Genomic DNA, 144,179 nt, shown 5'->3' on the forward strand with positions numbered 1-144,179 from the left:
TGTGATACTTAATGTTTATTATGACACGCTTCAATAAGTTTTTATTTAAAGTCAAAGCATAACATCTGAACCAAAGTTTCGGGGATGGGAATCTCGTTTTCACGAGTTCGTACAAAGTAAGGTATCGGGTCTCTGCACTTTCGTATATATTATACAAAATTGGCCATTTATCTATTCCTTGAACTGAGTAAAACCCCCTCAATAAATGAATTTCGATAAAAAGTGAAACAATCTCGCGAGACGTCACAATCCAAAATCATAACAGATATGAGTAAATAATCGAACAAACTACGTCATTCGTATTGATATAAACATAAATATCTTCCCCGTGTTACGTCATAGTCATTTTCTAACGATAGGATAAGAACCTCCGAAGGTATTACACGAAAAGGCAAAATTATTAAATTCAAAAACTAAAATAAAAGAATAAATAATAGAATTCAGGCGACCCTTTTCCTTTTCAAGCAATGAAAATTTGGTTCATAGTTGCGTAACAAAGTATTTTATCATAATAACAGAATTAACGACAATAAAAATCAAATAAAACAATCTATGGGTATTACGATAGTCGATAAGCTTTAGTTCTTGAGAATGAATAGATAGATGAATTATTCAGAAAACTCCCTAATACACCCAAATTGAAAATGGAGAATTCGGGAGAGCCAGCAAAACCTTAGAAAAGATTTAAAATATGAGAAATATCATGCGCCAGGCGCCAGCACACAAAAATAACACAAACCTAGTTTAAATGAGGCTTTGGCCAGCAATAAACAAACAAAAGATACGCGAATATTTAAACTTTTGCGCTGATATGCTTTCAAAACACTCAACTTATTACAGTAATAGTGACTATATGAATATATTAATAAGCTGTAACAACATTTTCTACTAACCTAAGAATCAGTTCGACTAACATCTGGCAAGCGACACAAAATTTAGCGTGCCATATCCTACGATCAAGTGACTAATATCATCCTACTACTAAGCCAGCTTACCGTACGAGTAAGCGACAAATAGGTACTATCCTAAAACTGGGCAAGTTTACCGCACGGTTAAGCGACGAAGAGTCCTGTACCAATACTCCAGTTTACGGTACGATCAAGCTACAAATACTTTCCAACAGCTGGGTATGTTTGGCGTACGGTTAAACGGCAAAAGTTACTCTACCATTAGGCCAGTTTACCGCACGATTAAGCGACAAATACCATCCTATAGCTCTGTCAGTTCTCACGATTTGTACGATATTCGATGACCCTTGTTGTGCGTTAGCGGAAGATCTCTGTGATGTAATAATAGTTGTTTGATACGCCCGCTTGAACAAATTGTGACGGATGAATTCATTTTTTGAAATCATCGTGTCGTAACTGAAGATTTAAATCTGTAGAAGAATTTGTTTTGCGAAAGACCTCCAAGAAAGCCGCCTTAACTATTGCAACACCCTATGCGAAAAAAATAAGGCGGGGGTTGAAGTTTCACAAGTGCAAAATTATCGTTGAATGACATAACTGTTGATACTTGAAAAACTTTAACAAGCGCCTAAACTTTAACAACTTTCTTTCATAAATATTCTTCCATGACAATCTTTAATAAATTGTTGCTAGTCCTGCACTAGTCGGATGTCTATCTACCGTTTTGTCAAAATGGAGATATGCAACTCTTTATGTGCCAGTATTTGCTTGCTTTGTTTCTATTAATGGCCTTTCCGCTTTTATGTGGTGACTGGCGGATTTGCCTTCAGATTACAAAAAACAACAAATAAAAATCATAACCAGACTAGAATATACCACATCAACCAGACCTAACTATATGTAATAAGCTTCTCGATATTATGTTAACTGTATAAAGTGGTAAAAGTATATTTGAGAAATGTAAAAATTGTTTTTGACTCTGAAGTATTGTTTACATTAGGATAAGCAACGGATAGGAAAACACCATATTAGGCACAATGACGTAACACGAGGAAGTTATTTATGTTTATATCAATACAAATGACGTATTTTGTTCGGTGATTTACTCACAACTGTTATTATTTTGGATTGTGACGTCTCGCGAGATAGCGGAATTTACATTATTACCAACAATAGAAGTCTTGTGTTGCTAGTTATCTATTGTCATCTCTATTGCAAGGATAATAAGAGGATGTCCAAAAAAATTCGCCCGATTTCATAATAATACCAATTAAAAATGTCCTTGTCTTTGTTTATAAATAGTCCTTATTGTGCCTGTATTTCTCAATTATCATGCAATAAAATTTATTTATACTTACAAATGATATTACTATGAAATCAGGCAAAATTTTCAATTGTTATTATTATACAATCGGGCGAAATTTTTTTATACCCCTTAGATAGGTCGTTTGCAATTTTTTCTGTTGGTTGGGGGCTCAAGATCTTGCTTTGAGCAATTGAGTTGAAAGATATAGGCTATATATATAATTAGTACGGTGTAAATGGCAGTTTGCAACCCCTATTCCAGTATTGTTTCCAGTTTTACGTGACAATTCGGGACCCTGTTTCCAGCAATTATACATATATATAGCTATAGGCACAATGGTGATCGCTTGAAACTCTTTTATGACTGCTCTTCCCACATTTAGTTAAGGGATTGATGCCTTGCCTTGCACGCTAGCAATGTCTCTCTTCCATTTTAGTGAATGGCTCGGGACCTTGCCGTGAGCAAACTTGCAACGATTCTATCTGTACTATTTTCGTTGAGGGACAGGGACTTTGTTTTGAGCAAACCTAAATTCCTCTGTCAGTACTTCTTCCTACTTTGAGTCGACGGTTCGGGACCTCGCTTTCAAAAAACTCGCAATTCTTCTATCAGTACTTTCAATTCCTCTACCGAGACTTGGGATCTCGTTTTCAGTAAACTAGTATAAAGGAAAAAAAAATCTAATATTCTAAATTAAATTCTACGTATAAAATAGCATTCTCATCGATTTTTCTTAAATGCCAGCTATTAAATTTCATTCAAATATCGTTACAGTGATAAATTTTTGATCGCGGACCACATTCGTCATATCGACGTCCAGTTGGCGCCAAATTCAATTACCGTTTCGTGGGAGTCCGCATACTTCAATTACCGTTTCGTGTGAGTCCGCACTCCAGAAGCAATTTGCTCCTTATCTCGTAAACATAGTAGTAAAATATTTTAACCCGTTACTCACTAGACATGAGTGTGCAGGGTTTTAGACTAGATCAAGACTGGCAGGTCATGTGGGTGTGACGTGAAAAGTTACAATGGCCGGTGAATGTTAATAACGTCATATATGATTTACACAGTTACATCAAATTGTTGAACCTAAATACTCCATATGAATAGCCCTAAATCCTAAATTATGTAAGATTTGGTTAAAACTAGAAGGTAAGAAAAACGGCAAATTTCCAAATAATCTCGAATACCATTGGTTCAAGATTAGAGAAAAGCGGATAACTGCCCTGAAACAAATAGGGCGCAAAAACTGAAACGCCATTTTAAACAGTTTTGCTGGTAATTGCCTTATCCTTACCCCAACCCACAACGTTTGATGTACTAGTAAGTACTCAACTCAACCTGAACTCAGGTTGTGTACCAGATTAGGGTTCAGGTTATGCGACATCTTGGTGCGCATACTTCAGGAGTACCCAATTCCTTATCGGGAGCACCGGTGGGGGTGCTTTATTAGCGAGGGTTTTGTGCAAAAGATTTTTCAATGAACTGCACTATAACATATAAAACTCATAGACACTTCCCGAGATTACGAATCAGAAAGATTAGATTCTTGGGACCTCCTGAAGTATGCGCACCAAGATGGCGCACAACCTGAATTCAGGTTGTGTACCAGGTTAGGATTCAGGTTGTGCGACACCCTGGTGCGCATCCTTCAGGAGTACCGATCCTTGTGTATTGCCGCAGCTTTTTGTTGGTGCGACGCCAAATTATCAGGAAAGTAAACTCACTGCGAACGAAAACAAAAATCGCTGTCTTCAGTTTGCTTCAAATACAACTCAATTTTGTGATCGTTAAAGTGTACTTTATGCCTTTTGAAGTTTGTAAACATGTAGGCCTGAACAATAAAGGCAAAAGGTCAAGTCTTCTTCCTCACCTCTCCCGAGTGTGCCGCGGCGCATCCTTTGAGAACCGCTGTATTAGCCCTATTCTAAAAAGACTTCGTCGGAGTGAATAAAAAACTGTTATTGCTTGCCTAAAGCCTTCTTCAACGCGTCATCTCCCGCTATAACTCTTGGTTGACCGATATTCAACGTTACTGCAGTAAAACATACAAACAAAGCCCACTTACGTGAAAGAAAATAATCCGCGTAAATTCTCAAACGGACGTCCAGATTGGCAACTATCGAGCAAATTATATGTCATTATGACATAATAATGGTGTTCTAGAAACACAAGGATGCTCTTAAGTAGATAATGTAAAAAACATCGTGAAATACAACAGAAAAGCGGCGTCATTCAAAATTAGTACTCTTTCCATTTATAGTTTATTGCTTCGAGGGCATACCTTCGAGTAACCTTTTTTCCTTAGTTAATGTATTGCGATTCAGAAAGTATATTTTTCCAAGTCCGTTATTCAAAATTGGATTACCGTCAGCTTTTCTATTTATTGTAAACCGTTCACGTTTTATTCACATTTATTTCACGTTTTGCCAATTTTTCCCTTCAAAACTATGTCCCTGTGAAGTTTCAAGTAGTTGGCGGAAGTTGGTGTCAAAGGTGATTTTTAATTTGTTTAATTTCCGCAAATTAATCCAATCCGCAACCCTGGTATTTAAAACCTTACAATGGCCTCTCTTAGTGTTGAATAACTCATGTAACTAGTTAAATACGAGGCGCTGGTATTGTACTTTAAGGTCCAATCGTGTTACTGTTCCCGCTAAAATTTTGATTAGGTAAGGTTCGGTTATTACACCCCCCCCCCCCCCCCCCCCCCCACACACACACACACATACACACACACACACACACACGCACACACACACATTTTCAAGTTAAAAAAATAAATAACAAATCTAAAATCAACTTATCTCAATCTAAACCAGTGGTTCTCAACCTTTCTCTGTAGAACATCTTACAGAAATATATATGCGTTGGTATTCCACTAGACTTAACACAACAAAATAAATTTACATTCAACACCACAAATCTGTATACCGGTAAACAGCTTTCAAACCACAAGTAACTACAAGAACACACCACCCACAACGCGTGTCTATTCCCGCATAATAACACATCGACAACGGATATCCGCGGTCTAACTTTATCGATATGTCCACAATAATACACGTGTCCAGTTCGCTCTTAATGTCATATGTAAACAAAGGCCACTGCCCGTGGAAGGAATGTTGTTTGTCGGTTTGAATAATGGGCGCTCCAGAAGTGTATGTACCAATATGGAGGTAACTAATTTTGTTCGCCTACTTTACATCAAGTTATGTGAAGAGACTGCAACCTATGGGCACTGGGATATAATCACTTGGCTAACAAAGACAGTCACCGAACTCGTAATAGAACTAAAGTAAGGAAAATCTGAATAAAATTATGGCCCAACCCTAATCTGGTACACACACTATAGGAGAACGGATATTTAACTGGAAATTGAAAGTAATTCTTCGATTTGATTTTGATTTGGGTGAAAAAAAAATAATAATTCAAGATATATAACTTGAAATTCATGGTGATTTACGTCCGTAAGTATAATGCGCGTATATGACTCAGTAGCGGGCCATGGCACACGGGAGCAGAATTTTGGAAACCTTCGATAAAAAAAAGATATTAGCCCCTTCAACATTCGGGCAGCTTGAATAAAACTTTGTTCAGAGTAGAATTATGAAAACAGACGATCAATTATCAATTACTACTTTAAACCAGAAGGATAATTGAGCGTCGCGAAAAATGTATGTCTAGGACTTCGTTCGAAGCAAGAAATGGGAAAACGACTTATAAATAATAACAGTAACGGTATTTAAATCTGTGATTACTTGTATATAGCCTATTTCGAAAAAAATTCATTTGGCAACTGCCACTCTTCAGAGCTCTGGAGTTGTAGCTAGTTAAGTGCTGTCGTCAAACTTTAAGTAAACAAACACCGCAAAGATGTCGAGGAATTGGAAAAACAACTCTTTAATGGATAATTCAAGAGGTTTTCGGACGCTGAAGTGTAAACTGCTACTCAGAGCAATCTTAAACACTTCAGTTTGAATTGTTTCAATCGCTTATTATCAATAGCTATTCTTCGATAAGTTCTTGTTAATAAGTTCTGTGGTTGAGATTGAGCGGTCGTGGTCACGCTCTTATCTGTTGAAGTTGCCGAAGTTGGAGTCGAAATTTTCGACTTCTCGAAGTCCGGAATCGGTGTAAAGATTGAATGACAAATGCAAATAAAGTTTTATGGGCGCTCCAGAAGTATGTGAACCAATATGGAGGTAACTAACTTTGTTCGCCCACTTTACATCAAAATGTATAAAGTGACTGAAACCTATGGGCAGGGGGTATATTCACTTGGCTAACACAGACAGTCCCGGAACTCGTAAAAGAACTAAAATAAGGAAAATCGGAATAAAATTATGGCCTAACCCTAACCTGGTACACACATTACGTAGTACCGCGTTTCAGGCGCAGCCGAGAAGCATTTCAGAAATTAAAATAGGCCAAGAGAGGAATATGTCGAAGTAGCTCAAGTCAGTACGTTCAAGATAATGCTCTTTCTGGAGTTGATAACATCGCGGATAACTCCTTGGTGAATCATGGGTATTCTGCACTAAGAATAGACGATTATCGTTTCTAACTTGACAAATTCTTGTGTTATCGTTGGAAATTAAGTGACACAAAAACAGATATGTGACATATATGGAGTGAACCAAGAAATGCAGAACGTTGTCCAAAGATAACATAACTTTTGCAAAACGTCCTAGATTAATAAAACCTCTGTAAGTATTTTGCACTAAGAATAGACGATTATCGTTTCTAACTTGACAAATTCTTGTGTTATCGTTACAAATGAGTGAATGCGAACAGGCGCATGTAGCAAGTGGAAAGGACTTAGTAAACACTAAAGAAACTGGCTCTACGACAACCTTGGGACATTTGAAACTTTGCAATCGTCTCCCGACTCCGGATTACGAAAAATCCTGACTCAACTCTAAATTACCGCGGAAAATTGAATTCTAACATTAATGATTATGGCGTATACGCAGGCTTTCTCAAACAAAAATGTAAGATTGTCGGAACGCTTAGCCAAATGGATAGTTTCTGTAAAAATATTTGACCTCTACTCCCGGAAGTTTGAAAATACGACTCCGGAACTGACATCAATAAAACATGCCATAAACCGAATTCATAACTTTACACACAACCACTGCATTACATACCAAAATCACGGTTCCCTTACATTTGAACTCACGTACATTTGAACCCGTAATTTGAACTTAAGACAATTGAATCTGCATACTATTGCACCTATGGATTTTTTTGTTTTACGGATAATTGAACCCATACTAACCATAACCCATGGATTTTAGCACCCGCATATAGATTGAACCCGCGGATATACGCATTGGTTCAAATGTACGTGGGTCCAAATGTGTTGTCACCAAAACCCCATCTCCACTAAGAGATAAAAACTCACAACTCAATAAAGTCTGCAACTTCAACGCCAACTCGTCAATGAAAACATAGGGGGTTTAGGGTCCAAAATTCCCTCCACTTTTAAAATGCAAACAATGCATCTTCTGTATCATACATAGGAATTTGGTACCTTGAAACGCTTTTAGACCTTCAAAACCAACGTTTTCCGGACCCGCTGGTTGATGCGGTTAAAAAACTTCAGAACACCATTTGCAATATTCCCAGCTATGCCGATGCCGCGCTAATGAAAACATGCCGAAATCCAACTCTAACTATAAACACAACAACTAACTCGCTTTCTTATCTCACTGAGCGATAGAAACTCCCAACTCCCAAGTCGACACTTAGCGAACAAAAATAGAAATTGCGTTCATTTTAGCGGTCAAATCAAAAGAAAATGAATTTTCCTTTCCGGCTAATTTTCGCTGTAGGAAAAATAGTAAAAAAAACAAAATTCCCTGTAATTACGTAGTTGTGCAAGGGATATCTTGTACCTTATATAATGTAACCATCAATTAGGTATCGATACTCAGAGAAAGCTAGCAAATGGCAATTTTTCCAGTGTCAAAATGAGATATCAAAATTGAACTAATTTCACGTGTTTTGTAACATTGTTGGCCGTGGACTATTCAATTTGCCGCGGGCCCTGTTTATCATTTCATATTAAAATGTCTTTCCATCTGAAAAGCACGGTATCTCGCACTTATACAAATATAATTGAAGGTTACAAAGATAAGATGCGATTTTGATTATTTTATAAATCTGAAAAACATATTTAGTATTCCCGATTGGTGGTTAGCTCATCCTGGTGTTCGATCGATCACAGCATGACGTTGGATAGGTGGAATAGAGTTCATTACATTTGAACCCACGTACATTTGAACCCGTAATTTGAATCCACGACAATTGAATCTGCATACTGTTGCACCTATGGAAATTTGCACCTACGAATATTTGAACCCATACTAACCCTAACCCATGGAGTTTAGAACCCTTATATACATTGAACCGTCGGGTATACGGGTGCAAAAGTATGGGTTCAAATGTACGGTCACCGTGGAATATAGCTGGCTATATCATTATCTGGAAAGTTCACGTTTTTCTAAAAGAGTGATCATTAGTACAAAGCACCCGCCGACCAAACTTCCGTCAACGCTCAAACTAAAAAAATATTAAATATCCAGTTAGAGCTAGATTTGCAGATCGCGTTGAAAATTCAAATTTTCACTCCTAACTGAATAATTACTCATTCGGTATTTGAAAATGTGGTGGGGTATTTTTCTTAAATCGCACATTTTAGCATTAATGGCGGGCTCTGTACAAAAGAGTCCAGCAAGGTATGCTACAAATCTCCCTATAAGAATTGCCAATGGTTAACACACAACTGGAACCTGACAGTTTACAGGCCTGTGCGATACTTCAAGGCATTGATGCAGTCTGACTATGATAAATAGTATTTGAGAGGCGAGGTCTTTTTTACAAAGCCCCCGTCAAATGAACACCTACGCCAGTACTCGAAAACAAAAATTAGTACTTATCCGGCCAGGACTGCAGATCGCGGGGGAAATTTAAATTTCAAATCATTCCTGGTGTTTTTCTCAGATCTCTAATATATTTGCGTTAGTGACGGGTGATTTGTACAAAAGAGCCCAGCGAAGTATGCTACAAATCCGCCTATAGGAACCACCAAACGTTAACACTTGATAGAAGCCTGACAATTTGCAGGCCTATGCGCCGCTTATAAAGGCATTAATACAGACTGACTATGATAAATAGTGTCTGAAAGGCGATCTGTCAAATTACCGCGTTATCTACAGAAGCCAGCTCGAGGTACTGTAAAGAAATGTGGAAAAGTTAGTAGGATAGCGCAGTATTGCCAACAGGTATATTCATCGGGGCTCCCGAAGTATGCGAACCAAGATGGCGGACATCGGAATGTAATATGTGTACCAGGTTAGGGTTAGGCCATAATTTTAGGTATAAATACCACGGGAGGCTCTTGGCTAGTCTTCGAACTGATAATAGGACTAAAATAAGGAAAATTGGAAAAAAATTATCGCCTAACCCTAACCTGTTACCCATGTTACGTTCCGATGTCCGCCATCTTGGTTCGCATACTTCGGGAGCATCTATTCATCTATATCAGTGGGTCTTAAACGGTAGGGGAGCGCCCACAAGGGGGGTGTAGACAATATTTTGAGAGGGCGTGACGCTAATTAAAAATAAAAATATTTGCTAGATTTGATCTTGCCCGTCTTATTTGAAATATTTACATTTCTTTATTTTGAATATCTACCTTCCATCCACATATTTTCAACGTTTTTTTTTGAAACATACTTTCGTCTTACTATCTGTTATTTGTAGCTTATTGTTAGCTAGTTATTTTCGAGGTGGGGCTCGAGACTTGACTCATTCTGAAAAGGGGTCGTGGCTTAAAAGGTTTGAGAACTACTGCTCTATATTGAGGATATATAGAACGCAGCTGGAATAGGAAAAAACCAGGGCTGTGGGAATTGTGGAATTTACAATCAAAATCTGACTCCGGATTTTAACATTTTTGACTCCATCTCCGGCACTGAACTCTGAAATAATCAAATTTGATGACGAAAACCTTGGCATGCGAATGTACTTTAATAAACCATTAAGAACGTTTGGTAAGCTTAATGCTCGATAAAATTTTCGTCTTTTTTATCGCTATTCAAAGTCTGAAATTCCAGTTCCGACTCAGGAGAATTTTGACTCCGACACCGGGAATTTGAAAATACGATTTCTTTTCTGACTCGTGCAAAATTGCAACCCGGATTCCACGGCTCTGGACAAAACAATGTGATTCGCCTCTGATATATAAGAAAAGTGAGAAGGGATATCAGTGCGATATGAGCCATGGACGTTGGTAACAAAAAAACGTAGCCCTTTACATCATTGTAAATTTATATTGGATTATAATTCTTATTTTCAAATATCCCTTAGTCAAGTTTGTGGTCGGAGTCTGTAACCGGAACCACCCATGTAACATTACTGAGTATAACAATATCACTTACACTGTTAACCATGGTTACGGGATTAAAGGTTGAATTACTCATTTACATTTAACCACAGAACATCTGGTTCGAGTGAAATGTGAACTTTCCTTTGATATGAGGATCGTGTTTACGTTTGTGTCGTGAACCTGGCGAGACTTAGTAATGCTGTGCTAAATTGAGTAAAATATCTGGCTGAGGTAAATACCGGGTGACGCTACAAAAACAGAAAATTCGTTTAACAGCTTTTAATTTGGCGCTCCAGAAGCATGTGCACGAAGATGGCGGACACCGGAACGTAGTATGTGTATCAGATTAGGATTAGGCCATAATTTTATTCCAATTTTCCTAATTTTAGTTCTATGACTCCCGTAGTATTTATGCCTGAAATTATAGCCTAACCCTAACCAGGTACACATACTACATTCCAGTGTCCGCCGTCTTGGTTCACATACTTCTGGAGTGCCAGTAATTTTTACAAGCGATAAGTTGTAAACGAGCTTGGGAAGAGCTTGCGACGATATCTCACAAGTTAACCTTAAAATCGCTACAAGAGCTTGGACTTCTAGGTCAGGGCTACTCAGCTGTTTTCATCAAAGGTCTGTTTACAAAACTTTAAAATTATTGGGGTCCGGACATTTCAGAAAATTTATTTCATCAAGTAAACGAAACTTCAAAATCAATATTAAATTAAATACAAGAGCAATGAATGGCTCGCAAATATAGACACAAATATCGCACATCGGTACCAGTCTGACAAACTGTATAGCTGTGTATTTAAATTGTATCAAAATCATCTAAAACTATAAAACGATGCTTATTCTGCCAAAATAAACAAGCAGACGCGGTCCAAATTTTATGGTCGAAAAGTCCGGATTCGGACCGTGGTCCGCCAGTTGAATAGCCCTGATCTAGCTTAAGACACTGCTCTGCAGTGAACGGACGACATTTTGAGCATCTAGGAGTGTTATATAACATATGCCTTCAAAAAGCTTTGTAAAAGGTATTTTTTGTAAAAATGAAGAGCTGTTTGACAAATTTTCTGTTTTTCTAGCGACCATCCTACAACACTGTAGCCGAATGCAAGAATGCTATAGCAAGTGTGAAGGCTATATTAAATGATTCAAGAGTCTTGCTGCACGCGGAATAAATTGTGTAATATTTTAGACGCGGGCTGAGAAATATTTAAAAAATACATTTGCGTTAGTATGCAGTGAGATTATCGAACCACCTAAAATATAAAAAAAGGGATGCAAACAAGAGAAGTCATAGCGAAAGTGGAAAATTTACAAAAATAAAATTAATTTTAGTCGCGGTTAGACCGTATATCGGAATCCCTGAATTCTGGCTGCTGGATTCATAATTGTATGCGTATACAATGAAAGGGTGTGATAACAAAAATAGAGAGGGTTACCTGTTGTAATCTAAGCGATTCGGGTGTCTTGCTACATACTAATACTCCTGAAGTATGCGCACCAAGATGTCGCACAACCTGAACCCTAACCTGGTACACAACCTGAGTTAAGAATGTGCGCCATCTTGGTGCGCATACTTCAGGAGGTCCCTAATACAAACGAATTTCTGTATGTGTACGTCACATTGGGTAGTGATTGAAACAGGTTGTTCATAATAGCCTGATTTTGAAGCGTTTTAAAGTACTTATGATGTCTCAAAAATTTCAAAACGCAATTAGAATTTATCGATACTATAAATAGTTTGTTGGTCCCGAACAAGTGTATAAACAGGTTAAATAAAAACCTTAACTAGAACAAACCTGGTCAAGATATATTGAGAACAGACTTTATAACAAAATTGAAATGTTAAACGCGACTTTATGAACACCATTATATCTAGACAGTGTTACCTGCGACTCAAGTGTGATCGATTTTGCTTTTCGAAACTATTCTCTTGTATCGTATCTGTGTTACCTTTTAATCGAAATATATATAACCTTGCCGTCACGAGCCATTAGGAATTCTAGCGGTTTTCAAACTTTATACTAATTGTGAGGTCACGGAAACGTCACAAATCATTGTGATATCCGTGAGAAATCTTCATTCGAAATTTTTACCTGTCATCTGCTATGTGTGAGGTCATAATTATGAAAATGAAACATGGATGAAAAGTTAGTTCGTCGTATTGTTGCAAGGCTATTAGGAATTCTATGATTTCTCTCCGAAAAAGGTTTTATGGAGCAAACGCCTTTTAGGAAAATACCATGTTTTTTGATCAAAGGCGAAATTTCAAATATGAAAGTATTCAAACCAGCCGATTCAAACAAAAAATACTGCTGGCTTGTTAAAAATAACTTCAATCTGAATATTAATATTCGAAACATTAAAATTTTAAAAGTTAAGTTAGATTAAATCGGTCCATCTATTCCCGTGTGTCTTGTTAACATTTAACTGTTAATATAAATAAAGAAATGCCGGGTAATAGCCTCTACCAATCTAAAAAGGATTTAATAAAAAAAAACATCGGAAAATCATCGACGTTGCTATAACGAGATAGTCTCCAAAAACTGCCTAACAAAATTTCCACTAAACTGACCTCACCCAAAAAACTTAGTGGTCGGCCGCTACCAAGATATTTTGACCTAGGCCAGGGTGGTTCAAACCCTTGCCCGCGGGCCACATGTAGCCCGCCGCTTCATTATCTGTGGTCCGCGTCACATTCGGAAAGTAATCAATAAATCGCATTTTGTGTTGTTTCGTAATAAAATTAATCAGGAAAATCTATTGATATATTGTTACATCACTAATGTCACTTAATTGACTAGTGTTATGGCTAGCCGAGGCAAATAGCGAAGTTGAATTGTGTGCTTTGCAGTCTAAATTATTATCTGACTCCCTATCTTTTTGGTCTGGCAATATATGCTAACAATATAGGCATCATAGAAAACTGAAAAACGAATATGGATTCTATTAGCCTGGGATGGCTATATCTTATAACTATGTGTTGCACTGTTTACCTATTCTTGGCACCATTGTGGCCTGCGAACAATAAGAAAATAAATTTGTGGCCCGCGGAGCCGACAACCTTGGACCACCCTGACCTAGGCTATATGGTTTCCAAACCGCGGCCCGTGGCCAATTACGCCCGCGTAGCAGTTTAATAAGGCCCGCTGAACTTAAGTAAAATAGTTCAACGCTTCTTTTTGCGTTCTAGATACTGTAAATTGTTACGTCATTATCACAGTTTGAGCACGTGTATATTCGTAACAATTCAATTATACCGGTATCGTCACTTTGCTGGCGCTCCCCTCTCCTCGCCCGCAAATATCCCTCAGTCAATCAACTTTGGGAATTACTGATTACCTCTAGCCCAACTTATCTTGACTTAATTAACAGAAAGAACTTCAAGACCTAGCGATGACAAACTAGTACCCTAATTAGATGAACCCCCAGGGCATATAATTGCGGCCATTAACGTACAAATTGCCTCGCTGTTGTAACATGTCCGATTCGGCTTACGGAAGCTAAGTTTATTTATGGCTAAACAGTGATTTTGAAGCAATAAAAATTCAAATCATATACGTTTGGATGGTTTTGACTTGGTAAACTATATAACCGATTTCGGCAGTTATTTTTTATAAGAAAATTTGTTCAAAGCAAGGCCACAGTCACTCGCTCAGAAGTGAAAGAGACTAATCTATGAGTAGAATTTCAGGCAACCACTGAAATGACAAGACAAGAGCTACTAAAACTATAACAAAATTTTATGGGCGAATAACGCGTAACTGGTAAACACCGATTAACACGAGAGCTGACTGAAACTGTGTGGGTCAATAACTTCAAAACATGGGTGAGCAAATAACGGCCCATGGGCAGGATCCGGCCCCCCGAAGTGTTTCATCCGGTCCAATTGTGACTGCTGGAATTATGACTATAGTTTTCATAAATATAAATTTCCGCTAAAAATATCGATGAAAATCACGTCATAATGACCACGATTGGTATATTGTGTTTCTTGTTTTTGTTGTCAACTGTTGGATTAGCTGTTGTAAATAAATCGTTGTTTATTCATAGTTTTCCATATTGAGTTTTAACCCTCCGGCCCAGTAACCAAGTCTATTAACTGAAAAAGCTTCACCTCTACTTAGGACTATTTGATTATAATCACAAAATAGTAAAACAAATTGTTGCCTTTTGACAGTAATTTATAGAAGATAATAGTAACTGGTATTACACTGTGGCTTGATTTTCACACGAAGCTTATTCGCTCCTAACTAGGCACTGTACAAATGGCCACTGATATCTAACGATATGTAAAGAGCAACGTTTATTAGGAAAAACAGTAATCTTGCTGACTTGGTATTGCCCCTGCCCAACCTATTATACCCGGGGTGAGGGGGAGGCCATGAATTTAAACACCCGACACGTGTAATCTGCGATGCCGACACGCTTTAACCGCTTGGCCGATCATTAACGTTTTACCGATATTTTCTGCCTTTTTGTTAATATTATACACACTTTTTTTACATCGATTCGCTCTTTTTATAGTAAATTATTTTTAATTCTCTCTATTTGTTTACATGTAAACCAAGAACGGAAATCTAAACAGGCTTGGTGCCAACTTTATTAGATTGAAGATCTATCGTGATGGAATTCGCCGATCGATTCCAATTTTTGAAGTCAAAATAAGGTCATAGAGTGGTCAACTAGCTGGTAAATTAGGGGGAAAAAATGCTGATTCAGCATTAATTGGAGTATAGTACACAGCTAAGGGATTCCAGGTGTAACGAACCATCAAAAGCGAAATTATCATTAAATTACTGTGAATTTGTAAGGCACTATTCGTGTACAAAATCAATCGATTTAAAGCAAGTCATTAGGTCGGGTTTGGTCATTGGCCAGGTCAAAATCATCCAGGCTTGATCATACGAAGATCCCCCCTGATATAAGATCCTGTTGAGTCAAGGAATCCTGTCAGCGAAATTTCAAATCGAGAAATTATATTTTGTGTATTTCCCTTATATCTGCTCATGTATAGTTTAAAACTATATTATCACTACACTTTATATTTTTAATTAAAAACGTTAAGATCTTGCTCGGAGTTTAATAGTCCTAGTTTGTTAGTGGTCAATCACTCGTAACTCCTATAATTAGCAATTAATTTCATGGTCCTTTTACACATAAAGCCTGTGTCTATTCATGAAAATTCATATGACATATCTTAAACCGTTGCTATTTTGCCGTTGTATCATACCAGTCATATTTCTGACGTACTAGTCGAAGTTGGTCGCCTTTGGATTTATCCAATCGACCCCACAAAGCTAAGTATGAGCGAAATTGTCACACGATTGACTTAGCCTGTAACTTGATACAATTTAAACTTCAAAGTGCGTCAAGGCGGAACTGCTACTCTTAGAAAAACTCGCAAAATAAAATTATTGCGGGGTGGAGCTTCATATGAATCAAAAAACGCGTATTTTTAGAGACAAACTTGTGCACGAAAAACTGATTTGAACTAAAATCTCGCTCAATACTGCAGTTTTTATTCGTTTCACTAGAACACGGTGGGTACTAATAGAATAAGTTTAATCTGGAATTTGATGAAAATTGTAGCCGAATATCGTGCATTTTTACGGTAATATTATGCTTAGAATGGATTTAAACACCAGATTTGCAATCTGCAATGACAATATAAATAAATCTATTCAATTCAAGAGCCCTGTTGCTCACTAACACAAATGTATTTCTGTAACGTTTCGTCTGATCAAAATCAGACTTCCTCCGACAAGATGTTTACAACATTCTGATGCTTTAACAGTCACACGTACCTAGTCGCTACACTGCCATGGTGCTAAACTCTTTTTTGTCATACAATCATGATAGGAGTGATGGATGTTGTTAATTGCCGTTTTACTTCTTAATGCACAAAATGTATTTCCGGTAAAAAATAAACTACAGGCCGATAACACTACCAAAGCTTCAAACTTGGAGACTGTACTATCAAAAGTTAAAGTCGGTTACCGGACAACAAAAACCGTTTCTGTTAAACCGAGTCACGGTTAAACGACCAACTAAATAACAAATCTAATTCAAATTACGTTCTATAATTCTAGCTGACATGGCGACCCCACACTAACAAGTAGAGCAACATTGTCACAGAATTGACTTAGCGCGTAACTCGATACATTTTAAACTTCAAAGTGCGTCAAGGCGGAACTGCTACCCTCAGAAATACTCGCCAAGAAAACTAATGCCTGGTTGAGCTTACCATAGATTAATAAAAAACGTAACGAGGCAAACTTTTGCACTTTTAGTTGGGCAACTCTTTTGGCCCCTGATCCAAAAATCTTGCCTACCCCTGTTCTAGAAGATACAAAATCATTCCAGTTCGACACGGAATTTGTAGCCAAGATTGTGTGTAATAATGCAGTGGTAGCTTATATTAGGAAAAATTGAATTTATATATCCTGATATATCTATAATGATGTTAAGTTAAGTTAAGAGTTGAGACGCAAAAGTTTCTGAAGAAAACTGCTCTTCAAACTTATTATCACACCGACTTCAAACGAAATCATCAATTTATTGGGTCGTTGTCTCACACCATTCAAAATCGGCACTTTTCAGCGGGCCGCACAATTTTTCTTTGTGGGCCACATTTGGCTCGAAGGCTTCAAGCTGCACACCTTAGCCTTGAGTCATTGGTTAGAGTGATTGACGTAGTTTTGAGCCATCGGACGAATCTAAAATCGCCCACACACTGCCCGGCACAGTAACGATGTCACACAATTGACTTAGCCTGTAACGCGATACAATTTAAACTTCAAAGTTCGCCAAGGCGGAACTGCAATTCTTAGAAATCCGGGTTTACCAAACAAAGGTCAATTAGTTATAGCGACTAAAATCCTATTAGGCTAAGCGCCAAAGTCCATAAATATCTACAACAGTCGACACACACGCGATATCGGGTTACCGTAGCTATTCATTTATAAAGAGGTTTTCGATGGTTGATAGCACGATATCGCCTAACGGAGCATTATCTTGATACAGATATGAACTTCAGGAATGAATGTGGAATCCACATTTCACTTGTCCTAGCCTACATTGTCATAAGCATACGAGAAATAAATAAAAAAATAAAAATAAATAGCGAAACCTAAAAAAATCTATTCACAAAATGTTTATTTGCCAAAACATGCATGTGTGATTAATAAGAAGATCCTCTCGCTCCCAACTGGAGATCCAAACTTCTTCCTCAGTCAATTTCATTTGAAGATCAGCCCGAGTTGGTTTGGATTATTGTTGAGATTATGGTGGGTCCAACACCTGGTAAATTAGTGGCCGAATTTAAAAAACGTATTGGTCGAATAATGAATTTATCAAAACGAGGATTTAAAGCCATTAAATCTAATTTTCAATTATAATTTTAACAAATTTTAAACAGCCCCTAAAACAATTTGGAAAAACTTTTCCTAAACAAAATAAAAACATCGGCGAGTTTAAATAAAAATAGCCTAGAAAGCGTTCTATTCAAAATTTCAAATCAATCTGATAAACCTATCTAAGTCAGCGTCAGAAGAGTCAAATTTTAGCCGAAGTTTCAAACATCCCAGAAATAGCTTCATTATTAGCGTCGTCATTAATTTGTTAAACAATCTCAAAACGATTCCAAGTCAAATTAAATCCGTGTTATACGGCGTTTGAGGGATAAGTTGTGATACCGTGCTGGTAAAATTTGAAACAGGTTTTAGCCATTATTCAAAGCTGTCCTAACCAGCATTTGAAAAAATTATAGCCGAATTTCGTAAAAGTTCAAAGTAAAAGTTGGAACACATCAAAACAAGCATTCAAAAACATGTCGTCTTTAACTTGTTAAACAATCTTTGTCTAAAGTAAAACGTCCCAGCCGTTGGCAGGAGTCGTCCAACGCAACATTTGATGAATTGACGACCAAATTCCAAAAACATGCTAGTCGTAGAGTTTACGTCGCAATCTGCATTTCTCACCCTAAATGTATAATACTGATTTTCTTATTTTGAGGGTTGGCGGGAGTAACTTTTTTGGCGGGAGAAGCCGATAAAACGGCTTCATCATATGGCGAGAAGCATTATTAAAATCTTTGAAAATAAAAGTTTCGAAAACAGTGAGCTACTTTTATCATTCCTGACTATCTTTTCCTTTCCTACAAGACTCAATTCTTATTTTATCTTTCCAGCAAATAATAAACCTGGGTTACTCCCGAAGTGTGTGAACCAAGATGGCGGACACCAGGACGTATAGTATGTGTACCAGGTTAGGGTTGGGCCATAATTTCATGTACAAATTCTACGGAAGTCACTTGGCTAGTCCCCGAACTCGTAATAGAACTAAAATAAGGGAAATTGGAATAAAATCATGGCCTAACCCTAACTCGGTACAAACAGTACGGGAGTACTCATTAATCAGTGTTTCGAAAAACCTATCCTTACTACCTGACCAACCTTCCTTTTCTTAGAAAGCTAAATCCTTCTCCAATCATTCCAGCAAATAAGAAGCCTGATAGCTCAGACACATTACAGCGCACAAATCGTATTTTGTTTGGCATAGTTCCAGACAGATAAGAGCACACGAAGTATCAAATTACGTCCCAAAGGAGCGCGAGAATTACAATTATAAGCTGGTCGCGTGTAGCTAAGTATAAAAGAATACAAACAGGCGTTACGTAGGACGAGATCGAATCGTTTACAATGTGAAGTTATTTTATTGAAACATTTTGCGTCTCTTCCCAAACGGCGCCTATGGCACGATCCATGACTGTCACACTCTATCTAGATACGCCACTAGTTGAGAGGCCGCGGTTCGCTAAATAATTAAGCAATCTTATCAAATTTCTTCTCCCCCGATACCCTATTCTGATCAAAATTCGAAATTAATCGAATATTATTATGAAGACCTATCTTGAACTCGGAAGCATACTTGCATACAGCGTTATAACAATCATTTCCTTCACCAAACAGAAAGTTTTCAGCTCTAGTATTCGGTTGACTGTGGACAGGAGTTTGCCAAACTTTTTTGCTTAACACAGAAGCATAATATATTAAAATTAGGATCTTTTATACGAAGCCACGGCTACTGATGCAAGGATGGAAGATTTGAGAAAAATACCCCGTCACGTTTTAAAATAATAAAATAGTATTAATCTAGTTGGGATTGTTGTTAGGAATGATTTGAAATCTAAATTTCCAGCGCAGTCTGCCTTCCTAACCCTTCTTACTGGAGAATTAATTACTAATTACTTATCGATCTTAAGATCGATTAGTTTGTTTGTCTGTCTGTTAGATACACGCGATATCTCACAAAAGCGAGGTTGAATCTGCTCCAAATTTTGCATGTGCATTCATCATATCTCGGATCAGGAGCCTATTGATTTTGGATGAATTATGTCGTATAATTAGCGTTATATTAGAGTTATTGATTAATTAATGATGAGACACGCGGTGTAGCTATGGAGTAAGAGCGGATGAATCGATACCGCAGTTTCTGTTTTGGGGGATCCCCTAACTTTCGATCGATAAGTCTTTGGTCTCCGACCGATATTCTCGTTTTCTCGTTTTGAGCGTTGGCGGGTACTAAACATCCGATACGAAAGTTAGTGTTGGGGTAATAGCAGGGTAGTAACCATTCTTTATCCTAAACACATTCAGCAATGGCATTTTGCCAAAGTAATATAAACTCACTGTAACCCGAACCGTAACACACCTGGGTATAATAATAATAAATTACTGTAAATCCGCTGAAAGTTCGCTGTGAATTGAATTTGTACTAAATATAATCAGAAAGTCTAGTTTTCTCACCCGAGCGCGTGGGTAACCGATAGAAGAGTGGAACTCAGAGCTGTACATGGAAAGTCAAGGCTTTATACATAGTTATAACACTGTCATTAGTTGTGTTTTCGTCATATTGTGTACGTAATATCATCTATTACCCAACAGAGAACGTTTTTATTTCAAGAATGTTGCACCCCCGGGGTGAATTTATACCCGTTTCAAGGTCCCAACTCCACTATAAACTGAGAATAAATGAATATATAATACTGTATCATCAAACGACTTATACGCGATCATCTTCCCAACGCTTTCTTAGAATTGAACTAATTTATCACATAATTTGCGATCACTCGGGCTGATCGTGATTCCGGTCGGACTGACTTATGATCTTAACCCGGTACTCCTGTGGTGTGTGTACCAGGTTATGGTTAGGCCATAATTTTATCCAAATTGTCTTTATTTTAGTTCTAATTCGAGTTCGGGTACTGTCTGTGTTAGACAAGTGAATATACCCCCTGTCCGTGGCTTCAGTCCCTTTTTACGACACAATGTAAAATTGGCGAACAAAATTAGTTACCACCGTATCGGTACACACACTTCTGGAGTGCCCTTAACCCTGTGATAACACTCTAAAAAATCTTAACCCTGTTACCACCTTCCGGTATACAGAGATGATTGTAACCACAGCAAACCATATAATGACAATTCACGCTCTAGAAGCGCGAAAAATTATTCAGACCACTTCAAGCGTGTTCTGTAATATTGAAAACCGCAAATAGCGGTAATGATGGGTTTCCGCGATTTCCTTTTTGCGTTTACAATAGATGTTTTTACAATTTTACTACGGACATTGCCCACAGTGCTATGTCCTGTGCAGTGGTTCTCAAACTTTTTAGTCCGCTACCCATTTAAACAGTTTGTCAAGTCTCGCGCCCACCTCAATAAAACTAGCTAACAATAAGCTACAAATAGTAGATACAGACAGTATGTTGAAAATACAATGATGAAACGTAACTACCCGAAATAAGGCGGGCAAAATCAAATCTAACGAATATTTTTATTTAGCCCCACTCCCCCTCAAAAATTGTGTAGTGGCAGTTCACGACCTAGAGTAGTGGTTCTCTAAAAGGATTTTTTGAGGGGACGTGAAGATAATAAAAAAAAATAATTGCTAGATTTGATATTTCTCGCCGTATTTCGGATAGTTACGTTTCAAAACTTTTCATTTATTTCATACTATTTTTATTTCATACTGTACCTATTTTTACTAACTAGCGGACCTACTCATAAAACCAACACGGCAAAGAAAACGTTATTCACAACGTTGAATAAAATAATGAAATTCCCAATACATTTATAATAATTTCAGTTATTATGGAAAGAGCGAGCAATTCTAAGAAACGAAATTCGCGATTCGGCATAAAATATTTTAAACTCAAAAATACTCTTTTTATTGGTCTTTGTTGACGAAAATAAACTTGGTGGTGAGATTACTGTTTACTGTTGGCGTGTGTGTGGTCTGAAGTTTTGGGAAAATGTGAGAATACTACGCAATGTAAAAGCTATGCTGTTTCACAATTTGCATATTATGGGAATTTTTCGTATCGAATTTGGATGGATGGATCCTCTTACGGTGGTTGATAAAAAGACAGGGATTTTTTGTACAAAACCAGCGCCAAAAGAAAACACCACCGCCAATGCCCAAAATAAGAAAATGTCTAGATAATTTCGAAGCAAGTCAAGCCACGCCAACAACCACCCCGTGCGATAAAAAAGAACCGAAAAGTATGGCTGATTTTACTGAAAATCTCAATCGCATGCATGCACTACTAAAAACAGATTCATACATTTCTCTTGTTTTAATTTGAGTACTAACTCACTTCAAAGTCAAGAAGACTCTTTCAGCAAAGACACTAATTATATTTAACTGGAATTCATTTTCTGAATAGAAATTTCATCTCATCTAAAATTCTAAATTCCAGTTTTCAAAAATTCCTCGCATGCCAATCACAACACAACAGCCCACGCGAGAATGAATCATAAAGTGAAAGATCACTCTGAAGAATTTAAAGTTCGGATCACGTAAAGATTAGATTTTTTTTACTTAAAAAATTTACAATGCCACGCGCACCCATTCAGAATTGAAGGATACTCATCTTTCAATTGAACGGAATCTTGTATTAATATGAAACCGGTGGATGCAATGGCCTTGACCAGCGTTTTCCAACCGCTGAAGTCCCTCCCCCCCATTCTTGCCCCATATATATTGAGGGGGGAATAAAAACTTCCAAAATAATATTGATCCATGTTTCACATGGTAGTGAAATAACTGCTTCTGTATCTAACTATTATCGTGTTAACATTCTCACTACCTACACTACAGTTACAATAACACTACAGTATAAAATAATACAAGAAACAGCCTGAAAATCGAATTATATAAAGACAATTTTACAAGAAAACTTTTCTGTTTCAAAATTTCTCTGTGTGTGGGTGTTTTATGTTTGCCGACACGCACGCTCAATCTCCTGCACAGACAAAATGCAAATATAACCTGGGGTGGAAATGTGATATGCTGTTACAATTTTCGGCAATTTAACTAGGATTTGCGGGTAATCGTTGGTTTGGTCGGAAATATTTACAAGCTACACAAAACTACCTTATCGTTGTTCCACCATTAATTGTTTTTATTTTATTTATTTGAGCTTTTTTGCACTATCTTTTTCTGTTTATCTTTTCAGCCTAATCTGCATCAGTATAAGATATACAGAATAAAAGAAAAATAGACCAGGAAACTTATGGTGGGGCGGTAACGGGATTGTATCAATTTTTCAGAATATCTTGTGTGCGCATGTGAGCCTAACCAGCGAAATGGCCAGTCAGAAATAAAGAGGATAATATGGTCCCAAATGCTATTTATATGGCTCCATTACGACCAGGGGTTCTCAAACTTTTGGTGTTGTGGAGTCCCCGAAGGCGTAGAATATTATTTATGCAGCCGCACAATAAATTTATAAAAACAAAAAAACACATTGTTATTTACCGAATAATCTTCCTGGATAAATTAACATTACTTTATTTGATGAGTCGGATGTATTGCTTCTTTGGACAGTTACAAAATTAGCCTTTATTCCTGCAAAACTACATTCTCACGCACATAATCTCGCAATTATTTATTAAACCGAAAATCGAAACTTCAATATGGTTTCATCACAATTCAATATAAATAACATAGTCGACCACACGAATTCAAAACAAAAAGAAAATCGGCTTCATATTTTCGCTGCCTGTCAATCAAATCAACTAAAAATGTCAGATACAAACCACATAAAAATGGATTCGCTAATCCGCCGTAATCCTCGCACAAAAGTTTATTTTCACAAAACTACTTTCTTTCAAAACTACTTATTCTCACAAAACTACTTTATTTCTACTGCTAGGGAAATAAATCTCTCACTATAAGATACATACTTACAAGAGTTCATTCTCGTACAATACATTCCCACAAATGCCCATTCTCGCAAACGAACATCCTCATGCACATAATCTCCTGTGCAAATATAATCGAAACTTCGATATGATTTCATCACAACTCAAGACAATATCGTAAAATATCAATATGAAAAAATAAAAATAGCATCGGTCACCACAGGAATTCAAAACGGAACGATTTTGAACAGCTTGCTCTCGTCACCTGTCAATCAAACCAACTAAAAAGGTCGGATACAAACCACACTTTGAACTTCAATGGATTCGCAAATCCGACGTTATCCCGGCTGTAAGGTTTATTTGTATAATACTTTTGTTAAGTCAATCACAATGCTATTAGCTGAATAATGAACTTAAAAAAGCTTGTGAAGCGAATAAATTACTTTAAAAAAGACAACCAAACACTGAAATCAATTCGATGATATGTTATTCCTGGGATTTTATGTGTGGGGACAAAATACTTCAACTATTTAGATAGACGGTGAAATTTACCGTCAATTTAGGGGTGAAAAATTACAAAATGAGATCGGCAAACCGATTCACCGATAAATATCGGTATAAATTACCGATATTGGAGGCGTGGCATTAGTCAATGTTGCGCGCGCACACTGGTAATTAAGAGCAGCCAATCAGACGCTATATTTCGAACGCGAAAATTATTACGCCTGTTTTTTTTTGTAACACTCCTCAATTTGTCGTCAAAATTGCCGACTTCCAGGCTTTTTTTGTGTTCTCTCATACCTAATAATTATCAGTATCTTATTTTCGTCAACTGTCACTCAAACCAACTGAAAATGTCGAATAAAAACCACACTTAGAACTTCAATGGATTCGCTACTCCGACGTAATCCCTGGCTGTTATGTTTATTTGTATAATACTTTCGTGAAGTCAGTCACAAAGCTATTACCTGCCAATTAATCTTGAAACATTTTGCGTAGTGAAGAAAATTACAATTACACTCTGAAGAGGACAAGCAGACATTGAAATTAAGTAGATGATGTGTCATTACTGAGATAAGTTCAATTATTTAAATCAGGATGGTCCAAACTGCGGCCCGCGGACACATTCCGTGCGGCCCGCAGAACATTTTAGCGTATACTACTAAACAATCGGCAGATATTTGTATTTATTAGCAAGACAATTTTGATTTATTTTGAACTATTTCAACTGGGAATATTCTTTTTCCTAATCCCGATGTCGGGATTGATGTTTGTTAATATCATGAAATTTCATTGTTGTATCCATAAACGTCATGACGCTGCTTATATGGGAACGACGTCTTATAATCGGTAAACGGAGAATGAAATGTCTTGTGCAGACAGGACTAAGCCGATGAGATGAGCTCGCATCAAGTAATTCCTCATTTGAAGTCGCGTTTCGTGCCTTTATTTTAGAGAAAACACTCCTCTATTTTCAAGCGTTGACCATGTGAACCGCAGAGCTGACAGAGCTCCGTTCGATCCAGCTTTTTTTTTTATCTGGATCCGAGGTCCCAACTTGGACGGATTTTTTTTTGACGGTTGCACTAGGATTGCTCACGCTACAAGTAATAAATTTTTTCAAATATAACAATTCATCATACTATGGATCTAGAAATAATATGAATTGTAGAAAAAAGGTGACCGAGGTAAACTGAGAGGAAACGCATTTCCTTACCCACGACAACGTTAAACCACAGTGTCTGGTGTGTTTTTTGCGGCCCTTCAACCTTGGACCACCCTGATTTAGATATAACGCACAATACTAAACTAATTTAAACAAGGGGTGAGCAATTACTTTTTCAAGTGGGCCAGTTACAAATAATAAACTTGGTTACTGGGCCGGAAGCTCAAAACTAAATATGGAAAACTATGAATAAAAAACAGTTTATTTACAACCTCTAGGCCAGGGCTCGGCAACTTCTTGTCGCTCGCGGGCCAAAATTAAGATTGCAAGTCATTGGCGGGCCATACATATTTTTAGAAAATTGGAAAATCGAACGGATGGTACTTTTTAACATAAAAATCAAGCAGTGATACATCTCTCGAATAGGATATAGATTTATTTCCTCATTGCATCTCATAAAATTCTATTTGAATATTTTCAGCGCCATTGAACCCTTCGCACTCAGCATCAACTTTCTGCGTTTTGTTGTCATTTGCTTAATTATAATTAAATTATATGCTCATTAAACAAGTAATTGTGAATTATATAATTGTTAGGTTATAATAAAATTTAGTCTAAAGAATATATTTGTCAAAACGAATGGTTTATTACTATAATTTAGTGAAGCGTCGCGGGCCGGATAATAGTGCTCCGCGGGCCGGATCCGGTCCGCGGGCCGTAGGTCGCCGATCCCTGCCTTGGGCTAACACTTATTTAATAAGTAGCACGGTGCAACAATTGGGATCATTATGACATTATATTCGCCGACATTTTTAACTGAAATTTACATTCATTAAAATTATAGTCGTAACTTCAGCAGACACACGTGGCCGGATAAAACACTTCGGTTGGCCATATCCGGTCCACTACTGATTAAATAATCTTAACATTAACTTTCTCTCATACTCAATATACATGGGTATCTTAGTTTTCGTCATCTGTCACTCAAATCAACTAAAAAATGTCGAATACAAACAACACAAAAACCTTTAATGGATTTTCTACTCCGACGTAATCCCTGTTATGCTGATTTGTAGAATACTTTTGTAAAGTCAATCACAAAGCTATTAGCTAACATTGAACTTGTACGAGTTGACGTATCAGTATAAGTGCATAGTCCGCGTTGTGTGAGATGGCAGAGAGTGCAGTGATTTAAACTTGACTGACGTTCCAACGATCATCAACCCTTGTAACCTCATGCTTTTCGTTGAAGAGAACTAGTTTTGATTTTAACCCCTTTCCAGCAATTATTTTATGCGCCTTGTTTAATAAGGGGAAACCTCGGGTCATAGCCAGGGAGAAGAGAGGTTGAGTCCCCCCCGCCCCCCCTTTTAGGCAATGTAAAAAATTCGTTTAATTTACTTCATTTAATACATCTGTGATGGCCAAAACAATATTTATATGGAATCGATAAATTCCCTTTGCAATTTTCAAAGAATTTATGACGTCATGGACACGTTCGATGCATAGGTGCTAGGTGTTCGATGCTTAAAGAAAAACGAGCTATTTTAACAAGATTCTCCCTGTAGCATAGTGGTTCTCCAACTTATCAAGCCACGCCCTCTTTACAAAATTTGTCAAGTCTCCCGCCCACCTCAAATTTAACAGCTAACAATAAGCAACAAATATTTGGTGCTCCAGAAGTATGCGCACCAAGATGTTGCACAACCTGAATTCTAACTGGTACACACATACTATGTTCAGGTTGTGCGCCATCTTGGTGCGCATACTTCTGGAGGTCCAAATATTTTTATTTTTAATAGCTTCACGCGCCCTCAAAAAATGTCTCCCCACCCAAGGTGGGGTGTGTCCTACCGTTTAAGAAACACTGCTGTATCACAAACCAATTTCCTAACCTCTTAACGCGCCAAAACAGGATTTCAAAACAATTTATGCCAACCGCACCACTCCCTCAAACCGTTCCAAACGCCTTTTAACCTGAACCCTCTATTTGCAAACAATAGTTTTCTGAAAATAGATTTTCAAAGCGGTCACTCTCATTTGTGAAATCACAATAGACTTCGTGCTGAATGGAAAATAATAGTATGACAACAAAACGGTTTTTTCCCCTGGAATTAGTTATAGCGTAAGGCAGGCCCATGCATGTTGTGACATACGTAATATTTGGACAAAAATTGTGGCGAGGAAAGAGCGATACTACGAGTTTAGGTGTGAAAACATATTTCAAAATTGGAAAGTTTTTAATTAAAAATCTCTTAGGATAACATGCGTAATTCCAGAATGTTAAGTCTTGTTACAATTTAAATGAAAATGACTCGATTTCTATCCATAAGTCGAGGGTTACAATTCAAAATATGAAACTTGAACAAGCTGTTTTTAATAAATTATAAAAAAACATATATTTTTGATTTTTAAACGTTTTACTGAAATAATTTGGTGAATATCGCTTCAAACTTAGAATAAAATATTGACCACGACGGATTCGTATAGGATAATAAAGGCTGCGAACAGTCCAGTCAAATTTTGCAGACATTTTGATCCCATAAACGCCACCCAAAGCGCTACAAACGTATTTGTTGTCCTTCGAGGCGTGGATTGGAAAGCAAATGTTTGCCTAGTGCGTTTCGTTTTATGGAAAAGTTGAATAACCTGACAAAAGGTCGAGTGTGATGTGTTATAGTGGTATATTTTAATGAAGTGTCACGATTACCGAACTTCCCTTCAAAACAAGTCACTGTATGAGAAGACACTAATGAGTGGAAAATTTTCATGTCTGAAAAACGAAATTTTAGCAATGCATTTTAAAGAGGTGTCATGAAACTCATGAAAGAGGCGCTCAAAACAAGCAGTCGCAGATAAGAAGAGAATTACGATCTTTCGTACGAAGCCCCGCCGCGGATGCAAAAATGTAAGATCTGAGAAAAAACACCCCCGCCCCGTTTTTGAATAACAAATTAGGGTGCTCCTGCTCCTGAAGTATGCGCACCAAGATGTCGCATAACCTGAACCCTAACCTGGTACACAACCTGCATTTCTAACTCTAACCTGATCCCTAACCGGATAGTTACTAAGTAGTTTCTTAATTTGAGCGCCGACGCGTCCTTCTCCATCTGAAACTAATTGGCGAATGTATATTGCTTGCTACATTATTTGCAAGGGAAAAAAATGATTTTCCACACAACAACAACAATAACGAGAATATCGGTCAGAGACCGAACCCAAAACAGCGCTCTTATTCCATAGTGACACCTTGTGTCCCATCACTAATTAATTAATAACTCGCTAATTACACGACATAATTCATCCAAAATCAATAGGCTTCTGATCCGAGATATGATGAATGCATATGCAAGCATCATGCATTTGGAGCGGATTCATCCTCGCTTTCGTGAGATATCGCGTGTATCTAACAGACAAACAAACAGACAAATACCTATCAACATACTTACCGATCTTAAGATCGATAAGTAATAAGCCCGACAAAACTAACAACAACAAAACTAACAAAAAGACAAATCGGCGCTCTCGTAGTATGTGCACCAAGATGGCGGACACCAGAACGGAGTATGTGCACCGGGTTAGGACATAATTTTATTCTAATTTTCCTTATTTTAGTTCTATTACGAATTCGGGGACTAGCCAAGAGACACCCGTAGTATTTGTACCCAAAATTATAGCCTAACCCAATCCGCCATCTTGGTTCACATACTACATGAGCACCGAAAAATCTATCAAAATTATAAATATTTAAACTACGCTACACATTAACACAAATATTTTCCAATAACATTTCATTCAATTCCAATTTAAATCACTTTTATTAGGAAACTCGTGGTTAAACGAACGACACGATGTCTCCACAAAAAGCCATAAAATAAAATAGTCAAACAAATCGTAAAGTTATTGAATCAGCTTGTGTGCCTGCGGTAAACCTCAAAGAACTAACATTTTGTGATCGAAAAATTATAGGCAAACATCGATCCGGATAAACAAACGAAATTCCGAGGTTGGGTCACAAAGTATTTTTATTCGGAGGGGTGAAAGGTCATCCCCCTCAACGTCATGACATTGACGTCACACAGGAGATTGCCCTATGTAATTAATACAATATCTTATTAGGAGGAGTAATAGTCATTCCCCACTCTAATAAGGCTTGAAAACGATCTTGTGACGTCTTGATTTTGACGTCACACAAGATGTCACTGACTTTCATTATGCAGTCATCACTCCTCATGCTTTAAATGATATTATGACGTCTTATTTTTGAGGTCACAATACGTTGCACTCTCTTATTATGCAATTGGTGAAGTATTTCATTGGGAGGAGAAATGGATCACCCCTTTCCCTGCAAAAAAAGCTATCAAGTGATATTATGACGTCATAATATCGACGTCATCAATAGACATTTTTTTTTATTATGAAATTAGTGCAGGTTCTTACAAAGGATAATAGCTAACTCCTCTGAAGCATAAAACGATATTATAACAGGCCTATTTTCACGCCAGACGGCGTTACACTCCTTAATTATACAATTACGTTCCACCACAAATTTTGGGGTAAGCGCTGGGTGGGCTATATATATTTCAACACGTACCGTCATGACGTAATTTTTGTACGTCCTATTCCATCGCTATGATTCTCGACTACTGCGGGATATTTTGTAAAAAATAGGTATTAGTAACGAGATAGCACGCACATGAGCGACCCTAATATAGCACCCCCCCCCCCCCCTTTCCATAAAAAAATGAAAGGCTTCTTAAACAAATGCTTTTTATCCCTGTCGAACCCAGGTATACTAGTAGGCTCATCACGGGGCTCCTATTAGTGATAAATGTGAAATATTCATGCAAATATCCTCAACCGACTTCCGTTATCATTCTTGATAATTGTACAACGAGAATATCGGTCGGAGACCGAAGACTTATCGATCGAAACTACGGTTGCGATTCATGACTCTATAGTGACACCATGTGTCCCATCACTAATTAATTAATAACTCGCTAATTATACGACATAATTATCATCCGAAATCAATAGGTTTCTGGTCCGAGATATGATGAATGCACATGCAAAATTTGGAGCAGAATAAACCACGCCTTCGTGAGATATCGCGTGCATCTAACAGACAAACAGACAAATACTCATCAACATACTTACCGATCTAAGATCGATAAGTAATAATCAAAAAATACCGTTTCCACGCGAATAGGTATTGAGAAATTAAGAATATTGTACAAAGCCACTGCTACTAATGCAAAAATGCATGATTTGAGAAAAACACTCCGCCACGTTCTAAAATAACAAATTAATAATTATCCAGTTAGGGTTAGAAATGATTTGAAATTTTGAATTTCCAGCTCAATCTGCATTCTCAACCCCTTACTGAATAATTACTAATTTTGTTACTTTGAGCGTTAGCGGGGATTTATAAAAAAGATCCGAAGTTGACACACAATTGTCACAGTCTTCTCAAATAGAAACTTTAACCAAACCCTACAAAACTCAAGAAACCTCAATAAGCACTAGCTCATGCGCTTTCCAAATATCAAAGCGACCCAGACTAGCCCGATAGAAAGCCCAAACGACTCGGCGATCAAGACGCGACAACTGGGCGTCGAGGCGTAACTATTCCCCGGCGAGTTCGCGTGACGGCGAGAAGTTCGTAAGCGACTAGATCAGTTTATGATATAATCTCTATAAAGCGCGTGGAAAAAAAATATATTTTTTTAGCTGTATACTCGCGTTATTGCCCGTATAGGATAGGATTCAAATACTTATCCCGGGGGAGAAGGAAGCCGATAAGACGGCTCAACCATATGACGAACCACGGTTTCTCGTCCGGTTACCAGTCCATGTCGGGTATGGGATTAGTAACCCAGTTACTTGTTTTCGGAAGCATGGACTTGGTGGTGGAGGAAGCCGTAGCCGTCCAGCGGTTACGTGAACTATGTACGTTGCTGGTTGAATATGCATAGCACGCCACCAGCATGTCGTACCAGAGGTGACCGTACATTTGAACCCTTGTGTATAGCCGCGAGTTCAATCAATATCCGGGTGCTAAAATCCATGGGTTAGGGTGAATATAGGTTCAAATACCCGTAAAACAATTTTTTTTTCATAGGTGCAATAGTATGCAGGTGGAATTGTCGTGGGTTCAAATGTACGTGGGTTCAAATGTAATGGAACACGTACCAGATTGCTTGCGAGATTTTAGTATGCATATTCGACTGAATGGCTATAATAAATGTGCATTTAATCACCAAAACATAACACGATCGTAAAAACGAGAATAAACATATATATACCACATACGAGAGTGACCAACTACGTCGGTTAAAACATGTGCTAAAAAACGATTGTTTTTATCTGTTAACTGTTTCATGAGAATTTAAAGATTGGGGACGGGGGGATCTTTTCCTTTGAATCGTTCAATAATTTTTATCCGCCACGATACAGATTAATGTTCATATTTGCAAAGTCTAACATAAAAATGGACATAAAATGACACAACTCAAAATCAAAACTAAAACAGCTACAGCTTGCATTGTTCGCGGGCCACAATAGTGCCAATAATAGGTAAATAGTGCAATACAAAACAAAGACTTTTATTGTGCAAACGCATTGGTCAGTATTTGTCAATTATCAAGCTAAAATCTGGAAAAGTCTTTCTATATTTACATTAAGTGTAAAATTTCAAACTCTTCATAACGTATAACGTGCTTCCGCAAATGTAAGTGATTTCGAAGATCGATAATATTTTCAAAAGCAAAATCTTAACTTTGGAAATTGCTTATTGCTCACTAAAGTCTAGAGTACTGGTTACAAACTGAGAGAGGAAACTACTGAAACGCAAACTAGATGTTGACCCGGTTCCATTACATTTGAACCCACGACAATTGCACTCGCATACTATTGCACCTAAGGAAATTTTTTTGTTTTGCGGATTTTTGAACCCATACTAACCCCAACCCATGGGTTTTAGCACCCGCATATAGATTGAACCCCCGGGTATACGAGTGCGAAGGTATGGGTTCAAATGTACGTGGGTTCAAATGTCGGTCACCGTTGACCTATTGCCACAGCGACAGAAGATCAAAAAAGTAAATTTCTGAAAATTATGCACAAGATTTTGCTGGGACGACATATGTTTGTTACTGCCAGTACATACATAGCACTTTACTAACAATCTAATCCTTTTAAATTGCTTTTGAACTCCTAATACAAAGTAAATTCCTTACAGGTCTCGCAGCGACAATTGGTCGCCGCACTTCGCCGAAACAACCGCGCTCTTTTGTTACTTAAATATCACTGAATTCTGCGGGACTATCCGGTGTATAAGCCATGCGTCGTAACTTTTTACGTCACACTTACATGACCCGCCAGTGTAGATAGACCTCTGATCCAGAAACCTTGCCAACCCCTGAACTACGTCATAAGTGTCAAAATAGGATTCAATTTTAAGGTCTAAATCTGTATTTACCCTGCATATATTTTTGCGACTCTGAAAAGGAAAAAATTTTGTCTGACCTCAATTTCGCGCCTCACGCTATAACCAAATAGTTGAACTGTACTTTGCAAACTTTGACTAGCTGTTGGTAGATTCTGGCAATTTAATACCAAAACATAGTTTTCTTTACTACGTCTATGGTGGCCCATCGTTGTCACGTGTAAAATTTAAAAAAAAAATGAAAAAATAAAATGAAAAAGCGTAAATAAAAAAATAGTTGTGAAAAAACATAAAAATAATTGAAAAAAAAGAAATAAAAAAAAAATTGAAAAATAAAACAAAACAAAAAAATTAAAAAAAAAATTAAAAATAAAAAAAAAAAATTGAAAAAAAAAAAAAAATTGAAAAAAAAAATTGGATAAAAAGAAAATAAAAAGGTTAACAACGATGGTCCGCCTCGTGACCCATCGTTGTCACGCGTTTTTATTTTTGGAAAATTTGATGCTGCTTGGGACCAACGTTGTCAGGCTTAATCCTACACGCACAAATGTGTTTCCTGGGTTTCTAACTCACTACTGATTTTCATGTGCAATATCCAATAAATTCAACATGAAAATGTTCTATAAATTCTCCCTGCTACAAGTTCAACCACAAGCAATATATTTATAATAATGATAAGAGAATATAGAATTGGATACGAAAATTTGTTTTTACGTGTAGAAGGTAATTTAATTGGAAAATGCTGCTTAACTGCTCAGACACTCGTGCGATGCCGGTATGGTACCGTCTGACCGTAACTGCTTTTTGTATAATAAATCGGTATTAAGAAAACTCTTTTGTGCCATACTGTGTTCTAACGGTAAATATTCACTTATCTGTTTTAGTGTATTTTATTAAAGTTTAATCTAACGTTAAGACATATTGTCGCTATAATTTTAACTTTGCAGTAAGTTCAACAGATAACCTTAAATAAAAATCTAAATGGTCGATTACCTTATATTTAGCCACTTCCACCGTTTGCAGAAATAAGTGCCACTGCCCTCTGACCAGCGTTAGGTGGATTATGGCGATCGTTTAATACCAAAACATAGTTTTCTACTACGTTCCATTTATCTCAGTTTCCTGTCCCGTATTTATCCACAAACTCTGTTCAATATGAATCTCAATCCGAGCATGTAGTCGTGAATGGCGACGTATACATTAACCCTCTACACGATTGAGAAGCGACACGTTACAAAAGTTGCCTGTCAAAATCGTTTAAGAAGTTGTCTCAATATTTGTAAGATTTTTCACGCGTTTTACTGCCCAATCGGACAATGTACAAGCGTCCACTGATATGGTGCATTTTTATACATTAACCCGTTACGCGCGTGGGATGAAGATATCGATGCATAAAGCGTCTCTCAAAATCATTTTTCAAATAGTATCTTGCAATTTGCGCGTCGATAATAGAGTATATTTGATAGTGGATCATTTGTACAAAGCCAATCATGCAAAATTGTGAGATTTGAGAAGGAAACACCCTCGTCAAGTTGTTAAATAACAACTTAGTAATCATCCGGTACGGATTAGAGTTAAGAATGATTTAAAAATTTGAATTGCTGAACGAATTTTTTTTATTTTGATTGTTGGCGAAGATGTTTTGTGACGAGGGCTTTGTAAAAAAGATCCGGGTTCCCCAACACAAACTGAAACACCCACTATCCTGACATAAAGAGTGTACGAGCAATCAACACTGATCCGGGTTAATCTAATCTGCTCATGTTACGAAACGTCAACTTCTCAGTGCTGTATTGTCACTCGTCACGCTTGAACAACTTTCAGTGTCGTCGTATCGCAACCCAATCTGGTTAGAAAATATAAATTAACCCTTTCCACTCTACATTCGCATGCCCAGCACATCAAAGAGGGTACAATGATTGGTGCTTCCGAAGTATTTGTACCAAGATGACGCACAACCTGAACATAGTATGTGTAGCAGCGTAGGGTTCAGGTTGAGCGTCATCTTGGTACACATACCTCCAGAGCAGAGTTTCCCAAACTTTTTGGGCCGCGAATCCCTATTTGAGAATTCTAACTTTGACGGGCCCCCTACGGAATCAATTTCAGTGCCTGACCAACGAGTAAAGAATAAATCAATGACTTCAATGTGATGAATTGGGTTGTATTTCACTGCACAATTTTTCGATTCTCGGAGCTATTTGTGACAAGCAAACCTATAGATCAGACGGCAAGTCTCGACTTGTATTTTGTCAAATGCTGCCTCGCGAATGTAGGTCGTTGCAAAAGGATTTTAATTCCTTTTGCTGACAGCAATGGATATTCGTCCGCAACGCTCCAAAATATGCAATTTCTCTTTGAATATAATCAATCATTAAATATTTACCAGACTCATTTCATATACGGTAGTTGCGGGCCCCTGTGCAGTTGTCACGGACACCAGTTCCAGAGCACAATGATTTGCGGAGGCAATCCCGAACCGAGAAGATATAGTAGCTTACTATCAGTGGCCACCTATCTGGAGCTTTGTTTGGAGTGGAACGTACAAAATTGGCACATATGTATTTAACGAAAATGAACACAAAATTTTCAACACATGAACTCCTGTTTGTGTTTGATTGTATCCAGAAGTTATAGCAATCTAAGACGCTTTGCCCCAAAGCTTTGTTTGGAGTGAAACGCAAAAGAGCGGGACATAAAATTATTAACCACCACGCGCAATACATCACCCATGGTTGAATGGATTGGGCAGGCAATATTGGACTAGATAGACTCCAGTTATTCCGAAATAAAGTACCCCCCTTAAAAAAATGGGTGCTTATAAGCAATGTTCCCTCTAATTTTTGTAGTAGGTGTGCGCAGAAATTTTGGTGTGTGCGCACTTTTTTGGAAATGACTAATATTTGTGCAAAAACCAATGAAGAAATTTTGGCGTTCTAACCGGGTAATAAGTGGACCAACAACAAACTTTTTCAACCTACCAACCGAGCACATTGTTACATCACATCGAAATACGTCTGTGCGCAGTAAATCTATGCGTGTGCGCAGCCTCTGAAAGCTGTGTGCGCGCGCACACCTTAGAGGGAACACTGCTTATAAGCGTATCCAGGGAATATGGAGGGGGTCTGAGGGGTCCTCCCAAAATTTTCAACATTTTGCGCTATTCTTGAACGATTTACTAGAAATTCGACGTTTCCTGGCTCACTATCGAGAATTCTTTCACCAATATCCAAAACTCCGTCTCCTTGGCGAGGTGACCCACCCCCATTCCAAAAATAGATGGCGCTCCCGAAGTATGTATACCAAGATGGCGCACAACCTGAACCCTAACCTGGTACACACACTCTTTTCTGAACCCTAACCTGGTACACATACTCTATTCAGGTTGTACACCATCTTGGTACACATACTTCGGGAGCCACTCCAACCAAAACGAAGACGAATTATTCAATACTTGAACTTATGTTTGTGCATAATCATACCCAGATGGACGCTTTGAACAAAAGTTACGTTGTTGCTAGATAAAGTTCCAAATGACCGGATTCTGTTTGTTTGGATCACCCCGTATATGACATAACAATAACGCTATGTTCAATATTTCATGTCTATGTGACATCATAATCTCATAACATAAGATAAAGAGTTCGAGGCATTTTCTCGATATTAACGTCTGTTGAACAATCAAATTGAATTCCTATGTAACTGATTGGCCTAAGTAATGCAAAAAGATTAAGAATATAAATCACCGTCGCATTAATAAGCAAATAGGTCAAAGGTTAGATGACTGATAACCCGATGTCACGTGCTTAAAGATAGCTAGCGTAGGAGAAATGAAGCGCGATGACGGCACGAACTGTGGCTGCCATACCCTAGATGCGCCACTGCCAGTCCAATAGCCCTCGTATGTCCATCACATGCTGTTATCACATGCCTATGGGAAATCCATGCAGCAATGTAAAAATGACGTCGGCATATGTGATGTCATCAACTTTGAAATTTGGCGAAAAGAGTTTTCGCTTTGAACTGACCGTTGAATTTATATCACACAATTATCAGAAGTACCGCCCATCTGCTGTATCTCATCTGACTTATGTTATGACTAACTCACAGTTTATACACAAACATACATTAGGTCAGATCCGAGATAACCTCCGCACATGCGTCAACAAAATAGAAGATCGCAATCTTGTAAATTTCATATCTCCATCGTTCCCCATAACCTGCAATAACAGTCCAACTTTATTCAAAAGAGTAAATCATCTAACTGGCTTTTTTAGCTTGATGATATTTATTAGTTCTAAACGTCGATTTTACGAAGTTTATAACAGCATATGACTTATGCAAGTTCCTTCGCAATCCAAATACGAAAGTTATAAAAATGCTCAAATGCTAAAAACCGATGGTGTGGTAGGCTTCCGTCACCAACACCCTCCGAAACAACGCACTGCTGGCTGACTATGACTCGGCCAGACATGGACTGGTAACCGGATGAGAGGTCGCGGATTAGCCAACCTGCCATCGCATAAAATAGAAAATAGTAAATATTCAATTGAAAATGCAGATTGCGATGGAAAATCAAATTTCCCAATCATTTCTAACCCGAAGCGGATAATTACTGATTTAGTATTTTGAAACATGGCGAGGTCGTTTTTTTCAAATTTCACATTTTGCATTAGTGGCGGAGCTTTGTACAAAAGATGTAAGCAATCTCATTGGCTTTCCTCTCCCTCCGAGACGACCACGTAAATCCTGTCCTATATGATCTCCATCAAAACAGCGCCCAGCCCTAAAATAATAAATATTTTACAAAATATCTCACAGCGCGCAGGAAGGTTTATTTTCATCGCTTGTCACGCGTATATCACTTCAAAGCAAAACCACCGATATCATTGAAGCCTGTAGCGTAGCAAGCGTTCCAGATCGAATTTAAAAGAAAAAAGCTTTTACGATCACGAGGTTATGCTGCTGTAAAAGCTGTAAATTTTACAGTATTTGGACAAAAAATGGAGTGGACATATGTATAGTTTTCCTAACTTGTTGTTAGTTGAATACTATCCGAGTATTAACCCACCACTAATATTCTGACTTGTTTATTTATTTCGGTTATCTTAGTTAGGGTTGAGTTCAAAAGATGAAACGCTGTGAATTTATTTACAAAATTTGAAAAAACATCTTTTCATATCATCATACATAGCAATTTCTTTCGTAGCTTGAAGCACTTTTAGATCCTCAATCCGCTTGAAAACCCACGTTTTCCGGTCATTTCATTACAGTCAGATACAGTTGCACCATTATTACTTAAGATCTTAAGATCTGTAAGTATATTGATAGGTATTTGTCTGTTTGTTTGTTAGATGCACGCGATATCTCACGAAAGCGAAGTTGAATCTGCTTCAAATTTTGCATGTGCATTCATCATAGTTCGGAACAGAAGCCTATTGATTTTGGATGAATTATGTCGTATAATTAGCGAGTTATTAATTAATTAGTGATGGGACACACGGTGTCACTATGGAGTAAGAGCGCTGTTTTGGGGGATCCCCTAACCTCCGGTCGATAAGTCTTCGGTCTCCGACCAATATTCTCGTGTTACAGTTAGGTAGTATTTTGTGATTGTCCCAACACCACATCAGATGTTGAGAGCTCAAAATGACGAATTCTCAAATTTATCCTAGTCCTTAATTATTCCAAAAATGCACAACATACTATATTAGTGATATAATTTAATCAGTGGTTGGTTTCTAAAGTTTAAGAACGGGTTCTCTTTTGTATCAAACTCACTAACAACAGGTTCCCTCATTCCAGAAATGTATGTATGCCACTATGTAAACTAAATTAACTTGACACGCTCTACATAAATTTAATACAAAACTTCCGCCAAATAGTCTTCAGATGCAATGCGCGTAACGTTTTTGTTACGATCGCCTAACGTCTATGACAAGAACGGGTTCACGAGAACCTTGTGAATTCCACCGGTCACTATATTCGTCTGATTCCGAATGTATCAAAAGTCGTTGCGGCGTTCCTACTTTAACCCAGTTAAGTTTTAACGTAGCGAATAAGAATGGCAAAACCTCGAATAAATAGCTGACTCTGATGACGGTAAGGTCGTATCGCTCTTGCTAGTCTATACCGAATAACTTTGCGTATGTTGTTGTATTTTTATTGTTGCTATGATTTTTTCCAGATTGACGAATATTAAATCTCTCTCAACATATACTATATGATCGCGTAGTATAATCTAAATAAAAACAAACGATTAACCTTTTAAAATTGTGGAGATGAAAGGCTTAAAGTTTTGAGAGATACGACGTATGTAAACACACCCGGCCGACGGCGCTTCGATGTCCAGATAGAAAATATGGGACCATATTATTTTTTATTAATGCGACTGTTATTAAATTAAAAAATACAGCTTTAGGATCTTTTGTACGAAATCCCGCCAACGTTAAAAATAAGTAGGAATGCAGATTGCACTTTTTTTCAGATTGCACTGGAATTTCACAATTTCAAATCATTCCTAACACCGAACCCTATCTGAATAACTACTAATTTGTTATTTTAAAACGTGGCGCGTGTGTTTTACTTAAATCTCACAATTTTGCATTGGTAGTGGGACTTTGTACAAAAGATCTGAATACCTTTTTTGTCATAATTTTGAATCCAAGCAGCAATATACATTGTGTCCAAAACATCTAACATTTCTTCACAATTACAAAATTTTTACAAAGTCAAGAGTTAATCTTATGAATTGTGAAGATACTTCCTATACAACCTTTTTTGATATTCTTCCCTTATTCGCCTTTTGGATCAATTTAACCCTCCCTCGTTATGCATAAAAACTCTTGTTTCCAGTATTTCATTAAACTGCAGACGTCTTTCATTGCCTAGTGATACACGCAACTCACACTGTCTTTCGCGCAGTTTGAATAGTTTATAATGTGTCCGTGAATATTCATTACAATAATACCAAAACACTAAACAATACTGTATTAGTGAAACTACAAAAATAATAGTTCTATAAAATTCTCCATGAAAACAACTAAATTTCTCCCGGTGATTTGTGAACGCTGGTATAAATTTCCATTTCAATCTTAGACCTTGCCTTCAATGGCAATGCAAAAACAAGCCGTCTTAAAAGTGCGAACACCGAAATAAACTAAACTTTTGACCCGTCATCAAAGGATGAAATTACAGCTCTCGCCAATTTCTGCATTAAGAATTTATATGCTGTTAAAAAGAAGCATGAAGAATACTGAACTTCATAGGTTACTTCATAGTTTTACTTAATATTATTTATTGAACAATACAAAGGATGGTTCAGTTATTAATTCTACATGGGAGCTCAGACAAAGAACGCGTTATGTCATCATGACATAAAGCGTTTTTCGTGTCATACATGGCAATTTCTCTTTTTAGAGAATCTTGATCCAAAGAATCTTGAAAACATACGTTTCCGTTCCCCATCCCGCAGACTACTTGGCTACGTTACTTAATATCACATATTCTATAATACAGAGGATGGGTCATCTATTAATCTATCTGGAAGCACACCCAAAGGATGAGTTACGTCATTAAAAATGATGTCATAGCATATGTTGCGTAAGGATGATTAGGCCCGAATATCTCATAGGCAGAGCTTTGGTTTCGAAGAATCTTAGATCAGAGTAGTCTCGAATCAGCAATGGAGGGCTCAAATCAGACGATACTTTTGAACGACTATTTGCGATACATTTCTATGTTTATCCAACAGGTAATACGATAAAACAGTGTAATCATATCTCGAACGCCAACTTTTCGTCTTGTTACTTGTCCAGTTGGGCATAGGAATAGCTACTAAGTTAAACATTATAGATCCGGGTTTCCTAGACATTTTGTTCATAGTATAGAGTATTTATAGATTACACGTGTTCCCCCAAAATTATCCTGTGTGATATATTCGGACAAATAAATCGTGTGAATTGCAAAAGTGAATTTTGTATTTACTGCAGTTGTAGTCAAAGCTTCTACTGGGGTGAAAATGTGTCGAAAAATCAAATTACTCTGTATATTCATCTGTAAGATTTATATCAACTTGACATATTTTCTCGATGCATAAACATATGTCATTCGACGTGCATATTTCATAAACTCGGTGAAGATCAAAAAACATTCGCTGTTTCACATCATTCCAAATTCCAATTTCTAGAATTTTATTATCAGTCATTTTTTGCGTTTTTTTAAATATTGAAAATGTTTGGTAACATAACCAATTTATCTCTAAAATATAGTCGAGTGATCATTAGAATATGTATAAAACCCAATATAAAACGTTAAGGAATTTTATATAGCCGTTATAACTCACATTTTCGCTAGAGTTGTGATTAGATTGGATGAATAAAATACTCTTCACTTCTAACTGGGTTCCAGACAGCAAGGATTTGGGGATCTTTAGGGAAATGGTTAGAGTAAGCATATGAAGTTGGGTTCATGGTATGTTCTGGGTTCGGACAAATATAAAACTTTGGACAAATGATTATTAGAGTAACAATGTTCTGGGTTAGAATATGTATAATTCTTTGGCCGGAAGTATACAATTCATACAAGTGTGGCGCACTACATTTCTGAGAAACCCTCATTTTTACAGATCAAAAATCCCCCAAATATAAAATTTCTTCGTGCGCGACAACCAGACTCCAAGTTCTAATTATTCAAGGTTAGAATATGATACTCGTTCTTACGTCACAAGCTCTTGAACTTTAACCCCTTCCTATTGTTTGTGAGTTTTAATGCAACGAGTTGGGTACATACTAGGTGTAGATGTCGCGGAATTTAACCCAAATTAAATTTCGGTCCTGATATAAAAAAAGTAAAAAGATAGAATTGTGAGCGTGAGCTTGCTTGTGAATTCTGGGATATGATAGGAATCACATGTTTACCCCGGGGAAAAGGAAGGCCGATAAAACGACTTAATCATATGGCGAACGACGACTTGTCCATTGCCAATCAACGTTCCCTCTAAGAGCTTGCTTAGTTGCGCGGAATAGAAGACCATGTGAGCTCTAGAAAAATGGTCTGCGCGGAAAATTAGAAAAAAATAGAGAAGAACACAACATTTTAAACGAACGTAGAATTGTCAATACTTATGCAGTGCGCGGCAGAACGAAAGTACTGCGCAGGGATTCTCGGCAAGCTGCAATATCTCGGCAATATCGAGAGCCCAGGAAATCGTATTGACCATCCCTGATTTACAGTGACTCGCGATGCCAGCCCCTAAAATCAAACCTGAGGGCCCTCAAAATGCCGATCACGTAATCATCATTACTCTTGCTATTTAATGGTAAAAAAATTGACAAGAGTCCGGATCTTTTCTACAAAGCCCCCCGTCACTAATGCAAGAAATGTGACACTTGAGAAAAACACCCTCCCCACGTTTTAAAATAACAAATTAGTATTTATCCACTTAGGAATGCTTTGAAAATTTGAATTTCAAACACAATTTGCATTCCTAGCCTTCGCCCTATCCGGATAATTAGGCTACTAATTTTTTTCTTTTGAGTGGTGACGGGGGCTTCGTACAAAAGATCCTAGAGTTCCAGAAACAACAGCTTAACAACAAAAATTTGACAATTGATAGATATATCCAGTTCGTTTCCAGTCCTTCAAGTAAGTAACTATAGCCTAAACATGCCCACAGGAAATCACAATGCTCGGGGATTTTCGCTCATATCAAAATTCCGGATGCGTCCATCACGCGACCGCGGCATTTGTTTCGCAACAGTGAACATACAACGAGTCCAGTTTGTTGCACAACAATGGATTAAGAAATAGAAACATTATGAGGTCACAACCAACCACACAAGCATTGTTGTCATCACAAACACTGATACTTCAATGGGAAATGACGGTAATGACCTAGAAGGGCAACGACTTGACCCAAAATAAGTGGCGCGAGGTTTACAGGGAAAATCAATTTCTATGGGCTCCATGTGGAAATTTACTACGATAGCACTAAATTTCACCAAATTCGTGCGCTACCTACACTCAGTTTAGCCACTGACACGTCAGCGATATTCTACATAAAAAAATACGATGTCATAAAAGTGTGTTTCCACGTTGCGAAGGATTTTTAATCAATAGCCACGGAAAGGTAGAGTTGTAAATTGAACACTATTATGTAGCATCTGATAACAGAAAGCATTTATGATTGAAAGGAGAGTTTAACAAAATTTATTTAATACAACAAAATAACGTAAATTTCACAAAAAAAAATCGAGAAAATTCATAAATTGACACGTATAGCTAGCTGGATTCAACATCTTTCCCTCGGATCTTGTTCAAATTTTGAGTCAATTTATCGATTTTTCGGATTTCTGTGAAATTTACGTTATTGCGTTGTATTAAAGAATATTTTTTTCAGAAATCTGATCGAGTTTTTTCGAATTTCTTCATTTGATTGACTTCATTTGTTATTCACGTATACAAGTTTTTGACATTTATACAACATTTCATTGCACAACTTACATAATTTAATTAGAGTATATATTCTATACACAAAATTTTTTAGACCTCATTTGCTTAGTGCAATTAAATCATTTTTTATTCATAAATGTTATAATGAAACACTTTTTATGACATCGTATTTTTGAGCAGCAGGATTTCGCTAGCGTGACAGAGGTTCAGTTTACTCCTTTAAACTCAATTCAAGTTTTTTGAAATTTATACCTTCCAAACATACGTATGGTGAAGATTTCTGTTCTCCACTGAAGAGGCCTAATGGACCGGTTGAGTAATTTACATCAAGACCCTTCTTCTCCGCCCGTCTTCCCGCTCCGCTCACTGTAACCATGTTCGTGTAGTTATATATAGTGGGGGGATTCAAATTTTTTGTCAGCCGGTTCCATTCATACAAAAGTCATATTTTTCAGGCGGTTCTGTTACAAAAAGTCATGTTTTTTTTTTCAGTAATGCTAACCAGTTCGCTGATCTCATAAAATTCCACGAGACGGTTCTATAGAACCGGCTGAATCCCACTACTGGGTATATATATATATACTGATCTAGAACATAAAATAAATTTACATATGCTCAATGGTTCCATTACATTTGAACCCATGACAATTGCACCTGTATGCTATTGCATCTATGGATTTTTTTTTGCTTCACGGATAGTTAAACCCATACTAACCCTAACCCATGGGTTTTAGCACCCGCATATAGATTGAACCCGTGGATATACGCATGGGTTCAAATGTACATGGGTTCAAATGTACGGTCACCATGCTCAATAGTATGTCGAATCCCTTCGTCAGACAAACTGTTTCCACAAAGCTACTATCCAAGTTGGGTTTGGGAATATCTGATTCTAAACGTTTATAGGGGGTTTGGAAGATGGGGGAACTTACCTGTGGTTGCTATATTGAAAAGTACAGGCATGTCCTCGCGCCCAATGTCATTCCGGAGAATTGGCTGGCGAAGGATGAGAATCTGCTTGCATATAATTTACTTACCGCTTTAACAGATCGGCAAAATTTATCAGAGAAAGACTGATTTTGGATACAAAATTTTATTTTTAGAGAAAGAGAGGAATTCAACGAAGACGGTTGGAAACCACTGAGATATGAGAATAGTTAATTTCAAAGTATGATTTTCCAGGGGCACGGGGTTAAACGGTGGAGGAAGACTTAACTGACCTGCATTTGCATGTGTTGAACTATTAGTTTTCAACACAGTAATAGAGGTCCGCAAGTTTCCGTTCAAATTCGTGAGCCTTCATCAATATATATAATCGAATCCCCATTAATTTGCCACTATTATTATTAAATCCTCTACATTCGAAAGATCATTTTGTTTTCCATTATTAGCTTTTGTATGTAATTATAGTTCAAGCAATTCAGAAAAAAAACTTGCACAGGAACAGCTTCTGAAATGTTACATTGTTCTGCTTCAGCCAAAAAGCTTGAAAACCACTGGCCGAGACTACAAAGAGCCCATCAATTCTCCAGCACAGTGGTTTTCAAAATGAGGGTCGCACCACTATTTATTTAAAACAATTCAATATTGACTTCCAATTGCTGCAGCCTGCAGGGAACCCACAAGGGGGCGTGTAGACAATTTGCATTTCTTTATTTTGGATATTTGCTTTCCATCAACATATTTTCAACGTGTTTTTTGAATTAAACATACCTCCGCCTTACTATCAATTATTTGTAGCTTAATATTAGCTAGTTATTTTTGAAGTTTGAGACTTGACAAATTCTTGAAAGGGGGCTTAAAAGTTTGAGAACCACTGCTCTGGCATATAGATTCGAGTTCGGCAACCTTTTGTCGCTCGCGGGCCAAAATCATGGGTTGCAAGTCATTGGCTGGCCGGACATATTTTTAAAAAGTTGAAAACCGAACGGATGATTCTTTTATAACAAAAATCTAGCAGTGATACATCTCTCAAATAAAATATAGATATATTTCCTCATTGCATTGCATTTCAAAAAATTCCATTTGAATATTTTCGGCGCCATTGAACTCTTTGCACTTGGGATCAACTTTGCTGCGTTTTGTTGCCATTTGTCTAATTACAATTAAATCATAGGCTTATTAAACGAGTAATTGGTAAATATTATACTTGTTAAATTAAAATATAATTCAGTCCACACGTGTCTCACAATATATGTAGAAATATAATCATCAAAACAGCTGTTTCGTTACTATAATTCAGTGAAGCGTCGCGGGCCGGATCATATTACTCCGCGGGCCGCTGGTTGCCGGCCCACTGATATAGATTGTCTAAGTTTGAAGTTTGTCTTATTCACTCCCAATATAATATTCAACTTCTTGTTCAACCATGATATTCTCAATCATGGGTGTCAACTCAATCGTACTGGCACACATTTCCCGCTCCTTTCCCCAAGTTTTTGTTCGCTCTCTCCAATAATTAAACAAATTTGGTTGATAATTTTCCAAATGCAACGGCTTTTTACTCTTAGGTGGGATGAAGTCTGGGCTTGTGAAACTTAAATTGTCTAAATGTTGATAATTGTTAGATTTTGAGGTTGGATTGTCCTTGCTGTGACAATTATTTGGATTTGAAATTGTATCACTATGGTTACAACCTTCAACCTCCATTGTTTCTTGGCCACTTGATGGTGATAAAGACAAATCATTTAAAGAATTTTCAGTTTCCTTGACAACTTTGTCAAGATTTTCATTCTGGTCTAGATTTTTGGGTGAGAAAGCTTTTTTTCCCCCTTTTTTTCGTTTGTTACGTTTTTTTGCTGATTTTGTTGATGCTGTAGGTTCAAAGTTTGGTTTGTCCTTGAAGCAATAAACTAATTCATTGTGGAATGCTTCACAACGTGACCTTGCAACGACCTTGAAAACTCTACAAAGGTTGTAAATGACCTTGGCCCTCATTTTTTCATCCCAACATAACAGATTGAACATCAGAAGTCCTGAAACATGAAACAATTTTCAATGTTTACCCAGAGCCAATAAGGTTATTTCCACAACTCTTGGCTTTTTATTGAGATCAGATAGATATGGGAAAAAGTAATCAGTATATAGTTTCAGATATATGGACGTGTCATAGTATGTGAGATAGAGTGTTTATTTTGTTTTGTCCACCGGAAAACAAACACAATAATAAATATAATGAGATTGGAATTATATGTCAAACATATAATGAACATATTTTAATTAGTCTCTCATGACTGCTGGGCATTTGTGGAGTTTAAAACTACTTATTTTTACTCCTATTTGTACTGAATCTGAAACAAATACCTAAATAATTCCACACCTGTCATGGACTGGTAACTGGACAAAAGGCCATAGTATGCTCGTTGACATTTAGGTGATCGGCCTAACTTTGCTCAGATATGAGTCTCCTTAACTTCTCAGTGAATGCAGCTTGCTGTCAGGAAATTTTCATGAAGAAGACAAATAAAGAAATCTTACCATCTGGTTTCATGATTTTAGCAACTTTCATCAGGTAGTCAAGTTTGACAAAACTGACAGCCGGACATGATATCCCGAAAGAATATTCTTTCCCATCAACATCTATAATTATGATGTCATACTTGCCTGTAACGAGAAATTATTTGTTTAATATGTGTCACGATTTTTTTTATTTATTTTTTTTTTAATTTTTAAGATAACGTCTGGTTCAGATCATCCTGATTAAAAAACTAAATTTGTTTTGGACATCCCTTGATTCAGGATTTCATAAACTGGGTTCCGCTTGGGGTCAGCAATGACTGCACAGAGGGTCCGCAACAATATGAAAACAGGCTGATCAAACTTCAATGATTGATTCCAATCAAATACCCACTGGCTGAGACTTGAATCTACTTGAACGTAGGGTTGAATATATGAATTAGCTTGTCATAATTTGCTGCAAGAATCGATAAATTGTGCAGTTAATATTAACTTCATCAATCACATTAATGTTGTTACTTATCGATTTTAATCGGTAAGTATGTTGATAGGTATTTGTATGCCTGTTTGTTTGTCTGTTAGATGCACGCGATATCTCACGAAAGCGAGATTGAATCTGCTTCAGATTTTGCATGTGCATTTATCTTATCTCGGACCAGAAACCTATTGATTTTGGGTGAATTATGTTGTATAATTAGCGAGTTATTAATTAATTAGTGATGGGACACAAGGTGTCACTATGGAATAAGAGCGCTGTCTTGGGGGATCCCCTAACTTTCGATCAATAAGTCTTCGGTCTCTGACCGATATTCTCGTTTGTGTTATTGTGTTGTAAATGAAACGTTATCCTTTCTTAGCGCATGATTGCCACCAGGTATATTCATGTCAAAGATAAATAAAGCACAACCGGTGTATAGCAAAACGATCTAATTTGCCGACGTTTCGAATTTCTATTCAAAAAAACTTCATCAGGGCATGATATGAAGAGTACACTATCATATATATATAGAGTAAAAGGATAGTAAAATTAAACGGCGTGAAAAGCTGAAAAATTATCATATTGTCCCTTTTTTTCACGTCGTTTAATTTTTACTATCCTTTTACTCTATATATATATGATAGTGTACTCTTCATATCATGCCCTGATGAAGTTTTTCTGAATAGAAATTCGAAACGTCGGCAAATTATATCGTTTTGCTATACACCGGTTGTGCTTCAGTTATCCTTTCTTGTTGGTTAGCCACAGAAAATACAGCATAGGATGGACGTCTGTCAAAACTAAAATTCTCAAATGGGGATCCATGGCTCAAAAAGTTTGGAGAACCATGCCTTAATCCAAAGCCATCTCACCCTCATTCCCTGCTACCTCTATTCTTTTTGCTTCGTCTTCAACGAATTTTATTCCATCAGCAACATGGGCGTTGAATCTCTCACCGTTCTTTGGAAGCCCGAACCATTCACGAGCTACTTCTATCATGGCCGGATCCAACTCTATGGCTGGAAGAAAAGTAATAAAATGTTGCGCTCCAGAAGTGTGTGTACCAATATGTAGGAAACTAATTTTGTTTGCCTACTTTATATCAAGTTGTATAAAGGGACTCAAACCTATGGGCGGGGGTATATTTACTTGGTTACACAGACATTCCCAAAGCAGTGATTCCCAAACTTTTTAGAGTTGCGATCCACTATATATTACCACAGCTTATGGCAACCCATTTAACTTTTTATGACATAACACAGAATACAGCAATGGCTAATCATCGCAAAACTACCGTGTTTCCTCGAAAATAAGACCTGGCCTGAAAATAGGACCTAATTTGAATTTCAAAAATGATTTTAATTAAACCCTAGCCTTAAAATAAATTTAGAATGTGTGGGAGAGGAAAGGTTCATTGGCCTGAGGTAAGGTGAAAATCACACCACTATTCAAGCTTGTGTGATGTCACAATCACAATTGTGATTTTTGTATGGGAAATACAAATTAAAAACAATGGATGTCGGTTTTTATATGTTTATTAAAAAATCTCGTGATTTTCTGCAATGTATTTTATTTTTGATAAATGAACACAAAAGACCTCTTCCAAAAAAAAAACCAAAGTGTTATTCCTCAAAAGAAAATAAATCTAAATCCTGTCTAAATTTCGGGAAAACACGGAAAGAAGTGCTGTACAGTGTACAAAACTGCTATGCGTAAAAAAGCAACATGATCAATCTTTGTGTAGCAAATTTATGTTCTTTTGAGAAGATCGTAAAAAGGAAACTTTCAGAGATTAGAATTTAAATCCAATTTAATTTATTTTGACTTTCTTAGGATTTACGTATTCGAGTCACCACCGATCCTAATAACTAGTATAATTAATCAAAGCTTTCCACATCTTTTAACGACCCACTAAGATTCCTTTTGGGACCCATAGTTGGGAAACGCTGCCCTAAACTAACAGAACTAAAATAAGGGAAAACAAAATAAAATTATGGCCTATACCTAACCTGGTACACATACTACGGGAGTACCATAAATGGATTATAGCAGCGGTTCCCAAAGGGTGCCCAGAGATGAGAGAGAAGAGTTAACCCCTTTGCCTTCATTCCTTAGGCCCACATGTTAAAAACAACTAATCTATATGTTCCGATAGCTAATCCAATATTCGAATTACTGCCTTGTTGCCACATTTTGACGCTGATTTACCAGTACAATACAAAGCAGCAAATATATCAGAGTCATTAACTCAGGAACATTAATCATGCCTCTCTGTCTTTATTTTTTATAAATTTAAAAAAGGTTGACTTAACGTAATAGTCACCCTCTTATATCAGAGTCATTAACTCAGGAACATTAGTAATGCCTCTTTGTCTTTATTTTTATAAATTTGAAAAAGGTTGACTTAACGTAATAGTCACCCTCTTATAACACCAATAGTTTGAAAACCATGACTTCACGAGTCCATGCTGCCTAATCCCATATCCGACATGGACTGGTAACCAGATGAGAGGCCGTGGTTCGCCACATGATTAGGCCTTCTTTTGACTTTCCTTTCCCCTGGGGTAAATATGTAAATCCTATCCTAACCCTTGTTCTAGAAAATGGTAGTAGAGCGTTTACCTGTTAAGTTACAATTTTTGAAATTATGATGAAGGAAAGTAGACAGAGCTCCACCGCCAACCCCGATTGCCATCGCATTGAATTCAGAATCTGGTGATTGCCTGTTTGAATATAGAAACTATTGAGCCAGTAATCTTGGTTGCCTAGTGATTTTGGAGGGTTATATAATTATATTCAACATTTGTTGAATTTGTTGGTGAAAAATTTCATAAAAACTTGGTCATAACATAGGATTTACAGATTTATCCTGGAGAAGGGAAGCCGACCAGACGGCTTAATCATATGGTAAACCCCGATCTCCTGTCCTGTTACCGGTCCATGTCGAGTATGGGATTAGTTAGGTAGTTATTTTATTTTCAGATGCATGGATTTGATGATGAAAGAAGCTGTAACCGACCAGCGGTTATGTGAACCTCCCTCCCATGGCGAGGAGTCCAGCAATCCTTTCGCTAATAACTATCGCCGCGTGGGATTAGAACCTGCGAACCCACGCAGAGTAATCAGAGATGCAGTTTCGAGGGTATTCCTAACTCAGCGATGAGAATGCAAACAGTCCATGAAGCAATCCTATTATGGGTGGGTGACAACAGACTCTGATGACCCCAAAAGGCCATATTGTTGCCTCCCAGTCAAATACCAAAAACATCTGTTTATTCATTATTTCTATATATGTATGCATTATTTGAGTGTTTATTGGTTTATCAAATAAAGTAAACTTAGTTTCTCTCTATTAACTATTATTGAACCACCCTACGGCGACAAGGTGTTGAGCAATCCTCTTGGACGTAACTATGCCGGCATGGAATTCGAACCTGCGACACAGGGTTATCAAAGGTACAGTGGCGAGTGTAATCTAAACACTTAGCACGATGCGCTACACCGCCGAGTGGAGATATGTTTAACAACAATTAACTTATTGTATGTGTACTTACTTCAGAACGACCCCAGCTATGGCTGGCTGATCATACCCTGATGTGAGGTACGTATGATCTGGTATAAGTCCTTCAGTACTGATATCAGTCTTCGTGTTACGTTTGGATGATTTTCTTCCACTGGCAGAAGGATCTGAGAAGACAATAGGCTAATATAAATGTGAAAGTGGGAATAAGATTCTGTTTTTCTTCTCTCCAGAAGATGAAGGTTCAGATTGGCTTTAACCAACCAGGGCTGTGGAGCTGAAGTTCAGCATGTTATTGCACCAGAACTTCTAGGGTTGGATTTGCAGACTTATAGTTAGGATTTACATATCCAGAGGGAGAAGAAAGGTGATAAGATTGCTTAAATTATCTTATGGCAAACCGGCCTCTTGTCCGGATGCCAGTCCATGTTGGGTATGGGATTACTTAGTAAGTTATTTTGTTTTCAAATGCACAGACTTGATGATGGAATGGACAGCAATCATCTCACACATAATTATCACCCCTTAGTACCCCACGATAGATAGCAATAAAATTTTTCTCACCCTTCTTCAATCTGATTTCAGTTTGAACGATGCTCTGACGCAACATGAGCACTAGGTGGCGATACCAAGCATCTCCATCTTTAGCAAAATCCTCTACGATGTATTTGCCGTTGATTGCACTCTCACCTTTGCACCGTACAATACGATGTCCCATGTCTTCGTTATTGGTCGAAAGGTAGGGAACCTATAAAATTAGGAATTGTTGTATAACAAAGTAGCGCGGTTCTCGCGTGTGTTGATGAATCTGTAAGCACTGACTGCAAGAACACAACAGGTGTAAAAAGTATTATCAAAACTAGGGCTGGGCATTTCGAATCGAATAGTAAATTATTTGAATCGGTTTAAAGCAAATTTTCGAATCACCGCCATCTTGTTTAACTCTTTCTGCCAATGGTCGAGGTAAATTTCTCAATTTTTTTTCATTGAAGCCATATTTTTCCAGCACAATTCTGCCATATGACTCTTTTCTGATTGAGGTATTGATGAAAACGTGTTTTTTTATTGTCAGTGATGTATTCTATGTTTTCAGTAATTTACGTGTCTGGAGGACCTAAAATAATGAGAAATTTACATACAATTTCATACTTTCCAAGTATTCGAGATTCAATTCAAAAAAATTATTCGATTCGATTCTGAAATCATCAGGTATTCGAAAATGATCAGCCCTAATTAAAACTATAGAATTCTGTCATGTTTCATCTGAGTAAAGCCAGACTTCCTTAAACAAACGGTTCACAATAATGACCAATGGTGATATAATCTGGAACACCAATGTGCCAACCTTGCTCATTAATGAAGTAATACCAATACATTGAATACTTAAAATCCCAATACCCTCAGTAGTCAGTAAGTACCATATCAGGCCTATATTATCTGGAATACTTCAATACAATGGAAGTATCTAAAAAACAAGTAAGAAAAGCTCACTCTACTAAATATATCTTGGAACAGACTGGCACCACCAAACCCAAACTAATACTAAAAACAATATTTATTCTTACATTATCTGAAGGTTGGGTGCCAGGTGGTGCAAAATCCATTACAGTTGAGACAGTAATTTATCACATAACCGAGGAAGTTTAGTAGTTTTAGCTTAATATTTGAGTTAAAAGATATATTTGAGTTTTTTTCAACAGTCTCTATTAGAGAAAGCTTGCCCTCTTACATTATCTGAAGGTTGGGTGCCAGGAGGTGCAAAATCCATTACAGTCGAATTAAGTTCAGCTTGTAAATCCTCTCTTGTCCCGTACTCATGCTCAGGATGAAGAGACACAAATAAAACTCTCTTGAACGGTGTCTGTTCCGCCACACTTCGCCTCCCTGCAAAGATTTGGGAATAAAAAATGATACTATTTTTGTTTACCATGTAATTTATCGCATTCAGCCCACCAGGTGGTGTCACAGGGCAGTTTTCTAAGCAAACGCCCTCCCTCATTAACGCTGACTACATCAATTGGAAGTACGATAAATATTTTACTTATTTCCGTTTTGAAATCTCCGGAAGACTGAGAAAAATCAAGACCATGTTTTGCCATTGTATTAATCATCTTAACGACATTTTCTCGAAAATAAGACCTAGCCTGAATTAAATCAAAACCTAGTCGATTATTATTAAAAAGTAATTGGATATTGGTTTTCATATTTAGTATATTCGAAAATCTTAAAATTCTCCACTTTGTAATTTTGTTTTTGATAAATGAAAATAAAAGACATTCCCCGAAAATAAGCTCTAGTGTTATTTTTCAAAAGAAAATTAAAATAAGTCCCTGTCTTATTTTCAGAGAAACACGCTATTAGGTTTCCTCTCACCTTCATTTGAGGCAAACAACCATTCACTTTCTCTGCCCTGAGGAACGATAAACACAGCAAACTTGCAGTGGAGTTTTGATGAAGATTTGTCAACGATATGGAGAATAAACCTAGGATTGACGGAGTCAGCTGAAATAAAAAGTAAAAATGATAAAAAAATAAATAAGTTACTTAACTATCCAATTCAAGAGTTCTGCTGGGCTGCTGCACACTACCACAAACGTTATTTCTGCAGCGTCTCGTCTGATTACAATCAGATTTCCTCAGACAAGCAGTTGTTGTAAACTGTTTGTAATATTTTTATTTAAATCATCAAACTAAGCAACTATAACGTGCTGTATGTATGTATGCTTATTTGCCCTCAAAACTCTAACAGTATCTGCAATCTGCATAATTAAATAGTGTAACATAGAGACCGGATACATGTTCAAGACCTAACTGGCCTGAGACACGGGTGTGCGACATGCACCCCAACAAGTATAACTGCAGTTTAGGACTGCTGCGTTCTAGTCCGCACTGTCCAGCGCAGCTTCCCCTCTGGCCACCATCTAGACAGGCCACTGCCATTATCTCACCCAGGCTGCAATAAATGAGTAGGCAAGGCCGAACAGGAAATATTTTTGTCCCACCAAAAATAACAGTCGCTTCATTATTATAATTTTGCTAACTTACTTGCGCTAAACAGTTCAATTGGAGGGTTGTCCTTAGTAGGATCGACTTCTTTGTTTAAACTTGATTTATACGCTGCATAATGCTGTTGTGACTTCACAAATTCTTTGATATTTTCCTGTATGATGGAACAATATAGTAATTACTAATTGGTAAAAAAAACTCACAAAATCTCATCATAATTTCATCCAATGCAACGATATTTGAACAAACAAATCCTGAATCTTATTTCCTTAACAGTAAACCTATGTTAACTTTTACTCTAAAACAGTAGTTCTCAAACTTTTTACCTCAAATATAACTAACTAGCTAACAATGAGCTACAAATAACAGGTAGTGAGACAAAAGTATGTTTTATTCAAAAAAAAATGTTAAAAATACGTCGGTGGAACGTAAATATCCAGAATAAAGACCAGCAAGAACAAATCGAATGAATAGTTTTTTATTTTTAATTAACTTCACACCCCTTAAAAAATGTCTACCACCAAAGTAATAAAATACCCTTACTTTTTCTGCGACTCTAGTTGGCGTGAAGGAGTCATCGACACAAACTTCGAGAATTTTCTTCGGTAAATTTTTAAATTTTGTCATCACGAAGGCAAATACAGGAAGATTGTTTGATTGATTCTCATCGGACATGAAAACCTGTTTTATCAAAATATAATAAAATCAAATAAATATTCTTAGTTGAGGTTACACAAGACAAGCAGCCTCGCTGGTGTGGTGCATCATGCCAAGCATTAGAAATATGTTCCCCACTGCACCTCTGATTACCCTTCGTGAATCCGAATCTCATGCGCAAATATTTATGTGAGAGGATTGCTGAACTCCTCGCCTCATGAATACACAAGTCAAGGAAGTACAGCACAACGAAGATATGTACAATAGTCAGTTTATGGTGTCAAAGGATGAAAATAGGGTATAAATCACCATTTGATGTTTTTTACAATAAACATTTACTATCGGTGATTTTTCTACTCATTGTCTTCACCAAAATAATTGAACTAGTATAAAATAAATTATAACCACCAACCTTATGTAATCTAACAAGCCAATCGTTTTTTGTAAAGTATTCCAATATTTTATTCAATATATAATCCTGTGCTAATGTGACACAAACATATCGCCCGCCGTTCTTCAATACTCGGAAATATTCTGAAAATATTTTATCTGCGGTTTCATTACTTTGAGAGGAATCATCAGACATTATGGCATCTAGAGTTCCCTGAAATTAAGAAAAAAATTTGAAATAAAAATTTATTTTCGTCATAAAAAGGGTTTCATAATTAATTTTATAGTAAAAACAAGGAAAGAAAGAAAAATATAGAAAACAAACTGGTTCGGCATAAAATGGCGTTTTGCATACTTATCGTAACTTAAGGAGAGAGCCATATAACCAACTTTAGCTGGACCGCCATAATGTATTTTTACCATTGTAAGCGCCTTTTCAAACATAAACTTCTAAATTATAATTTTATGCTTGATGGGGAGAAATCTAAGTGTCAAGGGCCAAACTAAATTTCTTGGCAGGCAGCGTTGTGGCCACAGGCCACCTGTTGCACACACCTGTTATACAAAGTTCCTCAAACCTTGTGACAAACTTCTCTTCTATTGGAACTGTATATTTAAAAAAAAAAACTACGCGATCTTATTCAGAAAGTGTCTCAAATAAACAAAACTTATTTTAATCGTTTTAGAGTTCTGTGACTAGAAAATCGAAGATATATTTTAAAGAAAAAATAGATTATTCATGTTTAAAACTAGGACCTCATTCATAAACTTACTTTATCTACAATGACAGAAAAATGTTCGTCTTCAAATTTTAAATCAGTTAAATCCATCTTCACATATTCTAATGTTCTTCTGTCTCCTCTTCGCTTCAACATCTAAAGATAAAAGTGTGAAAGGGTCATTTTTTGAGCTATGTCAGGGTGGTCTGGGGTTGTGGGTTCCGCGGGCCACAAATTTATTTTTGAATTGTTCGCGGGCCACAATAGTGCCAAGAATAGGTGAACAGTGCAATACAAAACAAACACTTTTATTGTGCAAACACATAGTTATGAGACATAGCTATCCAAAGCTAATAGAATCCAGCTCATTCGATTTTTTAGTTTTCTATGCCTATTTTGTTAGCCTATATTCCCGACCGAAAAATTGGAAAGCCAGATAATAATTTAGACTGCCAAGCATATCATTCAACTTTGCTAGTTGCCTCAGCTAGCCATAACACTGGTCAACTCAGTGACATTTCTCATTTCTCAGTGATTTTTCTGAATAATTTCATTACGAAAACAACACAAAATGCAATTTTTTGATTACTCTCCGAATGTGACACGGGCCACAGATAATGAAGCGACGGGCCACATGTGGCCCGCGGGCCTGGGGTTGGACCACCCTGAGCTATGTCTACTTCTTATCTCTGAAAGGGCACAACACAAGCGGCCTAGAACTTTAACATTTATTTCTGTCGGGTGTTTTCACACCTCTGAATAAGGCACAGCAAGCCACTTTAGCGCCATACTGTCAATCTATAGAACCATCGTCAATCAAAACAAGGCTGTGTACCGAAAACCACTTAGTGAGCATAATTTTCATCTTGCCCGCCCATCCAAAACATAATAAGACACGCATGCTATACATTAGGAATACACTTGCCATCACGTTTTTTATTATGCCGCGCGGGTTAACATGTTTGAATCCTGTGGGAGATAACCATGTGCAAGAGGATTACTGGACTCCTCGCCGCTGCAGGGAGGTCCACATAATCTCAAATCAATCACGGCTTCCTCCACCATCCAATCCGTCAATTTGAAGACAATTTACCTGGCTAACTAATCCCATACCCGATATGGACTGGAAACTGAATGAGAGGCCGTAGTAAACCATAAGAATAAGTCATTCTATCTACTTTTCCCTCCCTGGGGATAAAAATGATATCTTATTTTATTACCTGATCAATGGCTGTCTGGCTTATATCAATATTCATGATCGATTTCAAACCGGCATCGTACATGTTTTCACCCAACTCTGAATTCCCGCATCCAGCCATCAATATGTTGTCTAAAAAATCAGATAGAACAATTGAAAATGTCAGTTGGTAGATCAAGTCTACTCTATTAAGACAGGATTTATCCTGGGATCGAGAAAGTCAATAAGACGGCTTAACTTTGTGGCAATGCACAGCCTCTCGTCCGGTTACCGTTCCATTCCATGTCGAGTATAGGATTAGTAAGCCAGTTATTTGTTTTCAGATGCATGGGACTTGAAAGTAAGTACCATATGAATTCCTTCATCAAAATAAATCACTGGACCGTGACTGGGCAGAATAATCCGTAATTTTTCAAATTCTTATTGTACAATGTCCAAGAGCATACTTGGCCGAACAGAGCATACCGATAGCTGGAAGCAACAATAAAACCTAATATTGCTCGTTCTGATACAGCGCTGGAACACAGTATAAAAAATACAGTGAAATTGCCCACTTGGTACTTTTTTATGTCTAGCGAAGTAAACGACACAATTTCTTGAAAAACACCAAAAAAAAGTGATGTGAAAATACAGATCAAATTTTCATTTTTTTCAATAAAATCTTGTCTTGCGCCGAACCCTATATTCTATTCGGCATGGGACAAACCTGCTTCGCTGAAAATGGGTTTAATTTGGGTGAAAGAACACGTAACACCTGTTGGACAACACCTTCCAATCTGAAAACTGCGCGTTTCAAATCCTACATCAGGTTTTGTTCGTTTTCTCGATTCTGTAATCAGTTTTATTTTTTATCAATTTTTTAACGTCGTTTACTGTGATTATTGAGGAAAAAAAAAACTTACACTAAAAGTATCTGAGTCAGAGTCAGAGTTATTTTATTTGTCACTTCAAAAAACAAGCAATCAAGAACAATATATTTGTAATAAATGAAATGACAGGTGCTGTGAAGGACGGAATGATCCGTCATTGAGTCTACAACACCTTTAGATCAGGGCTACTCAAATGGCGGACCGCGGTCAGAACCCAGACCTTTCGGGTATTCGATTCGTACCGCGTCTAATTCTTTATTTTGAATCAATAGCCCCACTTTTGAAGTTTTCTTTTATAAAATCCCTTTTATAGATTTAAATATATATGAAAAAAAGCCGAAATATAATTTCTGGAAAGACCAGACCGAAATATTTTTGAAATTTTGTATGCGGATGTTCGGCAAAAATAGTTGAGTAGCCCTGATATAAATAAAAAATAAATGAATAGAAGAATTTTATTCTGCAGCAGACGGAATTTTTAATAAAAAATTAAAAATGTGACAGAACATTTCTGTTTGGCGTTATTCAAGCAGTTTTCTGCATTTTCATTTGGTGTTATTTTAAGGAGTTACCGGTACCGCATAGCATTTAGTCTACTTAGCTAGACTGGTGTATGGAAAATAAGGGGACATTTGTTCCATGGTGCCATGTTAGATTTTTAAAATAAATCTATCCATTCAATACCTATACCAGTAACATGATAATAAGATGCAACTTACCAGAAGGCTTTATATACCGATGCAGAATCCCGCATAATTCATAGTAAGTTCCATACCATTCGAAAGCATTCACTCTCTTCTTAAAGAAGGATTCCCAGTACTTCGATTTACTAAAATCGGACGGCAATGCCGGAATAAGTCCACCCTTCTTCGCCATTTGTAAATTTCAAGTACAAAACAATGGCCGGTACGGTACCGTTACGGCAGAAACGCAAACCAGCAGCAGTCAAGTGCAGAAACACACGTGTGATGCTGCTGATGCATATGCAAAAACAACCGTGATCTACAGCGTCATCTCGCGGCAAGGTTTTGAATTGACAAGATGGCACAACGTTACACAACACGCGATCAGATAGAGAGAGAGAGATTTATTTTCGTCAACCAGAAAGAAAAAACACTGAAACAATAGCAACAATAAAAATGTATAGTTTTTCGGTATAGACTGGGAGGAGCGATACGACCATACGGTCATCAAGAGTCAGCTCCCCCCATATTCACTATTTTAATTATGCATATAAGAATTCTTGGGTTAGTATATGGTATAAAAGAGAATGGATAAGGTTGTCTGGAAAGCATAATCGTCTAAAGAACAGGGACACTTCAAATTTGAAGATTTAATATTTTTAAATCAATGTTCAGATATTTTGACAAAAAATTTCGCAAACAAATTTGATTACTATCTTCCTCGAATCTAAATCTGGAAATAATGTTGATTCTCGAATGTATTCCATATTGGGCCATGGGTCGAAAGAAACCATAATATTACACAAAATATAACGCATCTCTAGGTCTCTGAGCACTTATTGTATCAAACACTGTCGAATTTTGCCCTGTAGGGCATGTCCCACTGAACTCCGGTCCATTGTTCCCCATAGGAAACAAATATTTTCAGACCATCCCACGGCGAAATTCGGAAGGCACATCCACCCGCCAACGTTATGAATATTTTACAGTGGACTAAAGCTAAAAAACATCAGACGGTGTTTTGTCACGTTGAAAAAGCTAAAGTAGAAAAAAAAAAACTGGAACGGTGAAATTTTAGTTTTAACCCCCCAAAACCAATTTCGCCTCGTAGCTTGCGCCGCTCTACCCGTCCGTTGTTCGTTTGCGGGGACGTTGTAACTCACCGAAGGGCGGATTGAAACATTGAACCGCGGACAAGACTGCGGATATAGTATCAGTGTGAGAGCTGATTTTCCACTGTGCCCCATGTCCCAACGTGCCCCACCTTCCCCTTACATATTTTTAGAAAGTTGAAAACCGAACGGATGATACTTTTTATAATAAAAATGAAGCAGTGATACATCAATCAAATAGAATATAGATTTATTTCCTCATTGCATTGCATTTTCGGCGCAATTAAACCCTTCGCACTTAGCATTAACTTTTCTGCGTTTTGTTACCATTTGCCTGATTATAATTGATATATAGGCCCATTAAACGAGTAATTGTGAATTTTATACATGTTAGGTTATAATGTAATTTAGTCTACACGCGTCTCACAATGAATTGTGTAACGTGAAAAATATAATCGTCAAAACAGCTGTTTTGTTACTATAATTCAGTGAAGCGTCGCGGGCCGGATTATGTTACTCTGCGGGCCGTAGGTTACCGACCCCTGCTCTACATCATCAATTTTACGTTATTTACAAGCAGTGTCAATGCCATCAGTCAGAATAGGATAGGATTTACATATTTATCCCGGAGGAGAGGAAAACCGATAAGACGGCTTAACAATATGGCGAACCACGGCCTCTCGTACGGTTACCATTCCATGTCGGGTATGGGATTAGTTTTTTTTCCGGGAGCATGGACTTGGTGGTGGAGGAAGCCGTAACCGACTAGCGATCACGCGAACCACCTTACGGCGCTAGGACCCCAGCAATCCTCTCGCACATAACCATTCACGCATGAAAATCGAACCTGCGAACTCACGTGGAGCCAGTGATTTCTCTACACCCCCCCTATAGGGGGTGAACACCCCCCTAAAATTTCGAACATCCCCCCCCCTAATTTTGAGGTGCGATTCCACACTGAGGGGTTCTAAACCGCAGTCTGCGGACCAATTACGGCCCGCGTGACGATTTAAAATGGCCCGCCGAACTTGAGTGAAATAGTTTAACCCTTCATGTGGTACCTTTTGAGTGTTAGATACCGTCTATTGTTACATCATTATCACAGTTTAAGCACGTTTATTTCGTAACAATTGAATTATTCCGGTATCTTATGTATACGTATGGGTATTAGGATTACACACTGCAGTATTTTAGATATCAGCCGTATATTAAGAAAGCTTAAAGATGTCACAAAACGAAAACTAGGCACTGAAAACAGACTTTTTTTAGATGAATGACAGCGTTGTTTATTTCTTTATTGAAAAGAATCAAACTTCAGCGATTTGTCTTCTTACCAACAAAATATTTCAGTTCTGAAGGAATACAACATTATGCGACATTATGATCAGTTGACGAGCTTATTCCAAAATTTAATTCATACAAAAGTCAAACAAACATGTTCAAAAAAATTAGAAATGTGTAACAAAACAAGCCATAAGTAGCCATTCATACAATGCCAGATGAGCAAGTAACTTCATTAGTCACTATCAGTTGCAACTTGCAAATTACTTGTTGAAACGTAGTAGTATATATTTACGGTTGAAAGCCGTGCTTGTTATCTATTCCCCGGGAAATCTATCAGCTAAATATTATAATTATTGATTTCATTACATAACAAACTGCGATGTTAGGTGTATCTAAAATCAAGCTTAGAGCCTATTTTGGTGCCTATTTCTCAAAATTTTCTCAACCCCAGCCGTGTCGTCCCGCACTTTTCCTCGCTCCCCTTTTCTGGCCCTACAATTACATTCTGCTGTGGATTTGGGCTCGCGTTAATCAACTTGGGGGGCCCCCATGTAGCCTACATCGTTTCTTAAATACATACCATTTTTTTAAGAATACAAATAGCCTAGTTTTATATCTAACAGCAAATTATTTACCACCCCCTAAATTTTGAAACACCCCTCCTAAAAAGAGGAGCTGGGGAACATACTGCGTAGAGCGGTGTCAAGCGTAGTCCTGACGCTTAGCATAATGAGCCACACCGCCGGGAAAGGCTCGCAAAACATCTCACATGCTGACCTAGCCATCAAACTGGCAGTATATCATAACACTTTGATCAGGGCGTGGGTGCGGACTGACATTGAATTCACACGTATTGATATCTTAGTAAAACGAATATAGCTATATTTTTATTGTAAGGGTTATACGTTCTCTAAATTAGTAAATGTATATATTCATTAATGGGTACTACCGAAGTATGTGAACCGAGATGGTGGACACCGGAAAGTAGTATGTGTACCAGGTTATGGTTAGGCCATAATTTTATTCCAATTTTCCTTATTTTAGTTCTATTACGAGTTCGGGGACTAGCCATGCGACTCCCGTAGTATTTTTAACTAAAAATATGGCCTAACCCTAACCTGGTACACATTCTACGTTTCGATGTTCGCCATCTTAGTTCACATACTTCGGGAGTACCCATCAATGCGCATAATTACTGCAATTACAAAATAATTTCATATACTTTACTTTTAAAATCATCTTCCACAGAAATTTTTGCGTATTTCCTTTATGCCTGGTTTGTGAACAATACACATCGAGTCCATGGCGTGCTTTGCAATATGCGCTGTGTTAAGCATTTACGGGAAACTTTCTGCAGATTTCTATTTTATTACCAATGTTTGGCCTTTTCCTATTTTTCTGAATTAAACGAAGTTTCGTGAAAACAGCCGTCAAAAATTTACCTGGCAAATGCTTTAATAGTCTTCATCATTTGTCGGAGTTTTATTTAGTGTAGTGTATTTGTTCTAAGTGACATAATTGGCTGATTTTCGGCACCTAGAGAAGTCACGCTAACATGACGCTTATTTGGACGTCTGTATCATTACTGCATTATGGACTGGACTTATGCAAAGAATCAAAGATAGTAAATAAGGAACGGGTGACGGAATTTGTTGTAGAAGAATAAAACGTTAGATATTTTAGATTTATCTCTTTCATTAGGTAGCGCGCAATTAAACTCTTGGCCAACCCGTACTACGCTCCGTGTATACTCACGTCGAAACGCACCAATTTAGTATTTTTTAATTAATCAATTCTAATTTGGACGCTTTGGTATAAAACATAACAACAATAACAAAATTACCTGAGTCAACTGAAATGCAATCAGAACTCAGTACAAAGATGAAAACGTATAAGTACACGCCCGTCCCGTCCACCAAAAACGCTAAAATTATAACGTTACACAAAAATAAACATAACTGATATAAAATCGGGCTATAACTTTCAAAGGAATTTGAGCATTGAAAATAAGAACAGGGAATAAAATTTCATTTTTCAAAATTGAACAGATTCAATTCATTATACAATTAGCTAATTTTAGTTTTAATATCGTAGCAATTCTAAATATACCGTAGTCTGGCAACGTTGTTTGCTATAAATATACCGTAGTTTGGTTGCTATTAGGGTTAGTTCGGATACCTATAATTCATACTATCCGGATAACGGATATATCCGGGTATTTCGTATTTTAACTATCCGGTTCACCGGATAGTCACTGCTAACTTCAGAAAACCGATTTCACAAGATTTTTGCGGCGAATTGACTAAAACCCACCACACAGTTTTATTGTAAATACGTACATATGTATTATTTAGCTCGAATAAAAATGATTGTGCATTTTGATGTTGCATGTGTCAATAAATAAAAATTTGAGCTCTGTAATCGTACAAAAGTACAGCTGAATATTATAATGAAACATTTTTTTAAATACTGTGTCCTAATTGTCTTTCCCTCGACTGCTAAGTCATTTTCTCATATTCGAATCCTTTGTCAAAATTTATATTATTATTTTTTTTATTGTTAAATTTTTTAAAATTTTTTTTTGTGTCTTGAGCATATTTCATTTAAATTTTGACTCGTACTAGATTTTGGTGTCGCAGACTTACGATGACCATTTCTTTAAGCTTTTAAGTTCAATTAGTTTAGAATAGATTTATTTTGGCTGGTATATCTATTGATTCGGTTGATACATAGAAATTTGAAAATACATATATACCAAAGTTAAAAGCAAGCACATAACATTTGGTCGTGTACTCAAAATTTTGAAATGCTACACAGATTACACGGAATCGGAAGTGTTGTGAAATAAGTCCTCAAAATTCAAACTGGTTTACATCATGATGAAATGCGTTCCTTCAATACACGCAACAACTAAAAGCCACACCTGACGAAAAAGCAACAAACTCACACCCACCCAACCAATGCTTTTCAACTGAATTCGTTTAAGTTGGTCTTGCTTAAACTGTACCTCCAGTTCAAATCTAACTTTATAAAGCAAATGAGCTCTTCTAATAAGCGCAGAATTCACATTTGTTCTGCGTGTTTTGTGATGTAATAGTGAAGTTCACTCCAGCATTCTACGGATGGCTAAAATATAGGCAGATTAGAGTGGAAAAAGTTGTTATTATATGCTCTGGGAGATGTCAGTCGCCACTCAACAAAAAATATAAAAATCGCTAATGCGCATATGCATTATTCATACTTCTTCATTATCCGGTTAACCGTCACAATAATATCCGGATATCAGATAGCAAAATACCTCTTGGTTAACCGCTATCCGGATAATCCAACCCTAGTTGCTATGTTCCATGTACTGTTGTACTGGTGTAACAACGGGTTATGTGTCGTAACAGTAGCCCATTGGTCCTGAAATACCACGCTGTGAGCATTTGTACAAAGCCCAATTAGAGTTAGGAATGCAGATTGCAAATTAAATTTTTAAATCATTACTAACCTAACTAGATAATTACTATTACATATTTTTATTTTGAAAACGTGGCATTGGTGTTTTATCAAATCGCACATTTTGGCTTAAGTGGCGGGGGCTTCTTACAATATATACCCCGCGCTGAACTCCCGAATTGTGAGATTTGAAAAAGTAGTGGCATTCCTTCATCCAAGCGAGTCACACTAAAAAAAATTTACAGGCCTCCGCGACTGAGCTGCTTTTACCTGTTTTCTGACATGCCATATATGCGTTCAATAGTTAAAACCATGGTCGCCACAGGGTCCCAGGACTATTTAGGTGGATAGCGGAAGCGTACAACCGCGTTTCCCTGATAATAAGCCCTAGGCTGAAAAAAATATTTTTTTATTATTTTTAATCTGGTCGATAACAAGAAATCTCTCCTACAGGTCTTAAATGATTGGTCATTTTTGAATAACTGTGTTTAGCAGTTTTTTAAAATAAAAACGTTTTATTTATAGGAAAACGGTTTTCATATTTTGTATACTTGACAATACCGTAATTCTTTACTTTGTAATTTTGTTTTTGATAAATGAAAATAAGAGGCAATCCCCCAAAATAAGCCTCATTGTTATTTTTCGAAAGAAAATTGAAATTCGACCCAGTCTTATTTTCGGGAAAAAACACGGTAGTACTTTTGGTAGTATGGTATTAAGTTTTGTGAATCTTTGAAGTGAATGCCCCTTTGATGATCTCTTGTTATATACATTAGTATTGACGCCTTGGTGTTGTGGCCTCATACCCTGCGTTGCCCATCTCGAACGGCTGTAAATACGGATCCTCTTCAATTGGTGTCTGCAAGTTCTCGTATTTTTTGTCGCTGATTTCTTCGTAAGTCGGGTTTGGCTGGGCAGATGGCGAACTTCTCCCGGCATCTGGCGTTGTAATGTTGATTGATGTTGGTTCCTGTTGTTCCGCTACTGTTGTGCGCAACCTAAGGATTATGAATGTTACACAATAACAATAAGAGTGGCTACTCGTCTTAGTTTTTGATAAATTTTAAGATAATCCCCTTTTTATGCTCAGCGTTGCGCGTACTACGTCGTTTTACACAGCAATCGACGCTGGACGGGTGGGATTCCGGCCTATAGTGTATTCTGCCCTAAGTTCTTTATGAACAAGCACCAAGTTTCACTACAACACTACTTTATTGTAAGAGTCAAGCACTTCAGAATCAAGATACAATAGAAGATTGTCAATTGTCAGAACTAGCCATACTTGCTTCGGGTTCCCGTACATTTGAACCCACGACAGTTACTCCTGCATACTATTGCACTTATGGAATTTTTTGTTTTGCGGATATTTGAACCTATACTAACACTAACCCATGAGTTTTAGCACCCGGATATAGATTGAACCCGCGGATATACGCATGGGTTCAAATGTACGGTCACCCAAGATTCGATCTTTTGTGCGAGAATATGCAAGCACATCGATCTCATTTTAAGTTTCCGAGGTTCACGAAAAAAATTGGCCGCGCTAAGTGGGTCATGATAAAAAAGTTTGAAAGAACAATGGTATAGTGCTTAGTCGAAATCTGTTTAAGCTCCAAAATTTGGTAGACTCAAATCGTGGCAAATCATGACCCTTTCTCAGACTGTAAAACAATAATTTTACCTCCTTCTGAAATAATTTTCACTGTTTAATAATATCTGTAATTCTTGAACAAGCGACAGGATATCATGCTTTTGATTTATAAATTTGAAAATCAGTAGGGGAAGGTGGGGCACGTTGGGACATGGGGCACAGTGGAAAATCAGCTCTCACACTGATACCATATCCGCAATCCTGTCCGCGGTTCGATGTTTCGATCCGCCCTTCGGTGAGTTACGACGTCCCCGCGAACGGACAACGGACGGGTAGAGCGTCGCAAGCTATGAGGTGAAATTGGTTTTGGGAGGTTGAAATTAAAATTTCACCGTTTCAGTTTTTTTCTTTTTTTGACTTTAGCCTTTCCAACATGACAAACCACCGTCTGGTATTTTTCAACTTTAGTTCACTGTAAAATATATTCATAACGTTGGCGAGTGGATGTGCCTTCCGAATTTCGCCGTGGGATGGTCTGAAAATATTTGTTTCCTATGGGGAATAATGGACCGGGGTTCAGTGGGACATGCTCTACAGGGCACAATTCAAGAGTGTTTGATACAATAAGTGCTTAGAGACCTAGAGATGCGTTATATTTTGTGTAATAATATGGTTTCTTTCGACCCATGGCCCAATATGCAATATATTCGAGAATCAAAAATATTTCCAGATTTAGATTCGAGGAAGGAAATAATCAAATTTGTTTGCGAAATTTTTTCTCAAAATATCTGAACTATTTCAGTTGAACATTGATTTTAAAAATATTAAATCTTCAATTTGAAGTCTCCCTGTTCTTTAGTTTAGACGATTATGCTCATTAATGGATTATTTTAAGGGCATACTTCGTTGATTTTTGACAGACTGACCCATTGTGCCCCAGGGTCTATCCGAATGTGCCCCACAAGTGGGGTACAGTGGGACACTTGACAGACGTTTTTCAAAGCATTTTGGTAGTAAGATGTGTGTCGCAAGGGAATTTCCTTTTCTTCCTTTCCCCTCTATGCATTAGTCCCGCAAAGTTAAGTGAATATGCAGAATTAACGGCTCAAAATATGCAAAAGAAAAAAAGTGTTCCAACCTTCCCCACTTTCCCCTACGCAATTACTGTTGTCGCAAAAGTTGACAAAATTAAATCGCACAAATTCATGTTATAAATTCTTATCAATCAATGAAACAACAGTCTTACCGTTTTCTGAAGTAAATCACAATTGCTCCTACCAGCACCAAAAGCAATATGATGACGAATATCAATATGATTATCGTTGTTGACTGAGTAGAAGATTCTGTGCGGACGGGTTGGCTAACTGAAGACGAAATAGTAAAAGACTAGTAAATTATCACCTAATTTCCAACGCTAATTATTGATGTTCGCAAAACCAAATTAAAGGCAAGTTTATTTTTATCAACAAGTTAAATTCAATCGTATGAAAATGACAAGACAAACCCAAGCCATAGTTTTACTGAGGAATTAGAATCAAAGCTGGTTATCGAACAGCGACACCCATTTCATTTGACATAAAAGCGAATAAACAAAAATTTAGTTTTAGTTTTACAAAACTGCCGGATTACGGATATAACATAATATACCAGGATTTGCGACAGTGCTTTGAAACACGCGACATTTTTGAGACATCCTTGAAATATCTAATTCTAGATGTTTGAAATATTGAAAATAAATGCTCTCCATTACTTTTTGGGCAACTTTGAATTTGAAGGTTTGTATTTTTTGTTGGCAAGTAATGAGTTATTTTACCTGAAGTAGTGAATAAAAGTTCTGATTTGTTGAATTGTTCAGTTGCATGTTTAAGAGTAGTTTGTATATAGGTTGACGATGCTGTAATTTCTCTTGTGCCTGCCGTAAATGAAAACGTTTTATGAAAAATATCTACTTTCTATAATCCACCCAAGTTTTGTAGTATTTTGTACAGCAGTCGACTTTTATGTACCGATCCCCAGGTTATGCCCTTAATCTTTAAAGGTTTTGCGTTACGATGACCATACTTGATCTGTATAGGGCAGGGTGGTCCAAACCCAGGCCCGCGGGCCACATGTGGCCCGCCGCTTCATTATCTGTGGCCCGCGTCACCTTTGGAGAATAATCAAAAAATAGCATTTCTTGTTGTTTTGTAATAAAATTAATCAGAAAAAAAATCTTTTTACATATTGTTACACCACTAATGTCACTGAATTGACTAGTGTTATGGCTAGTTGAACCAACTAGCGAAGTTGAATGATGTGCTTGACAGTCTAAATTATTATCTCGCTTTCTATCTTTTTGGTCGGGAATATATGCTAACAATAGAAAATTTAAAATCTAATGCGGATCTATTAGCCTTGGATGAAGGCATGATTACATGTCCATCAAAATCAGTCCAGTGAACCGGTTCGGTCAAAGTTGTCTCGGAGACTACTTAGTGCCCTCGATTACATGTCCACCCCAACAAGCTGAAAACAGTTTTGGACTTGCCGGATTAAATCAAATGAGTCATGATTTGCAAACACTGCATATATTTTATTTCCAATAAATTTAATACAAATATGAATTAATTAAGTTATCAAAATTGAATGCACGTTCTTGATTTAAATTCTTTGAAGTTATTTGCAGAATATGATGAGGGGTTGCTTTCCCGTTGAAATTTGCCCACAATCCAGGAAACAAAACGACAAATTTATTGGGGGCATAAAAGATAGACGATTTAGAATCTAGAAATTTTAGATCATTTTGGCCGACCATCCAGCTGCAGACTACTGGCACCTTACGCCACACGATCCATTCAAAAATCACAGTAGGCCTACAGTTACCAGTAGTCTACTGGCAGACTGGCAACTAAATTAAAACAATTACATTTTATCAACCAAACACTTGTGTGAAGGGGGCTCATCATATGTAAACATAAGCACTTTCATTATTTAATATCGCCCTACTACTGCGGAGTTACCGACACTGAAGCTTTGTATTTATGCTGGTACCGGTATGTACATTAAGGGTACAGGTACCAGCTAGGATGCGGTATGGTGCAATGCCAAAAGAATTATCAATGCAAACTGAAGTCGTACTGCGCTCAGTTTATACCAATAAATCTTTAGACATCAAGATTTAATTCTCTGTTTCAAAACAACAACCTATCATGCCAATATGCCGCACCGAGATCCCACCAGTACCGGTATTTTAAATTTGTGTTCAGCAGCGACACAATAGATGCGGAAGATGTTTAAATTAAACTTGCCCTATCTAGCTGAATTTTTATTAGTTTAAAAAAGCAACTCACTTACCAGAGATGAAAAAGAAAACAACTTCCGTACCTCCTTCAATCACGGCGATTCACGATTTCTCCAGTAGCACGGCGAAGCAACTGAGCAAGACCGGTTAGCTCACTTCCAAACCTCCTAAATAGGAGGTCTGATGTTCTGACCGATAGCACGGATTTGAATCGCAGACGAACCACTGAAGCGTGAATATGTCTGCTAGACCGGTTCCAGCGGACATGTAATCAGGCACAATAAAAGCGTTTGTTTTGTTTTGCACTGAGCAATGCAAAAATAATTTTGTCGCCCGCGGAGCTGACAACCTTGGACCACCCTGGTATAGGGTGATATTCGTATACCGTTTATCAGTTGTAGGCTTTATTCATGGTCCGGTATACACTTGGGTATACCATATACCCGGTTGAAGAACACTGTGCTAAGTCACCGAGCCCATCACATTTGACCTACGTGTCCATTATTTGAATTTTATTGTTTTTAACTTCAAAGTGAAAAGGCTTTACCTTGTGTACATCTGGTATAGTTGTAATGAATTCGGAATCCCATAGAAGATGCGGAATAATTCGCTGTTCTACCATCTGAAACGTATCTGACTTCAACATAAGGCATCAGCTTTCCATCAGACGTTCCAATGCAGTGTTGTGGTTGATGATAAGTCATATTAATTGCGGGGGTATAAATTGAATCGATGTATCTATCGCAATCTGCCGTTTCTGAAATAAGATGTGATAGTTTGTACTTTGCTTGAATGAGTCATTCACCAAACAGTCAATAATTTATAATATGAAGGGAATAATGAATCGGTTATGAAGGATGAGAATTGAACCATCAGTGACGCCCGGTGTGGCATATAAAACACGTTAAAAACTGAACGATCAACAATAGGTTACTAACAAATTAGATTGAATATATACTCTAGAGCAGTGATTTTCAACCGGTGTTCCGCGGAACACTGATGTTCCGCGAGAGACCTCCAGGTGTTCCGCGAAAAATTGCTTTTTTGAAGTATTATGACGTCATTCGAATAATATAAATAGCGTCGATTTGAAAATGGCGAGTTAGAGTTTTGGAAAGTCGGTATAAAAAACTTGTAACCAGAGAAGAAATGACAGGCCATTATCCCTTTTAATGGACTTTCTAATATCTCGGCGTGTATTTTTAGTGATCCATTCTTAACCAAATAATGTTTCGAAAATGTGAACATTATACTCGACCATGGATGGAGTCGCCATCGGAGTCGATTACATTCGTTGCATTTTGAAGCTTTTCTTGTAATAATAATTAGGGCGTGGCATCATCTTAAAATCAAATTGTGAATTTGTAGGTAACGATTTTAGCTATGATAATGCTCGCGGTATTGTTTTATTGGAAAAGAAAACGTTCAAACTTGAGGTGATTAATTTTAATCAGCGTCTTTCCTTCTACTAGGCACAAAAGCAATTGGGCACAAAATTGTTTACAATTTTTTTGGCATCAGATCGCGTATGTAAAATATCGTTCAAGAAGTGCTCTTCATCGTCATCTCACCTAATGACCACGTAGGGTGACCGTACATTTGAACCCATGTACAATTGAACCCATGCGTATATCCACGGGTTCAATCTATATGCGGGTGCTATAACCCATGGGTTAGGGTTAGTATGGGTTTAACTATCCGTGAAACAAAAAAAATTCCATAGGTGCAATAGCATACAGGTGCAATTGTCATGGGTTCAAATGTAATGGAACCACCACGTAGAAATGCCTTTATTTCGAGCGACAAATGGTTGCCGACCCCTGCTCTGGAGAAAACCAGCCAGTTGCGCTTGCTGTCAGCTGGGTTGGCCACCATTGCTGAGTGAATTCATTAATATAATGAGACTTGGGCATAAATATTTTTATACCGTTACAGCGAAGTCTCAAACAATATGAACTGGAAGTAACGAATTACCGTTATTAATTGTTAGTATGTATGATCCGGAACAAACTTTATAAATCCTGTCCACAAAATATAGTCGTTGGTATTCAACTGTAAGAATCAGCTGTATAAATTTGTCATTATCTTCGGGGACAAATTTCCATGTGCAACTTGCTTTTTTCCCGTATTCGTTTAGGTAATTCGGGGATTGAATATGACCGGTTCCGTTAGAAATAATCATTTGACTTCCATCGCACTGTGATATTGAGCTTCTGATAAAACCTGAATAAATGCTTTTCGTGTGATTACGCTGTTTATTTATGTGTGTGTGCGTGTGTAGAGGGCAATATAATACTATATCTATCTGTCTATTTATATATATATAGGGTGTCCATAAAGTCCCTTTACAATTCAAAAAATCATTACAAAGTGATATAGCGATGAGGGTTGTTGTATGTTAATCGGTATTCCATAAAGTTTTCATTGACATATTTAATACACTTCTAAACGTTTAATTAAAAATGCCCTTAATACACTTCTATATGAGCACCATTAGTGGGCTCAAAAGTGGGTTAAGACTTATTAAATTAATAATTCATCATTTTATCAACTGCTAACCTATGTCTGGGCCACCCTGTGCAGTATATAACGAATAAGTAGACCTGTTTTCCGGAGCAAAAACTTACTTTGAAATGTATTGAGGAACTTTAGCACAACTAAGAATTTCGAATTACTTTAATCGGTATTTACTGGCTCGAAATGCGCGGCCATAGTTCTAGGAATATGAGCGTTCTCTCTTAACTTTGCAGAGAAACGAATATCCGATGCTACTTCGGTATTCAGTCTCAGCGGTTGTGTGAGGAGCTTAAGAAACTGAATTCTATGAGAATATCTTTATGAGATTAAACGTATACCAAAGAGGTGTTTATTGTTGCAATGCTCGTTTTCTGTTGAGAAATAATAAAGCCCTTTCTCTCATTGAGATCGCATACCAAATTGGTACCGAATCTCCTTGGCATCTGAGTGAGTGCGCTTTTCACTGCGTTGACAAAATTCTCATAAAAAATAACATACCTTTGAACAGTAGAACTACGAATAAAGTTTTTATCTTCATTCTGAAATACCGTAGGGGAACATATATAATCACTGAAGCTACTTTAATAAAGCAGTATGTATTCGGTAAAACTTCGAGCAAAGTAGAATGATTAGAGGTTATTGTTTCTAACGCTTACGTCTTCTCACACTTCGCAAAACTAACAGAATATTACCTTCGGTAAATATGACTATTCATATTAGTATGTCATGCTTGGAATTATATGACTGACTGCGCTGGGGTAATGGACACGCACGGCGTCGGCGAAATCAGTACGTGTGCCTTATCTGCAGTGACCTTGGAAGAAATATGTTCAGAATTACTCGAAAATCCACGGTAATACAATGAAATTTTTTATTTCAGTGGGCAGGCTTTACATTTGTACAGCAAAGGTTTTTCATTTGAATAATAATAATAACAGGCAAAAGTTAGTTACCCGAAACTTATGATTCACTGTTTCTTAAGACAACTAAGATATGCAAGCTTACAATTAATCAATTTGAAAGAAAAGTTAACATTATTAGTTATTACTTATCGATCTTGATCGGTAACGACTCAGGGAATGTCAACTTGGTCATTTTAAATGTCATCAAATTTATTACCAGTATCAATTCACATAGAACAATTAGTTTAAGCGTAATAGAATTCTTCAATGCTTCTATATCACATGACGTATTATTCATACCGGAACCAGGAAACTGTCTCACATTGCATAATAATTAGCATACTACAGTCATTATAAAATCAATGCTGACAGTCTCTAATTCCCCACACGGCATTTCAGCAATCATACATAGCAAATTTTTATAGTTCAAAACGCTTTTTAGACCATTAAGACTGTTAAAACTAAAGTTTATCTGTCGTACCCGCTAGCTGATAGGTCTGACTCGACAATTAAAATTTTCAATACCCCCTTGGAAATTCCTTGCTACGCCTATGGCCACACTTACGCGTTTTTGCGCCCCTATTCAAACGGCGCCCACCACAAGAGCCATGGTTGTGTTACCTAAACAGTCTAACACAGATTACATACGCAAAAGTTTTTTTTGTCAATTTTTGATTCACTTATAGTTCGAAAGTTGAAAAATATCTCAAGCCGAAATTTGTACCAATACAGAGCTAGGTTGTAAAGCTTTTGTTTTGGTGATGTTCTGCCATAAGATTGTTACTTATCGATCTCGATCGGCAAGTATGTTAATAGGTATTTGTCTGTCTGTTTGACACTTTCGTATGTTACGTGATATCTCACGAAAGCGAGGTTGAATCTGCTCCAAATTTTGCACGTGTATTCATCATATCTGACCAGAAGCCTGTTGATTTTGGATGAATCACGTCATATAATTAGCGAGAGATTAATCAGTTAGTAATGGGACACGCGGTGTCGCTATTAACTCAAAGCGAAGGATACACGCCGCTAGACCGATAAGTCGGCGGTCTCCGATCGCTATCTCATTTGTTCCTTTGTAAACAATATGACTTTTTCTTATTATTGGACACGTAGTGGACATAACGATCGTTTCAATATTATGTTGTTGTTCTTGTTCTTTGACACGTTTTTAAAAAGTCGCTTTTCTCTTTGATTACTGGACTAATTGCTTTGAAATTTTCAGTGGTTGAAGATGAAATTTTTTTCCAGAAGGCTATTACTTTTATTTATTTCAAATATTTCTGTTAGCTCTGTAAGATTTGTTTCTGTTTGCTATGACGTCACTAAACGTTCTGCGGATATCGGACGCCATTTTGTGTCCAACGGACCATCTTGCAAATTCAATTCACGCTGTCACAAGACAGGACCTTCTAAAGATAGAGAAGTTAAGTTCTGGTACCGTAACACAGCGCGGTGACACTGAACTAACTCGTAGCTGTCAAAAGCTTGAAAATCCATACAAATATGAGAAATAAAAAGATGAAACTTGGCAGGTGGGTAGAGTTGTGTTTCTTTTAACCATATTTGGAAGTTTCGCGTTTCTACATTTGAAGGAGGGGGAATAGGGGGTGTGCATTTCCGATACGTCGATAATATCTTTGTCAACCAATTTGCGGCCACCGTGTTTTCGTCTGTTTGATTGCTGTGATGTGGTGCTTTGTTTATAATTTAACGAGTTTTGTTCGAAATAACCGTGTTATTGAAATATATGACGGTCAGAAATGCAATTAGAAGCCCAATGTTTTCACGCTGTCACAAGACCAACAATTGTCAACCAATTTGCGACCACCGTGTTTTGTCTGTTTGATTGCTGTATGGCTGCGTATGCGATAGTCTCGACGCAGCATAAACGATGATCAAGGCTTGAAATCCGTGGTCGCACACTGGTCGTTCGGTCGCAAATACGTATTTCGAGTGCCGTACTTTGGGGATTTGGATAGCTTCAACCCTTTGTCGTAGAAAGTTAATACGAGGTTTAGCGTGTAGAATAAATGCCGCCAATGCACCCACGGTGAAAAAATTAACGGGTTAGATATATTGTTTTTTGTTTTATAGCGGTTTGAATGAAATTGTCCGCAGACTGGCTACACCACCCTAGGCCTGGTGAGTTGTCCGTGTAGTCGAATTGTCCATCAGCCCTAAACGGCTATGACAGTCACTGTACCAAAAATTGTACCCCGATTCGGCTGGTGTTAAGTTGACGCATGTTATTTAGTAACGTTTTTATGTGAAATGTTTGACTGTGGTTCGGTACCTGATCCGATAATACGGTACATAATTGACTCATATCACGAGATATTTCAACTGATGTTCCAATTGTCACAGGACCTAAAATATCTATGACAGTCCCTGTACCGTCTCGGTACCCCGATACAGGTACTGGTAAGTCACCGCCGGTATGTTAGTCGTTGGTCACCGCATATGATTTTTGGGGAATTGTTCTGCGTGTCCATATATTTGAGCATTGCTCTCTTGTTACTAATATAATATGGGTTATGAATATCATATGATACATTTCGTTCGATAAAGAAGAACGTATATTAAATATAAGGATCTCCTAGACCTAAAGTATGCGCACCAAGATGGCGCACAACCTGAACTCAGTTTGTCTACCAGGTTAGGGTTCAGGTTATGTGACATCTTGGTGCGCATACTTCAAGAGTACCAAATATTATATAGAACAGGGGTAGGCAATCACTTTTCTGAGTGAGCAAGTCACAGATAATGGACTCAGTTACTAGGACGGGGGCTACAAATTCATTATGAAGAACTATATAAAAACTGCATTATTGACTGGACTTATGCAATGAATCAAGGATAGTAAATAAGGAACGGGTTACGGAATTTATTGTAGAAGAATAAAACGTAAGGTATTTTTTTATCTCTTTCATTAGGTAGCGCGCAATTAAACTCTTTGCCAACCCGTACTACGCTTCGTGTATACTCACGTCGAAACTATTCTAAATCAGAGGTACATGAAACAATTAGGCAACTATTCTTGTAGTTTCCGAAGTTCAGTTACTCCTCACGTATCAGTGGAGCTTGTAAAAGCATTCGTAATGAAGATGTGAATAGTTAAACCCGATTAGAATTATGGAGTAACATTCGAAAAGCCTGTTCGTTTTAAGTGACATCATAATTGGCTGATTTTCGGCACCCAGAGAAGTCACGTTAACATGACGTTTTCTTGTACGTTTGTTACTGCGTTATGGACTGGACTTATACGATATATAAATTGAGAGTATATAAAAGAAGGATCACGAAACTTGTGGATTATGTAGAAGAATAAAACGTAAGTTTCTTTTATCTCTTTCATTAGGTAGTGCGCAATTAAACTCTTGATCAACCCGTAATAGGCTTCGTTGTATACTAACGTCGAAACGCACCAATTTAGCATTTTTTAATCAATCAATTCTAATTTGGTCGCCTTGGTATCAAACATAACAACAATAACAAAATTACCTGAGTCAACTGAAATGCAATCCGAACTCAGTAAAAGATAAAAACGTGTAAGTACACGCCCGTCCACCAAAAACGTAAAATTATAACGTTACGCCAAAATAACTGATATAAAATCGAGCTATAACTTTCAAATGAATTTGAGCATTGAAAATAAGAACAGGGCAAAAAATTTCATCTTCTAAAATTGAACGGATTCAAGTCATTATACTATTAGCTAATTTTAGTTTTAATTTCGTAACAATTCTAAATATACCGTAGTATGGCCAAGTGCAGTTTTAAGTATTCTGTGGCGTCTGCAGCTGCCGCAAAACCATGGCGGTATTTCCATACCATGGCCGCTGCGGCCAAACCTATGGCGATTGACTTTTCAGCTGCCACAAACCAATGACGAGCTGCCGTAACCGCGGCAGCAAATTGAAAACCAATGGCAGGTAAAATTTTACTGCCGTAACCACGGCAGGTGGGTCGTAAAGACAGGGCTGTCCCTTATGATGACCAATATTGGGTAAGTTGGAACGTTTTTCTTATGGATACAGTTTGGGTGGATTTGGGGTTCGGGTTTAAGTGGATATAATTTCGCACGATCAATTGAAATCTGGTACATTATTTTGTGAATATACCGTTAGTACTGATTACTGAATAGCGCTATAAAACCGTGGCAAGAGCTGCCGCGGTTCGTTCGTGGCAGGAGCTGCCATGAAGTGGTAAGAACTGCGCCCAGTCTGGCAGTGTTGTTTGCTATAAATTAAATATACCGTAGTTTGGTTGCGATGTTTTCATGTACTGTTTCACTGGTGTTACAACGGGTTATGTATCGGAACAGTAGCCCATCGGTCCTGAAATACCACGCTGTAATCATTTGTACAAAGCCCAGTTAGGGTTAGGAATGCAGATTGCAAATTAAATTTTTAAATCATTCCAAACCAAACTAATTTTACAGGCCTCCGCGACTGAGCTGCTTTTACCTGTTTACTGACATGCCATATATGCGTTCAATAGTTAAACCCATGGTCGCCACAGAGTCCGAGGACTATTTATGTGGATAGCGGAAGCGTACAACCGCGTTTCCCCGATAATAAGCCCTAGGCTGAAAAAAAATATTTTTTTATTATTTTTATTTTGGTCGATAACAAGAAATCTCTCCTACAGGTCTTAAATGATTGGTCATTTTTGAATAACTGTGTTTAGCAGTTTTTTAAAATAAAAACGTTTTATTTATAAGTAAACGGTTTTCATATTTTGTATATTTGACAATACCGTAATTCTTTACTCTGTAATTTTGTTTTTGATAAATGAAAATAAGAGGCAACCCTCCAAAATAAGCCTCAGCGTTATTTTTTGAAAGAAAATTGAAATTCGACCCAGTCTTATTTTCGGGAAAAAACACGGTGGTACTTTTGGTAGTATGGTATCAAGTTTTTTGTGAAATTTTGAAGTGAATGCCCCTTTGATGATCTCTTGTTATATACATTAGTATTGACGCCTTGGTGTTGTGGCCTCATATCCGGAGTTGCCCATCTCGAACGGCTGTAAATACGGATCCTCTTCAATTGGTGTCGGCAAGTTTTCGTATTTTTTGTCGCTGATTTCTTCGTACGTCGGGTTTGGCTGGGCAGATTTCGGCGGACTTCTCCCGGCATCTGGCGTTGTAATGTTGATTGATGTTGGTTTCTGTTGTTCCGCTACTGTTGTGCGCAACCTAAGGATTATGAATATTACACAATAACAATGAGAGGGGCTACTCGTCTTAGTTTTTGATAATTTTTAAGATAATCCTCTTTTTATGCTCAGCGTTGCGCGTACTATGTCGTTTTACACAACAATCGACGCTGGACGGGTGGGATTCCGGTCTATAGTGTATTCTTCCCTAAGTTCTTTATGAACAAGCACCAAGTTTCACTACAACACTACTTTATTGTAAGAGTCAAGCACTTCAGAATCAAGATACAATAGCAGTAGCAGACTAAGCAGCCAGTCACACAAACACGTACAGAGATGAATGTCGGCCTCGGAGAGACAAACACTGTACGTTTTTGGATGAATTTATTTAATTTTAATTTTTTGTTCATATGTACGATGTACTGACAAGGTCAAAACAGTAGAGGTCAATAGCGTCATCTTGCGGTATTACATCATACATATCACCAAATTATATTATAACACGTTCCTCCAAAACTACAGTAACTCCTTGCTCAGGGGTGACTGCTAGTTAGAACCTTATTTGATGCCTTTTTCAAACCGTAGATCCCGACCCCCGGTGCGTCGCGAAAGGGCTCAATGGGGTCGCGGTACCCATTATTGTCAGAACTACAGAACTAGCCATACTTGCTTCGGGTTACCGTACATTTGAACCCACGACAATTGCACCTGCATACTACTGCATCTTTGGAATTTTTTTTGTTTTGCGGATATTTGAACCCATACTAACCATAACCCATGAGTTTCAGCACCCGCATATAGATTGAACCCGCGGATATACGAACATGGTTCAAATGTACGTGGGTTCAAATGTACGGTCACCCAAGATTCGATCTTTTGTGCGAAAATATGCAAGCACATCGATCTTATTTAAGTTTCCGATGGTCATGAAGAAAGTTTACCGCATCAAGTGGGTCATGATAAAAAAGTTTGAAAGAACATTGGTATAGTGCTTAGTCGAAATCTGTTTAAGCTTCAAAATTTGGTAGACTCAAATCGTAGCAAATCATGACCCTTTCTCAGACTGTAAAACAATAATTTTACCTTCTTCTGAAATAATTTTCGCTGTTTAATAATATCTGTAATTCTTGAACAAGCGACAGGAAATCATGCTTTTGATTTATAAATTTGAAAAGCAGTACGCAATTACTGTTGTCGCAGAAGTTGACAAAATTAAATCGCACAAATTCATGTTATAAATCCTTATCAAGCAATGAAACAACAGTCTTACCGTTTTCTGAAGTAAATCACAATTGCTCCTACCATCACCAAAAGCAATATGATGACGGATATCAAGATGATTATCGTTGTTGACTGAGTAGAAGCTTCTGTGCGGACGGGTTGGCTAACTGAAGACGAAATAGTAAAAGACTAGTAAATTATCACCCAATTTCCAACGCTAATTATTGATGTTCGCAAAACCAAATTAAAGGCAAGTTTATTTTTATCAACTAGTTAAATTAAATCGTATGAAAATGACGAGAAAAACCCAAGCCACAGTTTTACTGAGGAATTAGAATCAGAGCTGGTTATCGAACAGCGACACCCATTTCATTTGACATAAAAGCGAATATACAAAAAATTAGTTATAATTTTACAAAGCCTGCCGGAGTACGGATATCACATATATACCAGGATTTGCGACAGTGCTTTGAAACACGTGACATTTTTGAGACATCCTTGAAATATCTAAATCTAGAAATATTGAAAAGAAATGCTCTCGATTACTTTTTGGGCAACCTTGAATTTGAAGGTTTGTATTTTTTGTTGGCAAGTAATGAGATATTTTACCTGAAGTAGTGAATAAAATTTCTGATTTGTTGACTTGTTCAGTTGCATGTTTAAGAGTAGTTTGTACATAGGTTGACGATGCTGTAATTTCTCTTGTGCCTGCCGCAAATAAAAACGTTTTATGAAAAATATCTTCTTTCTATAATCCACCCAAGTTTTGTAGTATTTTGTACAGCAGTCGACTTTTATGTACCGATCCCCAGGTTATGCCCTTAATCTTTAAAGGTTTTGCGTTACGATGACCATAATTGATCTGTATAGGGTGATATTCGTATACCGTTTATCAGTTGTAGGCTTTATTTATGATCCGGTATACACTTGGGTATACCATATACCCGGTTGAAGAATACTGTGCTAGGTCACCGAGCCCATCACATTTGACCTACGTGTCCATTAATTTGACTTTTATTGTTTTTAACTTCAAAGTGAAAAGGCTTTACCTTGTGTACATCTGGTATAGTTGTAATGAATTCGGAATCCCATAAAGGATGCGGAATAATTCGTTGTTCTACCATCTGAAACGTATCTGACTTGAACATATGGCTTCAGCTTTCCATCAGACGTTCCAATGCAGTGTTGTGGTTGATGATACGTCATATTAATTGCGGGGGTATAAATTGAATCGATGTATCTATCGCAATCTGACGTTTCTGAAATAAAATGTGATAGTTTGTCATTCACCAAACAATCAATGATTTATAATATGAAGGGGATAATGAGTCGGTCATGAAGTATGATAACTTAACCATCAGTGACGCCCAGTGTGGCATATATAACACGCTAAAAACTGAACGATCAACAATAGGTTACTAACAAATTAGAGTGAATATATACTCTAGAGAAGGGGTCGGCAACCTGCGGGCCGGATTCGGCGCGCAGATTATTATTATCCGGCCCGCGACGCTTCACTGAATTATAGTAACAAAACAGCTGTTTTGACGGTTATATTCTTCACGTAACAGAATTTATTGTGAGACACGTGTAGACAAAATTATCGTTTATTGAGCTTATAATTTAATTATAATTAGACGAATGGCAACAAAACACGGAAAAGTTCACGCTAAGTGCAATGAGGAAATAAATCTATATTCTGTTCGAGAGATGTAGGCCTATCACTGCTTGATTTTTATTATAAAAAGTATCATCCGTTCGGTTTTCAACTTTCTAAAAACATTTACAGCCCGCCAATGACTTGCAACCCATAATTTTGGCCCGCGAGCTACAAATGGTTGCCGACCCCCGCTCTGGAGGAAACCAGCCAGTTGCGCTTGCTATCAATTGGGTTGGCCACCATTGCTGAGTGAATTCATTGATATATTAAGGCTTGGGCATGAAATTATACCTTTTTATACCGTTACAGCAAAGTCTCAAACAAGATAAACTAGAAGTACCGAATTACCGTTATTAATTGTTAGTATGTATGATTCGGAACAAACTTTATACATCCTGTCCACATAATATAGTCGTTGGTATTCAACTGTAAGAATCAGCTGTATAAATTTGTCATTATCTTCGGGGACAAATTTCCATGTGCAACTTTCTTTTTTCCCGTATTCGTTTAAGTAATTCGGGGATTGAATATGACCGGTTCCGTTTGAAATAATCATTTCACTTCCATCGCACTGTGATATTGAGCTTCTGATAAAACCTGAATAAATGCATTTCGTATGATTACGCTGTTTATTTATATGTGTGTGTGTGTAGAGGGCAATATAATACTATATATATCTGTCATATTTATATATATAGGGTGTCCATAAAGTCCCTTTACAATTCAAAAAATCATTACAAAGTGATATCGCGATGAGGGTTGTTTTATGTTAATCGGTATTCCATAAAGTTTTCATTGACATATTTAATACACTTCTAAACGTTTAATTAAAAATGCCCTTAATACACTTCTATATGAGCACAATTAGTGGGCTCAAAAGTGGGTTAAGACTTATTAAATTAATAATTCATTATTTTATCAACTGCTAACCTATGTCTGGGCCACCCTGTGCAGTATATAACGAATAAGTAGACCTGTTTTCCGGAGCAAAAACTTACTTTGAAATGTGTTGATGAACTTTAGCACAACTAAGAATTTCGAATTACTTTAATCGGTATTTACTGGCTCGAAATGCGCGGCCATAGTTCTAGGAATATGAGCGTTCTCTCTTAACTTTGCAGAGAAACGAATATCCGATGCTACTTCGGTATTCAGTCTCAGCGGTTGTGTGAGGAGCTTAAGAAACTGAATTCTATGAGAATATCTTTATGAGATTAAACGTATACCAAAGAGGTGTTTATTGTTGCAATGCTCGTTTTCTGTTGAGAAATAATAAAGCCCTTTCTCTCATTGAGATCGCATACCAAATTGGTACCGAATCTCCTTGGCATCTGAGTGAGTGCGCTTTTCACTGCGTTGACAAAATTCTCATAAAAAATAACATACCTTTGAACAGTAGAACTACGAATAAAGTTTTTATCTTCATTCTGAAATACCGTAGGGGAACATATATAATCACTGAAGCTACTTTAATAAAGCAGTATGTATTCGGTAAAACTTCGAGCAAAGTAGAATGATTAGAGGTTATTGTTTCTAACGCTTACGTCTTCTCACACTTCGCAAAACTAACAGAATATTACCTTCGGTAAATATGACTATTCATATTAGTATGTCATGCTTGGAATTATATGACTGACTGCGCTGGGGTAATAGACACGCACGGCGTCGGCGAAATCAGTACGTGTGCCTTATCTGCAGTGACCTTGGAAGAAATATGTTCAGAATTACTCGAAAATCCACGGTAATACAATGAAATTTTTTATTTCAGTGGGCAGGCTTTACATTTGTACAGCAAAGGTTTTTCATTTGAATAATAATAATAACAGGCAAAAGTTAGTTACCCGAAACTTATGATTCACTGTTTCTTAAGACAACTAAGATATGCAAGCTTACAATTACTCAATTTGGAAGAAAAGTTAACATTATTAGTTATTACTTATCGATCTTGATCGGTAACGACTCAGGGAATGTCAACTTGGTCATTTTAAATGTCATCAATTTTATTACCAGGATCAATTTACATAGAACAATTAGTTTAAGCGTAATAGAATTCTTCAATGCTTCTATATCACATGACGTATTATTCATACCGGAACCAGGAAACTGTCTCACATTGCATAATATTTATCATACTGCAGTCATTATAAAATCAATGCTGACAGTCTCTAATTCCCCACACGGCATTTCAGCAATCATACATAGCAAATTTTCATAGTTCAAAACGCTTTTTAGACCATTAAGACTGTTAAAACTAAAGTTTATCTGTCGTACCCGCTAGCTAGCAGATATGTCTAACCCGACAATTAAAGATTTCAAAACCCCCTTGGAAATTCCTTGCTACGCCTATGGCCACACTTGTGCGTTTTTGCGCCCCTATTCAAACGGCGCCCACCACAAGCCATTGTTGTGTTACCTAAACAGTCTAACACAGATTACATACGCAAAAGTTTTTTTTATCAATTTTTGATTAACCTATAATTCGAAAGTTGAAGTTGAAAAAACACTCAAGCCGAAATTTGTACCAATCCGGAGCTAGGTAGTCGATTGTAAAGCTTTTGTTTGGTGATGTTCTGCCATAAGATTGTTACTTATCGATCTCGATCGGCAAGTACGTTAATAGGTATTTGTCTGTCTGTTTGACACTTTCGTATGTTACGTGATATCTCACGAAAGCGAGGTTGAATCTGCTCCAAATTTTGCATGTGCATTCATCATATTTCCGACCAGAAGTCTGTTGATTTTGGATGAATCACGTCGTATAATTAGCGAGTTATTAATTAATTAATTAGTGATGGGACACGCGGTGTCGCTATTGAGTCAAAGCAAAGGATACACGCCGCTATATCGATAAGTCGGCGGTCTCCGATCGCTATCTCATTTGTTCCTTTGAAAACAATATGACTTTTTCCTATTACTAATATATTGTGGGTTATGAATATAATATGATACATTTCGTTCGATAAAGAAGAACGTATATATAAATATAAGGACCTCCTAGACCTGAAGCATGTGCACCAAGATGGCGCACAACCTGATTTCAGGTTGTCTACCAGGTTAGGGTTCAGGTTATGCGACATCTTGGTGCGCATACTTCAGGAGTACCAAATACAATATAGAACAGGGGTAGGCAATCACTTTTCTGAGTGAGCTAGTCACAGATAATGGACTCAGTTACTAGGACGGGGGCTACAAATTCATTATGAAGAACTATATAAAAACAGTTTATTTACAACAGCTAGGCTAATGTTTATATAATAACAGGAAGCACAATGTAACAATCGGGGTCATTATGACGTTATTTCGTCAATATTTTCAACGGAATTTTATATATCAATATAAACTATATTCGTAATTTCAGCAGACACGAGCGGGCTGGATCTGCTGACCTTGATTTGCCCACCCCTGATATAGACTGCTAGGTTAATGTCTGTTTCAACAATATATTGGACGTGGAACACCTTAACTGAGTAGAATAGTGATTGCAAGTTTGCTCATGGTCATTACAATTAAGCCGTTCCGATTGGCTGTAAATACGGATCCTCTTCGGTTATTCGCAGGTTTTCATATTGTACATTGCTTGCGATTTCCTCATACGTTTCATTCGTCTGTATCGGTTCCTTATTCTGTCGGTTCGATTGCTCTGGTTCAATGTTAGCTGGACCGTTGACGTAGACCGGTTCAGGCGATTCTAAAATGTTGGTGTCGTCTGCTGTTTCGCTTGGTGACGTCGCACGATTTAACCTGAAAGTGAATTAGGATTAGACTCGATGTATTGACAACATATTTTTATGCTTGAAAAATACACGTTATTTGCGTATTTTTGTTACAAAAAGCAATGACACTGATCCATGAGTCACAGGCTCGGCGGTGTGGCATATCGTGCTAAGCGTTAGGAATACGCTCGCCATCGCACCTATAGTACACATGCTACGTTCCGGTGTCCGCCATCTTAGTTCACAACTTCAGGATTACCCTTAATTTAGTTATATACGAGTTAGTTATATCTCAATTATATGCACCGGTATTAGGATTATATACGGGCCGCGTCCTTGCGGCCCTCCCCTCTCCAGACCCGCAAATATCCTTTCAAATCTATTAGCCCCGATCAATCAAGGTTGGTAATCACTGATTTAATCAGTTTCCATATAATAAGTTAGTAATATGAAATCCAAACCTTCTTTTGAAGTAGACTATAACGACAAGCAACAGAATAAATTGAACTAGGATGACGAGAATCAGATAGTTCGATAACTTCGAAATCTCCGGAAAACTTTGTGTGCCAGGCGCTGTAAAGAAAATGTTGTCAGAAAAATTAGTCAGTAATCAGTAGTATATTTTTTCACCATACATGAAATATACTTCAGAATGAATTCAGAATGTAAAAAGAAACAAAAACGGATAATTCGGGATGAAAGGAGTGACGAGAGACCAATACTGGTTATCGAGCGGCGACACTCATGATAAAGTCTAACAGTAATTAAAATACAATGAAAAAGACAAACAATGATAGGACGAATAGCCTACAGGAAGAAATAGAAATTGGGACAACCCGAATATCCAGGTGACGCACGATACACAAAAAAAAACAAAAAATAACTCCAAGCACCTATGTGCGAGTAACCATGGGAACGGCAACAGGAATGCCGTGCAGAAACAGAACAAGATACACATACCATTCTCAAACAAGACTCTGCTTGGTCAGCGTATAATAACCGCTTTTCAGGTAAAGCTGGTTATTTTCAAATATATGATGATTTCAGAATGGAATCGAATATTTGGTACTCCCGAAGTATGTGAACCAAGATGGCGGACACCGGAACGTAGCATGTGTACCAGGTTAGGGTTAGACCATAATTTCAGGTACAAATACTACGGGAGTCACTTGGCTAGTCCCCGAACTCGTAATAGAACTAAAATAAGGAAAATTGGAATGAAATTATGGCCTAACCCTAACCTAGTACACATACTCGTTCCCGTGTCCACTATCCGATAAATTCCTTTCGCAATTTAAAATTTTTTTAAAGACTTTATGGATACCCTATATATCATAATTTGTATCGAATCATGAATCGAAAAAAAAATATTTACCTCCAATGCATCTGGTATAATTGTTATTCAATTTATTTCCTGCAGATCCTGCGCAGATAACATTAACCTTCACTAACAGTGTTCCGGTTCTCACTAAATGCAAAGGTCTGACTTTAAAATTTTTTTATTACTTGAACATTTCTAAACAAATACCAGAATATAACCTAATCAGAAACCGATTAAAATAATCAATTCCGAATTTAACAAGAAATAGAGGGCGCTCCTGTAGTATATGAACCAAGATGGCAAACCCTGGAACGTAGTATGTGTACCGGGTTAGGATTAGGCCATAATTTTATTCCAATTTTCCTTATTTTAGTTCTCTTACGAGTTCGGGGACTAACCAAGTAGCTCCCATAGTCTTTGTACCTGGAATTATGGCCTAACCCTAACCTTTTACACATACTATGTTCCGATGTCCGCCATCTTGGTTCACATACTACATGAGCACCGAATTAAGTTATACATTCCGTTTCAATAAAAATGGACTCCAACTTTAATACTAGCTGCGGCATAATTTTGCAAAAGTATTGACATTTCGAGCCGATGTTCGATTTCCAAGTAGACGAAGTCGAGATATTGTCATTTACAAGGAGATTTGAACAGTTGACATGCGATATTACCCTTCCGGAGTGGGAAAAGATCACGTGATATTTTATGACGATTTATTTTTTTGCCTATTTAAATAGAGGAATGAAATTAGGTGATAATATGTCAGAATCGAGGTTAATCAGAAATTATGACTGGTAAACAGTGAGTTTTATGCTTTGATCAAAGTCATCTATTCTTATAATAATAATTTTGTCCTTACCATGAGGAATGAATGCGCCAACAAAAGGGTTTCCGTCGCAAGAAGGAGAATTTGCAATGTGAAATGAATACGTAAGGTTGAGTTCGCTTGGCTCCCCATCACACTCGCTATTCACATTCCGGGCGATCAGGATCACTGAAAAATAACAATTATAATACTTTTGAATCGTGATGGAAAAATTTGTGTTATATAAAAATTTGACACCAACCGTAATTCCCGGTTCAAAAATGTTACTCTAACTATAGGATGGGATAGGATTTTCATATTTATCCCTGGAGAGAGAAACGCCGATAAGATGGCCAAATAATCTGACGAACCATAGCCTCTCGTCCGGTTGGGTATGGGATTAACCAGTTATTTGTTTTCGAAAGCATGGACCTGATGGTGAAGGAAGCCGTAACCGACCAGCGCTTATGTGAACAACCTACAGTGGCAAGGGTCCCAAACTCCTGGAAACAATTTTATTATTTACTCTGTGCCCCTTTAAATTTCCACTGAATCTAAAATCTAACTAGGATGAAAATTTGACCCTGAATTTAGCAGATAGTGTGCAGGGTTTCGTTTCCACATCTTAAAACTATTTTTAAATAAAAAACAAATATATATAAAAATTGTGTCGACTTGTTTCAAGTTAATAACATGCTTATGAATCATTCTTTGTCGCTATTCCACACAACAAATGGCATAATTTTATTTAATCTAACCCATGACTATTCCACTTGATAAACACAAAAAAATGTAAAAATCTAATCAGAATACGACAATGGCTGTTTCCCCGACCCTTGACCTTAGAAAAATTCTTCCTATACTTTATTATGATGAATTTTAGTTGGCATTATAAACTTTAGTACATGTTCAAAAACGACATTTTTATTTTAAGTATTCACCTGCGTGCCGCTTGCAGGTACTAACAACTAAAATTAGCCTAGTCTGACGCAGTGTTTTCGAGATACATTTCTTAATATTGCAACTAAACTAAAGAACATATTGACGATTAAGTTATCTGATTTACAACTACTTTCCGAAAACACAACTGAAAACTAGCAAAAAACAATGAAAACGAGGCAATGTTCACAACCATGCTTGAATATCTGTCTGAGCGGCCGCATAAATTACAATTGTTACGTCATTGTCGACTTATCGCTGATTGGTCATTGTTACGGGAATAAAAAAAAATCGATGCTCGGGAAAACTTCCATAGTTAGATCAAAACCAGAATATATTGCTCCTGAGTCTCGATTTACCGGTAGTTATTCCACTGCAATATTTTGACGTCATGCAAATTATATTTTTAATAATATAATAATTTTAATAAAAAGCCCTGAACATTTCGTTTAGTCTTATTTTACCTAGTAATAGTGGAGACACGATTATTCTTTTCAAAATCATTTCTTAAAACTGTTCTTTATCGTTGATGCTCATGAAGCCCGCAATACAGCGATGTCGAATTGTAATCTGAGCGCTATGTTATTCTGTTTTGGGTTATACCCGATAACCAACGATGACGTCATACTGGGAAATTTTGATAAGAATAGGTATGTTCGACCGCAAACATCTGCTGCTCGGAAAAACGCAGTGTTAAAAGTTTGAACATACGCCTAATGCACATTGTTTTATGCTCCGGTGACCGGTGTCACTAACACAACACGGTGATGATGGCTCAAAACTTTCTAAATAAGAGTTACATAAAAGTCACGCCATGCCATGACTAACTAAATATTTTGTTATAACATTTTCATAAAGGTCAGCAAGAGTTACCTCAGCACATTAAATGTCATCTATAAATAGGCTTATTATGAGTCAATGTCCCAATGTCTAAAGCAAGAAAACGGGACATTACGGATTGGGCAAGCCAACCTTGGTTCGATTACAGTATAAACTCATGAGATTACAGGCATCAACTAGCTGAAAATTTTCTTAAACATCCTCTGTTAGTCTATGCTTCAGAACTTGCTATGCAGAAAACCTGACAGGACGGCGGGACAACTTGCTGCAATCGGAACTGTACCGGTTGAATCGGGACGTATGAACTAATAAGATGAACAACATATTAACAAAACACTCCATTTGAGCATAGTATTGAAGGTTTGCAACCACCTGCTTCATTTTTTCGAATATCATTTTTAAGCATGTTTAAACTAATTTTTCATTGAACATCCTAACTGCAAGAATCCTCAAGTTGGCCAGGGTCAAATAAATTAACTTTAAATATCAGAAAGAATGGTCCAGGGTTGTCAGTCTCACGGGCCACACTCTTATATTTGTATTGTTCGCGGGCCACAATAGTGCCAAGAATAAGTAAACAATGCAATACAAAACAAACACTTTTATTGTCCAAACACATTGATCATTAGTTGTCATTTATCAAGCTAAAACCACCAAAAAACTCACTGAAACGTGCAAAAATCTTACTATATCTATATTTAGTTCTAAGTCTTCATGACAGAGAAAGTGCCACAAAAAGAAAATGTCGTTTTAGATTGTCACCGACACTTGCTGGCATGACATATCAGGCAAGCTTTGTGGTATCCTCCCTCCCATTCCAGTCAAAAATCAGGTTACATTGGTCAGCTTTCATTTCAAACTCACATTTAAATAACTGCGGATTGATTGAGTGCCAAATTTTACCAAATTTGAGATGAAGGATGGGTAATTACTAATTTTTCTGCCTTTTACTAAATTTGATCATTGAGTGTGAGTAACAATGCCTGGATAAAGATCATGCTGTCGGGGGCAAGACATCGTAATTCATTATCATTGAGGTGTGCATTACCAAACATTAAGCCACGGCTGGACTTAAAATGCAGCAAAAAAAAATTTTGCACCCATCACACTGAATAATTGAGCATCGATAATTTGGGTAATTGCTAATTTGTTTTTGTTATTGAATAGGCCTGAATTAATTAAAACTTTAAGAAAATTTTAAAAGGCATATTTCGAACTGTTTAGCAGCATTATTGTGAACAGGGGCTGCAAAAAATTTTAATATATCAACGGGGCCGTGAGCTCAAAAGTTTGGAAATCCCTGAAATAGACTATTAAATATATATTGGTGAAAACATGGGGGAAAAGAAAAACGATATTGCCTCCAGAAAACAATTAAATGTTAAAAATTGAATAATATTTCAAATACATAGTTTTGTGCAACAAATGTGACCAATTGCACATTCTCCCTCTAAACCAGGGGTCGCGACCCCAAATTGGGTCGGAGTGATAAGTAGGTAGGGTCGCAAACAGGTCATGGGGTCGCTGAGTTATGGTAGAGGATGGATGTACAAAACATCTAAGATACGACAAACCATGTTAAATTTAGCAGTTTGTACCATGGCTTACTGTAAAACAGGCCAATAGGCATCGCTCTATGCTTATGCTATGGAAAATGTAGGTGATTATTGTGACATCACTGTTTGGTTTTAGCTTAATTTACTTATTACCACCACATGACCAATCTCAAAAGTTCAGTGAAAAAAGCTCTAAAGTTCCATGAAAAATATATATATTGACCTGGGGTCGCACTGGACACTTGAAAGTTGTCTTTGGGGTCGTCCTGAAAAAAGCTTGGGTACCCCTGCTCTAAACAGCTAAGCACTATGTTTATACCTGTTCACGAGACCAGTATTTAGTTCCACTTCAAAGAAAATCCTGAATTAAAATTAAATAAAAAAAAAATATTCAAACTTACTCTATTCATTCACTTGGCCATTCAGCTACACTCAATAGGCACAGTATATCCAGGTACACCCAGTAGGCACCGTATATCCATTTTCCATCTCTATATGAGTTATAAATCCCAAACTGCTTTTATGCAAACATGGCTTATTACTTATCGATTTTACTCGGTAAGTATGTTGATAGGTATTTGTCTGTATGTCTGTTAGGTGCACGCGATTTCTCACGAAGGCGTGGTTGAATCAGCTCCAAATTTTGCATGTGCGTTCATCATATCTCAGACCAGAAGCCTATTGGCTTTGGATGAATTATGTCGTATAATTAGCGAGTTATTAATTAGTTAGTGATGGGACACGCAGTGTCACTATAGAGTCATGATTCAAAACCGCAGTTTCAATCGATAAGTCTTCGGTCTCTGACCGATATTCTCGTTAACATATCATTACCTACAGTAAGCTAAGACTAAAATTCCAAAAATACACAGATTAGTCAACATTGCAGCAATTAAAGAATGTATAGAAGAATTATATGGCTTAATTGAAAATGGGGGCATATACTTAAGCACCAAAGAGCAGTGGTTTTAAATAGAATAGTAACATACTGGATTGCATAAGGGAGCAAATAAGAATAAATTTAATTTCACCTCATAAAACAGTGGCATAAAAATTACGAAGCATACTTGATTAAAATAGTTGAAGATTATAAACAACATTAAAATTGCCAAAATAATAATTGAGCATATAAGAAACTAAATAAATTGAATGGAATAGTGAGTACCATATTATATTGCGTATAAACCGAAGATGAAAAATTATTAGAGGATGAAGATATAAATTTAGTTTTACTTGATTGCATAAAATTACATAAACATTAAATAAAAATATTTTCAAGATTATAATAAACACACACTGAAATAATAACATTGCCACAGTAATTAAGATACCAGTATATACATAGGCTTACCATATTTCTGAAGCAAAAAAAACGGGACGGTGCGGATTGGACAAGCCACCCTTGGTTCGATTCCAGGGGCTTAGTAATAGTTTAAATGTTTCCATTATCATTACCATCGTGGTAGCTGTAAATTCTATTAAAATATCCTCTATTGGTATTTGCTTCGACTAATGGAAATCTGATTTAAGCTCATTAGAAAACTTGCACTTTTGTTTTCTATATTTTGATGATTCAACGACAGTACATTTGGATGTTAAATTATAGCATTGTTCATAATTCATATCATAACTATGACATAACAATTGTTCTCTCTATCTGAACTAGTGAAGTGAGACGCAAATCAGTGGTAAATCAGATGCGTCCATTTAAAAAAAAAACAGCCTTATGATAGTATCAAATAGAAAATTTATTTATAACTTTCATACTGCAAAACTGGGACATTTAAGTCTATCGTCAGGACGAAGGAAACATGCTAAAACCGGGACTGTCCCGGCTAAACCAGGACGTATGGTAAGCCTATATATTCGGTAGTTCTCAGTTTATTTTAAGCATAATATGCTCATTTCATAGTCAAATATATCGAATAAATACACATCGAACAATCACAATATTTATAATATTATCTATCGAACAATCACAATATTTATAATATTATCTGCTTTTCTCTTTCTCAAGCAAAAACAAATTTCCCATTCTATGTTTAGAAAAATGATCATGCTTGGGAAACGATAACGATACAACGATAAGTAATAAAACTATTACATGGTCAAAAATACAAACTTTAATGAGAATATTCTAATATTATAAACACACACTGAAAATATATTGCCACACTGATAAGGATATAATAATTCTGAGTATATTTCAAGGATAAGCGTGTCCAAGTGACTTTTTAATCAAAAAGCCAGAGTCAAATATAATGCTTAAATACATATCAACTAATTACAATATTCAAGAATCTTAGTTCAATTTCAAGATATATATGTCGAGTGGCTGTCCTTTTAAGAGTTAGAGTCAAAACATATTGAATGGGAAGCAATGGACAAAAACATTTACGACAACAATAAAAAAAGTATCGGTAATAATATAAGTCTGATCCCTCGATTTCAAGTGTAGGCCTGACAAATGAAAAGCAGAATTGCCTGTTGTTTAGCAATTTTTTTTATGGGAAATTTCAAACATGCTCAAGTGACGCTTTCCTCACGGAGTCGTGTTCGGAAATTCAAAAATCTAATTTGAATTCATTAGCAGCACCATTTCAACGTTTGATTCCTTTTCCGAGTTCTTATACAGAATCCCCATGATTCACAGTCTATTTCTGCTCTTGGACAAAGTTTTTCTGTTTCGTCTGTCAAATTCTTCATCTGTGCTATATTGAGTGTCTGACAATAAAAATCCAGCCTTCGTACCTTCTGAGCCAATCTAGAAACAATCATAAGATCATCGTCAGTGAAGGATTCTGTAGTTGATCTTGCCAGGCGTAAGTTAGATAACTTGACATCTTCATTTTCTAAACTTGAACAAAGAGCTGATAACTGCTCACTTGTTGAAGTGCAATTTTGTGCTAACAGGCTCTTCCCCTCAGTATTTTTAAGAAACTTTGTCAGTTGTTGAAATGCTTTTGCATCCATGCTAGGATTCTCATCAATAGTCAATGAATTCAACTTGATACCATTTTCAATGACTGCTTGATCCATCTCACTTATTTTCTCTGCATTCAGGTCACAGCATATCAGGGCGAGATTATTAGTCTTTGCATTCCCTAATAATTGAGGCAACTGTTGAAATGCTTCTTTATCCATGTTAGGATTCCCATCAATAGTCAATGAATCCAACTTGACACCATATTCAATGAATGCTTGATCCATCCTATTTATTTTCTCTGCGTTCAAGTTACAGTATCTCAGTGTAAAATTATTAGTCTTTGCATTCCCCAATAATTGAGGCAACTGTTGATATGCTTTTTCATCCATGTTATGATTCCCATCGATAGTCAATGAACTCAACTTGACACCATATTTAATGACTGCTTGATTCATATTACTTATTTTCTCTGCGTTCAAGTCACAGCGTCTCAGTGTGAAATTATTAGTCTTTGCATTCCACAATAACTGAGGCAATTGTTGAAATGCTTCTTTATCCATGTTAGGATTCCCATCAATAGTCAATGAATCCAACTTGACACCATATTTAATGACTGCTTGACTCATATTAGTTATTTTCTCTGCGTTCAAGTCACAGCATCTCAGTGTAAAATTATTAGTCTTTGCATTCCCCAATAATTGAGGCAACTGTTGATATGCTTTTTCATCCATGTTATGATTCCCATCAATAGTCAATGAATTCAACTTGACACCATATTCAATGAATGCTTGATCCATCCTATTTATTTTCTCTGCGTTCAAGTTACAGTATCTCAGTGCGAGATTACTAGTCTTTGCATTCCCTAATAACTGAGGCAACTGTTGAAATGCTTCTGCATCCATGTAAGGATTCCCATCAATAGTCAATGAATCCAACTTGACACCATATTCAATGAATGCTTGATCCATCACACATATTTTCTCTGCGTTCAGGTCACAGTCTTCCAGTGTGAAATTATTAGTCTTTGCATTCCCTAATAATTGAGGCAACTGTTGAAATGCTTCTGCATCCATGTAAGGATTCCCATCAATAGTCAATGAATCCAACTTGACACCATATTTAATGACTGCTTGATTCATATTACTTATTTTCTCTGCGTTCAAGTCACAGCGTCTCAGTGTGAAATTATTAGTCTTTGCATTCCCTAATAATTGAGGCAACTGTTGAAATGCTTCTGCATCCATGTAAGGATTCCCATCAATAGTCAATGAATCCAACTTGACACCATATTCAATGAATGCTTGATTCATCTCACTTATTTTCTCTGCGTTCAAGTTACAGTGTCTCAGTGCGAGATTATTAGTCTTTGCATTCCCTAATAACTGAGTCAATTGTTGAAATGCTTCTGCTTCCATGTAAGGATTCCCATCAATAGTGAGTGAATCCAACTTGACACCATTTATAGTGACTGCTTGGTTCATCTTACTTATTTTCTCTGCATTCAGGTCACAGTCATATAGTGTGAGATTATCAGTCTTTGCATTCCCTAATAATTGAGGCAATTGTTGAAATGCTTCTTTATCCATGTAAGGATTCTTATCAATAGTCAATGAATCCAACTTGACACCATTTATAGTGACTGCTTGGTTCATCTTACTTATTTTCTCTGCATTCAGGTCACAGTCATATAGTGTGAGATTATCAGTCTTTGCATTCCCTAATAATTGAGGCAATTGTTGAAATGCTTCTTTATCCATGTAAGGAGTCTTATCAATAGTCAATGAATCCAACTTGACACCATATTCAATGAATGCTTGATTCATCTCACTTATTTTCTCTGCGTTCAAGTTACAGTATCTCAGTGCGAGATTATTAGTCTTTGCATTCCCTAATAACTGAGGCAATTGTTGAAATGCTTCTGCATCCATGTAAGGATTCCCATCAATAGTGAGTGAATTCAACTTGACACCATTTATAGTGACTGCTTGATTCATCTTACTTATTTTCTCTGCATTCAGGTCACAGTTATATAGTGTGAGATTATCAGTCTTTGCATTCCCTAATAATTGAGGCAATTGTTGAAATGCTTCTGCATCCATGTAAGGATTCCCATAAATAGTCAGTGAATTCAGCTTGACACCATATTCAATGAATGCTTGATTAATCACACTTATTTTCTCTGAGTTCAGGTCACAGCAACTCAGAGTGAGATATTCAGTCTTTGCATTCCATGATAACTGAGGCAATTGTTGATATGCTTCTGCATCCATGTTAGATTTCATATTAATACCCAACCAATCCAACCTTACACCATATTCAATGACTGCTTGATTCATCTTACTTATTTTCTCTACATTCAGATCACAGTCATACAGTGTGAGAATATTAGTATTTGCATTCCCTAATAATTGAGGCAACTGTTGGAATGCATCTGCATCCATGTAAGGATTCCCATCAATAGTCAATGCATCCAATTTGACACCATATTCAATTACTGCTTGTTTCATCTTACTTATTTTCTCTGCGTTCAGGTCACAACATCTCAGTGTGAGATTATTAGTCTTTGCATTCCCCAATAATTGAGGCAACTGTTGATATGCTTTTGCATCCATGTTAGGATTTCCATCAATAGTCAATGAATCCAACTTGACACCATATTTAATGACTGCTTGATTCATATTACTTATTTTCTCTGCGTTCAAGTCACAGCGTCTCAGTGTGAAATTATTAGTCTTTGCATTCCCTAATAATTGAGGCAACTGTTGATATGCTTTTTCATCCATGTTAGGATTCCCATCAATAGTCAATGAATCCAACTTAACACCATATTTAATGACTGCTTGATTCATATTACTTATTTTCTCTGCGTTCAAGTCACAGCGTCTCAGTGTGAAATTATTAGTCTTTGCATTCCACAATAACTGAGGCAACTGTTGAAATGCTTCTTTATCCATGTAAGGATTCTCATCAATAGTCAATGAATTCAACTTGACACCATATTCAATGAATGCTTGATCCATCCTATTTATTTTCTCTGCGTTCAAGTCACAGTATCTCAGTGCGAGATTAGTAGTCTTTGCATTCCCTAATAACTGAGGCAACTGTTGAAATGCTTCTGCATCCATGTAAGGATTCCCATCAATAGTCAATGAATCCAACTTGGCACCATATTCAATGACTGCTTGATTCATCTCACTTATTTTCTCTGCGTTCAAGTTGCAGTATCTCAGTGCGAGATTATCAGTCTTTGCATTCCACAATAACTGAGGCAACTGTTGAAATGCTTCTGCATCCATGTAAGGATTCCCATCAATAGTCAATGAATCCAACTTGGCACCATATTCAATGACTGCTTGATTCATCTCACTTATTTTCTCTGCGTTCAAGTTGCAGTATCTCAGTGCGAGATTATCAGTCTTTGCATTCCCTAATAACAGAGGCAACTGTTGAAATGCTTCTGCATCCATGTAAGGATTCCCATCAATAGTCAATGAATCCAACTTGGCACCATATTCAATGACTGCTTGATTCATCTCACTTATTTTCTCTGCGTTCAAGTTGCAGTATCTCAGTGCGAGATTATTAGTCTTTGCATTCGATAATAATTGAGGCAATTGTTGAAATGCTTCTTCATCCATGTAAGGATTCCTATCAATAGTGAGTGAATCCAACTTGACACCATATTCAATGAATGCTTGATCCATCTTACTTATTTTCGCTGCATTCAGGTCACAGTCATATAGTGTGAGATGATCAGTCTTTGCATTCCCTAATAATTGAGGCAATTGTTGAAATGCTTCTGCATTCATGTAAGGATTCCCATCAATAGTCAGTGAATTCAACTTGACACCATATTCAATGAATGCTTGATTAATCACACTTATTTTCTCTGAGTTCATGTCACAGCAACTCAGAGTGAGATATTCCGTCTTTGCATTCCATGATAACTGAGGCAATTGTTGAAATGCTTCTGCATCCATGTTAGATTTCATATAAATATTCAACCAATCCAACTTGACACCATATTCAATGACTGCTTGATTCATCTTACTTATTTTCTCTACATTCAGATCACAGTCATACAGTGTGAGATTATTAGTATTTGCATTCCCTAATAAATGAGGCAACTGTTGGAATGCTTCTGCATCCATGTAAGGATTCCCATCAATAGTCAATGCATCCAACTTGACACCATATTCAATTACTGCTTGTTTCATCTTACTTATTTTCTCTGCGTTCAGGTCACAACATCTCAGTGTGAGATTATTAGTCTTTGCATTCCATAATAATTGAGGCAATTGTTGAAATGCTTCTTCATCCATGTAAGGATTCCCATCAATAGTCAATGCATCCAACTTGACACCATAATCAATGAATGCTTGATCCATCTTATATATTTTCTTCGCGGTTAAGCCACATCCTACCAGTGTGAAATTATTAGTCTTTGCATTCCACAATAACTGAGGCAACTGTTGAAATGCTTCTGCATCCATGTTGTGATTCCCATCAATAGTCAATGAATCCAACTTGACACCATATTCAATGACTGCTTGATTCATCTTACTTATTTTCTCTTCATTCAGATCACAGTCATGCAGTGTGAGATCTTCAGTCTTTGCATTCCATAATAATTGAGGCAATTGTTGAAATGCTTCTGCATCCATATTCGCATCAATAACCAATGAATGCAACCTAACACCATACTCAATGACTGCTTGATTCATCTTAGTTATTTTCTCTGTGTTCAGGTGACAGTGTGTGAGTATAAGGCATTCTGGACCACCATGATAAACCAATTCAATTAGATAATAATAACCAGGAGTTTCAAGTGCTGGACTTGTTATGAAAAGGTACCCAATCTTAAGGTTTCCCTGCACCACAGCTTCATTCAGGATTCGTAGATTCTCAGGGTCACAATTGATAAGATGCAGGGATTTTACCTGAATATTCTTTACGAAACCAAGAACATGTTGTAGGGAAGAATGATTTTCAGGATGCAATTCCAAATCGCTTAATTTCAATGTATGGAGTGAAGAACTATGCTCAACAACAGACATTACTGCATGCTGTTCTACTGGTTGGACTATTCTCAAATGCATCTCTTCTATTTGTGAGCAAACTTTTTTAATAACATCAGAACCACATTCGTGTAATGACATCACGACCAGTATATCTGAAATCACTTTTCCGTCCAATAATTTATTTAAGTAACCCATCAGGTATTCAGACTTGCTATGCAAGTTATTAGGAAGATATTTTGCTACTTTTTCTGAAGTTGATTTGTTGAGAATAATTCCAAAAATATGTTTTATAACGACTTCCATTCCTGGTTTCTTATAATTATCCTCCATAAACTTTTTAAATTCATCCAAATCAAGAGTGCAGGCATAAAGAGCAGCAAGTATCTCTTGTATACTCTCGTGAAGGAATCGGATTCTCATATCATCGTTATCCGCAACATACTCAACAAATCGTGTGTCAGCATCCATCTCAACAAGACCACGCATGTCATTCATGTCCAACTTGAGTGATCTAATATAGCTTGCAGTGAAAACAAATAAATTTTCTTTCATTCCATGATAAGCCAACTCCATGAGTTTCAATAAAGGACTTTCGACAGTTCCTCCGTGACGAGATCCTGAAAAAAGTTTCAGAACAGAAACCATCAGATTCGTTAATGTGCCAATATCACTTTTCTCTGAATTTTTCAACACTCGAACCATGTAGAAAAAAAACATTGGGTTTGAAACAAGACCAGGTGCCTCAAGTCTCAAATCAGAATACATTTTTCTTCCTTCAGGACTAAATAACTTTCCAGCAAGAAGTTCCAGTGTTTCATCCTCCCATCCCCCTAGGGTGAGATTTAAAGATGCTTTAAGATCTGGAGGCAACTTCCAATACATATTCCAACGAGTTGTTGACAAAATCTTCATACCGGAATAGATGTGGCCGGATAGAATATTGGCGAGAATAGTATTGGTTTCTGCTCGAGTGTCCATTCCAATTCTCTGATAACCTTTTTCAAATGGCTTCCTAATTTGGTCCAAGCCATCAACTACAAGTAAGATATATTTTGAATTTTGCTCGAACCATTCTTGTCCAACTTTATGAAGGTGTTTTGGAAGTTTTGAGCCGAGTTGTTGAACGAATAGAAGATCGAAAGCAGTTGATTGAGAATCACCTTGTAAATTAGAAACATCCACAAAATAGACCATCTTAATTTCGTCCGAGAAGTTCAATTTATTTTCCAGTGCTGACAATGCATATCTCATTGAAAATGTTGTTTTTCCAGAACCTGTGTCTCCCAACAACATCACACGTTTGACTGAGTTAACAGAATAAATCTTTGTAATATCCAGTGATTGCAAACTAGTCTGTTTGTTGGATTCCGATTCCTTGAACTCAGTCACCTTGGGAAGTATGAAATCATCCAATTTTGTTTTTTCTTTGGCAGTCTTTAATCTAGATTCCAACATATTCTTTGTATAACCTCTCACTACATCAATAAACTCTTTTGCCTCTGAACCTTCAGTAGGTTTTTTGAATGATTTCAGCATTCGGTCTCCGCCTTCCTGAATGATCTGCTCTTCCTCAACTTGATTTGCATCTTGAACATAAAGACGAACCACTTCTCTTATTCTTTCAATCACTGCTACATCATTAGTATTCGGACTCTTAGAATGTCTCCATTTCCACAGTAATTTAAGGTTGCGTTCCTCCACTGAGGATCTATTATCTTCTGTGATAGTGTCAACTTCATGTTCAGTAAGAGACAATCCCTGCCCTGATCTCGCAAACTGCTTGAATTCCTCGGATGTAAATCGCCTAATAACATCTTGAAAAACATCTTCAAGTCTTCCAAGAGGTACGGCTTGTTGTTCAGCTGTATAAAATTGCGTTACAAGATTCTCCATTCTTTGTGCAGTTGCATTTGGTCTGTTTCTTTCAACCCAAAGCCAAAACAATTCCTTTTTCTGTTCTTCAACAGAGAACCTGTGGTTTTCAATGACCGTAGTGACATCTTGCACACTGAGTGAAAGTCCTTTCCCAGATTGTGCAAAGGTTGTGAAATCTGAAGTTGAGGCAAATTGTCTCACACATCCTCTAATTACATCTTCTAGTCGGTCACTCATATCTCCGATACTTGGAGATACTACTATACTACACTATATAATTGGGGGAAGAAAAAAAACATGCAAAAGTGGAATTAAGGACTTTGCACAACCAATAGTTCATTTCAGGAATAAATAATCTAAAGTGCCTGCAGTAAACCAATTTTGCGTATAGGTTTTGAGAAATTCGCATTTTTGCAATAGTCTGATTCTGACAGCCAAATATAAAAATGGACTACCTAAAATCAAAACTAAAACAAGTACAGTTTTGACACCCAGACTAAAAGTTTGATCAGATGGTTGTCTCATTTGAAGAGTGGTACCTCTTTCAAGCGACCCCAAATTCATGTAAAATATATTTTGTGGAATCCCACAATCCAAGATTAGGTGCTCCCGAAGTATGCGAACCAAGATGGCGGACATCGGAACGTAACATGGGTAACAGGTTAGGGTTAGGCGATAATTTTTTTCCAATTTTCCTTATTTTAGTCCTATTATCAGTTCGAAGACTAGCCAAGAGCCTCCCGTAGTATTTATACCTAAAATTATGGCCTAACCCTAACCTAGTACACATATTACATTCCGATGTCCGCCATCTTGGTTCGCATACTTCGGGAGCCCCCAAGATTATGCTATAGGGCTATAGCAGCTCTTTATGTATCAGTGGTTGATTGCACATAGCCTTGTTTAGGATAAAACAAAATTTTACCCTTGACCCCACCTTATTGAGCAATGCCCAACTAGTAGATTTCAGTTATGCAGAGTAATAGATATTTATAAATAACAGTGGTGCATGTACAGAGAAATCCTCACACAAAAAAAAGGCAGTTTCGATGACCCAGCGACACCCAGGGTATTTGGGTTTTTAACTTTCCTATACTCTCGCGAGGTGCGGGTTGGCCACCCCGGCCTTAAATGAATATAACTTATCTTTGACCAAAAAAGGCCACAATACACAATACCATACAATACTGTACAACAAAAAAGAAATGAAAAAAATTTAGAAATAAAATATTTTTACAGGTTGTGAAATTTTATAAGAATCAAGCTGTTCATTTCAAAATTGAATTAATTAATTGAAAATCCAACAAGCTAATAAGATTAATCACAGCTGACAGTATGTGCTTCATAGCTTGATCAGCTGGTCGCCTCCTAAACCAGTAATTCCCAACCTCATTCAAGCAGCCCAAAATTTATATAAAATAAATTTGAGAAATCTCTGGCTCAAAGACTATACAACATGTAGTCACATGGCCCCAAACTAGCGAGACGAAGAAACATGAATTTTTCATGAAACATATTTCGTGCAATCTCTCGTCCGATGAATATGCTATAGCAGCTCTAAGAAAGAAGCTAACTAAGAAATAATACTCGCCTACGGGTCGCGCTATTAGTTTTGTGTTAAAAAAGTTTAATTTAGAATTGACTCGCACATAAGTCGCACTTAAAATCTAGGGATTTGTAAGGCCCTTTCCCTAGCTTTTTTGCATACGTTTGTTTTTTTTGTAGGGCTTAATATAATCAAAATAATATGTTAATGACACCTATGAGCGATAATAAGTGCATGTACGCAAGCGCTACGGTATCACAATCACGTCATAGAGCTTGCCAAATATACATAAAATCACCCGAAATAGCATCGGCGCAGACGATAAAAACCTTACTAGCGTCAGCGATCTCTCTCATATTGGGATCTTCGCGACGAGAAAACGAGATAGCCGTGCAGAAGACAAAGTGGTTTGGTCGCATGTGCGTGTGCGCTCATGAAACTCTCGCATCGGTATGTGTGTGCACGAGCGCATGCACCCTGTATGTCGAGCGTTAGGTCGCCCCTACGTATTTTTTTTAAATATAAGGAAAAAATTTGCGACCTATAGGCGAGTATATACGGTAAATATTTTCAGTTTTCAAATAAGATTAAACTTGCCATTGTGTGACTATATTCCATGAAGAGAGATTTATGTTTATTCGAACCTACCAAGCAGATTCAATAAAGATGACAATTGACAGTGCATATATGATTCTGCTTATCTCCTTCTAATTCTGTGGAATGTAACTATGTGCGGTAATCACTGTTGTATGGTTATTAAGATTAATGCACTGCACTGCATAACGATTCAAACGCTCCGCGAACTCATTTGAGACCGCAGACTCGGGTCGGGAAACACTGTATTAAATATTCCCATACCCAACAGACTAGTAACCAGGTACAAATTTCATCGCCCAGTTCCATCTAACTTAACTAAAAAGTCATAAAAAACATAGAATACTATAACAATATCATACAAATAAAATACAAGGGAACAATTGCAAAAATTAAAAATATAATTAAATCATTTGCACAGCTACATGAACAAGAAAGATATAAAAAACTGAACAGCCAATAATAAGAACTTGCAATCTCAAGTAATTTAAATATAAAAAACTGAACAGCCAATAATAAGAACTTGCAATCTCAAGTAATTTAGTTTTATCAAAATTTAAAGTGATTATTATTTGGAATCAGTTTTTTTTTCCAAAAATCAAAACATGTTATTTTCCAGCGGTTCCCGACCTCTTTTCCAAGCGACCCAAAAAGTTTCTCAAATAGCCTACTACCGTGGATTAGCAGCACAACATTCATATAAAATATATTTTGTGGAATGTTGCAGCCCAAATTTATGCTATAGTAGCTCATTCTGCATCACAAATGCTCATTCTGACATGCGCAAAGCTTCCACCAATCCAACTAAGAAATCAAATTGTACGCGGCGATGGTGTGGCTCATAGATTAAGAGGTCGTGGTCCACCATATAAGTAAGACGTCCTATGGACTTTTCTCCTAAAAATTCTATTGCTATTCAGTCACATTTCATTGAACATTGTTCAGAGTATTAAATATACGGAGCACCAATTCTGTCCAGTCACACTTCATTGATCAATGTTCAGAGAGTACTATCATTCAGCACTAAATAAAATATACCAAGCACCAATTATTCTGCCCAGTCACACTTCATTGATCACTGTTCAGAGTAATGTCATCAGCCAGTATTAAATAAAATATACCAAGCACCAATTATTCTACCCAGTCACACTTCATTGATCAGAGTAATGTCATCAGCCAGTATTAAATAAAATTTACCAAGCACCAATTATTCTGGCCAGACACACTTCATTGATCAATGTTCAGAGAGTACTATCATTCAGCACTAAATAAAATATACCAAGCACCAATTATTCTGCCCAGTCACACTTCATTGATCAATGTTCTGGGTAATGTCATCAGCCAGTATTAAATAAAATATACCAAGCACCAATTATTCTGTCCAGTCACACTTCATTGATCAATGTTCAGAGAGTACTATCATTCAGCACTAAATAAAATATACCAAGCACCAATTATTCTGCCCAGTCACACTTCATTGATCACTGTTCAGAGTAATGTCATCAGCCGGTATTAAATAAAATATACCAAGCACCAATTATTCTACCCAGTCACACTTCATTGATCAGAGTAATGTCATCAGCCAGTATTAAATAAAATTTACCAAGCACCAATTATTCTGGCCAGACACACTTCATTGATCAATGTTCAGAGAGTACTATCATTCAGCACTAAATAAAATATACCAAGCACCAATTATTCTGCCCAGTCACACTTCATTGATCAATGTTCTGGGTAATGTCATCAGCCAGTATTAAATAAAATATACCAAGCACCAAATATTCTGTCCAGTCACACTTCATTGATCAGAGTAATGTCATCAGCCAGTATTAAATAAAATTTACCAAGCACCAATTATTCTGGCCAGTCACACTTCATTGATCACTGTTCAGAGTAATGTCATCAGCCAGTATTAAATAAAATATACCAAGCACCAATTATTCTGGCCAGTCACACTTCATTGATCACTGTTCAGAGAACTGTCAGTCAGCAAGTATTAAATAAAATGGGATAGAATTTACATATTCATCCCAGAAGAGAGGAAAGCATAAGATGATTTATTCATATGGCAAACCACAGTAGCGACTTATACCCGTGACCTGTAAGGCCTGGTACGAGTCAAACCATCCCGGAAGGCCTATAAATTTTTAATCTATGAAGCAAAATGTGTACTATTTATTTTACCTATGGTCAGGGATGGCCAATATCGAATAGTTCACTATTTCGAATACATTCGAAATTATTTTTTTCGAATATCAAATTTCGAATACTTCGAAAATAAAATCCACTAATTGAGTTGAACTAAGTTCCAACCTAGCCAAATTACCAGGCATTTCATATTTGCAGATTATTGCAGTATATATTTTATATACCATTAGTCATGTTAACAGAATTAAATCAATACGACAATAGTGGAATCGATGATGGATTTGAATATTTGCGCAACACAAAATCATCCTAGTAAAACGCCATTACTTTTAAATACCAACCATTATCCAAATTATTTGTCAAAAAGCGGGATGAGGTATGAGGTATTTTTCCGACTTGTGACAATTTTTTCGTGAGTACAAAAATACGAATCAAAAATTAATTATATTCGGGAACTTTACCACACATTTTAAGTCTGCAGATCGCCGTTGTATGTTTGAGTAATAATACTTTCATTATTTCATAAATATGAAAATAGGAATCAAAAACTATTTATAATCGGGTAGTTTACCCCAGGGCTGGGGAGTCGGAGCTGGAGCTTGGAGCCATGGAGCCGTGACATTTTGATGGAGCCGGAGTCGGAGTTGAGCTGGCCATGATAGATGGAGCTGGAGCCAGAGCCGGAGCTGCCAGAATTTTCAGCGGCTCCAGCTCCTGACGATAGAATTATTTTTTTTTTTTACTTTTCTGATTTTTTAATAATTTCTAGGGTTGAGAAATAATAATTTTAATTCTATAATTTCTGGCGTCTCCAAACACTTAACAGAACTAAATAGTTGTATAATTAATCAAGTTACTATTGTTCTAAAGTAAATAGTGTTGGATTATATCACGGATCTTGGTATTTTTAAACGGCGATAACGATTTGGCAAGATCGCAAAAATATGAATCAAAATTAATTATAATCGGGCAGTTTTCCACACATTTTACGTCCGTATCTTGTCATTTATGTTAGAGATGCTTTTATTATTTCGTAAGTCGAAGCTACATTGAGTTACTTTGAACAGAATAGAAACAATGAGGCAAGTGCTGGTATCGGTAATGGGTTACATTTTTAGCACAATAGAAAATTATTTTCTGACAAGTCGTTTTTTTTTAAATATTATAAAAAAAATTATTCGCCAAAGCGCAGGAAAAAGTATAAATTATATTTTCCTAATCTTCCCAATGAAGCAACTTATTTTTCCGACTTGCGGAAGTTTATTGGGGTATCGTAACAAAACGTATGAAAACAACTTATTTAATATATGACACGTGTGAACATAATAATATTCAAATTTTGATTTCACTTCCATTCGCTCGCGGGATTGGCAAGAATAAACGCTTTGCGGGAAGGTTTTCTAAAAGTGAGTGCGTTTAGTTATTAATAATAACTTTACATAATTAATAATTTCCCGACGTAACTGGAAATAAATACGAAAATGGCGACAATATCCACCACGCAACCGTAAAAGAATGCTGTAACGCGCACTAAAAAATAAATATATATACCAAACAATCTAACAATTCTATTTTGTCGTCTTAAAAACACATGACAAAGTGCATACAATCGTTTGAAGATTTTGCTCGGAAACGAAACAAACAAACAGCTTGCGAAAAGTGACTATTACTTTAAAATTTGAAAAAGTATCGGAATACTTTGATATAGCAATATGGACTGATAAAGTTATTTTGTCGTGAAAAATAGCGGTAATGCATTCTGATATACTGTTTTCTGTGAAACTTAAGTTTCATGCTTGAGAACTACAAGCAGTCGCGGTCGTTAACGGGGTTGCACACTTAATTCATTTTTTGCTTTACGATCAAATTACCATATATATATATGTATACTAATATTTATTGATGTCGATTAGTGGCCAATGCAACCGGCTATTTTGCGATTACCTGATTACAACTCCTCACTGCTTTTCTTTTTCTAATAAATGGTATTTACTGGCAAGTGTTAAAAATACTTTTGTAGATAAAAAAAAAACAGACTACTTAAATTTCTCAGAAATATTATTTGCGAATAATTTGATTTCGGCGATCTAAAAAATCTCATTGCCGCTAACGACTACTAGTAAAAAACAAAACTATATTGCAAAGAGGGGCGTTTTGACTATTTGGGAATCCCTAAATATTATGTAATATTTCCGAATTTAGATCTGAAGTGTCGTATATAAGGTTAGGTCATCGGCTTTCTCAGCTTGGTTGTATATGACGTAAAATGGATTCCGAAAAAAATGCGATTAGTTTTCTTGTCTTCGTCTCATGAATTGCACCGCGATATAATGATGCGACGCGGTAGGTCACATGGAGTGTGTTCAGTGGATTTAGTCGAAATCGGGATTGCGCAATAATTGATTGTAGTACAGGTGTGGCTTGCGCAATACATCGGCAATTGTGGACAAGAAAAAAGCGATCGGCCGATCGCTAATTTACCTTTGTGACGTAACTAACAGTAAAGACCACGTAGACATGTCTGGGCATGTTCAAGCAATGCTGAAACATGACATGCTGGCTTGCATGCCTAAGTGTCGGAATGGCCAGTTGATGTATATTGTATACGATACAATTTCTCGCTTGTAGAAAATGCTCACCGAATCTTAATGCCATTCATGACAATATAATATTTCATTTTAAATAGTATTTAATATTAAATTAGAGAAAATTAATTTGTAAGAATGCAACCCTTGTACCATGGCTTGCAAAAGTAAAAAGTCCGCAGTGTTCAAAAATTTCAAAGAGAGTGGAGATAAAAATGCACTAATCTGCCAAGTATTAAAGAAAGATGGGGCCGTTTGCAATCTCAGGTTCATCAATAAAACTTCAAATTTGAAGCGGCATTTGGAAAGACATCATTTTGATGCCTTCGAACCTGTCAAAAAAGAAGACAGTGAAGACACAAAGAGAGACAGCGATATAAGTAGACAAACCTCTGTCTCAAGCTACTTCACAAGTCAAAAAGTGACCATTTCCATGACTAAAAGAAATTCCAGAGACATATCATACAGCTAGTGGTGAATAATGCAGCTGCACTTCAACTGTTCTCTTCGAAAGCATTCCTCGGATTAAATGGAGAAATGGCCAACAAATTGGGAGTATCACTGGAGAGACATGATATAAATTATAAGAGATATGGTGGTGAAGGAAGCCGAGTGTCAGAAAAGAGTGTTAAAGGATATATTACATGGGAAATTTTGTTTTTTGAAAATGGACGCTTGTACTATACAGAGAACTAATTATTTCGCTATAAATGTTCAATTTGTGGATTATAAAAATGAAATAGCCATCCGTACATTATCAGTACGGGATACACAAGCTCAACACACAAGTGAATTTATTCAAAAATTTGTTGAGGAAGTTCTGAGAGAGTTTGAAATTAGAAAAGAACATATATTAGCGATTGTGACAGATAATGCCTCTAACATGACAAAAACAATAGAGAAACTTAATGCAGATATGATCGGGGACGAGGTTGAACGTGATGATGAGTTGAATGAAGGTGAATCAGATGAAGCTTTAGTTAGTGCTGTAAACAGCATAACAGCTGTTCATACAATTGAGCACATGCGGTGTGCAGTACATACCCTCCAGCTTGCTATTCGTGATGGTTTAAAAGAAAAGCATGTACACACTTTCCTAAGTAAGCTACGTCAAACCTCAGTCATGGCCAGGACGCCTAAAATAGATGCTATATTGAAGCGTAGAACAGGAAAAGGTGCAATAATAGATCAAGCCACTAGGTGGGGTAGCACCTACTTAATGATTCAGCGGCTCTTAGAAATAAAAAACAGTTTAATTGACATGGCCAATCCAGACATAACCTTGACTGATTTGCAATGGCGACAGACACATCAATTAGAAGAATTACTTCGGGAGCCCTATTTAGTCACCAAAAGGTTACAGGCACAAGATTTGACACCAGGGTCTTTTTATAAAGAGTGGAAAAACCTCATTTATAAACTTTCACAATCCAGTAGTATCATTGCAGATGCTATAAAAGCATCTATGCTGCGCAGAGAAAAATGTCTCCTCGATAACCCTGTATTATTAGCGGCTATTTATGTTGATCCTATGTACAGGGTTACCCTAAGTGAAGAACAGCTCAATAGAGGAAAAGCAGCGCTATGTGATATAGCTGTTCGAATGCACCGTGGATCACGAGCTACACAACTCGAAGACCAATCACTCTGTGCTAGTGGGCCTTTAAGGAACTTCTCTGATTCTGGTTCCGAATGCGAAATAGATTTTGAAAAACACCTTGACATTGAAGCCAAACGTCGTCGAACAGAGAAGGAAAGTAGAAACTCAAATTCAGATCTATCACCGCTTTCCAAATTCAAAAGAGACTTCTTTTATGCTTTAAATGATGTAGAAAAAATAGATCGCTCATATAAGTTTGATATTCTAAAAGCCATCCCAGAATATCCAGAAATAGTTCAAAATGTGGCATATATGGTGACAGCATTGCCTCCAACCCAAGTTAGTGTGGAAGGATTGTTTTCGGCCCTGCGCATAATTCGTTCGGACCTGCGAGCCTCAATGAAAGAAGATTTAGTGGAAGCGATACTGTTCTTATTAAGAACAAATTCATTTTAAATGCTCGTATGAATTATGTGATGGCCATTCAATGTTCAATTAGTTTTTATTCACTTTAATTCCAATAACATTTAGTAATATACTGTATTTCCCGGCAAAAAAGACGATGTCTATTTTTATAGCTATCCAATAAGACGACAGAAAAATTGCTTTTCTGTTGGTCAGTTATGCACTAATATGCGCCATGCGGTAATAATTTTATATGGTTAGAAACAGATCTTGTTTGTTTGGTATAATCATACTCACAAAATTAACTATTCATAACAACGTGGTAATTTTAGGTTAAAAAGGTAGTGAAAATCATTTTGAATGTTGTAGGGAATATGACAAATAACAGCTGGCAATACAAAGTCAATTAAATATCATGATTTGCAGACCCTTTGGCGTCTTCGAATACATACGGTAATTAAAACTACTTTTAATAGGCAAGTTGTTATTTTTGAGTGTTCCAAAATTCCATGTACAGAGATTATTGCATTACACGTTTTCTGTCCTGCATCGACTGTAGTTTATAGAATAGTGCTCAGAGTGCAATTCTATTGTTCAAAAGCAATTTACCAAGTGAAATTTGTGTTACATACTTATTCACAAATGTGATTTAATTTAAGTATGGCCGTGGTTCGCCATATGTTTAAGCTCTTTTATCGGTTCCTATATGTAAATCTTTTCGTCTCAGAATAAAATATATCAACCCAAATGTACGGTCAACACAAATCATGTTTGAGAAAACATCTGCGAAAAATACGCTTATCAGTTGGCCACAGAAATCAAGCAAGCCTAGCTGCCCAATAAGATGCCTCAGGCCAAAAAATGGGGTCTATAACAGCCGGGGAATATAGTAATATAAGATATCCATTGAAACTCACAATATTAAGTGTTAACTTGATTTTTCATGATTCCCTTACCAAGTGTGTGATAAAATCATGAAATAAATAACAGTGAGGCATTGACTTTTTGTGAATGATAAGCTTAGCGGTACTATCAAATACATTATAGTGTGCGAAGCCGGAGCTGGAGCCAGCTCCGGGCTGAAAAAATGAAGCTCCGGAGTTGGGAGTCGGAGCCATAGCCCGAATATACTCTGGCTCTGGAGTTGGAGCTGGAGCCACACTGATTTTAAGCCAGCTCCCCAGCCCTGGTTTACCCACACATTCATTCTAAGTCCACAGATCGCCGTTGTATTTTGTAAATACGAAAATAGGAATCAAAAATTAATATTAATCGCGAGTTTGCCACACAATTTATGTCCACAGATTGCCGTGATATTGTGTCGAATATAATTAGTTTTTGATTCTTATTTTCGTACTCACGAAAAATTGTCACAAGTCGCAAAAAGAATTTATACTTTATCCGGCTCTTGGGAACTAATTGGGATAATGGTTGCCATTGGTTTGTATTTAAAAGTATGGACATTTTACTAGGATGATTTTGTGCTGCGCAAAATATCCGAATCCATGACCGATACCACTACTTAAAATGCCTTACCGTGTTAATTTAATTCTATTATCATAACTCAAATGTTGGTAAATCGGGCAGTTTACCACACATTTTAAGGCCACAGATCGCCGTTGCATTTTAGAATTATAATAGTTTTATTATTTTGTAAATACGAATCCGGAATTAATTATAATTGGGCAGTTTACCACGTATTTCATGTCCACAAATACCCGTTGTATTTGGTATTACCGGTAATACTTTCATTATTTTATCAATATAAAAAAAGGAATCAATATTTAATAATATCGGTCAGTTTACTACACATTTTATGTCCACAGATTGTCGATACAACCATGAGTTACGTTGAACAGAATTAAATTAATACGGCATGACATTTTAAATGCTGGTACCAGTCATGAATTGAATTATTTTGCGCAACAAAAAATCATCCTGGTAATGGATCGATACTTTCAACTATCGTTATCAGAATTATTTGCCAGAAATTATTTTCTAATAAATCGACTTGTTTTTCCAACTTGTGACAATTTATTGGATATCGTAACAATGACGGCTATAAATACCGTATTTCCCCGCTAATAAGTCCACATGGCAAATAGGACAATGTCTATTTTTAGCACTCAAAAAAGGGGTTTTTCCATATAGACCTCCAATAAGACTGGTAGAAAAATTGTGTCCCTGTGATAAGCGCTAATAATTTTATATGTTTAGAACCAGATCATGTTAGTTTGGTAGAATCATACTCACAGAATTAACTATTTTTAACAAATTTAGCGGTAAATTTAAGTTGTAAAGCGGCAATCATTTTAGACAACCTATTAACCCGAATGTCGAAATAATTTTGGAATGTGATAAGTACTACACTGTACGTCCACAGGTTCACAGCTGTGTTTTCCTATCCCTGTCGTATTCTGCTGAATCGGCAAAACGAAAGGCTCACTTTATCTCGGTGGCCGTGTTTCTCTTTAAAGTAACGATAACCAGCCTGCGATTAAATATCATGATTGGCAGACCCTAAGACCCAAATATAAGGTTACACAAATCATGCTTGGGAAGACTCATGCGAATAATAAGCAGGCCACATAGAAATAAAATAAACATACTTTCTCAATTTTTCGACGTAATGGAAATGAATTTGTAAATCAAAGGCCACGTACACGAATGTCGGCAATGTCCACCCACGCAAACGTGCAAATGTGTCGCAACACTATGCGACGTACGGTCGCACAGAATATAAACAATCAAAAGGCCGATTCTATTTCATCGTCATTACAATAAGTGAAACAGCGTAAAAAGTCGTTTGAAGATTCCCGTTAAAAGGAAACACCACGTTTACGGCCAAAAATGGCTACTATTCGGAATTATTCGAAAATCAGCCGAAAAGGTATTCGAATACTTTGATATTCGAATATTCGATTCGTTTTGGACAACCCTGCCTATGGTAACTACTAGTTTATTTAGGAACTACTGGGTGAATATTGCTCGTGGAACAAAAAGTCTGTATATGCTAATACCTAACTCCTAGGCTGGTATAACGAAAAGATATCCATAACATGACAAGGTGAAAGATCTGATTTACTTTTCTTGATCAAAGTATCTCTGACTAGAACAAACTCCTGTAATATCCATGTTTGCAGATAGTTTTCCAGTAAGAGGCATTACAGATACCTAAATCGACCATTAATTGCGTTGAAGCAATAATTAATTTGACCCTTTATGTGAGGGAATTTACTAAAAGCAAGGTCCCACGCACTCGGAAATGGAAAATATATCTCTGAGTGAAGTTTCGGGCGACCATTAAAGTGTCAACTACTAAGACTACAAAGCAGTGGTTCCCAACCACTGATACATCTAACATATGTTTTTTTAAACTGACGCTAATTGTTCGAATTTGATCCCAATTAGTTTCTATTCCCAAAGTAGAGCACTTGCATAAAAAATTCAGTAAAACAAAATTATACAGGTACAATAAAAAGATCAAAAAATATCACCCACATTTACATTGTTAATCCAATTTCAAGCTGTATTGTCCATTTTGTTTACCATGTTGTGATTAGCAGAGTAGATTTAAAGATTAGGTTTATTTTAATTTACAGATTAGGCATATAAACAAAAAATTTAAAATAGATACACACACTCCTCTACCCATATATGCACCCAAATGCCACTGCCCCAATGCACAAAAATATATACACCTGAACAGACACAATTCCTCACATATCTAAGTTTTCAATAATTTCGTTTATTAAATATGAAATCAAGAGATTTGCACTACAGTATTACATTTGTTCGATTTGTTATAATTATGGCATAACAGATTTATGTATCAGATCATCCATGTGTTCAAAGAGAAGTAATTCCTCTCTTTGAGCACTGGTCATCTGGTTCAAAGTCCCAATCAATTTGCACTTATACTACTTTGCCAATTTCATCGTATTGGACTGAATTCCCATTTGTACAAATTGTAAAGTATTTCATTGAGCTATCTTTGTCAACTTTCTTCTCCCAATAACAATATAATATATTCAAATCCCGATATAAGGTCATATTCCCATTCTATCTTCTACTACACTGAAGTGCACAAATGCTTCCACCAAGCTAACTAACTAAGAAATCATAAAGTATAAACTAAGTAAATATTTTTGCATTGCATATGATTGTAGAAAAATAAAACAGTTGTATAAACAATTAATTATACATACTGACATTTGAAATCTGATGTTGATAATCCAGTATTCGTCCATATCCATTTGTATTGAATATTGTCCACATTCCATCATAAGCATTGTATGATATTGCAGATAAATAATTATTTATTTTATATTAGCATGGAAAAACAGAGGATTTCAAAAAATTAGACGGAAAATTTGAAAACCTATCATGCTACTAGTATTTTCTTTTTTTCCTGTCTCTGTTATGCAAACAAGCCTTTTGGCAGATTAATTTCATACAAACTAAGCTTATGTGATAAATTTCACACATTAGAAATTTATGTTGACAAAATATATGTTATTTAATGCAAGATCTGCATTTGTTTGCTGGCCATTAACTGTTCCCAATTTGGAGATATGATTGACAATGATACATGGAATGTGTCTCTTACATCCAGCCTACTTAGATATTTCGTTTGTGTAATTGTCAATATTCAAACCTGGCCTCAAATATGATGTCAGGAAAGGTAACAATGCCTCTAATCTAATCTCAGATCTTTTGGAATTTTGTCTCATTGCAGATTATCACCAGAATATACCGGTGAGGCGGTGTTAACAGTATAAATTTCATATTAATACCAAGCAAGATTAAATTTACAGAATATGATAGTAGCATCCAATGATATAGTATAGTCAAATCCAAATACATAAATATTATATTTGTCAAATTGCCAAGCAATAAGCATGCAATTAGTAAAAATTTGCTTACAATTAACCAAGGCAACATCTGTGTTGAAGGAATCAATATACATTAATACATAACCAAAGATGTGGAGGCAAAAACTTTAACACTCAAACATCACTGACTATTAGAGGTAGGATCGGGCCCAAAAGTTCCAGCCCGATCCAGGCCCGTGGGTATTAAACCCGAACTAAGCCCGACTAGTTAAACTGGATTTGTAGGCCCGAGACCGAAATTTCATATTTCTTTAGGAGTTCTTTGAATTGTCATTGCAAGAGTTTAGTACAGTATGTGTCATGTTGATGAGGCAACTTATTTTTTTTGCCAGACTACAGTCTCTCGTGGCCAAAACGCCTGATTTAGAAAAAAAGTCAATGATAGAGTAGCCCGACCCAGCCTGAAGTTCGGTCAAGTCGGGCTTCAGATCTTAGCTCTACTGACTATATGCTGAATAATACAATTAGTTTGAACCATGAGACTCTTTGAAATTCATGGAAGAGAAGGGTTATAATTTACCTAATAACAAAAATGGAATCACTTGATTATTATACTATACCAAGGACTTTCTGGAAATCTTTTTCATAGTACGCAAAAACCTCTTACTGTCTTAGCATACACCAGAATAATGCTTATCTTTTATCAATATATTACCATTTTTATTATTTTTTTTAATGTATAAAACTGCCTCCAGCCTCTTAGTATCAGTAGCGTGCGCAACGACTTTGTATATATTTAAAACTTCCCTTGGCTTCTGAATTCATTAATATTGTCCGGTATGTTTACTCGAATGCGCTACTGCGCCGGGAAACCAATAGTCCGTAGCGCAGCCATGGAAACACTTTTCTTTTTGGCGTTTTTGCCAAATAAATTCCAATGCCGAACAGAATTTCCGTATAGAGATTTTAGTGTCGAATTAGTATAAATTACCCCAATATTTTTTTTTATATTATGATTTAACAGTTTCATAATTTTTAACCACATTCACCACAAGTTCAAGTAGTAGAAGTAAAAATTAAACTATAAAACCATACCATCACCAGAATTTTGTATCATATGTAATCCAATGTAAGTCCACCGAAAATAAGTTAATCCATATTATCATACAGCTGTACAGTCGTCATCCAATTTGTGTACCGTTATACATTTTGTATATATTTACCAGTAATTAAACGGATTAGTTAATATTTTGCATGGAAATTATAAAGTAGAAAAATTAGACGGAAAATCAGAAAACAACCAAAGTAGGTGTTTTGGCATTTTCTATTCAGTATCTATGTATTAATATTTAATCTGAATTATTCATAAGTTTCGACATTTGAATATTCTCATAAACTGATAAAAGAGCCTATTCATCAAATCTGGTGTTGCATGAAAATTGTCACATTATGATGGATCTACGTACAGACGTATGAGATCATCCATGTATCAGTCAAAAATGCACCGTTTATTATTCTTTGCAAAATGCAATAAATTTGATATTGACATAACTGATCAGACCGCCGTCGGGTGCGGACGTGAAATATCGACGGTGGAATAGCTACTGGAGTAAGAAATATTTGGACGAAAACTTGGAAAGCCGGACGAATATAAACCCTACTGAGAAGATACATACAAACTTAAATCAAAACGATGCTGTTGGATATAGTACCGAAACGATACGGATCAGTTCACATCAGACCATGCTGCCTGCGTGGAGTTTATCATGGAGAATGAAGCTGGGAATAACACGAACAGTTAAAGTCAAATGTAACGGATATTTGATGATGGATTCCATAAAAAAGACTAGCCTACTTACACAAAGCACATGAATTTTGATTAAAACTAAAGTTGGAACGCCAGGGCGTGGAATGCTCTTGTCATAGTTTACTTGGTTTGTTGTTGTTTACTTTTACGCTGCTTTTATTATTGTTGTTTATCGTCCGGTATTAGTTGAGTGCATTTGTAATCAAATCAATTTTATCACATATTGCGCACCGTTTGTTTGTTTGTTGTGTTCTACAATTCTCGCTAGTCCCTTGTACAGATATAGTAGAAATTACACTCCATGTTGAAACTCCACAGTCAAGTATTTACGCCCGGATTATTTTTCGTGTCTCTCTTTTTTATTTAAATTCACTTCAATGTGTTGTTTGCTGTGTGGGGTAAGTGGGCACGTGCACCAGCACGTCTTAAATCTTTTTTAGATTTTGCCCACTTTCCTGATTTTCCGTACATTTGTTTGTTTTGCCCTGTATTGCCTATTTGTTTTGTTGTAACGGAAAATTGAAATAAACACTTACTTACACTTACTTGTTTAGTCTTTCGGCCTATTGTACCGGTACCGGTATCTACCGTACCTGTTTACAGGTTTACCAGTAATCTATTTTGACTACCGGTACCGTATTTTTCTATTACGGTACTTGATAGGATTTCTCTCCATTATATTGGAAGAGATTCCCATGCTTGCTTCAACTCACTGATTCATTTGAAATTGAACATTTCAGCATTTATTTTCAGTATTCCATAAACTTCTTTTTCTAAAACTACCCTACTCATTGTAATATTTTGTAATTGTGGATAAATTCTCCTGGATAGGACACGATACCGGTATCGAGTTAGTTCCATTTTATTCTTATCTAAGATTAATGGATTATGCCAAATAATCTCCGAGTACCTGTAGTCCGGTACCGGTACCACCTTCGTTGGTTATTCAATTAACAGCGGTTGCCATGGCCAACGGCCGGCCATTTTGTACTATCTTTTATTTAACACTGTAACAGTTTCGCATATTAGTCACATAACAATCAAAAACTATCTAAAAGGAATCTCTCTATCAATGTATGTTTTTGCTAGCAAACATCTGCTACTGGGTATTAGCGTACCGTACCCAAATTATCACAAAAAATCAGCACACAATAAGGTAGAAATTTTAAAAGGTAAGATTTCCCCAACGGCCGGCAACCAACTTGCCTAGAGTTAAACAAGTTCATGAACGCCATCTTGTGCCACATTTGGAAAACTCGAAACAATGGTGTCTTATGGGAAATTTTCGTTGTGTTGTTGTACCGAATCGAATAAGTCCGCTGCTATAAGGGCTAGAATGAAACTGAAGGGTGGATTTTAAACTTTAAGATATATGCTATCTAAATATTTAGCGCATTGAAGAATAAAAAACTATCGAGTGCGTTAAATTTGACCACAAACACAGCGTAGAAACATTTTTGGTCATTTTTTCAAAGATTTTATAGTGATACGCCAATTTGAGGCTGTAAAATGACTCCGCAACAATCCTACAATGTCATTTGTTCTTCTAGCGCAGCTTAGAGCTGAGCGGTAGGGCATTATAGGGCTTGACAGACGAAAAATGTTAACCAGAAAATAGAAACGGCCATTGAAGCAAAGTTGGGTCGGCCGGTAATTTCGACGAATAAATACAACTTTTCATCTGTGACGTCATAAGGAACGCCATTGTCAAATGATTAATTATGACGATGGGAATGGCCAATTTACTTCGAAAGCAACTCGGAACCGGTATACTTGTCTTCAAAGACGATTTAATGTACTATAAATGTAATTTGGCGAACATGAAAGGATATAAGCATGTACGGCTAAGATTCTACTTGAAAACGCGACCTTCCAAATTTTTCTACCTAAAATATTAGTGAAAATAATAGGTATGTTTCAACAATTGTGTTGGAACTTCTCATAAGGCGCCGTGTTAAATTGCCGAGAACAAGTTTCCCCCGAGCATCGACTTTCTTATTTACTTCGTAACATTGGCCAATCAGCAAGATGCAAAATCTGACGCACGAATGGGTCCTTTCGATTGCACTAAGTCAGAGTATAGGGATTTCAATGGTGATAAAGTAAGTCAAAACTTCATACTAATGCTCAAAACTCATCATTTTACTAAGCGTTCTTAACAGTATGTCAGGAAGGTTTTGTTATTAAACACTGCATAAGCATCGAGTAACTATCGCCCGTCTATTATTATAATTAGTCAATCGGAAAACGTTTCTATTATTCTGCCCACTGAATTAAAAGAGTTCGTCAAATTATCGAGCATTTCCGTGTAATTGTAAACATTTTTCTTCCGAAGCGACTGCAGACAGGGCACAATTACTTATTTGATTACATCGTTCTGCGTTTCCCTTGTCCCAGTGCAGTCAGTCATAGAAATCCAATCATATCATACTAATTGTTATTGTCATACCTACAAAGGCAGATTTCTATTAGTTTTAAGGAGTGTGAAAAGACGTAAACGGTAGAAAAACAATTTTAAACATTCTTCTATACTCGAAGTTCTACCAAGTACATGCAGCTTTAAATTAGCTTCAGTGAGTAAATATGTTCCTTTCCGGTATTTCAGAATGAAGATTACAGCTATATTCGTAGTTCTACTGTTCAAAGGTATGTCATTTCTTTTTGAGAATTTTCTTGAAAAAAAGAACATTCACGAAGATGTAAAGAACATTCGGCGCCCCTTTAGTATACAATCTCAATAAAATAGAGAGAGAAATTTTCTATTTCGTCAACCAGAAAAAGCATTGCAATTATTAAAAGGGTACTCCCGTAGTGTATGTACCAGGGAGGGTTGGGTCATAATATTATTTCGATTTTCTATATTTTAGTTTCTTGCGAGTTCGGGGACTGTCTGTGTCAGCCAAGTGAATACACCCCCGGCCCATAGATTTCAGTCCCTTTACACAACTTGATTCAAAGTAGGCGAAAAAAATTAGTTACCTCCATATTGGTACATACATTTCTGGAGCGCCCCCGAAATTGTTCAACGTGATATCAATCGCATACGAAAGTGACAATAATTCTGGTGCCACTAGGGCAGGAGTTCTCAACCTGGGTTCGCGAACCCCAGGAATCTACGAGAAGATTTCCAGGGGTACTTGGATGACAGTCGAGTTTTTGTATGTTGCTGTTTTTTAATATCCTTTATTACTACCATGGGAAATGCGTATACATTGAAACTAGACGCCAATTGAAACGTAGATTTTCCCTGGTCTTGCGTTGTTGTGATTATGACGCAACAATGTGAAATTCAAGGCTTTGCGTACAAACTGTGAAATCTTTAAAGACAGCGTGCTGCGAGCATTGGATAAGTGATTATGATTATTGTAACTCGGGAGAGATTTTAAGAATTCATTAGTTTGGCAGACGACAAGGGCCATAATACCAACAAGACGATTTAATTTAGTTACATATGGTCAATAAATTGGTGTTGCAACAAATTGTTATTTAATATATCAGTATATCTAGGGTTACCATATTTTGGGGACTTCAAATCGGGACGCCTCGAAAGACAACGACCCATTAGCTGTGATTTTGTAACTTCACATTTTCCGATTTTACTACATAGGCCTATATTCCTACATTTAAAGCTGTCTCGGCTGTCTTTATTGACCATATTGTTATCGAAACTTCATGCGCTTATTTTCTGTCCAAATATCGGGTTCAGTTCAAAAAGTAGGAAGGAATTGACGTTAACGATACCGGTACAAATAATTCGAATTTAGAATAATTAGTATTGGTTTTACATGCGATACGTCTGCCATCAATGGGAATCAGCGGGAAACGAACGCATTCACCTCTTGCCTTTCCCTCTAATTTTTTGTGTGGCCCGGCTGGATGTCTGAAGATGGTCATATAGCCCAGGGCTACTCAACTATTTTTATCGAAGGTCCGTAAACGAAACTTCAAAATTATTTGGGTCCGGTCTTTCCAGAAATGATATTTCGGCATCCTTAAACGAGCACTTCCTCGACCGACTAATGATTAGTAGCAAATTAAAATTGTTCATTATGGTGTTATAGTTCTTTTCGTATATATTCAAAACTATGAAAGTCATTTTATAATAGGAAATTCAAAAAGTGGGGCTAATGATCCAAAATAAATAATTAGGTGCGGTCCAAATCCAATACTCGAAAGATCCGGATTCGGACCGCGGTCCGCCAGTTGAGTAGCCCTGATATAGCCTACCGAAAAAAAAAGTTTCACATCACTGTTATAGTGTTTAATGTGTTATCTATGCCATACTAGAGCATCGCTGATACCTCCATACCATTGACTACTGCGTTTAATAAGTATGAAACACGTAAAAATAACAAATGTCTTATTTTAGAAACAGCAAATTGCGCAGGATTCGTTGGTTCAACCACCACAGTTGAAAGGACTTATCATCAACCAGAATACTGCAACAAATCGTCGGATGGAAACTTGATGCCATTTGTTGAAGTCAGTTATGTTTCAGATGGTAGAAAAACGAATTATTCCGGAAATAATATGGGATTCCGAATTCGTTATAACTTTACCAGATGCATACAAGGTAAAATACTTTTACTTCAGTAAGAAGGCTAGCGTTGCGCTACACAGAAACAACAGTAACAAGAACATGTTTGTGTATTATGCTGGAAAAGCGGGACTTTTGGCTGACTTATCGGGACGGCGGGACAAAACGCTGAAAAGCGGGACTGTCCCGCCTAAAGCGGGACGTATGGTAAGCCTGAGTATATCACAACTTTGTTCGGTATCAGATTATTGGGGGTTCGCGTTGATTGTTTGGTGACTCAAGGGATACTTGACAGAAAAAAGGTTGAGAACCCCTGCACTAGGGTATGTCTTTCATTTCATAAAGACATTCCCATAGAATTTAGTTTTTAACTCTAACTAAAACCACTAAGATCACACAGCCGTTGAGATCAAATACCGTAAAGCTAGGGGAGACCACTAGATTCCAAGAACTAGAATTATGATGATGCATTTTGAGACTGTACATATAAATTGAAGTAGTTCGAAATTCTTAGTTGCGCTAAAGTTCCTCAATACTTTTCAAAGCGATAGTCATAATATATGAATGAGTGTCCATAAAGTCGCTTCACAATTTCAATATATCTTAACCAGGTTTGTTGTTTTTGATAAATGTAAGTATTTTTACTTCAATTAATACATCTGTGTGGGCCAAAACAATATATGGTATGATTGATAAATTCCCGTTGCAATTAAAAAAAAAAACTTATATAATACAGCGCAATTATGCGAAATGCATTTTATCAGGTTTCATCAGAAGCACAATATCGCAATGCAATGGTAGTGAAATGATTATTTCTAACGGAACCGGTCACATTCAATCTCCGAATTACAAAAACGAATATGGGAAAAATGCAAGCTGCACATGAAAGTTTGTCCCTGAAGAAAATGACAAATTTATGCAACTGAATCTTACAGTTGAATACCAACGACAATATTTTATAAAATATTTGTTCTTTCCGGTGTGTCCTGGATCATACATACTACCAGTAAATCACGGTAATTCAGGTTTTTGCAATTCATTTTGTCGGGGGCATCGCAGTGAAGGCAGTGGCGTATTTACGTAAAATGACGCCCCTGGCGCAAAGCTCAAGAATTCACCACTTGATTATTAAATGTCAATTGTTGTTGAACGCGGACAAACGACTGATGTTGTTGAATTGAGATACTTGTGCATTATTATTTATGCAAAAATACAAGTTTCAATTTTTTCCCAAGTTTAAATTATTTATTAAAACATTCTACGGTCGAAAATTTTGCCTTTTTGCGCCTCTATTCAAGCGGCGCACATGGCACAAGCCATGGCTTCCACACCCTAGATACGCCACTAGATACTGATTTATAATCATATTTCTTTTCACGATTTAAAGCATTTTTAAGTTCTACTGTCTTAAAATATGTCGATGCATCTGAAAACAAATAACTGACTAACTAATCTTATACCCAACATGAAGTGTTGGCCGGACGATAGCTCATGGTTCGCCATATGATTAATGTGTGGTATCAGCTCTTCTCTCCCAGTGATAAATAAGCAAATCTAGCCGTATTTTATATAAATAAACATCCCCAGCAAAATGGCCAATAAAACCAGGTCTAACTGTCAAAGAAGTGTTCTCAAGCATTGTGTATATTCCCTGTAATTGACCTAGTTATATAACGCCTTTTGTGCAGGAGTGTGCAACAGGCGGCCCGCGGCCACAATCCGGTCCGCCAAGCCATTAAGTACGGCCCTTGTCAACACTCAGATTTTCCTTATTAGGCATAAAATCCTAATCTGGCAGTATCACATAGATAAAAATACATAATGGTTTTTTTGCTCTTGTCGTTGCTTTAAATCTTTCGCCGTTGTGCCCGGTGCTTTTTTTGCTGTAAGACTGACCGATATTTACATTCTCTTCTCTTGCGTTTCCCGCTAAAAATACTGCAACGAATCGTCTGATGGAAATTTGATGCCATATGTTGAAGTCAGTTATGTTTCAGATGGTAGAAAAACGAATTATTCCGGAAATAATATGGGATTCCGAATTCGTTATAACTTTACCAGATGCATACAAGGTAAAATACTTTTACGAGATAATAAGTATGACTTACATTTTGGACATTTAAATGTTTTCTGACTATCCACACAAGAACCTTTTGAAATATTAAGAATTTGGTCTTGGTGAGGATAGGAATACGTCGCTACAAAAATGTAGACCGGTGGTTTCAAACATTTTATGGCTTGTGTTCCCCTTTCAGAGGCTTTCAGCACTCGTGGCCCTACTGTTTGTCTCTGCAGGAGTAATTATAAGGTTATTGGTTGATTCCTAATTCCATTAGGTTTAATCAAAAAATGCTCAACAATATGAAAAATCCCTGTGGAATAACCTTGCCCAGCTATGAAACTGGGTAAAACGGGAGTTTTCTTGTAAAGGGAAAAGTAAAATCAGTTTTCCGACTAGCATTGTGCGTCCCTTCAATTGTTTTGTGACCCCCTGGGGATCACGGTCACCCGGTTGGGAACCGCTGATGTAGACGACAGCCGTAAAATTTTTTAATATTTAACGCTTACAACCTGAATTCAATTTTTATATGGTTTAGCGTCATCGTTAATTACAGATTCAAGAGAAACTACATCCGCATCAACGAATATACAGACGACAGGTAGGCATGCAACCAGGGTCGCATCATGGCTTGTAGTGGTCCTAAGCACGTGAGACTTTGGTGCCCTATATATAAAAAATAAAGTACTCCCGAAGTATGTGAACCAAGATGGCGGACACCGGAACATAGTATGTGTACCAGGTTAGGCCCTAATTTTATTCCAATTTTCCTTATTTTAGTTCTATTACAAGTTCAGGGACTGGTCAAGAGACTCCCGTAGTATTAGTACCTGAAATTATGGCCTCACCCTAACCTGGTACACATGCTACGTTACGGTGTCCGCCATCTTGGTTCACATACTTCGGGAGTACCTAAAAAAATAATATTAATAGGAATGTGCCTAGTTTTCCGTGTTATCTGAAATTTAATTAATAAGTTCCCGTATATATTCATTACTGATTGAAGGCCAAATTAATTAAAAATAATTATTTGAATGTTATTTTTTGAAAATAGTTCTCATACATACGGACTTTTGTAGAGAGGTAAGATAATACTTGAAGAAAAACGAGCAAAATTTATTTCAGCTACACTAATCTTAAAATCCGAATCGTCTGACCAATCATTTTTTTAAAGTTTTTCAAGTACTGAGACATATTTCAAACTCTTCTTCAAATACTTCTTTTGTTGCCGCCTTTTGCTTGGTACCTACCCCTAAGCACGTGCTTATTTTGCCTTACCTGACGCTTTTTAACAGTTTTTGAGGTTACGGTGAATTGCTATTCAAACGTTTCATGACTAACGCTTTTTAACAGTATAGAAGTCATGGTGAAATGCTAATCAAACGTTCAATCACTGAAGCTTTTTAACAGTATGGAAGTTACGGTGAAATGCTATTTAAACTTTTAACGTCTGACGTTTTTTAACAGTATTTAACAGTAAAAATCGGTGGCACTTTGGCACCGAGATGCACTCTCAGCGTCATAAAACTACTTTGGTACGTATTCTCACTTTCTTAACGTGATCCAATTACATAGTGAACTGGCACCAATTGTGGTTAGGTATGCATCCAATCTCATACCGATATTTTCATAGAATTCAGTAATCATATGATGAGTGCGAGGAAACTTTCCGCAACAGTTCGGCCTGGACAAAAAATATTGCCAATGATATCACACTGTCATCGCAGATCGCATATCAAAGTGACATAATAATTTCGTATGGCTGATAAGCTATACAAAATCCAAGTTACACTCGCGTCCTCGGAAGACATAATGACAAGTTATTTGATTTAAAACTATTATTTGGAAACAACTATAAACTGACGAATAACATGAAATACTATCACAAATAGGCAATGTTTACAACCACGCTTGAATATCTGTCAGTCACGTCATGAATTTCAATTGTTGTTCACATCAGTTTTTTTTTTCGGAAGCATGGACTTGACGTGCGCGATTAGGATTTATATCATGAGTTTTTGCGATTCAATTCTGCCAATTTTTGCGACAAGAGTACTTACTACAGCGTACGGAACGATCCAAACTTGTGTCCAATAAATTCAAAGCATGACTTCCTGCCGTTTGTTAACTGAAGGCTACTATTAAACAGTCAATCGTGGCAGAATTCCTGTTTAGTCCAGCGGTTCTCAAACTTTTTAAGCCACGCCGCCTTTCTAGATTTTGGCAAATCTAGCGTCTCACCTCTAAAATAACTAGCTAACAATAAGCTGCAACTTACAGATAGTAAGGCGAAAGTATGTTTTTTCAAAAAAGATGGAACTTGAATATATAAAATAAAGAAATGTAACTATTCAAAATAGAGCGGGCAAGATGAAATATAACAAATGTTTTTATTTTTAATTAGCACCACACTCCCTCAAAAACGGTCTATACCCCATTCTATTCGAGAAGGAACATTTACAGATGTAGACTGAAAACTAACAATAAATTATGATTACACCTGTCGCCTGTTTGTATTAAAAAGAAAAAGATGACCAGTGGTTACTTTATTTTTGTTGTATATTATTTACAATCTGCAGGGTGCACACAACGGTAGCGGAACAACAGGAACCGACACCAATCAACATTACAACTACGTCAGTTGGTGGGAGAAGTCCGTCGACATCTGCCTCGCCGAACTCGGCTTACGAAGAAATCGGCAACCAAAAATACGAGAACTTGCCGACACCAAATGAAGAGGATCCGTATTTAACGCCGTTTGAAATTGAGAACGCTGGGTATGAAGTCCCAATATCAAGGCGTTAATACTAACATATACTAAAACTAAGAAACCATTTACTCTATATTTCCCAAAACCTGACAGTAGGCTGACACCATACGAAAAAAGGGCGAAAAGTGATAAGAACCTAAGCCCAGGCCGCTTCCACTTTCCAAAAAATTTGACGATGATTCTGGTCAGAGACCCCTGTTAATAAATGTCATGCCTGTAAACTGGCAAACGCAACTCAGTAGCGGAGGGGTGTCCATTTCGGTCCGTTTTAATTTCTTAGAGCTGTCTCATTGGTAGTATGAAGCAAGGATGTGTAAATTTATATCTTACAAATCGGGAAGTTTAGGGTGGTATATTAGGCCCAATAGAATTACAAACACAACTGTTGTTACAAGACAGTACATGAAACATCACAAACTACGGTGAAAGGTTTTGTTGAAATGCTTTTCATTGAGTTTATTTTCTTTAATTCTTACTACATTCGGCTTTAATTTTATAAATAAAAGAAGAAAACTTAAATGTTGATACACGAACTGAAGTATTTTACCAACATCTGCAAGGTTCACATTTTTGCTGAAATAGTCATATTCTATCAAAGACTCTACTAGCACCCTTGAATGACGCATGCCATATAGACACAAGAACCGCACATTCACCTTTTATACTTCGCCCATTTAAATTATATGGTCTCACCACTCAAAGGTGCTGTATTTACGCCTAAATTTCATCATTATGTACCTGTACTTGGTGTTGTGTTGTCTCTATTTATATATATTGTCATGTCTTACAAACTCCCCTGTATAAACAGTTTTGCATGCTCCACCCTTACCACTCTCGCCCCACCTTGCACAACTGCCTGTATAAGGGACTATATTTAACGTATTCAATCTAACGTTTTTTGTTTTATATTTGTCAAAAGGGGTGCATGCCGCACATTTGTGTTTTAGTCCAGTAGGTCTTGTGCATGCATCCCGATGATTGTCAATTTATTTATTTCTCACTATTACGAGACGAATAAACATACATAATACAAACAAATTCAGTTCATGGCAAACGTCACTGTCAGACTACGTCATATTTAAAATTATTACGATATAAGATTATAAATTAGTTAATAGACTTCGGCCATGGATACATTCAGTTTTAAAAAATTGTATTAGTTGCATGGTTCTTACTTTAGTTTGTGTTTTATTATCTGAAAATGTTTTTTTTTTTCTGCCTGATTTCATACAATGTCTGTTTGTTTTGCCGTATGCTTTCACGGTTCTTGGACGGGCGCCTACGTTTTTTTCCCTATCTGAGTTGTGCTTGCCTTCCAGATAACTCTGCAGTTTCCATGTCCGTTTGTTGTTGTTTTGTTTTATGCAAAAGCGATCAAATTGGAATTGATTGATAATGCGAATTTGGCGCGTTTTGATGTCTGTAAACACAAAGCCTGGTGCGATTTCCGTTCAAAGTGTTCAGGTGCGCGCTGTTCACCTACCGAAAAAAATGGAAAAACAAAAAGGAACTTTCGTCTTCTTCAGAAAGTTCCATAATCTTATCTTATTCATTCCCCATATAAACACTGATAAGTCCAGCCATGATGCAGTTATGAAACGTCCACAACAACGTCATGTCGGACACGTGACTTCGCTGGGTGCCGAAAACCAGCTAATTGTGATGTCATTTAGAACAAATACACATGCTTTGTGACAGTTGGTATAGTACAATCTCCAGATCTAGAATGCAAGTTCCTATTTGGATTGAAGTTGCCAGTTTTTCTTCTTTTTCATTTCTTATTTATATTCGCTTTCTTATATTTTATCAATGATACTATAATCAAATAATTGCCTATATGTAGAAAAAGTATGTGTACCAATATGGATATAACTAACTTTGTCAGCCTATTTTACATCGAATTGTTTGGCTAACACAGACAGTCCCGAACTCGTAATAAAACTAAAACGAGAATATCGGTCAGAGACCGAAGACTTATCGATCGAAAGTCAGGGGATCCCCAAAACAGCGCTCTTACTCCATAGTGACACCTTGTGTCCCATCACTAATTAATTAATAACTCGCTAATTATACGACATAATTCATCCAAAATCAATAGGCTTCTGGTAAGATATATGATGAATGCACATGCAAAATCTGGAGCAGATTCAATCTCGCTTCCGTGGGATATCGCGTACATCTAACAGACAGACAGACAAATACCTATCAACATACTAATAAGGATAATAAGGAAAATTGGAATAAAATTAGGGTCTAACTCTAACACATACTTGGTACACATACTTAGGGAGTACCGAATGGTTGTATCGTTACCACTGATTCTTCTATCTATTTTCATTTATTATTCATATGTTATGTATTTTCTGGTATGACGAAAAAATAAATTCCCTCTTTCGCACTACCTGACATCAAATCGAGTTATCTATTAATGTCATTGATATTTTACATTATGTTCCATTCGGAACTTAATTTAATATTGTGTAGACTTTTGCGAAAATAAAATCTTTCTCGATAGTTTCCGTTTCATATTTCATTAATGTGTATTTTCTTTTCCTGATCCCCCATATCCGTGGCATCTATATGTTCAAGCAGATGACAGCACTTTTGAACCCACGTACATTTGCACCCGTATATCCGCGGGTTCAATCTACATGCGGGTGCTAAAATCCATGGGTTAGGGTTAGTATGGGTTCAAATATCCGTAAAAAAAATTCCATAAATAGTATGCAGGTGCAATTGTTGTGGGTTCAAATGTAATGGAAATGTTTAAGCAATATGGTATTTATTTGCTGGATAGCGTTACTGCCACGGTTGTGTTAATAAGTCTTCGGTTTTCTGTGACAGCCTTTCATTAATCATTTTGTGTTAATCTGTTCATTATTTACATCAGGGGTCGGCAACCCCTGGCACGCGTGCTATTTGTGGCACGCGAGGGAATAACTCATGGCCCGCCAAACGATTTAAGGCAGATTCGCGACAAACTTTCTACGTTTGAACTAAAAATAACAATTCGACAAATACATTGGAAAAAACATTCAATATTTAACTGCAATCGACGAGAGGCTGAGATCTGTACCTGAAATCGGCGTAGATAAGCATGTGCGATGTAGTCGACCCCCCTTTCTCCCTGAATCACATATTATTTCACGACAACGATAATAATTACTTTCTTTTTGCCCAGAATTGTAAATTCGCTGAAAGTTATTATACGTTCATCGGCGGCGAGATCTTAAGTTCCAACAAAGGAGTGAATCGTCAACACAAATTTTTTGATTGAGAAGTGGCAATATAAAATACCAATAATAAAATTAAAACTTGTGGGAGGCCCGCGACAGATTAAAAACACTACTCTAAACATTGTAAATAGCAAAGATGAGTTTCGACACATGGCACACATAAGTTTCGGTGGCGTTGGGAACCATACCGTTACTAAAATCGAAACACAGTCAATTGTGCGCGGACTTATCCATTAATTTAAAATGCCGTCGAAAAAATTTTCGTGTTAATATTATACAAGGTTGGAAACGCGGCTTTTCCCAAGTCGTGGAGATATATAAGATAATTAATCAAACTTAATTAAGTATATTCAATCAATTTTTATTGTAATAAGATAAATTTCACTCCGTGAGATTTTATAGCAAACTTGGGGATTTTTCCAACGGTTTTATCTTAAAAATAATCTGAGTGGCATCATTGCGATAGAGCGGAGTCGGTGTTGCAGCTACAGCTCAGATTTGTCGAGTTTGCAAAATACGGATCAAAACTAGATGTAATAAAGTTTACCACACATTTCCATGTCCGCGGTCAGAGACCGAAGACTTATCGATCGAAAGTTAGGGGATCCCCCAAAACAGCGCTCTAACTCCATAGTGACACTTTGTGTCCGATCACTAATTAATTAACAACTCGCTAATTATACGACATAATTCATCCAAAATCAATAGGCTTCTGGTACGATATATGATGAATGCACATGCAAAATTTGGAGCAGATTCAATCTCGCTTTCGTGAGATATCGCGTACATCTAACAGACAGACAAACAGACAAATACCTAGCAACATACTTACCGATAGGTAATAAGGAAAATCGGAATAAAATTAGGGTCTAACTCTAACACATACTTAGGGAGTACCGAAAGGTTGTATCGTTACCACTGATTCATCTATCTATTTTCATTTATTATCCATATGTTATGTGTTTTCTGGTATGACGAAAAAATAAATTCCCTCTTTCCCACTACCTGACCATCAAATCGAGTTATCTATCAATGTCATTGATATTTTACATTATATTCCATTCGGAACTTAATTTAATATTGTGAAGACTTTTGCGAAAATAAAATCTTTCTCAATAGTTTCCGTTTCATATTTCATTAATGTGTATTTTCTTTTCCTGATCCCCCATATCCGTGGCATCTATATGTTCAAGCAGGTGACAGAACTTTTGAACCCACGTACATTCGCACCCGTATATCCGCGGGTTCAATCTAGATGCGGGTGCTAAAATCCATGGGTTAGGGTTAGTATGGGTTCAAATATCCGTAAATAAATTCCATGAATAGTATGCAGGTGCAATTGTTGTGGGTTCAAATGTAATGGAAATGTTTAAGCAATATGGTATTTATTTGCTGGATAGCGTTACTGCCATGGTTGTGTTAGTAGGTCTTCGGTTTTCTGTGACAGCCTTTCATTAATCATTTTGTGTTAATCTGTTCATTATTTACATCAGGGGTCGGCAACCCCTGGCACGAGTGCTATTTGTGGCACGCGAGAGAATAACTCATGGCCCGCCAAACGATTTAAGGCAGATTTGCGACAAACTTTCTACGTTTGAACTAAAAATAACAATTCGACAAATACATTGGAAAAAACATTCAATATTTAACTGCAATCGACGAGAGGCCGAGATCTGTACCTGAATTCGGCGTAGATAAGCATGTGCGGTGCAGTCGACCCCCCTTTCTCCCTGAATCACATATTATTTCACGACAACGATAATAATTACTTTCTTTTTGCCCAGAATTGTAAATTCACTGAAAGGTATTATACGTTCATCGGCGGCGAGATCTTAAGTTCCAACAAAGGAGTGAATCGTCAACACAAATTTTTTGATTGAGAAGCGGCAATATAAAATACTAATAATAAAAATAAAACTTGTGGGAGGCCCGCGACAGATTAAAAACACTACTCTAAACATTGTAAATAGCAAAGATGAGTTTCGACACATGGCACACATAAGTTTCGGTGGCGTTGGGAACCATACCGTTACTAAAATCGAAACACAGTCAATTGTGCGCGGACTTATCCATTAATTTAAATTGCCGTCGAAAAAAATTTCGTGTTAATATTATACAAGGTTGAAAACGCGGCTTTTCCCAAGTTGTGGTGATATATATGATAATTAATCAAACTTAATTAAGTATATTCAATCAATTTTTATTGTAATAAGATAAATTTCACTCCGTGAGATTTTATAGCAAACTTGGGGATTTTACCAACGGTTTCATCTTAAAAATAATCTGAGTGGCATCATTGCGATAGAGCGGAGTCAGTGTTGCAGTTACAGCTCAGATTTGTCGAATTTGCAAAATACGGATCAAAACTAGATGTAATAAAGTGTACCACACATTTTCATGTCCGCGGATGGCCACGGCTTTTCAGAGTAGTGATGCCTTTATTTTGTCGACGCAACCGCAGGTTAAACTGAAGACAAGTAAATTAACAAAGCAGGACATTTTTAAATATGCTCGTATCGGTCATGGACTGATTACTTTGCACAACCGAAAAATCATTATTATCCGTCGAAAAAGTCGTTCGGCAGAGATTTCGAGGCGATGAATATGTATTTTTGGTTAATTGATATATTTTACGAGTATATGTATTTAATAGCACTAAAGAGAAATTTATTAAAGATCTTGAGATTATTCTATCCACGATAACAATTTGCAAGATCGCAGAAAAGTATCGAAACTAAATACAATTAGGCATGTTTATCTCATATTTTTACATCAACAGATTGGGTGGTATATTAGACTACTAATGTTTATATTTTGACGCAAGAATACGCAACCGCGAGTTACGCTGGACACAATTATATGAATATAGAAATATATTGTTGTAGTTGTCATGAATTGAATATTTTACGGGATAGAAAAGTCGGTATACGCTGAAAAAGTCAGGTCTTCTTACAAGCGCGTAATCGCAGCGACTATTTCCCATTTTTACCCCGCCCCTTTTTAGAAAATCCTGGTCGCGCGCCTGGTTAACTGGGTACTTCACGGAAGCCAAAATATTGACCATTTCAGCGTTCGTTACATGGATATAACCATAACAAAAATGATAGAATAAATTTCATTTTCTTCAGTATTGACGCGTTCACATTGTTACTAGCTACAAAACTAATCGTGAGTGGCCTTCAAACCTATTGCACGTTATCCTATAAAATAAATCTGTTTTACATCCTCTCACTATTCAAATCAGGTAGTTGACTATGAAAACCAAACACATAAAAATATTTGGCACGCGAAGGTGCTCGTTATACATAAAATGACACGCGGATTACAAAATGTTGCCGACCCCTGATTTACATGGACGTTAGGTTAAATAAATACCGCTACACGTTTCGTTTATTGAAGAAAATGTGACAAGGAGGTGCAATGGAAGTACAACAGGGCGGACCATAAAAATGTTCGACCATTTGCATGAATTATGTTTTTAGAGAGTATATGCCTACTTTTCTATGGAGTATACCCTCGACTAAAACAGTAGTTACGAACTATAAACTAACGAACTTTTTAATTAGATCCTTGGGTGTCCCTGCTCGATAACCAGCTTTGGTTTCTCGCAGCCTCCCTTCCCCACTTGAAATGTGTGATTATCCTTTCTCTTCGTATTTTGTGTTGAACTGACATTTTTACTGGATAGAAAAAATAAACTTGACTTCCAGAAGTCTTTACTTCAATTTACGTGCGTGATATGAGATTAGCAAGTCTTCATTTGCGGTCTAAATTGCAGGCTTCCAACAGTGATAAAAACCTTCTACTAAAACTCAAAATGCATTGATTTCAAGGCGGCCCAGAAGTATGTGTACCAATATGGAGGTATCTAATTTTGTTCGCCATTTTACTTCAAGTCGTGTAAAAGGATTGAAACCTATGGGCAGGAGGATATATTCACTTGGCTAACACAGACAGTCCCCAAACTCTTAATAGAACTAAAATAAGAATAATCGGAATAAAATTATGACCCAACCCTCAATTGGTAGACATACTGCGGGAGTACCAATTTTATCAAATGTTCTCAATAGTCTATTGAATGCTCGCATACGCCAAAGTTTTCAATGTCAAAAATTGATTTTCTCTAAGTTTAACTAACAATTCACCACCCTAGTAACATTGAATTTCATTGACCCAAATAGAATACAATCATGAATTTACCCAACAAACATAAATAAAAAAACTACAAACATTTGGTGTAATCTTACTAAAAAAAGATAGAACCAGGCAGAACTATAACTACAACTGTGTAAAAATAGGCAGTGTTATAAAGCGAATTCATCTGGAAACGAAAAAGCAATGCTTAAATATAAATATGATATCACTGGCAAGACAAATAGAACCAACAATGCAATGTTATCTTGAGCTATTAGTAGCAAGTTGTACTTCCGCGATTTCAACTGGGTGCCACAATGCCAGGCGCACTAATTTTACTTTACTAGTTTCAGAAATTTGCTGGTTGTCTGGCTGAGCTAACAAGACTCCAACCCTGTGGCTTTTTCATCGCAAAAAGGTACATATCAACACCGACCAGTTATGGGTTCATTTACCATCTTAGTCCAAGAATTCGGTTGAATGATCAGCATTTTAAATCAACGGTGAAGATTGGTTGATCATAACATACAAACGACATAGAATTTGTGGTACAAACTATCTGCTTCTATGCTTTGCAATGCTGGATTTAAATGAAAATAACAAAGCAATACTACAAAAAGAGTAAAGATAGCGATCCAGAAGTGTGTTTACCAGTATGAAAGAAACTGATTTTTTTCACCTATTTTACATTAAGTTGTATAAAGGGACTGAAACCTATGGGCAGGGGGTATATTTACTCCGCTAACACAGACAGTCCCCGAACCCGTAATAAAACTAAAAAAAGGAAAATCAGAATAAAATTATGGCCTAACCTGGTACACACACTACGGGAGCACCAGCTAATCCAAGAGTATCATTGCACATTAACACATTTCTGTAAGATTAACGTTACATAAATAAATTTGTATGTAAGTTCCCAGTAATACTTTACAAACTTAAAAAATGACAGAAATATCCAAAAGGACATATGCATTCCGATTTAAATCTAAACACCAATTGGACTGACCACTAAGCTCTATTCTGTAATGTTTTCTGGAAATTTTTCTTCTTTCGTCTTTTCTGTGGACTCTGTGGAGCGTCCGTGAACAACGAATCATCTGCAATTTTATCCCCACGACGTAGTTTGCCTTTCAGATTCGGCTCTGCGTATGAAACGCCCGAAGCAGCTCTACGTCCTGTCCTCCGAGGAGCGGAATTTTCTTTATTTATATCGTTGTAATTGTTCAGTTTGATTCTTTTATTTTCATCAAGTATGAAACTATCACTCGAACAGCTTAGGAAATCATAAGCAGTTTTGTTCATCAAATCTTTCTTAGTTCCAAACTTGCTAGTTCCTTTGCTCTGCTTAGCTTTGGGTTTAATGGGATTAAGGTTACTAAAAGGTTCGTTGACGTTTTGATCTTCCGAAGTTGTGTGTTCAGGATTGCGTGGTGTTCTAACACTGTCGCTATTTTCTCCATCAGAGTTATCAGAGAGATTTAAACAGTTTGGGCTGGTAGTTTCTGAAATACTTATTTCTGCATTTTTTACAGATGCTACATTTTCACTTCTAACATTCCCATTCATGACATCACAATCATTGTTAGCATCGTCTATTTCATCACAATCATCATTCAAGCTTTCATTAACCAATGAATGAGAACTACCAGAAATGTTTAAATTCAAATTCATACAACTTGGACGACCATGGTTAACACTGAAGTTGAAGTCAGAGTCTGCAGAAATATTTAAATCTAATGCATGCAAATCTTCGCAATCATTTAAAATTTCTTGACCATCAGATTGTGAGAACTCTTCTTCCTCTGCCAAAAGAGACATTTGGTTATTATCAGTCTTTTCAGATGACATAAATTTAGGGCTGTGTTGGTCTTCATAGTCATTCCTATTTACTGATAGCACGCCATCACCATTTTCTAAAGCCTTATCTTCCACTATGGGTTGTTTTCTCATAACTCTCCTAGGCCTCTGTGTTATACTGCTACTCAAAAATCTCTCCTTCACCTTCGAAGTTGAAATTTCATCCTTTTGAGAGTCACGATTTTCCTTGTAGATAGAGTTTGTGGCTCCGCTTCGTTCGGTGATGTTATTTAAAGTAAGATTGGCATCGTTTGAAAGATTCGGGATTTGAAAATTGAGAGAAAAATCTGAATTGTTTCCGTTTTGTACTGAGTCAATCGCACTCATGACATTGTCGAATTGTTCTCGTAAAAGGAATGCGTATTTCAAGATATTCTTTTTAGCTTCAACTTCCTTTTTGAGCTTAATATTTTTCTCCGTTACAGATTTTAGTTTCTGTTGGTTAGCAGCGTGTTCCACCATCATTGAAATCTGTTTGTCTCTGTACATGTGATTATCATTTTCCAATTGAGAGTTATTTCGACGAATTTTCGCAAGTTTTGTGACACAGATTTTATTTTTATGCTCCAATGCACACAATTGTTGTGAAACAAAGGACTTATTTTGACCCGGATCTTGATGTGCTCTTCTGTTGCCTTTTACGTTTCGAAGATGGTCAATGCTACGATCAAAGGAAGTATTTTCCAATCTTGGCCAGTCTACTCTACTTGTATTTGCTTCCATTTTAGGTCTTTGCTACAAATCCAAAACTTATCGGGGTGTACATTCACTAGTGATGTAATAATTAGATCTGCGACAAATAATAAAACAAATATTGAATGAGAAATAACATTTGAAAAATTCAATAGAGTGCTAAATTTGACTCGATAAGTATGAACCACTCTGTAAATTACCATGCTATGTGAACATTGTATTAAAATAAAACAAAAATGCTAGACCAGTGGTTCTCAAACTTGCGCCCCCTTTTCAGAAGATCACATGTAACAAATATTTTTAATTAGCTTCGCGGCCCATCAAAAATTGTGGGGCTCCCGAAGTATGCGAACCAAGATGGCGGACATCGGAATGTAATATGTGTACCATTCATTTTTATTTTTAATTAGCTTCACGCCCCCACAAAAAAATTGTTTATCCCCCTCTAGTGGGGCACACCCCACCGCCTGAGCACCACTGCATTAGACAATCACACAAAATGATTCGAAAGCAAAGTCATTAATAAAGGCGTTGATGAAACAAAAAGTGAATCTGGTAAATCTAGACTCGTAGTGAGATCCAAAAATACTTGAACTTCGACCTTAATAAAATATTTGAAGAACCCAGATGCAAGCAAAATTTGATAGAAACTACTGTTCCACTACTTAAGAGGCGTATCTGAAACAATATGTCAGCATTTCTTTTTTGCAATTTCATATACCGGTACCTTAAATATTGTGTTATTTCATATAAAGGGCAGCAATTCTCATCTTAAATTGTTCAATAACAGCATTTCTAATATGCAAATTCTCTCGACTTTATTCATTATTCCAAATATAATTTTCAAGCATTCCTGCGTTTGGTTGGAAAAATCGGGTCTCATGTAGTTTCGTACCTAACATACTTCTAGTAGGCGTAGCAGAACGTAAATTTTGGATGGCGTAGTCAGATGGGAGTTAGGAATGACACATCAAAAAATTGTTATGCTAGGCCCATTAGAAGTACGTTAAGTACGAAACTACACGAGACCCAAAAAATCCTATGCTAGAAATATTGTGTTACTTCTTGTATGATCAATATGACTGAAGAATGAAAATCTATTTATATCGAGACCATTCTTTTAACAGTTTTCTGACATGAATTACCGGACTTCCGGAAGCAGCAATTTTGGCGTCGAAGTTCGTTTGATCTCTGGCTGGTGAATTTCCATCCAAAATAGAGTTTGAACTTTCGTTTGTAACATTTTGCACTTTTTCACTTGTGTTCTTTTTATCGAGGATTGTGTTCTTGACTACCAACCACCCTGGCTTTGCTTCCTTCATGGTGGGATTGATAATAAAATGATATAAATCGTCATTTTGATCTTTGTCAGTTACGGATGCTCCCTTTTTAGCAGCGTCACTTTCAAACTCAACTTTTGATATCGGGTTTAGAGTAGTAATCCAAAACGACCAAGGTGAATGTTGTTCCAAAGGATGGAAGTTCTGCTTTGTGATTGTTTTTCCTCGAGGAGAACCTAAAGCGCTTTCGGTGGCCGTTTTCAATTTTTTGATCGGTGACTGAGAATCTTCACCATTTGTTGTGCTTAATCGTCTTTTTAATGTTGATTGACCATTAGAAGTAAGCAGTGCAGCTGCTTGAGAATGGGACTCATCGCTGTCAGAAGATAGAGAGTTACTTCCAAGTTGGAAAAAGCTTCGTAGAGACATTACCCTTCCTGAATTTTCACATATGATAGTTGGTGACTTTGAATCTAAACTGTGACTTGTATCCCAACCACACATCGCAAGTATTGCCGCTGTTATTTCAACAGTAAATTTAGATTGAGATTCGACAGTATCACTCGCGTTACTTTCTGAATCCTGCTGTGTTTGACACAGAACTCTTAGGTCAGCTTTTGACAAGTTCAGAGCAGTTGTAATGTTTGGATCTAAATTCGGGAGTTTTGTTCCAAGCTTTATGAGATTTTTTTCACGTTCTTGATACTGTGATAAGATCTCACTTGGTGATGCACTACTGTGAAAAAACGGAGAAACAAATGAATTGGAACATGGGTAACTCGGCCATGAACATATTTTCATGTGAGATGTTATAACTCTCTGTCGGTAATCAAAGCACTGCTGACGATAATTATCAGCATCAGGCCATGGAAGACGGACACACATAACAGCGGCACATGAACAACATTTAACAGTGTCTACACCGATACATTGCCAACCATATTGAGCAAATAGGGGAGGACTCAATGCAAGAGGTTTTGCCATCCATTTTGATACAGTAAATGTGGCAACTCTCTCAGTGAAGGATTCCAATCCTCTCTGCTTTTGTGATACAGTATCTGCTTCTCCCTTTGCTTTCTTAATGAACGAGAAAAGCGTGTTCTTCACTTGAGAGACGAAAGATTTTGAAGATCGCTGGGCAACAGGTGGCGATGTAGCTCTATTACCTAATAATGAGGTCGATACGCCCTCATCAGACTCTGACATATTTGAACCTATGAGATATGCGGAAAATGATCAATTTAACATGAGAATACTAGCAATAAAAGTAATAAATGACAAATAACATATATAAATTTCTTGATTAAATTACAAAATCAAATATGCGTTGGCTTACACATCGGAAAAATCATCACAATTCAACAAAGCATTTCAAAATAATCAGTTTGCGTTATAAAATGTTTTTGATAAGTCTGCAACTGCCTGCTTCACACCACCAAGATATTCTTGTAACTCCTCTCCAAGATCCAGAATTAGTCCTATGTTGCATTCACTGTTGGTTACAAAACTGACGGTCAAAGGCTGTCTAGTGAACTTTATAATATTGTAGTTACTATAAGAGCATATAATGTATTTATTTCTTCCGTAGCCAAGTTTACTGGCTTGATCAGTTGCCAAGGTAAAAGTCCCCAAAAATGCAGGCCGCAGGGTGTAATCAGGTGCCTTTTCGTTTGCAATTTTCAGAACAGGTACTCCATCTCTATCTGAAACAACTATTGCGTACAGACCGTCAACGTTGCTAAGTTGCCGATAGAGAAATTTCTTCAAATCTTCCGACATTATTCTGATAAGCGAAGTGAACTTAAAGATAAAAATGAAATACTGTTGCCAGATTTTTGTAGATATTTGTGCCACCTCATTGGATGTTCAATTTTAAGTTGAATTGATATAACTTTTCTAGGGTGGAGGTCTTTAAAGTTTTAAATTGGAAGATTTTGTGTGTTCCAAATTTTACAATGCTAAAAAATACGATTAGTTGTTTAATTTTATGGAATACAATATGAGAACTATAGCAATATGGCAACAGTAAAGGCCGCGCGTGATATTTTACTCTCTTGTTCTAACATTTATTATTTATCATATGGGAAAATATCTTTTATATTTTCTTTCAAATAACTATATAATTTTAATTTTCGTGTTTTTCCAATGTTTTAATTTTTTTCAACATATTATAATTAAAAGGGTAATTTTAATCATTAGTCTCCCTGCGTCGTGTTAAATTCAAACCGGTAAAATATAAAACGAATTTCACGAGTAGTTTCTAACTTGGGTGAATTGCCTTGTCACCATTCTGCCATTCCAGTCCCTGGTCCCAACTAAACTCTTACATAGATAATGGGATAGCTTTATTGTGTTGAAGATAGTTTTGTTTGAAGTTTAGGAAGATATTCCACCCCGTTCCGATAATTTAAGGGTCGTTTCCGTACCGGTAATTCAAAGTCAGATTTGTTTTATTTGTCACTTAAATCGAAGAGTTTTAACATACGGTAATTTTAGGGCAGTTGTTATACGGTACCGATATCTCTACATGTAGACTATGTATTTTTTATAGTTTTTTTTCTGTATTTATTGTGAGTTGGCATCCCTGTAGTATTCTGGTATTATTCATACCCCAGCCAGACAGGCCTGTCAGTCTGTAATATGGCTTATATCACTGTATCAGGGGTGGGCAACCTTTTATCGCTCCTGGGCCAAGATTAAGGGTTGCACATCATTGGCGGACCGCACATACGGTATCTCTAGAAAGTTGAAAACCGAACGGATGATAGTTTTTATAATGAAAATCAAGCAGTGATACATCTCTCGAATATAATGTAGATTTATTTCCTCATTGCATTGCATCTCAAAAAGTTCCATTTGAATATTTTTGGCGCTATTGAACCCTTTGCACTTAGCATCATTAAACTAGTCATTGTAAATTTTATACTTAAAATTTAAGATTATAATATAATTTAGTCTACACGTGTCTCACAATAAATTCGGTTACGTAAAGAATATAATCGTCAAAACAGCTGTTTTGATACTATAATTCAGTGAAGTGTCGTGGGCTGGATCGGGGCCGTAGGTTGCCGACCCCTGGCTTATATCAATTTACAGAGGTATGTAGTTTAGGAGGTCAAAATGGGATTGAGTCCAATTTTCTGATGTGGCTTTATCGAGAGAAATCTCAAATGTGATATAAGTGATCTCCATGTTCATTTCATTCCTCAGTTTCTAAGAAGTTTTGTGGGAATCACTAATTTTGCTTAACTCCTAAATTTTATTTATGATATTTCTGAAATGGAATCCAAGTTCAATAGGGTATGCTTAAAGCAGTTTTATCATTAAACATATTATATTACATGTTTGAAGTTTGCATGACCTAGGCAATTTTTTATCATTATTACTGTAATTTGTCTTATTAATAGGATAGGATTTACATAATCACACGGCCTATCGTCCAATTACCATTCCATGTCGAGTATGGGATTAATTAGTTACTTGTTTGTCTTGAAATCAATATCAATTTTGACTTGACTTGTTGAGTTTGATACTCTGTCCTTCTTGTGGCGCTCCAGAAGTATGTTTGCCAAAATGAAGGTAACTAATTTTGTTCGCATACTTTACGTCAAGTTGTGTAAGGGAACTGAAGCCCATGGGCAGGGGGTATATTCACTCAGCTTACAAAGACGGTACCCAGACTTGTAATAGAACTAAAATATGGAAAATCAGAATAAAATTATGGCCTAACCTGGTACACACACTACGGAAGTATTGTTGTCAATCTACTAACATTTTATTATATCTTCAGATATTCTCTGACTCTATAATCGGTATGATAACACTGGAATAAAGTTTTTATTCTTTCTAAAAAAGCTGTTGAAACTTGATCATGGTGAAATTAACCCCAGAGATCATCGAGCAAGCAGTCCAGTATGTAAACGCTGTACGAGATCGTGAACTGATCTTACGAGGCTACAAAATTCCTGTCATTGAAAATTTAGGTGCGACTTTGGACCAGTTTGACACAATAGACTTTTCTGATAATGATTTACGAAAGTTTGAAGGTTTTCCGTTGCTCAAACGGATAAGATCTTTGATGTTTAACAATAACCGTATTTGTAGAATCGAAGAAGATATTCATCTGAGTATCCCTAACTTGAAGGAGCTTTACTTCACGAACAACGAAATTGCGGAATTGACCGATCTTGATTATTTGGAAGGATTTAAACACTTGGAATTTTTGAGCCTATTGCGCAATCCTGTTACTCATCACAAAGAATATAGACTTTATGTTATTCACAAATTACCACAAGTACGAGTTTTAGATTTTCGTAAAGTTAAACAACGTGAACGAGAAGAAGCCAAAAAACTATTCGGTTCGAAAAAAGGGGAAACACTGCTCAATGACATCAAACAAAAATCAAAGAATAGGACTTTCACTCCAGGAAAACCAACACAGCCGACTGCCTCCATTTCAGGGCCGTCCGCTCAGGATAAGCAAGCTATCAAGGAGGCAATCATGAAAGCAAAATCTCTTGAAGAGATAGAAAATCTAAAAAGAATGCTTCAATCTGGAAAAATCCCCGGGAAAGATAAAAACGGTCTCACAAACGGTGCTGATAAAGAAGAGGAGACTGAAATGGAAGTGTCCTAAATTCACCTCCAAAATTGAATGTAAAATGATAAAAAAACGGTGGATTTTTCAGGATTACTTTGGGCTGTGAGGCGAAGACGTGTTACTACGCTATAAGAACTAAATCTGGGGACTATATTTGAACTGGCCTTAGTTGAAAAGTACAAAAAAAGTATTGATTTGTCACGCTTAATCTGCATTAAAAAATCAAAATAGTGTCGACTAGAAGGGTAAAAAGTAGTGTTTCGGCTCACTTTTTTGCACCAAAACTATAATTAAAGTACATACTTTGTTGGCAAATTATTTTTTGTATCGTTTTTTAAAATATGCATATTTGGTAATTATCATATGAAATTGAATTCCTATTAATGTAAAACGTACAGAAACAAGTTGAGATGATTTCTTCGAGAGACTTTTTAATTTTTACAAGAGACAATTATTCAACAAACATATGTAATGAAGCCTAATCAGACTTACTATTTCACAATACTTCAATAAAAGCTAAGGCCGTCAAATAGTCCTTACAGCAGTGGGTCTCAACCAGTGGGCCATGGCCCACTGCGCGGTCACGTTAACATTTTGATGCTAATTTCATTTGTGTCACTATAGTTTAATTCTAATTGTAGTGGCAATGAATGAATGGTGCTGTTTTTCCTACTGAGCGGGCCACAGAATTTGGGTAACAAAATAAAATAAGTTGAGAACCGCTGTCTATCAAAGTTGAATCTTCGCTTTGGTGAAAAGGTTTAATTTGGGCCAAGAGGCAAGAACAGATCACTAACACTGCATAATTCCAACTGTGCAACATTCTCAGTTCATACAGGGTCAAAGGTCAGATTGACCTTCCCCCTATTATATTTTTATCGTGTACATACATTTCGTAGTGATCTTTTCTACTGTTTTTTTTAATCCTAAACGCATCAATGACGAGTTTCACGTCTGATATTTCAAGCAATGTGCATTTTGGAATTTTCTCAAGTCTTATGTAGATTAAAACTGTCGTTTATACAGTATGTTCTGGTTATATTCTTCATATTTCCTGTTTACCTTCCAAAAATGGACTTTTGACAACTTGGCAATGATTCCAATTCAATTTGGCTCAATTTTTGAAGGGCGTATTGTTGTTCATGTTTAGTTTTTGAAAATGCCCATTTTCTTCGTTTGCGTCATAAAACTGGCTATCTGAACAGCGAAATCTAACAGGAAAATAAATAGACAAACTCTCACAACTGGTGGAAACAAAACTTGAATGTTTTGTTCCGGATGTCTGATTGTCTAGCAAAATAGTTCTCCTAGGAATCTATGCGACTAGTTGTCTTAACTTTGGAAGACTTGAAAAAAATATTAGACTTCGTCTAGGAATGTATATGTTATTTGAACTTATTTCTTACTTTTATTTTACTGTAAGCTATGATTGATTTGCAGTGATGCTTTGTAACTGCTATGGCCAAATTTCAATAAATGAAGTCGTACCTTCATGAGTTTAATGACATCGGGCTGGTGATGGCAATCTTAGGCTTTTTCACAGAGTGGGAATTAGACTTAAATAACCTTCTCAGGACAGGACCATGGCTTCTGGGGCCAGAGTGCAGGATTTCTCCGGAATGAGAGATAATTTAACAACCTAAATAGCAATAACCTGTGTTTCAGTAGGTATGCAAGCGTACATGTTGTGCGAGTCAAGATATTTGCTGTATTCATGTTAGTGTGCAGCAAGACTCTTGAATCATACAGGATAGTTATCTTTACTCCTGCTACAGTACCCTCACATTTATATGCATGCAGATCCACCAGCATAGAAGGATTATTAGTTAGTCACAAAGAAACCCAATTGGTATTGCATTTTGTGTGTCGGCGCTCCACCAAATACAGTTAAAACTGGTAAATGATAATGTCTGTCTCATTCTAGCATGCACAAGTTCCAACTTTACTTGCTTGTTCGGGAAATTAGGCATTGTTCGCTGTAAAGGCAAAGTTGATTATGTAGACTCCCACGATCGTGAGCCCAATTGCAATATTCTAAAACTAAAAATATGCCGATATAGTTTAGTTTTCACACTAGACATACTAATTGTACCAGTTTAGAGTTGAAGGGACAACCATCCACTCATAACCCAAGCTGTGGATTTTCATGAAAGTTTTCTCAAGGCAAAGTTAACAGCCTCCAACTAAATGTGTTAGTGCTAGAATAATTGCACACGATCAGCGGAATGAATGCTAATGACAATATGTAATTTCTACTTGATACAGTGATACCAAAAACAGCTAGGCAGAGAAGAATTTACAAAAAATAAACTTGATGACAATCAGAAACATACAATGTATACCTATCCAGCCTTAAAGCCAGAAACCTCTTCTGGCAAACAAGACAGAAATTTTCACTTGAAAAAAACTATTTCGACGTGCAATTATCTTTAAAATTCAGTAAACGAGAGAAAAAGGTCCAGACTATAAAGTTCATCCAGGGAAGAATCAGAACAACGAAGAAGCATAAATTAATATTTCTACATTTAACCTAGTGAATCCATATTCTAGTGACGAAAAGGGTTTACAAGCTGAAGCTTCTATTCTCACAAATCATATTTCTAAAGGGTGTCAATGAAGATTTTTTGAAATTGCAAAGAGTTTATCGATACCTTATATTGTTTTGGCCCTCACAGACGTATTAAATGAAGTAAAAAATACTTAAACAATCACTGATTGAAAAACAACAAACCTGGTTAAGATATATTGAAAACTGTCTTCATAACAAATGAAATTGTGAAGGGACTTGTAGACGACACCCCGTATATTCGTAAAATAGATTTAGAACAGCTTAGGTGAAGAGTGTTGCAAGCACAATATGTGAATTTGTATTATCAAATTTTTCGCTACAGGGTTTTATGAAAATCAATCGGATGTATCTCTGATACAGTTAATTTGGGGAGGGGGAATGTTAAAATTCTGAAAAAATTATTATTAGAAAATTTTTTAGGTGCCCTTTAATCTCAATTTCATCAAATTCCTCCGATAAACTTAATAAATAACTTAGTTGTTACAATTTTACAATTTACTAAAACAGCTTTTTAGTTTTGCTAAAAGGTTCAAGCCTCTACCAGAAAGATTTCAGGTTAGAGCCCCCCTACTAGAAAAACAAGTGTGTGATATTGCCAGCACAATGAACGAATCTAATTTGTAGTATAGGCTTTAATGAAAAATAATTTGAGACACAGTACTTAATTTGAGAGTAACAAAAGAAAAAAAAATCAGAATTTGTTTCATTTGAGCTACCATTGGTTCTCAAACTTATTAAGCTGTTCACCCTCTTATGAATTTGTCAAGTGTCGCGCCCCACCTCAAAAACAACTAGATGAATACCAGACGATAAGGCGAAAGTATGTTTTATTAAAAAAAACATGTTGAAAATACATGGATGGAACGTAAATATCCAAAATAAGGCAGACAAGATCAAACCTAACAAATATTTTCACTTTTGATCAGCTTCACCCCCCTAAAAAAATTGTATACACCTCCCGCCATTTGGGAACCACTGTACTAGGTGTTACATAATATGGTATCCAATCATAGTTTGAAGCAAAATTTTGAATGAAAATTTGCATACGGTAAGATTAAAATGGAAAATATATTTTATTAAAACAGCTTTTTCATGTCTCACTTTTTGGGTTAAATCCCTCAGATTGACAATTACCTTCTAAGAGAAGCAGTTTGAGGCAATATTGACTAAATTTTCTGATAAAAAGTATAAAAATCCAAAATATACATTACCATTTTTTCTCAAAACAGCTTTTTCTTGTTCCATTTTTGGGTTGGAGCCCTCGAATTGACAATCGCCCTCCAAGAAAAGCAGGGCCTGGAACCGCAGGCACAACATACAGATGTGTATTGTCAAATTCTTTGCTATAAGGTTTTAGAAAATAATGAAGTGTATGTATCCCTGA

At 36.8% G+C, this 144,179-nt stretch overlaps 8 protein-coding genes and 1 long non-coding RNA gene across 11 annotated transcripts; 3 read left to right on the forward strand and 6 right to left on the reverse strand.

Annotated features, from left to right (window-relative positions):
* Nucleotides 1-44,760: 44,760 nt before the first annotated feature.
* LOC120345053 (eEF1A lysine and N-terminal methyltransferase-like) lies at nt 44,761-58,605 on the reverse strand. Its single transcript, XM_039414438.2, has 14 exons — nt 58,404-58,605; nt 56,838-56,947; nt 55,672-55,773; nt 54,921-55,112; nt 54,395-54,532; nt 53,891-54,005; nt 53,219-53,347; nt 52,575-52,729; nt 51,410-51,593; nt 50,880-51,012; nt 49,948-50,048; nt 48,198-48,344; nt 46,869-46,994; nt 44,761-46,366 (listed from the first exon to the last, which is right to left on the reverse strand). Exons 1-14 carry the CDS (start codon nt 58,558-58,560, stop codon nt 45,720-45,722), a joined length of 2,436 nt encoding a protein of 811 aa, XP_039270372.2. The 5' UTR covers nt 58,561-58,605; the 3' UTR covers nt 44,761-45,719.
* A 5,720-nt stretch (nt 58,606-64,325) lies between these two features.
* Nucleotides 64,326-72,501, reverse strand: LOC144411712 (uncharacterized). Its single transcript, XM_078113196.1, has 6 exons — nt 72,091-72,501; nt 71,050-71,298; nt 69,623-69,832; nt 67,609-67,707; nt 67,042-67,159; nt 64,326-65,202 (listed from the first exon to the last, which is right to left on the reverse strand). The coding sequence occupies exons 1-6, from the start codon at nt 72,128-72,130 to the stop codon at nt 64,977-64,979; spliced, it is 942 nt and encodes a 313-aa protein (XP_077969322.1). The 5' UTR covers nt 72,131-72,501; the 3' UTR covers nt 64,326-64,976.
* A 4,912-nt stretch (nt 72,502-77,413) lies between these two features.
* LOC120343889 (uncharacterized) lies at nt 77,414-79,582 on the reverse strand. The gene is made up of 3 exons (XR_013475340.1): nt 79,488-79,582; nt 78,928-79,045; nt 77,414-77,697 (listed from the first exon to the last, which is right to left on the reverse strand). It is a non-coding gene; the product is annotated as an uncharacterized LOC120343889 (long non-coding RNA).
* A 2,701-nt stretch (nt 79,583-82,283) lies between these two features.
* LOC120345160 (uncharacterized) lies at nt 82,284-90,567 on the reverse strand. 3 transcript variants are annotated; one of them, XM_078112866.1, is made up of 5 exons: nt 90,120-90,567; nt 86,438-86,572; nt 85,627-85,719; nt 84,713-84,824; nt 82,284-84,279 (listed from the first exon to the last, which is right to left on the reverse strand). In XM_078112866.1, coding segments are annotated over exons 1-5 (576 nt in total). In that variant the 5' UTR covers nt 90,121-90,567; the 3' UTR covers nt 82,284-84,044. The 3 variants fall into 3 exon arrangements, with proteins under 3 accessions (XP_077968992.1, XP_077968991.1, XP_077968993.1); XM_078112865.1 differs by lacking the exon at nt 90,120-90,567 and adding an exon at nt 87,787-87,945; XM_078112867.1 differs by lacking the exons at nt 85,627-85,719; nt 90,120-90,567 and adding an exon at nt 87,787-87,986.
* Nucleotides 90,568-107,496: 16,929 nt separating this feature from the next.
* LOC144423060 (uncharacterized) lies at nt 107,497-108,469 on the forward strand. The gene has a single exon (XM_078113255.1). It carries the CDS (start codon nt 107,537-107,539, stop codon nt 108,467-108,469), a length of 933 nt encoding a protein of 310 aa, XP_077969381.1. The 5' UTR covers nt 107,497-107,536.
* Nucleotides 108,470-117,602: 9,133 nt separating this feature from the next.
* LOC144422772 (uncharacterized) lies at nt 117,603-120,493 on the forward strand. The gene is made up of 3 exons (XM_078112572.1): nt 117,603-117,706; nt 119,430-119,633; nt 120,362-120,493. Exons 1-3 carry the CDS (start codon nt 117,667-117,669, stop codon nt 120,481-120,483), a joined length of 366 nt encoding a protein of 121 aa, XP_077968698.1. The 5' UTR covers nt 117,603-117,666; the 3' UTR covers nt 120,484-120,493.
* A 13,949-nt stretch (nt 120,494-134,442) lies between these two features.
* On the reverse strand, nt 134,443-137,010 carry LOC120344131 (uncharacterized). Its single transcript, XM_078113203.1, has one exon. The coding sequence runs from the start codon at nt 136,830-136,832 to the stop codon at nt 135,444-135,446; it is 1,389 nt and encodes a 462-aa protein (XP_077969329.1). The 5' UTR covers nt 136,833-137,010; the 3' UTR covers nt 134,443-135,443.
* LOC120343888 (ragulator complex protein LAMTOR3-A-like) lies at nt 137,007-137,405 on the reverse strand. Its single transcript, XM_039412909.2, has one exon. The coding sequence runs from the start codon at nt 137,403-137,405 to the stop codon at nt 137,007-137,009; it is 399 nt and encodes a 132-aa protein (XP_039268843.2).
* A 1,988-nt stretch (nt 137,406-139,393) lies between these two features.
* LOC120344706 (U2 small nuclear ribonucleoprotein A'-like) lies at nt 139,394-141,719 on the forward strand. The gene has a single exon (XM_039414016.2). The coding sequence runs from the start codon at nt 139,498-139,500 to the stop codon at nt 140,260-140,262; it is 765 nt and encodes a 254-aa protein (XP_039269950.1). The 5' UTR covers nt 139,394-139,497; the 3' UTR covers nt 140,263-141,719.
* Nucleotides 141,720-144,179: the final 2,460 nt, after the last annotated feature.

Source organism: Styela clava, chromosome 5 (genome assembly GCF_964204865.1).
Source record: "Styela clava chromosome 5, kaStyClav1.hap1.2, whole genome shotgun sequence".
In the NCBI taxonomy this organism is placed as follows: Eukaryota; Metazoa; Chordata; class Ascidiacea; order Stolidobranchia; family Styelidae; genus Styela; species Styela clava.

Excerpts from the sequence above, each read along its gene's own strand:
- LOC120345053 (XM_039414438.2), bottom strand. The coding sequence starts at position 58,560 with ATGGCGAAGAAGGGTGGACTTATTCCGGCATTGCCGTCCGATTTTAGT. Across the intron at positions 53,348-53,890 it reads AATTGAACTGTTTAGCGCAA|CTGACTCCGTCAATCCTAGG; the intron begins GTAAGTTAGCAA and ends TTTTTATTTCAG. Across the intron at positions 51,013-51,409 it reads TGAAATCAGATTGAAGAAGG|ATCCTTCTGCCAGTGGAAGA; the intron begins GTGAGAAAAATT and ends TTGTCTTCTCAG.
- LOC144411712 (XM_078113196.1), bottom strand. The coding sequence starts at position 72,130 with ATGAAGATAAAAACTTTATTCGTAGTTCTACTGTTCAAAG. Across the intron at positions 69,833-71,049 it reads CATACTAACAATTAATAACG|AAACGGCAGATTGCGATAGA; the intron begins GTAATTCGTTAC and ends ATCTTATTTCAG. Across the intron at positions 67,708-69,622 it reads CTATACCAGATGTACACAAG|GCACAAGAGAAATTACAGCA; the intron begins GTAAAGCCTTTT and ends CATTTACGGCAG.
- LOC120345160 (XM_078112865.1), bottom strand. The coding sequence starts at position 87,826 with ATGATTTTGAAAAGAATAATCGTGTCTCCACTATTACTAG. Across the intron at positions 86,573-87,786 it reads CGTGTCTCCACTATTACTAG|TGATCCTGATCGCCCGGAAT; the intron begins GTAAAATAAGAC and ends GTTATTTTTCAG. Across the intron at positions 85,720-86,437 it reads TGGCGCATTCATTCCTCATG|TGAGAACCGGAACACTGTTA; the intron begins GTAAGGACAAAA and ends CTTTGCATTTAG.
- LOC144423060 (XM_078113255.1), top strand. The coding sequence starts at position 107,537 with ATGGCCAGGACGCCTAAAATAGATGCTATATTGAAGCGTAGAACAGGA.
- LOC144422772 (XM_078112572.1), top strand. The coding sequence starts at position 117,667 with ATGAAGATTACAGCTATATTCGTAGTTCTACTGTTCAAAG. Across the intron at positions 117,707-119,429 it reads CGTAGTTCTACTGTTCAAAG|AAACAGCAAATTGCGCAGGA; the intron begins GTATGTCATTTC and ends GTCTTATTTTAG. Across the intron at positions 119,634-120,361 it reads CTTTACCAGATGCATACAAG|GTTTCATCAGAAGCACAATA; the intron begins GTAAAATACTTT and ends GCATTTTATCAG.
- LOC120344131 (XM_078113203.1), bottom strand. The coding sequence starts at position 136,832 with ATGTCAGAGTCTGATGAGGGCGTATCGACCTCATTATTAGGTAATAGA.
- LOC120343888 (XM_039412909.2), bottom strand. The coding sequence starts at position 137,405 with ATGTCGGAAGATTTGAAGAAATTTCTCTATCGGCAACTTAGCAACGTT.
- LOC120344706 (XM_039414016.2), top strand. The coding sequence starts at position 139,498 with ATGGTGAAATTAACCCCAGAGATCATCGAGCAAGCAGTCCAGTATGTA.